Below are 121,896 nucleotides of genomic sequence, written 5' to 3'. Positions count from 1 at the left end.
TCCCCATTGCCTGGAGGAGAGTTCTGCAGTTTGGCTCCGGGTTCAGAGAAGAGGCTCTGGGGGCAAACACAGACCCCTAAGTCAGCAACCGCTTAGCTTTCTGGTTTCCGGCAAAGCACTTCTTTGTAGCACTTCTCATGATCTTCCTCACCACAACCCTCCTGCTTGACAGTTTCTGCTGGAACCGAAACTGATCTTTTGGCTGGGCATGGTGGCTCGTGCCTGTAATCCCAGCACTTTGGGAGGCCGAGGTGGGCGAATCACTTGAGGTCAGAAGTTCGAGACCAGCCTGGCCAACATGGCGAAACACCATCTCTACTAATAATACAAAAATTACCCAGGTGTGGTGGCGGGCACCTGGAAACCCAGATATTCAAGTGGCTGAGGCAGGAGAATCGCTTGAACCTGGGAGGCGGAGGTTGCAGTGAGCTGAGATTGTAGAACTGCACTCCAGCCTCTGTGACAGAGCGAGATTCTGTCTCAAAAAATGAAAAGAAAAGAAAGAAGCTGGCCTATTGCAGGAGGCAGTCTTGTGCCCTTGGGTTTGCCACTTGACTGGGACTCACATCTCTGATCCCTTATAGCTGGGAACGAATGTATGGCCAGTCTGGTCCATGAGACCTAAGGAATCTGTTGGAAGTCTACAGAAACATATTGTCTGGTCTGATTTAAAAGAGTGAGGGAGCCAGGTGCGGTGGCTCACGCCTGTAATCCCAGAACATTGGGAAGCCAGAGTGGGCAAAATCACAATGAGATCAAGACCAACATGGCAAAACCCCGTCGCTACTAAAAATTAGCTGGGTGTAGTAGCATGTGCCTGTAATCCCAGCTACTCGGGAGGCTGAGGCAGGAGAATCACTTGAACCAGGGAAATGGAGGTTGCAGTGAGCTGAGATCACGCCACTGCACTTCAGCCTGGCAACAGAGTGAGACTCTATCTAAAAAAAAAAAAAAAAAAGAGCGAGGGAGGGAGTGAGAGAAGAGAGAGAAGAGAGGTGAGGAGTCAGCCTTGCTGCCCTGGTTATCTGTGCACATGGATGGGTGGAGACAGAGGCTTGGGGATGCTGCCACCATCTTTTAATGCAAAGGGAAGACTGACAAAACTGCCAAGAGGCCCGCCAGAGCCCTGGCACCACCGTGCTGCTGGAGCCACCCCAGAGCACTCGCCTCCAGATTCCTGTGTGAGGAAAGAAATGATTTAGGTCCATTCTAGCTGTATGCTGTTACTTGCAGCGAACACACCCCTTTTCCAAGCCCTAACAGGCACAGCTATTGAGTCAAGAGAGGACTAGTGCCAGTGTTGGAAGGTTGCCATGAGATGGTCCACGTGACGGTCACGTGACACACGTGAAGTGCACAGCAGGGTGCAGCATGCAAAGGGCACACACAACATGTGGCCCCTCTTCTCTGTTGGAAATAGATGCTCAGTGCTGCAAAGAAAAATTAGCACTGAGACAAAGGATCTTTCAGCAACGCAATTTTTACTTCCTGGACTGCAGGAAGGGTACCCTCGCTAGCCATCATACTATGTGAGTACAATGAACAAAGGAAAATACACAAATTTATCCCTTACGCATTTGGGGTTGTCCTTACTGCTATGTCTGATCTCCATTGGCTGGAGCCAGACCTCACAGTTGAAACTAAAACCCGATTGGCTAATAACTTAAAACTTTTCTAAACAGGTAAAAGCAGTGGAGAGCTTGGACATGACTGTGAGCACGTCCAGCACAGATATCTTGGTTAAAGTACAAGGACATAGAATGTACTATGTGCCTATAAGCATGGCATGTCTCACAGCTACATAGGATAGGGCTTAACAAAGTTATCAGCACACTTATTCTTTAACAAGAAAGGAAACTTTAAAAGGGAACTTTTCTACTTCCCACATTCTCTTTAGTCAAACCTAAACGTCATGCCTCCAAATTCATGCCTCCAAGTCCTGTGAGTCAAAAAGGGCTGCTTTCTGAAGCCCAGCCCAGGTGCCGAGGCAGCCACCTGGTGGCCGGGACTTAGAAGGAGCCACACTGGCTCAGCAGTCACAGAGCTTCTGGCTCCAGTCTCCGAATGCCACCGCCTGCCCAGAGGCCCAGGGAGACAGAGAGCAAACACAGGAACTCTTCAAATGGCAGAGAAAGTGTCGAGGAATTGAACCGCAGGGGCCATGAACATCTGACCCCTCCAGAAAATGCTGGTGTGGAGAAATGCGAGTCCCACTTCATTTTCAGCCCCTGATTTCATTAATAAGATAATGATGAGTCATTTAACTTTGCATCCGAAGAGTGAAGCAAATTACCTGTGTCTATATTGCTTAATGACGGAGGCACTAACAGGACCTTTGCCGCCTGCTAGAGCCGAAACTGACCTATTGCAGGAGGCAATTTTATGCCCTTGGGTTTGCCACTTGACTGAAGCCATCCATCAGGCCAGGAACTCACCGCCCTCCCCAACACACACTCCACATTAGCTCCGCGTCCTCTGCTGCACACCACCCCCCTCCGCTAACAGACGCAGGCTTTTTTAACCCAATGATCCTGCTACCATTAGTTATTTCCCAGACATGAACCATTGGACCCTCATTAGCCAACCCTCAGGTATCCAGGTGTGAATTTTCCACTTTGGCTATGTTTCCCCGGAGAAGTATTCATCTGAGCCAAGCCGTGTCCTGGACTCTGTCTCCCTATCAGCCAGAAATGCCAGCACCGCCCATGGCCTTCTGAGCCAAAGATGATGAGAGAAATCAGGACACAGCCAACCACAGACATCTTCCAAAGGCCAGAGAGGCTCTTTTGGATTTTTCATTGTTTCAGGTCCACAGATTTTTTTTTAATTTCATTTAATTAAAATAGAATTTCAATACAGTAAAACTCACCCTTTCTCAAAGTGAATGGCTCTGAGGGTTTTCACACATACATACAGTTAGACGTTCACTGTATGGGCCGGGCACGGTGGCTCACACCTGTAATCCCAGCACTTTAGGAGGCTGAGGCGGGTGGATCACCTGAGGTCAGGAGTTCGAGACCAGCCTGGCCAATTTGGTGAAACCTCATCTCTACTAAAAATGCCAAAAAAAAAGAGCTGGACATGGTGGCAGGCGCCTGTAAACCCAACTACTCAGGAGGCTGAGGCAGGAGAATTGCTTGAACCTGGGAGGCAGAGGTTGCAGTGAGTGGAGATCGATCGTGCCATTGCACTCCAGCCTGGGCAACAAGAACGAAACTCCATCTCAAAAAACAAAAGAAGTTCTCTGTATAGACATACCACAAGTTGCTGATGAGGCCCAAGAGTGTTCACTGAGTGCCTGCCTACCTTGAGCAAGCTACTTGATCATACATTATTTCAATTAATCTGCAGGAAAAACTATGCGATAGGTACTCCTTATTTTTTTTTTTTTATTTGAGATGGAGTTTTGCTCTTGTTGCCCAGGTTGGAGTGCAATGGCTCAATCTTAGCTCATAGCAACCTCCGCCTCCCGGGTTCAAGCGATTCTCCTGCCCCCGCCTCCCAAGTAGCTGGGATTACAAGCATGCATCACTATGCCTGACTAATTTTTTGTATTTTTAGTAGAAACTGGGTTTCTCCATGTTGGTGAGGCTGGTCTCGAACTGCTGATCTCAGGTGATCTGCCCACGTAGGCCTCCCAAAGTGCTGGGATTACAGTTGTGAGCCACTGTGCCCGGTCAGTAAGTACTCCTTTATCTCCATTTTGGAGATAAGAATACGGCCTCGCAGGTAGCAAGAGAAGGGATGGGCCAGGGACAGCCTCGGCACTGCGGAGAGACCATCCACTCCATCTTTCACTCGTTTGTTGGACAAGCATCTCCTGGAGTCCTTTCTCAGGACAGGGCACTGTGCTGGGTGCAATGGAGAAGCACCCACCGCCCTGCACCTGGGGGATTACAGCCAAGGTCTGTCCTTCCGCCTGCCTTGCAGGATGAGTCCACTGGACCTTCTTGTACCTGACACTGAAGACGCCTCTTTTGGTGAGTGTGTGGCCCACGTAAGGTGATCATCCTTGTGCGTGTAGGGAGAGAAAAGACTCAGCCAGCCGTAAGTGCCTGGGGAACCGGCAGTGGAAGCGTTAGAAAGAGGCCATCGGAGGCGTGTTTTCTCAGCACGTGTGTGCTCTCGAAACAATGAAATTGCTGGTTTCACTAGACAGACATGCCAGCCGCTGCCTGCAAGTAAATACAGCGGCCCCCAAGCCTTGCTACCCTCCAACGCCAAGTCTCAGTCGTTTGGACTTAAGCCACAAATTCAGAAAGAGGATGGGGGTGGAGCAGCGGTGGTAGGGAGGAGGAAGTGGTCTAGGGATCACTCGCTGGCCTTTTCCATCCCTGCTCCAGGCACGTGGCCCTGAGGCTCACCACCCTGCTGGGGAAGATGGCACCATTCTTCCCCATTATCATGGCCTCCCATTATCAGCCATGCACACGCCGGGGGTGGTCTCCTGACCCATACAGCATAAGCAACAATTTGCTGGATGTGTAGATTTCCATGAGGAAGAGGCAACAGTGGCTGGCACCCATGGCTCTGCCGAGGGGTGTGGGCTCCAGTTTTCTTAGCCTACATCAAAAGAGGGAATCCCTAAATGGAGGTTTTCAGGGTGGGGATGGAGGAGCCTCTGGCTCACTTCCTCCTGGGAGGCCATCCACTGGGCTTCTGAACGCTCCTCAGGAAAGTGCACAGTTCATATTTGCTCTCAGCTCCTAGCCAAGTGCCTGGTTCAGTAAGCAGCCTTTGAGAAAAAATGAATGAATGAAGGAGGAAGGGAAAGACAAAGGAAGAAGAGAGCAGGAGAGGGAGAGAGAGAAAGAGAAGCTCCTAGAGGCAATTCATTCTGAGTTTCTTACAAAACAGACAAAAAACTTAAGCTCACCAGCTGGTGAAGGGCAGGAATTTGGGGTTCCATTGCCAAGCCCCCATTCTACCACCTCTTAGCTGCACAAGTTCCTTTACTTTTCAGACTCAGTTTCCTTGTCTATACAACAAGGATATGGATGCTTCTCTCTCAGGATCTGGGGGAGGATTACATGAGATCATTTTGGACCTCAGCCTCATGCCTACCATGGAATAACCACCCACCAAATGTGGCTATTGCTTCTCCTGTTCTGACTTTAGCAAAAGAGCCCTCCTGAGTCTGGCCTGAAAGAAGGGCAGGCCGTGCCATGGCAGGGACCCCCAGGTGAGAATGGACCCTATTGGCGACTCTGACTTCATTCCTGCCTGAGCCGCAGGACAGCTGTCTCAGCCAGCAGCTCCACGTGCATCTGGAACTCTCTGAGCACCAGGCTTTGTGTGTCTGGATTAATTGCTTTCTCCACCTCCGCATCTCTGCCCACCTGCGAGTGGGAGGCTGAGGTGACTGGGGACCTGCAGGTTTGGGTGGAGCCGCTGGCTCCCCAGACCTGAGCTTGAGGAGAGATGGAGAAGGACTTTATTAAGATGGATGTCACAGCTCCGGTCAGCCCTCATCCTGCAGCTTACCCTAAATTATTAAACGTCGGCAAGGATGCCAGGGGCTTTGCCATTTGTTAACAGATGGCTCTCAAGTGAATCTCTGGGCATCATCTTGATGTGATATCAACAGGGGACTGATCACAGCCCAGGCATGCAGCACTGGAGGAGGAAAAGGCACCACGGACCCCTGTGGAGACTGCCCACCTTGTCCCTGCAAGCTCCTCTCCGGTTCACCCACCTGTGTCAGTTTCGCTTCTTGTCCCCCTGCCAAGGGGCTCTCTGAGTCCAGCGGGGCACCAGACCTGCCCAGAGCAGTAACTGTAATAATTAATGTTGCATGAGGGTCTACTTGGTGCTCAGCATTTCCCTCACATTTCTTATTTAATCTCCACAGTGAGCCTGCAAGGGAGGTGTCATTCACATCCCTTTATGCATGAGCACATGGGACCCGGAGTGGCTCACTGCCCAATGTTGCACACTTGCCAAGTCTCAGAGCCAGGCCTAAGATCCATGGTCCTCTGACCTCTCCAGCCTAACCTTCCCCTGTGCTGCCCCCGGGCCCCTGTCCACCAGCTCTGAAACCCTCCCCAGTTCCCCTTGGCCTGAGAGTGCCCGGGAAGACTCGCCAGTGGGAACTTCCGATGCTCACATCCTCCCTGGAGGCCCGAAGAAGGAGGAGCAGGGAAGAAAATGCTGGAATGAGCGCCCTCTGGACATCCTCCCTTCATGAGGGTGGACCCCAGAGGATGACAACGGCCTGCGTGCCAGGATTCATTTGCTCTGGTGAGGCAGCCGTCAGGGTCCCTGCCCTCTCCCCCGTCCCCAGGTCTCTGAAGAGGTGTCCAGCCTGCCCTGTCATTATTATTTATTGTAATTGCTGCATTTTATTGAGCATCGACTCTCTGGCGGGCAGTAGGGTATAATGTGATTGCATCTAAATCATTGTTAAAAGCTTTGACATAAAGACAGTCAGTCGGTGAGGGAATCTGATCACAGCAATTTGGAGGCCCCTAAGACTGGGGACTAGGAGGGGATCCTTGATTTTATGCTTTGCAGCTGAATGAAACTATCTCAGGTTAGAAAACCCCAAGTAGCAGGTGACTGACTTTCAGATCTTCCAGGAGCCCCACATGCCCATTTTAATGAAGAAACAGCTAGGGTCCAGATTCCCCGGCCTGAGGAGGCTCTGTAGACAAGACGTGTGACGTATATGCTCATCTACTCACATCGAGTCTCTCCTGAGGTTACTGCAGCCACAAAAGCCTCGAAGGCACCACACACTGACCCTGACCCTCCCTCTGACAGGTAGGCCCTGGCAGGTAAGGAGAAGGCCAGGAGGTCCCTGCAAGAAGATGCCTCTGCCCTCCCCACCCGCCTCCTGGGAGCCCATCTCCACCTCTCTCAGGTGCAATCATTTCTCTGCAAAACCTTCTGGCTCTGGGGAAGCAGCTGAAAACCAACCTGGTCAGCAATTCTCATCCTTTTCTGGCTTCCTGCTCTCTCCTCTTCCATCCTGATCTTCTCATTGGAAACTCACATCCCACCTGAGCAAGACAAACCCCAGCCAGGCCTTTGCCTCTTCGGGGAGGGGAGGCTCCCCAAAACCAACTCCCCTCCCCTTCTCACACCTGCCCGAGGGCGCTTCCAGAAGGTGCTATTTTTAATGGGTGCCCCCACGTCCCTTCCAACCACCGAAGGGGGAAAATATCCTTAAAGCAGTGGCTTACTAACAGCATTTGGTGGCATTCACAGCCCAGGATGTGGCAAAATATAGATCAGAGTGGGGAAAGCCAGGACTCACACCGCCATTTGTCCCATTCCAAATGTCATTCTGCGTTCCATCGCAGCATATTACCGTGATGATTAGTGGCATCAAATGACTTCCGCAAAATGATTATATGCCATTAAAAGCATTAGTCTGTCCGAAACCAGCACAAACAAATGGCCGTGCGAGGATGAGTCATTAGCTGGGGAGGCTGGGTGACGAGTGGAGAGCTGCCCAGTGCTGGGCAATGAGTGAGGCCAACAGGTTGGGGCAGCGGTGGGGGGAGGGGAAGCGGGGTGGAGCCCAGAGTTCTGCCCAGGCTGGGGGAGCCCTGGGGCCCCAGGAGAGGACAGGGCCTATGGGATTCACACTTCTCCCAGGGAGCATGGATTTGGGTTTGCTTGAGGGGCCCTGCCCTCCCCACAGGCTGATGGCAGAGATGTGACAAGCCTTCCCCTTTGGAGGAACAGGTTACTGGAAACAAGGTGTGGGGAGAAGCAGAGGCAGGGCCGGGACTTCACTGCAGGGGTGTATGATGAGCAGGTAAAACGCCACCACAGAGGCCCCTGGGGGGAGTTTTTTAATTGACTCCAGCAAACGACAACAAATTGGCTTGGGAATCACAATGTAATTCATAACAACAAGAACACTTAAAGAAGCTATAATTTCAGAGATTAAAAAGCATTTTTTGAACATATACCAACAAAATAGCTTTGCTGTGACAGCAAAAGAAAAAAAAATAACACGTCAAAAGGGTTGTCATTTTCTCTTCCTTTTTTTCTTTGGAGGCAGGGTCTCGCCCTGTTGCCCAGGCTGGAGTGCCATGGGATGATCACAGCGCACTGACACCTTGAAGTCCTGGGCTCAAGTGGCCCTCCCACCTCAGCCTCCAGAGTAGCTGGGAACACAGGCATATGCCACTGCACCCGGCTAATTTTTATATATATTTTTTTGGAAGAGATAGGGTCTCACTATGTTGGCCAGGCTGGTCTTGAACTCCTGAGCTCAAGCGATCCTCCCACTTCTGCCTCCCAAAGTACTCGGATTACAGGCGTGAGACACCATGCCCAGCCTGGGTTGTTGTTTTCGAGTTTGTAAGAGTAGCTGAGCTCTGACACCAACCCTTGGGGGTAGCCCTGGTGTTCCATATTGAATTCCACGTGTTGGGGCAAAGATTTGGTTTTTAGGAGATGGAAGGAGGGAGGTTCCCTTGTCAGCCTTCCTGGCCCCCCTCCTCCATCTCTACTTGTGTCTACACCCACTCAGTGGGGCCACACCCCTGCAGGGGCCACCTGAAAGCCTCCTGGGCACATTCTACTGCTGGTCAGGTTCTAGAAGTAGTAAGCACCACCCCGCTTTCTCTCTCTTCTTCCCTGCTTCCCTCCCTTCCTTCTTTCCATGCATTCAACGATGTGTGTGCACAGCCTGGACTCCGCCTTGCCGGGTGTGCAAGCTCAGCCCAGCCCCGGCCAGCCCTGCCCTGCTGGAGGGTGTCATTCAATCAGGGAGCCAATAACAGGGACAGTGGGCTTCATTTCCATGCACCAGGCACGGCTGTCATTCACCCTCACCTGTGAGGCAGGTATGATTATCATCTGCATTGCACAGATGGGTAAACAGGCCTGGAGAAGCTCAATGCTGATGCTGCAGACCCCTGGGCTACCGGAACCCGGGCTGGGACTTGCCTGGTTCCCCGCAGACCTTGCATAATCCTGATCTCCCTTCCCTGGGAGAAGCAGTGACCTATCTCGGAAGTCTCTCCAAGACTTGCTCATTATGTTCCAGCACCGGGCCAGGGAGCCCTGCAAACTCCAATAGCCACCTCTCCACGACTGTCGAGGGGTGCCAGTGTGACCCCACTTACAGGGATTCCAAGCGCCCTGAGTTGTTCCTGGTGGAGAGGTCCCTGGTGGGGAGGGACAGGCCAGGGTGTTGCAGTGTGGTTTTGTTTCCTAGTTTGGAGAGTCTTCAGCGATCACTGAGGTCCCAGGCCCAGCTGTGGAGACTCCAGGCCGGTGGTCCTCAGCCCAAAGCGTGAGAATGTTCTGGGAAGCTTTTTAACAGTAGCAATGCCCAGACCCCAGCCCTGCCAGGTTGAGGAACCACTGGTCTGTCCCACCCCTGCCTGTTAAACAGATAAGGAAACTGAGGCTTGCAAAGGAGCAGCCACCAGCCTGGGGCAAACAGCTGCTCAGACCTAAAGCAGACCGAGAGCCCAACGCCTCCGAAAAGCAGCTTCCCCTCCTCCTGCCTTCCCGCTCTCTCGCTCCCACCTGCCACTCCGAGGCAGCAGAGTTGTGGCAGCCTGGCTGGAGGCTGTCAGCCCTGACTGACACCTGTCACACCCTGGCTGCTCCGAGCGCCTCTGAGGCCCAGCTCCACGACAGCCTTCATCTCTGATTATTGCTGCCTTTCCATCTCCGGAGCCAGAAGAGGCACCATCTCAGAACGGTGGCCGGAGTCCAGGAGCCCTTCATCATGCTCTCCCCTCGGGCCTCGCTGGGACCGACTGGCTCGTTCCGGAGCAGCTCAGACGCGCTGTTCTTCATCTTTATCCAACTTGGCCTCGCAGTTCCTGTTGCTTTGAGGGGAGGGATGGCTGTGACAGCAGCCCGGAAGTGCTGGACTGAAATCGTTTTTTCCCCACTCCTTACCTCGTTCTAGTAGAAAAACAAGAAATCTCTTCCTTCCCCTTATTTGTTTCATGTTTTTCCTTCTTGCTAAGACAGAGAGCAAAGTGACGCTGGGTGATGGCTGTTTGCACCTTGGCTACACAGGTGACAAACGCTTGTGAGGTTAGTTTGCTGAAGTGCAGGGCCAGCGGCTGCAAAAGGTCCCAAGTAGCCATTTGTGTGACCCCAGCTTCCACAGCTGACTGCCTTTACCTACTCCTTCTTGACTCAAAAGTTAGTAAGACATGTAACAGCCTGGAAGTTCTTCGAGTTGTCTAACTTCAGTCGCTACTACTGCAGTTCAGTCTTTTTGAGTTAAATCAATTCCCATTCTCTCTGCAGGGGCTGAGGATGCACAAGAATATTACCAGCCCTCTCTCCCAGCAATAATCAGTCACAAGCAGCCCCCTACTTGGTTTGGGACACTGATTTCAAGGCCTGCCATCTGGGAAATGCTGAGGCAGCATCTGCGGTGCCCAGCAGCTCCGAGCACTCTATAAACATGTTGACATTTTCTCCTTGTCTACGAAACTTTCAGGAACAGCCCAAGGACATGCATGGACACAGCTGGAACACTCAGACTCCACCACCTCCATACAGACTCCCCCGTGGCTCTCAAACGCTGGGGCTCACCAGATTCGCCCCTGACTCTGACTCGGTGGCTGTTACGAACTGAATGTGTGTGTCCCCCCGGAGTCATATGCTGAAGCCCTGCCCGCAGTGTGCTAGTATTTGAAGGTGGAGTTTTGTGGGGGATAATTAGGGTTAAAGTCCTGAAAGCCAGGCCCTCATAATGAGATCAGTGCTCTTATAAGAAAAACAGAGAACCTGCTCTCTCTCTTTCTCTCTCTCCCTCTCTTACTCCCTCTCCCTCTCTCTTTCTCTCTTCCTTTTTCTCTTTTTCTCTCTCCTCTCTCTCTTTCTCTCTCCCTCATTCTTTATCTCTCTCCCTCTTTCTCCTTCTCTTTCTCTCTCCTTCTCTCTCTTTATCTCTCTTTCTTTTTCTCTCTCCCTCTCTCCCTTTGTTTTTTTTTTTGGTGAGGGGAAGCAGTCTCACTCTATCACCCAGGCTAGAGTGCAGTGAAACAATCTCAGCTCACTGCAACTTCTGCCTCCCAGGTTCAAGGGATTTTCCTGCCTCAGGCTCCCGAGTAGCTGGGATTACAGGCGTGTGCCACTATGCCCAGATAGTTTTTTTTTTTTTTCGGCAGAGACAGGGTTTCACCATGTTACCCAGGCTGGTCTCGAACTGCTGAGCTCAGGCAATCTGCCCCCCTCTGGCTCCCAAAGTGCTGGAATTAGAGGTGTCAGCCACCGCACCCCGGCCTCTCTCCCTCTTTATCTCTGTCTCCTTCTATCTCTCTCTCTCCCCTTCTCTCTCTCTCTCAATCTCTCTCCCCCGCCATGTGAGGACATACTGGGAAGGCAGCCCTCTACAAGCTAGGAATAAAGCATCCTCAGCCCCTGACCATGCTGGTTCTCTGATCTCAGGCTTTCAGCCTCCGGAACAATGAGAAAATCAATGCCTGTTGCTTAAACCCCAGTCTGTGAACTTTTGTTACAGCAGCCCTGGCTGACAGAGACAGCAGGTCTGGGGTGAGGCCTGGGGCTCTGTGATTGCCGGCAAGACCCCAGGAGACACTGATGCTGATGTGATTGGCCCATGGACTGAGCACACTTTGCGAAACACGGATCTAGACTCTCCAAATAGGGACGCTCGTCTTGGGTTGGCTGCTGTGTGCCTGAGACATGAGGCCGAGGGGAGGAGCCTGTCGGGTGGAGTCTGAGGAGCGCGCAGACTTTGGAGTGTGACGGACCTGGGCCGAATGCTGCCCTGTGACTTCCTAGCAGCCACTTACCATGCTGCCTTTCCCCTCTGTTAAATGGGCATGAAGGCACCTCCCTCCAAGGCTGGCCCTGGATGGGACAGCGCATGGGCACAGTGCCTCGTGCAGTGACGACACCGTGTTTCAGCGTAGGTTTGCTTGTCTGTTGTTTTGGGGGTGAGAGGAGGGAGACAGGAGAAGGTGGTCTTCGGGAACCTGGGGCCATACTGCCTAGGTGCTTCCTGCACCCGCTTTGCAATCCATGCCTTATGGGTCAGGACCAACAACCACGTAACTTGAGGACTCAGCGCAAAGCGGAAATGAGGGGCCTCTTCCAAGCATGGGGCCCAGTAACACAAATGGCCTAATACACTGTTTAACTAGTTACCACACACTTAACGGCTCAAAACAACACATCATTTTGATCTCATGGTTTCTGTGGGCCAGCAGCCCAGGCATGGCTTATCTGGGTCCTCTGTCTCAGGATCTCTTGCAAAACTGCAGGCAAAGTATCAGCTGGGGCTGGGGTCTCACCTGAAGTTTCAAGTAGGGAAGGACCCACATCCAAGCTCACGTGATTGTTGGCAGGATTCAATTGCTTGAGTTGTTAGAATAAAGGTCCCAGCTCCTGGCCATGTAGCCATTCTTTTCGTGGCACCTCACTGACCATCCCCGCCTTCACAGGTTACACTTCCCTGAAGCCAGCTCTGCCCACAGGATCTATAACTTCAGGAGATTCTCCAGTCACATCCTTAGGCTCTTAGCATTCTCTGTTGTGCTTTCCTTCTTGGCACCCCACCAACTTATGACTACAGAGTCCTCTATGCTTCTGTGGCCCTGAAAGAATGAACTTCATCCAGGACCCTGAAGGTGACCTGTCGATCCTGCTGCAAACTCCATTTGCCATGATGATCTGCCCAAAAGGCCATCCTAACTCCTCCCTGCGGGGGAGAAGAAGAGTGAGTCTGTGGAGGTGAGGTGTGCCGTGTGCAACCTGGAGTCAAAGAGGGACTTGCTCAAGAACTTAAAATGAGGGTAAGGGGGTCTTGCCACCTATGTGCCTATGTGCCCCGTAGTAGTCATAAGAACTGACTCTCATATATCGCTTACTATGTTCCAGGCCATGTTTAAGCTCTTTGTATGTATTAACTCACTGATTTCATTCTCACAGTCATCTTATGAGATACTCTTTTTATTCCCATTTTACAGCAAAAAAAAAAAAAAAAAAAAAAAATTTCCAGGACAATGAGACCAGTACCCGAGCTGAGAATTGAGCCCAAGCATTCCAGCTTTCAAGTCCATTTCCCTAACCACTAACCACACTGAAAGTGAGAGCCTTAGGTATTGGAGAGATCAGGCTTGTGCAGAGAACTTTCAGGAGACGGACTACCTGACGATGTTATGCACTCTTTGTGGTTTCGAGAGAAAGGTGTGCACCTTATTTGATTTTTTCCTTTACTTTTTGTTGAAATTACTTTGGGAAAGTCTAGCCTATATCAAGAAAGGTAAAAATAGGCAAAGGGAGGGAGATGAATAGATGGATGGATGGTTGGATACAGAGCTATAGAAAGATATAGATTGTGCAAAACCCAGGTTATAAAGAAAGGGAAGGGGACTGGAAAAAGGGTGGACCCCCAAGCCAGGCTTATAGGTAAAATTAACCTACAAAACAAAATATAGGTAAAATTAACCCACCTGCCAAATCAGTCGAAATCCTACCTGATTTCTAAGGCTCAACAGAATTATGTTCCCAGGAATCCCCTGTGAATCCAATGTGAGATCTGTCTAAGAAGGAGAAGTGGGAGGCTGCGGTGATTGTACTGTTTGTCTCTTTGTAGAAGAAAGGAATGTACACTGGGGCCTGATACCCTCCTGAGAGGTTGTCCTGACCAGCAGGGCAGCTGCATTGCTGGGGAGGCAGCAAGCTGGTAAGGTCTTGCTTCCCAGAGCAGCAGCTGGTGGGTTGCCATGGGTTCGGGAGTCCTTGCTGACACAGAGTGGTTGCCTTGGGGACATCGGGAGAGGCAGCCTTCCTGGCCAGCCCTGATGAGTGAAGGAAAAATACCAGAGGTGGGGAGAGTAAGAGGAGGATCACAGGCCTCATGGAGCAGCCCAGGAAATCCCTCACAACAGTGCTTCATTGTCTATAAGAGAGGTGCTGTCTCCACCAACTCCCACCAGCTAAGTAGCAGGGAGAAAGCAGGTGGGTGGGGAGGGAAGTACTTGATTACAACCCCATGTGTTACTCTCCATCCAATCCAGTCACTTGGGTTTGAGTATCTTGGAGCCTGAGTGGATGAATGGACTAAAGCAGACCTTGAGTTTTGCTCAACAGTGGGATGGGGTGTGAGTGGGGAGGGACATGCCTGGCTGTGTTCTCGAGCCAGGAGGGACAGCTGCCCCATACCTCCTGTGACTTCCACAGTCCTGCATCTTGCCTGACAAAGTCCCTAGGTGGTGTGCCCGGCCATCATTCGTCATTTGCTCTTGTGGTAAGTCACAATACTAATCAAGACTCAAAGCCCTCTTCCACCACACTCGAGGGGTGCTGAAGGTTAGGCGGGCAGGACCCAAGGTGCTTTGCAGGATGACCTCAACATTCCCCACCCTCTAAAAAAAAAACTGGCCAGAGTGACTCTCCTCCCCAGTAGCCAGCTTCTCAGCAATCCATCAGCTACTCTAACAAGTATAAACTGAGGTCAGCTTAGGGATGGAAGTGTTCAGGCGTCCTTCAGCCCAAGCAGGCTGAGCGTGTGAGATGTGACCACACTCCACCTATAGCTGGGCAAAAGCTTTTCCCTGCCCCTCAGGTCCCGTAACCTCCTAGCAGGCTGGTATCAAGGCCACCTCCAGACCTCCCACCCCTGCCCCAAGACTCAGGAAAGAAAGCACAACCCCCCACTTTCCATCCTTCTTCCTCCCTTCCTCCCCGACAATCACATGAGCTTAGATGTGGATCTTTCCCCAGTTAAGCCTTCAGATGAGACACCAGCCCCAGGTAATACCTTGACTGTAGATCAGCAGAGGTGGCCTCTTCCTCCCCACAACTGCTCCCTCTATGCAACCGAGAGGCAAGGCCTGAGCAGGCAGGAGAGGGTAGGGGAACTGGAGCAACACATCAAAGCCAGCCTTGATCTGTTACGTAGGAGCTAAAGAAACTTGGAACATCTTTTTCCTCTCCTATTGTTTTGCCAACAAATCGCGTTTTGAATATCAAAAGCTGAACAACGTTAGCTCCCTTTTTCTTTCTCCTCTGTAGCAACCTCAATCTTTTTCCTCAAGGCTGCTGGATGCTGGTTTAGACTAAGAAACAAAGGGAAGAGTCTCATTAATACTTTTCAAACGATTGCTCTCTTTCTCAGGTCAAAGCCGTGAAAACTAGAAACAGTTAGAGAGAAAATTTGCGGGACTAAGTATTAGGTCTAGAAGGCTGGTCTAGCACTTTACTGCTGCCTCAAAGTAGTTACATTCCTGATTTGCCAACCAGCATGCAGCATGCTCTTCCTTTGAACAGGGCAGACCCCATTTTACGAGTGCACCAAGGTTTCTCCAGGTGGAGAGAACAGATTCAAGCTAAACAAGTGTTTGCGTAGCTGATGAATAATCTAGGGACCAGCTAAGAGGTGCAGCGTAGAGAAGATGCTGAACAAAGAACCAGATGATCGCATCTGCCTGGGGCAAAGCAGCGCCTCCCAGGGAAACAAGCCGACACACCCACATTTGCACTTCTCTTCTTTTCCTGGCACCTCGATGACCGTCCCCTCCTTCATCCTGATAAGGGTAAACGCAGCCATCTCCATGCCAACGTGCTCTCACCACACTGAAACTTCTACGTTTGCAGTTTTTTCCCATGTCAATTGCACTCCAGGTTGGATGTGTCCAGTGACAGCTAGAGAGGTGCTGAGTGCACGGGCAGGTGACAAGCAGCTCAGCCCCGAAAGGTCTCCTCTCTGTTCCCATCCGCGTTAGCCTTAGAGGGCACCTCCTGCCTGTTGTCCTCCTCCCTGTTTCAACACCTGTGCTACCTCTGCTGAGTTACCAATGACCAGGATGAAATACAGCACCACCCCCGCAACAGTGCCAGCTCTCTTTCCTTGAGCATCTCCTCTGTGTCCAGGGGATGAGGCTGGATGCATGTATTTCTTAGAAATACTCAGGCATACTCTTGGGTGTATAATGTTATTCCCATTTCATAGATGTGAAAACTGAGACCAGGATAGAAAAATAGCTGGATTAAGGTCACACCACTAGGAGACTGGACCTACTTTTTGGTCTGCTTAGCAAACTTTCCTATCATCAAAAGTATTAAAAGATAGTTTTCCAAAAACAGGTGAGATCATGACTCTGATATTTTAACACGTGTTGAAGATTTTATTTGACTTAATGAGGGAACCAGACAGATGTTACAGAGGAGAAGTCTGAAAAGCAGAAATTTATAGGAAGTAGGAAAGTGGAAATGAATTTACAAATAGACCGAAACTGGCTTTCTTCTTAGGGAAGAGGGCAGTCAATTGAACCACTGGACAGGATTTATTTGCATGTCTATAGACAAGAATTATTTTGCATTGCTATCAGTTCTGTACAACTTACAGAGCCATAAAATAGCTCAAAGACCCTGAAAGGCTAAAATCAGATAATGTGCAAAGATAGGCTTGAAACAACCTCGTTTTCCATTGGCGACACCTAGTGATCTTTTTTGCTTATTCCAAATTTCCTTATGGGGCAAGTCCTTGGCCAGACCTAGGTGATCCTGGTAACTCACGGAGCAAATCATCTCTGCTGATGTGGTCAGGCTAAGGCTGCCAGCCACGTGGAGGAAAGAGAAGGGCAGATCCCCAGCGTTACTGAGCATCTACCACACGTCAGGCACTGCTTCAAACACTTGGCACATGCTAATTCATTTAATCCTCACAGTAACCTATAAGAAAGGCTTCATTGATGTTCCATCTTATGGATGAGGATGAGAGTATCAGGCCAGCTAAGGAACTTGTCCAAAGTCACACTCAAAGCCAGACGCAAACACAGGAGTCAGAGGCCAGAGTCATCGCTTGAAGCTCTGTGCCATCCTGTCTTACAGAACAACCTGGAAAGAAAAGCAGAGTGAAATAATGATGGGCAATGACAGAGCGAGAATGCAGATGGGGTTGGGGGTTGGGTTCTAGCCCCTATGGCTCTGGAACCTTTAGAAGGTTCTAGAAGGTTCTAGCACCCTTCCTCCCTTGGATTCCTCAAGCAACCTCAGCATCCTTTTCTAGGTACCAACAACAATAATCCTGCATCCTTTTATTGCTTAAGCTCCTTTGAGTTGTACCTTTTTTTCATAAAGAATCTTGACTTACGCATCTATTAAGTGACAGAACTGAGTTTCAAACCTTCATGTGCCTAAAAATGCATAGCTGCATTGCTCCGTTTTTCTCACCTGGAAATGGGACCATTCTAGTACCCACCCTGCTGGATTGTTGTGACAGTTGGGTACATTGATTCAGCAAAGCTCTGAAAAGAATGCCTGGCAGCTAAAGGTGCTCAGCGTTGTTACCAGGTTCTCAAGTTAGTATTACCATCAGCTCCATTTTGCAGATTGGTACACTGGGACAAAAAAAAGTCATCAATTTGTCCAAGATCACTCCCCTGCCACCATTGATTAGCAAATGGCAGAGCCAGAAATTGAAACCAGGCAGTGATCAGAGCCTGTCGGCTTCACCTCGACCCTGGGAGGGCCCTCAAGAAGACATCTGGCCCCTCTCCTTCTGTCCAGAGCTGAGTGAGTGTTCCGGGAGCCTGGGCCAGGCTTCCAGGCCAGGAGGACTCCCAGAGCTGGAGCTGGCTCCTTTCCCGCTTGCCTGGAGTTGAAAGAACCACAGGCAGGTGGGGCCTCCAGCTCCACACAGCAGCGGCCAGGTGAGTGCAGTGCTCTGGGGCGGTGGCTCCCACTGAGCCAGAGTCTTATGCAAATAGACCTGCTCCCATCCACCTACCCAGGTGCCCATGGAGGCGGCACCATACCTCTCTACTTGTGCTGCCTCCGCCTCGTCTTCCCTGCCATCTCCACCGTATGGAAGCATAAATCCAGTTAATGTGTCCAAAAAAGAAAAATCAAAATGTCAGATCTGCAGAGATGGTTCAATTGAAGGAATATTGATTGTCACAGAGAATATTCTCACTTTATTCACCTACTTAGTCTGCTCCCCTAGGCGCATATGAATTCATCAAATATTGTCACAGCGTGTAATCACGTTCGTTCCCGCATTGTTGTGATTGCTGGGGCTTTGGTCCTGCTCACCACGCCTGTCCCAGGTAGGGTAAGGGCAGGGGAGTGTGGGGAGGGAGAGGAGGAGGTCGTTGTTATGGTTTGGATGTTTATCTTCTGCAAATCTCGTGTTGAAATGTGATCCACGATGTTGAAGGTGGAACCTGATGGAAGGTGTTCAGGTCGTGGGGGCAGATGCCTCCTGAATGACTTGGTGCCCTCCATTAGTTCACAGGAGAGCTGGTTGTTTAAAGGGCTCCTCCCTCTCTCTTGTTCCCCTCTCAACATGAGACATGCCTGCTCCAACTTGGCCTTCCATCATGAGTAAATGCTTCCTGAGGCCTCATCAGAAGCCAAGTCGATGCTGGTGCCATGCTTCCAGCTTGCAGAATGGTGAGCCAAGTGAACCTCTTTATAAATTATCCCGCCTCAGGTATTCCTTTATAGCAACAGAAAATAGACCAACACAGTGGCCAAGGCATCGCGTCATGGCATTTTACCCAGGACAAGACACTTTGCCATATAGCATCTGAACTGATCTTCAACACCACCACGTGGGGGAATCAGGGAGGAGTTATTCCTGCTCTTCCAGGTTAGATCCACGGAGTTAAGCAACTCATCCAAGATCATGCTGCTAATAAGCTAGAATTTGAACCCTGGTTTTCCAACTTCAAATTTGAGACCCGTTTCACTCCATCTGCCCTTTGCTGCAAATGGTGGCTCTGATCCAGACAGGGCTGGAGATGGGTGGGGTCCTCTTGGCTTCTGCATGGTTCTGTCCGCACTGTGGAACATGAGTCCACTCTCTGTCCAGCCCTGGACACAGACTCAAGGAGATGCCCCATGGCTCTCAATGCACATATTAACATGGAAAAGCAGGAGACATGGCTTTTTGAGACTAACAACTGGAATTGTCAGAATGCCACACTGGAGACTTAACCCACGACCCTTTTGAAGCTGTTTATTGAGTTGCCATGACACCAGAACAAGGTAAAACCTGAAGACCCTGAGAAAGTAGCACAAAACATCACAGAGAGCATCTTAGTCCACTGAGACCTGCATCTTTTTCTTTTCTTTTCTTTTCTTTTTTTCTTTTTTTTTTTTTTTTTAGACAGAGTCTTACTCCTTTGTCCAGGCTGGAGTGCAGTGGTGTAATCTCAGCCCACTGCAACCTCCACCTCCCGGGTTCAAGAGATCCTCCTGCCTCAGCCTCCCAAGTAGCTGGTACTACAGGCATGCGCACCACACTCAGCTAATTCTTTTTTTTGTATTTTTAGTAGAGATGGGGTTTCGCCATGTTGGCCGGACTGGTCTTGAACTCCTGACCTCAGGTAATCCACCCACCTCAGCCTCCCAAAATGCTGGGATTACAGGCATGTGCCACCATGCCCGGCCTGAGACTCCCATTTCTGATACACCAACCAAAAAGAGGGGTCGGGCAGACAAAGCCCCCGAATGCGCTTGCACCATAAGTTGCAGGGTCTCTCCAGACACCTTCTGGGAAAGCAGGACCCTAGAGTATTTGGACCAGCCTTTCTTACGGTGTGTTCCAAGGAACAAGTACTCTGAAGGTCTGAAAAGATTTCACAGTCAAATACATTTGGAGAACTTTGGGTTAATTAAAATTAAACAGATTATTTTGATCCAGGGTTTCTGGGAACCTCCATCATCTTGGTTATAATAAGAACAACCCACGTTGACTGTAGCCCAGTATGCCCCACACCATTCAAATACTAACTCATTTCAGCACTGCTATCCCCATTTTACAGCTGAGTAAGCCAAGACACAGAAAGTGACCTGGCTGAGGCCAGGTGTTCTTGCATGATGGGACGAGATGAGAAAGCTAGAATCAGCAGCGACTCTGAGGCAGGTAGACAACACAATACTTCCCAACCTTCCTCAACTCTGGATCTGCCCCATCCTTTGTTCTGTCCCAGAGCATCTCCTGGGACTCAGGTTCTGTGGAATACTTAAGAACTCTGGTTTAAACAGCTTCCCTGACTGGCTGGCTCAGGTAGCTCTCAGAGTTCCATTCAACTGCACACCTAGGAGCAAATGCAATTTGATCTGGTCCCTGCCTCTTTCTTCTTCCCCAGGGAAGCTCCTGGGCTGTCAGGGGCCTAAATCCAAAGGCAGGAGCCCCTGAGGAGAATCCCTGAGGAATAGCGCTTCCACCTCTCTATCCTCTTCCATAGGCCACCTTGAAGCTGGAATGTTCCCACGCTCTTCCTCCTCATCACGCTCCTCGCTGGACACCAGTTCTGGAAACTTCCAGCCAGAAGCAGAAAGGACGGTTCCAGTGGTTAGACTCGGCCCAGAGGAATAGAGATGCTAATCACTTTAGCAGCTGCCCCTCTGTCCCCACCTGGGGCTCAGCCACACCCACCCGTAATTTCTGACTCGACGTGATGCTTTGGCTGGAGTCCTCCACAGATGCATGGAGTGGGGGATTTTATTCCCAGGAGTCTTTGCCAGGAGCTCATCCCTGGGAGGGAGAGGGGAAATGTGGCCTCAGTAGAAGAATATCAATAGGAAACCATGGTGAGAAGACATAGTTGGCCAGAGCTGGGGATGGAGTAATTAATTCTACTTAAGTAAAACATTACCAATAATTAAACGTACTAATTAAGAAAAATTGGATCAGCTGTTGTCAGTGTGGCACAGAAGCAGGCGCTCCATTGACACATTCCTGGGGCAGCTTCCCGCTGGGAGCGGATGGGACTAGATGAAGCCCACATGATCACCTTGGGGCCCAGGAGAAACCAGAGGAGCTGTGAGCTGGAAAGGCCTCTGTGAGAGGAAGCCACAGGCTTAGGGACATATCTGGTAAGGTGACAAGTCCAGGAGGCCGGGGAAGACTCCACGAGAAGGATCCAGAGCCTGGCCCCAGTATGTCTACCTGTACGAAGCCCAGGAAGTCTGTGCCAGATGGGGACAGCAGACAGCAGCTCTCAGGCGGTAGAAGGGCAGGTGAGATGCTTAAAAGAGATGGATCCCAGTGGTAAGTTCAGGGATAGGAGACAGGACAGGCAGAGAGGACAGATCAGGACTTAGGCAAGGACAGGCATCTGTTGTTCGGCAAGTGAGTCTTCAGTGGTCATAACTCAGGTGATGTCAGCAGGCAGCAAAGTGTCACAGCAGGAGCCAGAACTGGAAGACAGATGCACGTGCTAAGGGAGGGTTCCTCAGCCTTGGCACTATGGACATTTGGAGTCAGACAATTCTTTGTGGTGGGGGAGGGCAGGGGCCTGTCCCAGGCATTAAAGGATATTTAGCAGCATCCCTGGCCTCTATCCACTAGATGCCAAAATTATCCCCCAATTATCACAATCAAAAATGTCTGCAGACATTGCTAAATGTCTCCTCGGAGGCAAAATCACCCCCAGATGAAAACCACTGAGCTGATTTTTTTCTTTTTTAACCAGTAACTTTACGCCACAAAGGTTTACTGCTTACTCCTCTGAAGAGACTTACTCTTCAATGGGTTTTACTCCATACAGTCATTCAGGCCCCAGGCTTCCTCCCACTCATGGCTCACTGACCACGCCCCCCCCCACCAGCTTGAGGGTTCTCCACTGGATCATTCACATCCAGCTGACCAATGAGCTCAGGGACAGTGTGGAGAGATTTAGGCGCCAGGCCTGGAAGTGACTGATATCACTTCTGTCTATAGGCCCCACTTAACTGCGAAGGGTGAACCTGGCCCAGCAGTGGGCAAGGAGGGAGCCCTGGATATGACGGACAGCTATCCCCATGTCATGTCAGCTTTCGGTCCTGGCCCTGACTCTGCCATGGATGGCTCCCCTCACCTGGGCCAGTCCCTCCTCCAGGCCTCAGTTTCCTTCTCTTCAAAGGCCCCTTCCATAAACAAAAGATGGTCTATCCATTCAATGGAATATTACTCAACAAAAACAAACAGAATGAAGCACTGATGCAGGCTACGACATGGATGAACCTCAAAAACAAGCCGTGTGAAAGAAGCCAGACACAAAAATATTTTACGATTCCATTTATATGAAATATCCAGGGTAGGCAAATCCACAGAGACAGAAAAACAGATTCGTGATTGTCAGGGGCCAGGAAAAAGGAGAGCAGGGGGTGACTGCCTCATGAGTCCAAGGTTCCCTTAGGGTGCTTTAAAATATTTTAGAACTACATAGAGGTGATGAGTGTACTAAATGCTGCTGAACTGGACACTTTAAAATGGCTACTTTTATGTTATGAGAATTTTACCTCATCTAAAAAAAAATTTTAAGGACCTTCCACCTGTAACCTTCAGTGAATGCTGAAGATCCAGGCAGTTCAGGAACCAGGCTAGGGCACCCAAAAGTAGGAAAATGGGGTTCTGTTTTCCCCAGAGACATACCCCAAATAAATAGTCCCCACTCTGCCTTTGAGTCAACGCAATATAAGTGAGCTTCATAAACTATAAAGCTCTCTATAAATGTAAGCAGACATTATTACTGGGGCACTATGTAGGATCTCATTGTTATTCCGAATGCAGCCAGGGCAGGACTGGACATAAGGGAGTGAGCTGCATAAATGCGTGTGTATTAAGGGCAAGCCAGCACAGGGGTTCTAAATGCAGTGGCCCGAAACAGCCATTACTATTTAGGATGATGTAAATTAATAATGAAGCTGCTATTTCTTGCTTCCTGGGCGCCCAACACTGCACAAGACACCTTCCGTGCATCTGCTCAGTTAATCTTTTCTGCAGTCCTGAAAGGTAGTGGGATTAGAACTGTTTTAAGATGAGAAACAGCAAAGTGAAAGGTTAAATAACTTGCTATATGAGTTATCTATTGCTAGGGAACAAGTTATCCCAAAACTTAAACTGTGGCTTAAAACACACTTATCTCACACTTTCTGTGGGCCAGGAATCTGGGCATGGCTCACCTGTCTTCTGTCTCAGGGTCTCTCATAGGCTGCAGTTGAGGGGCTGGGGTCTCATCTGAAGGTTCAGCTGGGGAAAGATCCACATCCACTCTCATGTGGTTGTTGTGATTCAGTTCCTTAAGGGACTGAGTGTCTTAGATCCTAACTGGCTGGTGGCTGGAGCCCACTCTCAGTTTATTGCCACCTGAGCCTCTCCAACATGGCAGCTTCCTTCATGAAAGTGGCAAGCCGAGAAGGCACTAGAATCTAACAAGACAGGTTGTCATCTGATGCAGCCTATCATGGAAGAGCATCCCCCACCTTTACTGTCTTCTATTAACTGGAAGCAAGTCACTAAGTCCAGCCCACACTCTAGGGGAGGGGACTAATACAAGGGCATGAGCATCAGGAGGTGGGACTCAGGGAGGGGGACCATCTCAGAGTCTTCCCACCATGCTTGCCCAAGGTCTGTGGGTGCTAGAGAGCCAAGCTACATGTGCCCTGGCTTTGTAGAGGAGGCTCAAGCCCATATCATTGCACTGCACTTTCTCCATGTTCTTCAAGGGTAGGCAGCGTGTGGGAGAAGGCAAAGATGGAGAGAGAAAGAGAGAGATCCTTCTATAGAACAAAAAGATGCACTAAGCTCTTCCTGACCAGGCTACACTGATGAGGCTGTTCCTGCAGGACACAGCCCAGAGCTAAGGCTGCCCCCGATATTAATGGAGTCCTCATTAGAGGCATGAGCAGGGCTGCATTTTAATTGCCTGGCAGAGCCCTGAGCACCTAAAGGGGAGACTTTCCACGTCCTCCTCATCATGACTATTAATAGGCTGGAAACATTCAGGGCTGCTCAAGCCCAGGGTTGGCAGCCCCCACTCCCACCAACACAAGCAGCTCAAGTCTTCTCCAGGCCTCTTTACATCAGCCCCACAGACCTGCGATGACCAAGGGCAGCACCTGGCCTTTCTCCCAAGGCTGGTACAGTATGTGCCTGGAACTTGGGTCTTCTGAGCATCTGGGAGACAAGATGCTCAGAAGACTCAACCTGTCATGACCCTACCTGCTCAAGGGAAGGGCCTCATCTCCTATCCCTGTCTCCCTGGCAGCCGGCACAGCATCTGACAGGTGGGCCTCAGTGGGTGAGATGAGCCAATGGCTGCCCACAGGGGTCATCTGTGCAGATGTGGTGGGATGCCCATGAGGCCAAGTTTGAGCAGGGAAAATTAGTCTTTGCCAACTTCTGATGTCCCATCTATCTTTGGGTGAGGGGGATGTTTTCAAACTCTCTAATGGCCAGAAGACCAAGGCAGAAGGGAGGACCCCTGAGATAAGTAGGCTGAATGCTTTTGTAAGTATTTTCCTTCTTGGTGCCCCAGAGATGTAACCACATAAAATGTGACCCCCCTCCCAGCACCCCCGCTTCCAATTCAGACAGGGTAGAGCTGCCATGCCTCAGTGTACCTCCGGGGCTGGAAGTTAACACTTGCCTTCTGTCTCACTCCATTTCTTTCTCTAGAGATTGCCAGGTTTTGAAACATAAAAGCCTCCATGCAACCCCCTTGCAGCCATAAAGTGGGGCCATTTGCTCTTCAGCCTCCCTTCCAAGTAAAACTCTTGAGAGATTCCAGTGTGCATTGCTTTCTCCTCACCTAGGGGTGCCTACCATCAGTGGGTCCGAAGTGAGTTCTCTGACTTCTCTCTTACTAAAACAGGGATAAAAACAATCTTAATATCAGGACCCCTCCCACCCCTGACGACATGCATGCATGTACAGGCAGCCTGACCGTTTGTGCCACGTGAGTAGTCTAGAAGGCCACCTTTCCTTCCAAGGCCTCCCTCACTTGGATGGGCTGGTAATTGTATCATTCTTATTTGCAAGGCTGGACTAAGTCTTGTAGGGCATGATCTCCAATGGCCATGGAGACCTCTTGACTCCTCCTACAGGAAAATGGGCAGCTCCTCCCCCTGAGAAGTCTTGGCCAAGCAGGGTCGGAGCCCCCACCCCCTGCCCACCTCCTCCTTATCCCCTCCTCCCCAATCACAGGTCTCCTTTCCTCCAAGTTCCAGCATGCCTCCTCCTGCCTCCCTAGGCCCAGCTTTGCTGTGCTGGGAGCAAAGAAAGCTTTATTGAATTTTTGCAAGTATTTTGCATGGCGTCTGATTTACAATTCATAACCTGGATTATACTGCAAGTTCAGCCTTCCGGGGTCGGTGTAATTTAGATCTCGGAAATATTTGCCATGCTTTCAATTCCCCTGACATCTGAGGGATTGGAAATGGATTCTGCCCCTGGAGGTTTGCTATTTGGAGGGGGCGATGGAAGCAGGTACAGCGATGAAGACAGCTCACGAAGGGGTGATGGGGAGGCAGTGAGGCGTGAAAACTGAGAGGTGGGGAAAGACAAAGTTAAACAGCAGCGGGAGGGAATGATCACACGCATGAGACAAAGGGGCAGGAGAGGGCGCGTGACCAGGGCTCCCTATTACCTGCACGCATCACCTCTGCCTGTGCGGGGACGGCCCTGGGGAGCATTAATCAAGTTAAAGATCTCAAGATGAAGCCATCTTTGATTTAGGGGGGACCCTAAAGATAAGTTCATTCTATTTGGGGTGTAGTGCTGCTGTCCACAGGAAGCGGCTCGGCAGCGTGGAGCAACCTGCCTTCCCATCCCACCTTCTGGTCCTGCCTCTTTCCCTACCTGCCCGGAAGAGGGGCAAATCCCCTAGCCTTTTTCTTTAGCCAGTCTTATATAATTCACATACCATACAGTTCACCATTTAAAGTGTGCAATTCAGGCTGGGCATGGTGGTAATCCCAGCACTTTGGGAGGCCGAGGTGGGCAGGTCACTTGAGGTCAGGAGTTTGAGACCAGTTGGCCAACATGGTGAAACCCTGTCGCTACTAAAAATATACAAAAATTAGCCGGGTGTAGTGGTGGGCACCTGTAATCCTAGCTATTCGGGAGGCTGAAGCAGGAGAATCTCTTAAACCCAGGAGCCGAAGGTTGCAGTGAGCAGAGATTGCACCACTGCACTCCAGCCTGGGTGACAGCATAAGAATCCATTTTAAAAATAAATAAATAAAAATAAATAAAATGTATAATCCAATGGCTTTTAGTATATTTACAAAGTTGTGCACACATCACCAGGATCAATTTTTGAACATTTTCATTACCCCAAATAGATAACCTCACACCCTTCGCCATCACCCCTGTACTAGTTTCCTGGGGCAGCTGTAACAAATTCATCATAAACCCGGTACCTTGAGATAACAGGAATTGGTTCTATCTGTTGTGGAGGCAGGATGTGGGCAGGACCACGCTCCCTCCAAAGGCTCCAGGGGAGAGTCCTCTATTGCCTCTTCCAGGTCCTGGTGGCTCCAGGCGCTCCTGGGCTTGGAGCTGCATCAATCCAACCTGTGCTTCTGTCTCTGCATGGCCTTCTCCCCTTTGCCTCTGAGGGCCAAATCTCTCTCAGCCTTTTTCTTATAAGGACATGTGCCCTTGGGTCCCCGTAAATCTAGCATGACTCATCTTGAGACCTTTAACTTAATCATATCTGCTATGACCCTTTAAAAAAAATAAGTCCACATTCACATGTTCTACAGGTTAGAATATAGACATGTCTCTTGGGGGAACACAATTCTACCCACTACATTGTCCTGTTGCCCCCATCTTCCCCAGCCCCTGGCAACCACTAATCTACATAGATGTGCCTATTCTGGACATCTCATATGGATGGAACCACACAATACATGGTCCTTTCTGATCGGCTTCTTTCACTTAGCACAATGTTCTCAAGGTTCATCCATGTAGTAGTATGTATCAGTATTTCATCCTTTTTGATTATTGAATAATACGGATATACCATATCATATTTGTCCATTCATCAGTTGATAGACATATGGGTTCTATCTACTTCTTCTTTGGCTATTCTGAATAACGTTGCTGTGAAAATTCATATACAACCCCTAACCACTTTTACCATTAACAAAACAGTGAGAATTTCATATTTGTCTTCCCCAAATCCCAGGGTTATGATGAGTACAGCAGGCAGCTTCTAGAATGGCTCTGAATGATCTCCCATCTCCTGGTATTCAGGCTCTTGTGAAATCCTCTTGCCTTGAGCATGGAATGGACCTAATGGCTTATTTCAAATTATCAGAATATGGCAAAAGTGATGGGATGTCACTTCCAAGATTAGGCTGTAACACACTGTGGCTTCTGGCTTCCTCACTCTCTCGCTTGCTCACTTACTTTCACTAGTGAATCAAGCTGCTATGTTGTAATCTTTTCTATGGAGAAGCCCATGTGGCAAAGAACTAAGGGCAGCCTGTGGCCAACAGCCTTCTAGGGACTGGGGCTTGCCAGCAACCACATGAGTGAGCATGAAAGTGAATCCTTCCCCAGCCAAGACTTCAGATTAGACTGAATCCCTAGCTGACAGCTTGATTACAGCCTGGAAAGACACCCTGAGCCAGAGGACCCGGCAAAGATCACCAGGATTCTTGACCCTTAGACTGTGAGAGGATATTGTATGTGTGTTGCTTTAAACTACTGCATTTTAGGGTAATTTTTATGCAGTCTTAGATAAAGTAAAGACAGAAGAAAAGATACTCTTGAGAGATCCTGGGCTGGTAGGATGGTGGGTAAGGGATGAGCTTATTGGGAACTGACACTTAGCCCAGATGAGCTGATGTTGAAAGGTCTTGGCTGTAGACATTCCAACACCAAAGCCTATTAAATAATTTGACTTTCTTCTTTGGAATGGAGGAGAAGTGATGAGATAACCAGAGTGGAAAAATCAGATGTGATATGTCATCTTCCTCCCTCTGAAGCTACAGGACCCTGAAGGCATGGAAGTGAAAGAAGCAGTGGCTAGCTCCAAATTCACTCAAAATCACTACAAAGAGTAGAATTGGGTCAAGGAAGTAGAAATCTGGGCTTCCAGAACACTGCTCTTTCTAGTGCACCAGATTTCCTAAAGGGCAAGGAAAGTATAGTATCTGATCCAGAAAATACTGCTTAGATGGCTGAGAGGGTGAATACCTGAGAATAAGAAGATATCAAGGCTTAATGCTTAATGAAACTATTAAAGTGTAAAAACTGTGTTCCAAAAATGGCTATGACAATATCACTCATCCTACATGGTCTTCTCACAATGTGACTTTGCCACTTCCTCTATCAAAATGTAAAGTCCACGTCTTCCCTGGAACTAAGCAGATCTTAGTGACTCCCTCAGCAATGTATACAGGAATAATGCTATGTAACTTCCAAGGCTAGGTGGTAACAGGTGACAGTTTCCAATTGCCTGTCTCTTGAGATGCTTACTCTTGGAACCTGGCTACCATGTTGTGAGGAAGCCCAGGCCACATAGAGAAGCCATGTGTAGGTGACGTGCCAGACAGCTCCAGCCAAGGTCCCAGCCAATTGCCAGCATTAACTACTAGACATGAGAGTGAGGAAGCCTTTCAGATGACTCCAGCCACCATCTGAATAAAACCACATGAAAGAAACCAAGTGAGAACTGACTGGTTAAGACCAGTTAATCTCAAAAATCATGAGAAATAGTAATAATTAACGAGAGTTGTATTAGTCTGTTCTTGTCCTGCCACAAAGCACTACCTGAGACTGGGTAATTTATAAAGAAAAGAGGTTTAATTGGCTCATGGTTCTGCAGGCTGTGCAGGAAGCATGACTGGGGAGGCCTCAGAAAACTTAACATCATGGTGGAAGATGAAGAGGAAGGAGCAGGAGGAAGAGAGAGAAGGGGGAGGTGCTACACATGTTCAAACAACCAGATCTCTTGAGAACTCACGCACTGTCACAAGAACAGCAAGGGGCAAGTGTGCCCCCATGATCCAGTCACCTCCCACCAGGACCCTCCTTCAACACTGGGGATTACAATTTAACATGAGATTTGGGTGGGGACAGAAATCCAAACCATATCAACAGTTGCTTCATACTGCTACATTTGAGTTGCTTTATTACATACCTACAGGCAACCAAAACCAAGCAAAAATGCTATAATCATGAAGATGATGTATAGATAGATAGATAGACTGATAGATGGATTGATGGATCAATGGGTGGATGGATGGATGTATAGATGGATCGATAAATGGATGAATGGATGGACAGATGGATGGAGAGATGGATAGGGTAATAGAGAGACATCAAATGAGCAGTTATTATGTGACAGACATTAGACCAAGGGATTTATTGACATGATCTCTTTAATTCTCACAACAGTCTTATGAAGCTGGTATTTTTATTCCCATTTATAGAAACAGTAACTTAGATTTAGAGAGTTTCAACAATGTTCCTGAGGTCACACAGCTACCATGGAGTGGGTTCTCCTAACCCCAAAGTCCACAATGGAGTACATTCTTCTGCCCCAAAGTCCATGATCACGACATGTCTGCTGTGGAGCACAGGTAAAATACAGAGGGTGTGAAACTGAGGATGAAAAGTATTTGTTGGTATTGTTGTCATGACGGTGATGGTGATGGTGGAGGTGGTCATGATGATGGTGAATGGTAGTGAGTGGTGGTGGAAGTAGTAGTGAGAGTAATGATGGTGATAATGGTGATGGTGGTGATCATAGTGATGGTGGTGGTGGTGATGGTAGTGGTGATGGCTATGGTGGTGATGGTGGTGTAGTAGCAGTGGTGGTAGTGGTGGTGGTAATAGTGGTGGTGGCAGTGGTGGACATGGTAGTTATGATGATGGTAATGATTTTGGTCATGACGGTTGTGATGGTAATGGTGGTAGTGGTGATGATAGTGGTGATGGTAGTGATGGTGTTGGTGGCAGTAATGATGGTGGTGGTAATGATTTTGGTCATCGTGGTAGTGATGGTGGTGACAGTAGTGATAGAGGTAGTGGTGATGGTAGTACTGGTGGTGGTGATGATGGTAGTTGTGGTAATAACAGGTGGTGGTGATGATGGTGATAGTAGTCATGGTGGTGGTGATGGTGGTGGTGGTGATAGTGGCAGTGGTGTTAGCGGTGATGGTGAAGGTAATAGTGATGGTGGTGGTGGATGTGCTCATGGTGATGGTGGTAGTGGTAGTGGCATCAGCGTGATAAGGATGATGCTGGTGGTATTAACAGGGCTGGAAGTGGTGGTAATGATGATGGTGGTGGTGGATATGATTGTGGTGGTGGTGGTAGGCATGGTAGTGTTGATAGTGGTGTTAGTGATGATAGTGGTGGTGTTAGTCAAAATCCATGGACTCTGCAGAAAAGGGAGACCGCTGCCCTAGGTCATGCCAAGCCCTCTCCTCTAAAGTACAACAAAAGGACATGGGCATGGCATCCTTAGAATAGAGCTGGTTATATAATGTTTCTCCAAACTCTTCCAGCAGCCAAGAGCCTCAGAGCTGTTGACACTTGCCTTCTCTCCTATGTTTGTTCTAAATCTGGTTCACTGTGGCTCAAGGGCTATTACTGATCCTAATTTTAAAACCGAGTGCAAATGGAGGGTCCTTGTGAGTTTAACACATCACTCCCAAGGCTCGGCACAGTGCCTGGCCTACAGTAGGCCCTTGATACACGTTTGTGAATAAACAAACCCTTCAGCAAGCTATAGTTTTACTGGAGACCAGAAATATCCACAGTTGGATTCAAAAGTATTTCCTGAAGCTCTCAGGGAGGGGTATCCTAACCTAGGAGTTGGGAAGCCTGGCCCTCACCTAAGACAAAGATGGCCTCAGAGTCCTTCTAACCATAGAAACTGTGCCATAATCACGTTATTCAAGGATACAGAAATTGGCTGCTGAGTAAGCCTTTTGTGTAGCCTAGAAGAAAACAGATTTTGTGACAACTTACTACAGTAAAAAGTAACAGCTAATGTTTCTGATAGTTTGTGATGTGCCATTTAAAAACTTTACACAAATTTACCTATTTGAACTCACAGCAACCTTAGCATGCATGTGCTGTCACCATCATCACCAGCCATCATCATCATCATTTATTTCATGGAGGAAGAACTGTAGACAAGACACAGGAAGAACAAGCGAGGCGCCCACAGTGTCACAGCTTGGCTAAGCAAGAGCTGGACAAATCCCAGGCAGTTTAGGCTGCCAATCACTGTGCAACCTGGTCCCTGGCCTTCTGATGTTTCCTATGAGCCTGGCCCTGCACTCTGCGCTTTTCCATGACTTGTTGCATTCCATGATGGCTTCAGTTCTATGTAATAGGTGTGCCATCGCAATAGGTGTGCCATTGAGGTCTTGGGAGGAAGCAGTTGGCCTACTTAAAGACGTGATGGGAGTCTGATATGGTTTGTTCATGTCCCCACCCAAATCTCATCTTGAATTGTAGCTCCCATAATTCCCACATGTTGTGAGAGGGACCCAGTGGGAGATAGTTGTTTCATGGGGCAGTTTCCCCCATACTGTTCTCCTGGTAGTGAATAAGTCTCATGAGATCTAGTGGTTTTATAAGAGGTTTCCACTTTCACATGGCTCTCATTCTCCCTTGTCTGCCGCCATGTAAGATGTGCCTTTCACCTTCCGCCATGATTGTGAGGCCTCCCCAGCCATGTGCAACTGTAAGTCCATTAAACCTCTTTCCTTTATAAATTACCCAGTCTCTGGTACATCTTTATCAGCAGCATGAAAATAGAGTAATACAGAGTCTTAAAGAAAGAACCATTGATGTTGGTGAAACAGGCTAAGGGGATCCAAGGAATAGGGGGTCACACCCAGGGCCCAACCAGAGAGGAAAGCCAGTATGCCCCTAGGACTGAATGGGTAAAGGAAGAGCTTGGAGACAGAGGGGATTATAGGAGAAGGCCTTGACAGCCACTGCCAAGCCACTGCCTGGCCTGGAAGGAGACTGGACCAAATGTCCTCACCTCTCTCATCTTACCCTCTGAGCTCTGCTAGTGCCACATCTGTGCAAGCCAGAGCTAAGGTCCTCAGAGGCTGGCCTCCCAGTCAGGGCAGGTGGAGGAGAGAGGGTGGTCTGGAAAGTAAATGGACACCTTCCAGCACAATTGAGGCTAAGAAGTTGAGACTAAGAGAGGTTATACAACTTGCCCAAGGACACAAGCTTGGAGGTGAGGAAGCCAGGCGGACTTCAGAATCCTTCCCATGGCTGCCTCTGTGGCCTGAGTCACAGTGAGGAAGGCTTTTGTGTGTGTACATTAGTGTAAATGATCATCAGCCAGGCTGCCAGCAGCCTCCGCGGTGTTTTTATAATGGGATTTTAATTTGCGCCCCCCATCATCCTGCTGAGCTGAGAAGCGCTCCTGTTTGTCTGTTCTTGTTAAGCTGCTGCTTCAAAGCAGAGAACAGGAGGCAGTCCCTCTGGTTCACTTGCCATTCACATTTTCTGGGCCAAACCCCCTTCCTCACGTCCCCCAGCAATTTCCACAAATGCTGCCATCCCGCCTGTAGCCAGAGAGGAGAAGTTATACAGAGTGCATCTTTGGAAAGGGGAGAGGAGCTGGCCACAGCCCCGGGACATTGACTGAAGCCCTGCAAGCATAGAAAGTAACTGTCTACCCTGAGCTGGGCTTTGGAGTCCAACAGAACCTGGGTCCCAATCTTTCCCATATCGGGAAGCACCACCACGGTCACCCAACTGTTCAGGACAGAAGCTCAGGTGCTCGCTCTTGACCCCTGTTTTTCTCACCCCTACTTCCAATCATCAGCAAGTCCTTCCCAGAGAAGCAATCCCACCAGTCTGTGTCCATTCTTCTGAAGGGCTGGGATTGACTTCCACTTCTTTAGACTCTCTATTAAAGTGCAATTGCCTTTCACAAGGGGTGTGCTCCTGCAAATGTGGGCTTAAACTTGGGCCTTTCTGTCCATTGAACCCCAGCACGCCATTGGCTTACTGAAGCTCTCTCTGAGGTTGGCTCCCCAGGGAATCTTAACATTTTAACTCTATCTCTAGCACTGGAAGGCTCTAGAATTTTCTATAAGGCGTTTGTGCTGACCCACTCATGTTCCTGGTCACGGGTTGTTCCATGGGTTTTCCTTGACTACTGTGCCACGTATTGAGCTCCTAGGAGCAGTTCCTGGGGCTGCCCTGTAGGCAGCTTCCCTTGGTGCTGATGGGGATGACTGTGCTGGCTACCGTCCATTTCACTCCCCCATCATCTCCTGCCCCCATCGCCCTGCCAAAGCCACACTGTCTTCTCCTCTCTTCTCTGTGCCTTGGAAGGGTGACTTCTCCTGTCAACTGGGCCCTTTTGTCTCCTGCCTTCTAATTGGGTTTGGCTGATTGGAGGCCCTGGCAGGAGACGGAGGGCGGGAGGAGGGAGCGATGGGGGTACTGATTCTACCCTCTCCCTCCCTCCCTCCTGCTGTTCTGAGAGCAGCTGTTTCTACCAGGGTCGTGGTTCCTGTGGGGTGGCCCCTTCTCCATGGCCCCAGGCTCTGATAGCTCCATTTATTTTCCTTGTCCCTTTGGATGTAAAGGTGGCAAAGGCTCCCCACTCTTGATGGCCCCTGGATCCTACACCAGGGAAGCTGATTTTCCTTAACTTTTCTCACAACTCTATAAATGGCCTTTTCATTAAACTGCCTTTGCTGGAACCCTTCAAGGATGCCATCTGTTTCCTGCCAGGACCCTGCCTGGCACAATGACGCTCATGACAATGATGTTACCATGCTCTGAAGCTCAAAACCCTGATCCCAGCCCCCACCCGAGCCCTGGGTAACTCACTTCTAGCCCCTGGGCAAGTTGGGAGGAAGACTAGATGCTTCCGAGGAGAAGCGAGAATGCCAAGGTGGGGTGGGCACCCCGAGGGCAGGGCTTCTCCACCTCAGCACTTTTGGTATTTCGGGCTGGATCATTGTTGTTGGGGTGCCTGGGGCTGTCCTGTATATTGTAGGATATTTAGCAGCATCTGTGGCCTCTACCCACTTGATGCCAGGAACACCCCTTCCCAGTCACGATCATTTCCAGACGTTGCCAACCATCTCCTGGCAGGGAGAGACCCCCCCAGTTGAAAACCCTGACCTCCGAAATGGTGGGGCATGAGCTGAGGGCTAGCTGGGCTGGTTTGCTTCTTAGGAGAGGAGAAGCACAGAGCAAGCAGCCCAGAAACCCGAGAAAGGAGTCCTCAGCAAGGGAGAGATTCCATGGTGGCTCCTCCATGTGCCATTCTCGCCCCAGCAACTGGGCGGGGCCAAGGCTTGGCGAAACTCACCGGTCACCCTCGGCTCGATGCCCCGCTTGGCCCCGCTGCCTGAGCAGAGGGGTCCAAAAGGCACCACTTGTCTCCCTCCTGGCCCTCCCACCCCTCACTCACACTCTCTTCCTCTCCCCTTACCCGCCTCGAAATGATTTTGGGAGGCAGCTGGCAGCAGGGGAGTACAGCTGCCGCTAAGTTATCCAAACGATTTATCTTAAGATTCATGCAGAATTCATTGTGTGGGGACCAGGGTGGGTTGCGCTTTAATATTCATGCAGATTTGGAAGAAATGTTAATCACGGGTTTGGGTAATTTGCACTTTTGCTTAATTCTCCTCCTCCTAGGCTCGGTTGGCCGCCCCGCTACCCTCCTCGCTCCTCTGCTCCTGGCTCCTGCGCTCTGGAGTTCTTCAGCCCACCGCGCAGCTGGGGTGGACTCAGAGGTTGTGGGGAGGGTGCTGACCTGCTGTTCCCCTGCTCGAGCTGGCCCCACAGCACCTAAGGGTGGGGAGGGGGAGACGGGGAGGGCAGCCACAGGAAGAACTGCAGGAGCCTCTGGGACATCTTGACGGGAAATAGATAACCTGCTATAGCAACCAGATATGTGCAAATTAGCATTGATTATTCTCAAATTAACAGCTTGGGCATTTCAAATCCAAAACAAGGCCTCAGCTCTGCTCTGATCTTGCCCTCTCTCCCTCCCAGCTCCCAGCCCAGACTGTTTACCCTCCCCACAATGACAACCATCTGGGCCCGATCAGGGTGAGAGGCAGGCTTCCTAGGGGAGGGGGCCTGAGGGGTTTCTACCAGATCTCACCGCCTTCTTGCCCCTCACGTGGGCCTGGGGCCTGAGCACAGAACCCCAAAACAACTGGCACCTTCTGGCTCCCTCCCAGCCCTCAAACTCCTCACCCACACTCCCCTCCTCTCCCCTTACCCGCCTCCAAATGATTTTGGGAGGCAGCTGGCGGCAGGAGAGGGAGAGATTCTTCTGTAAATTTTCCCTGGTTCCGACTGCCCAGTATAGCCCAACTCTACCTCCCCAGCCCTAGTTTGGGGGTTGAAACCCTTGAACCAGGGGGAACTTTGCCCCCAGGAGATGTTTGGCAACATTTGAAGATGATTGTCACCGGGAAGGATTGCACTGGCATCAAGTGGGTAGAGGCCATGGATGCTGCTAAATATCGTACAATGTACGGGACAGCCCGGCCTCCCCAAGAGCAAAGAATGATCCAGCCCAAAATATCAAAAGTGCTGCTGCTGAGGAGCCCTGCCCCCACCTTGGCACCCTTGCTTTCCCTCAGAGGCATCTAGTCTTCCTCCCACCTTACCTGGGGGCTAGAAGTGTTACCCAGGGCCTGGGTCTGAGCCCCAGATACATGGAGAAGGGAGATTAGGACTCAAAGCCACGCCCCACGGGCATGTCTCTCACTCTCTTCCAAGTGAGGTGGAGACCGCTGGAGGGGGCCCAGGAGCCTCAGCAGAAGAACACTGGAAAAGCCCTGAGCGCCCCAGGCAGAGGATACAGTGCTCAGAAGGGGCTGCTCTCTCTACTCCCTTCTCCACTTCAAGATTAAGAAAAGCAGAGTCCAGAGAGGCAAAGCCACTAGTCCAAGGCTCCACGGCTCATTAGTGGCAGAGGCAGGTCTGAGTTCAAGTTTGCCTGAGGCCCGATCAGATGGCTGCAGCATCAGGGTCCGTGCAGAAAACAGGAACCACTCTGAGTGTATAAAAGGGGGAGATTTATGCAGGGGTTTGATTGCACAGGTGAAGGAAGAACTGAGAAGGGGATAGGGAGGCAATGTGGGAATCAGCAACAGTGGGGAGCTGCTACCACCCCAGGCTGGAGGGACAAAAGGAGGAGGAGGCATCACTGGACCCCAAAGACGGGTCCATCATGGAAGCTGGTGGATCTATCTAAAGAAAGCAAGAGCAATGATTAAATCCAGCAATGCTGGAAAGGCGGAGGAAAAATACTCCAGCTTCTCTCTCCTGCTTGCTTCCATTCCTGCCAGGACTAAATAGCCCAAACCAGTCAGGAACCAGCTGCCACGGTCAGCCCCCCGAGGTGCAAAGCAGAGCAGGAGGAGCATGGAAAATGGGCCCAGAACCAGCAGGCAACTGACCAGCACAAGAACTTCCAACCCAAGTGTTGTCCCCATCCCTCCCCCAGGCCTTGCCTGGGACTTGGCAAGAGGAGGGTGGGGAAGAAGATCCAGGAGGAGAGGCACCACACGACCGTCCTGTGCACCAGAGTCAGCAGAGACAGCGCAGCTGGGTTGGATAAAAAGGGAGCTAGGGGCTGGGGGTGTTGAGAGTTGGCTCTCTCTCCTCCAGGCCCATCCTCCCCCGGCTGGGATCTGGTCGGCTTCCAACCCCAGCATCCGGTGTTACCTGCCACTGCCTGTCAGTTTTCCCCCGACCACGCAGCTGCTTCTATCTGGGCCCAGAATAATAATCAGGAAGCCACAGACACAGAGGAAGTGTGGCAGCAGCCCAGATGGCTGCCCCTCCCCCTACCACTCCCTTGCTGTAAAGACTGAGTGTCCAAATCCCTGACGCCCACCCCCACTAGGCACACATATAGGCACATGCAGGCACAACATACCAAAATGTCCCACAGTTAAAGTTCCTTGGGAAGGCTCTCAGACCAAACCATGTCAAGATGCAACAGAACATCTATTAAAGCTGGAAATAGGGCCGGGTGCGGTGGCTCACGCCTGTTATCCCAGCACTTTGGGAGGCCGAGGTGGGTGGATCACGAGGTCAAGAGATCGAGACCATCCTGGTCAACATGGTGAAACCCCGTCTCTACTAAAAATACAAAAAAATTAGCTGGGCATGGTGGCGCGTGCCTGTAATCCCAGCTACTCAGGAGGCTGAGGCAGGAGAATTGCTTGAACCCGGAGGCGGAGGTTGCGGTGAGCCGAGATCGCGCCATTGCACTCCAGCCTGGGTAACAAGAGCGAAACTCCGTCTCAAAAAAAAAAAAAAAAAGCAGGAAATAAATGAGATGCTCATTGAAGGGGGGCAGTTAGAATAATCTCAGCCCCTTCCACATCCAGTAGAGGAGACTTCACAGCACCACAGCCAGCCTTTTCCAAGAGGGAACCCCTTGAAAGCTGCAGGTGTATGGCAAGGAGGCCACCACCTGTTGCAGGTAAAGGGTATAAGCTCTGACGTGCCCTGAGAGCCCCAGGATTCAGAGGTCACTTGGAGTAGATGGTCCAAAGGTCACCCAGGATGGCTAGCAGGACCGTCTTGGGTGCTGCTGCACCTTAACACCGTACCTGGCACATGGTGGGCATTTAGGAAAGTACTTTTGTCTGCTTAAATTGCTAGCCCTTCTTTGAGCTCTTTTGGGAGACCCCTTCATGCACTACCTGAGCTTCAGACACAATGGCCTGAGTGGTCCCTCCTGGTTACAGAGTGATCATGTGACATCATACATGTGATCATGTGATTGAACTGTCCTGGTGCCACATTCCCCAGGTCAGAGTGATTGGATCAGAGATAGGCATGGAGTTCAAGCCAGCCAAGTAGTCTGTCCTGGGGCAAATCTATTGACTCTGTTGGAAAAATGAGACTTTGGCATGTTCACAGATTTAAAGAAAGAAAGAAGGAATAAAGGAGAGAAAGAAAGAGAAGGAAGAAATACAATCTCATAATTTAGTATTAAAATATTTCTGTGTGTGAGGTAGAGGGGCTGGGAATTGCACTTTGCAAACTAAGAGATATTTCTATGAAATTATATATTGGGGGGCATTTAGATACAAGAAAAACTAAAATAGCTTAGCTTCTATTGAAATTTTTTGTGTATAGGGTATGAGATGGTATGAAGGGCCATTTGTAACTGTCTTTTAGAAAGTCATTTTATTTAGTCTGAATAAAATATGCATATTTGTAATAATAATATGTTGCATTGCAGTTGCTAGTGCTGGGAGAATGAGAGCCTGCAGGGCCAGTGGTTATCCTACCTGTGCTGTGCAGGACCCTGTCATGAGAATGAATCCAAGTTGAAGTTCAAGGAGGAGAGAGACAGAAAGTCCTGATGACATTGTTTGGACCCTTGGAAGCACTCGTGCATAAAGTCAGTACAACTCTTGGACGTTTCAGAGACATAGGCCAATGAATTCCCTAATTCAAGTTGTGTTTCTGTTACTTGCAACAAAAAAGTCCCAATAAATTAAATCAATGGACAAATGAACACATAAGCGCATGCCTTGAGAGACAAGAAAACAAACTTCAACTGCTGTTCCTGAGATTCAAAGTTAAAGAGATGTATGTGGATAAAGCAAGGTAGACTAGCTTGGACATACACAAAGCTTAATGACTGAGAAAAACAATAAACAGTGAGAACTCTTTGCTTTATAAAACTACGAGGTGAAAGGAGGAGCCTAGGCTGTTGACCCAGCTCAATGATATGGTTTAAAGATTTGTGCAGAAGAGTAGATTTTACTAGAAGGTAAGGCTGATATTGGAAGCTCCCCAGATCAAATCATCCTATCACTTGGTTGCACATTGGGAGTTATTCGCCAAGCATGAAAATCTGAACTGTAGGGGGCTGTCACCTCTATGCGTTTGGATGGCACTGCTGTAGCCTGAGCTAGGATTGAGACCATGAAGCACCCACCATTAATTTGTCAGTGTCATTCACTGAGCTGCACAGGCCCAGTCTCCAACAGCAACATCAAGTGGTAGTGGGAAGTAATGGCAGCGATGGACCAATGAGACTGTAGTTGTCAAGTCTCTGATGGAATAGGGCTGTACCCCTTAGTGTAGAGTAAGTCTCTGAGATTCTTAGAAAAATCCAGTGTTAGAGAGGCCGTGGGAAGGTCATCCTGGATGTTACCAGTATACTAGCAAACAACTGGAAAAAAATAAGAGCTGTAATATGTTTGCCTCCCAAACTGGAAGATCAGGTCATATGTTTTCCAAAAGATGTTTAAGGCTAGAAGGTCAAGAGCTTAGAAATCTGATTCCAGCCTGTCATTATTCCAGTGTGTGACCTTGGGTGCGTCATGTTCACTTTTATTTCTTTATTAACATCCCTTCCCCCCTACACTGGAGAAAGAGAATGAGAAGAGCCAGGACTTCCCTTCCAGTGCACTCACAGATGACACGGACAAAGCTCTCTAAAGACCTCACCTGCATCAAGTGACAGTGGCTCCAGGCAAGCATCCTTCCTACTACACAACACCCTCCATGCCCTGCGGCTATAGGAAGTCACCAAGACAGCAGACCTGGAAGAAAGCATCCTCCTGGGGTGAGGAATGATGCCCAATGTGGGATTTGTATCTGGGCAGCCCTAGCATTGAGTTTACGACAACCTCCTGCCAAGCAGCTGTCACCACCCCCATCCCAGTCCCAGAGGCCAAAACACAAACCTGACACTCACTTCAGGGCCCCCTGCTCCTCTCCTCTGACACCTGCTTCTCCCTATAGAAAAGGGAGGGCAGGAACACCCATGGGCCCCAGGATGCTGGACCACAGTGTGCAGGCAGGAGGAGAATCTTCACTCTCAGAGTCAGAGGGTCTTAGCTAGAGGGAGTCTCAGCAATGTTCTCTAGGTACTTCAGTTTACAAACAAAGAAACAGGCCCAGCAGGGGGAGTGAGTCTAGAAAGCCCCAAGGGGATCAGTGGCTGCGTTGGCCAAGGCTGGGGCCCAGCTCACCTGTCTCCTAACCCCTTGCTCTCTTCCAGCATCCCCTCCTCCCAGTGCCATATTATCTCAGACAGGGCCTCTGGGTCTCTCAGCACAGCATGGCCAGCTCACTGTCACAGACGAGGCTGGTGCAGGGCGAACAGGAGGCCTCTAAGCCCATCCCACCCCTGCCCTTCTGTCCAGGGCAGGGAGGTTCTGAGCCCACAGTAATCCCCTGAGCTTCCAAAGGCTTCGGAAGCCGCACAAGCTCTGTCCGGAAGAGTGTAGACTTAAGGGGGATTTGGGTTGAGCAGGAAGAAAGGGAGTGGAGGGGGCTGAGGCCCAGAGCTGTGCTCTGAGGAGATTGGCTGTGGACGCCAAGAACACTGCGTGTCAAAGCCAGATCCGGGCTCAGACATAAGCCCCCTTCCCCTCCTTAGAGGGAAAATACACAAGCCGCTTTCAATGAAGGCTTTAAACGGAACGTGTCCAGGCGTTTCAATGTTCTCTTCCCAAAACAGGCCCCTTGATTCCATCTTCCTGAGCTGGCAACCAAGGAAGGACATCTCTAACTTTGCCTGGAGATTAGAAGTCTGCCCCTTGCAATTTGCTCTGCGAGAGACGGTGCAGTGCAGTGGACAGGCTGAAGAGGCACGCTTAGATCTGGGGGTGAGGCTGCCTCTGAGTGTGGCTCTGTCACTTAGTGACTGGGTGAGCTCAGGAAATTACGTCTGTCTCTGAGCTCCAATTTCTTCACCTATAAAGTAGCAGGATAGCATTGCCTACTATATTAGCTTTTCATTGCTGCTGTAACACATTGTTCAAATTTAATGGCTTGAAGCAACACAAATTTATGATCTCACAATTCCATAGGTTAGAAGTCCGCCATGGGTCTCATGGGGCTACAAGCAAGGCATCAGCAGGGCTGCGTTCCTCCTGGAGGCTTTGGGGGAATCCTTTCCCTTGCTTTTTCCAGCTTCCAGAGGCTGCTCACATTCCTTGGCTCACGGTCCCTTACCCCTGGAGCTCTGCCCGCCAGCAGCATAGCATCTCTCTGACCATCCCGTCATCCCATCATTCTCTGAACCCCTTCTTCCACCTTAAAGGCCCTCATGATCATACTGGGCACACCCAAGTTATAATAATAATAAACTCCCCAGCCCCAAATCCTTAATCACATCTTCAAAGTCTTTTTTTTTTTTTTTTGAGTTGGGGTCTCGCTCTGTCACCAGGCTGGAGTGCAGTGGTGCGATCTTGGCTTACAGCAACCTCCACCTTCCAGGTTCAAGCAATTCTCCTGCCTCAGCCTCCCGACTAGCTGGGACTACAGGCGCACATCACCATACCAAGCTAATTTTTGTGTTTTTAGTAGAGAAAAGGTTTCACCATGTTGGCCAGGACAGTCTCGATCTCTTGAGCTTGTGATCCGCCCACCTCAGCCTCCCAAAGTGCTGGGATTACAGGCGTGAGCCACGGCGCCTGGCCCAAAGTCCCCTTTGCCACGTAGGGCTCCAGGGATTAGGATGTGGCTATCTTTTGGGGGCAGGGAGTATAATTCTGCCTACCACATCCACCTTTTAGTGTTGCCGAGCAGGTTTAAGTCAAGGACTGAGCACAATGCCTGGTACACAGAAACCACTTGATAAAGGGCAGCTGTATTCATGGACACGGCATGTAATTGTCCTAATTAGACATACATCATCTTGTGATGTCTTCGAAGGGCGGCTCCGCCTGCCTGTGACATACTATGCCCCATTCCCTGCACACACATCACACCCAGGCCAGCACGCATGTAGCACCCAGGGCACATATGACAGGCATGCTGCCCACTGTCCCTCTGCACACAGCCTGCCTCTGGCACCAGCTCCAGATGCTGCTGTGCATTTTGCTTAAGCTTAGGCGTTTGCATCCTCTTGCAGTGCCACAGATGTTTGCACAGATGTTCATACGCTGACAGACACGTGTGCACATACATGATCTGCCACTCAGGAACAGCAAAGTGCACACACACACACATGCACACACCTTCGTCCCGTATAGGCATGTCCACATCTCCCCAGACCCCACTGACAGAGGCCCCTGCTCGGAGAGGGCACCACCGCTTTTTCTGGCAGTCAGATTAGGCTGCCTCCCTGTCCCCTGCAGCCTGCACTCAGCAGCCCCCTCCATGTCTTGTCCTGGGTGTCACCACCTCCCATTCCCGCCCCCAGAACCCCAGCTCCATTGATTGGCCTTGCAGCTCAGCAGCCGGAGATGTGCCCCAGCTGGAGGAAAACACTTGTAATTTATGGAGTGTCTGATTTTTAATCAGTTTTCTGTTCCTGTGCTGTAATTGTCCTAATTAGATATACATATTTTGATGAAGGTTTTTCCAAAATAAAAATTGTAATCGAATCTCGCTTGACATTCTTTACACCCACTCGCTTGGATCCAAACTTCCACAGCAGCAGGCTCTGGAAATCGTGCATGCAGCTCGGGCATCTTCACACACCTCCCTTGGACCACTGCAGGGGCTGTCCTGTGGCCCTCACAGACTGGAAGGCAGGCGCCCACTGGGCAGGGCAGTTTCCTTTGCCCTGGGCCTCCAAGTGCCCTGTCAGGGTGGGGCAGCCTTCTCCCTGTGGGTCTGGCCCCTCCAGGGCTTCTGGGGCAAGGCTTATGCCTCAGGGTGGGCTCAGGGCTGTCCTGCACTGAGGGGCCCTCTCTCTGCCCATGCTTCTGCTCCCCTGGGACCCCTCCACCAACCATGGAGAATTGATGCCATCCCACAGGCCTCAAGGGCAAAGGCTGGCTTCTGTCATCCCCACTCTTATAAATAATAACAATTCCTGCCACTTATGGAGTATCCACCATGTTCCAGGCACTGCATTTTATATACATTAGCCCTAATCTGCATGACAGCCCTCCGAGGGAATTTTTCAGAGGAAGAAATCAAGACTTGGAGAGAGCAATTCACTCGCTCAAGGTCACATGGCAATAAATGAAAGGATTGCAGTCCTCTTTGCCAGAACACTGAGAGGCAATGGCTGCCTCCCTAACAAGACCCAGGAGGAGCTGCAGTCCAGCTGCTCCTCTTAGAGGGAGGACCCACAGGGCTGATCTTGCCCCTGTTCCTCAGCATCAATCTGCAGCTGACCTTGAATAGCTGATGATGCACAATTCCTCCTGCCAGGTCTATAGTACAGACCACACATGGGAAGCCTGGTGTCTGTCTACATGAGTCTCTCTAGGACCTGGAAACCAGGGTTCGGGTATCAGTGTGTGACCAAGAAGTCAGCCCTGAGACTGACTGGGAGGCTGTGGACAAGAGCTGGTTCCTAGGATCTTAGACTCCAAGAATGGGCCTCACAGCAAACCTATCAGGAGATCCAAGCTAAGAACTTTCTGTGCCGGTTCTTAAACTGTTGACTCTTACCTCCCAACCCTCCCAGTCAGACTCTGCAAACCATGGTTGTGCGTTTCCTGATGCGCCCAGTTAGCTCCTGCCAGGAGGAGGCACTTGGGAAACAGAAAGGCAGGAAGAGGGAGAAGGACTTATTCCTTCCCCTTTGCTTCCTGTCCCGCTCAGGGTTGCCCTGGCGACGGGTCTTCAATCTGGCAGTGGAGCTGGTTCCATTGTCAGTAGTTGCTCCTAGTTTGCAGTGTGGTTTTCCCACACTTCAGAAGGTGCCTGACTGTGCCCTCTCAGAGATCCCAGCAGCAGCTGGCACCTGCCCCCTTCCTGAAGAGCTCTGAGTTTCAGCTCCTAGTGGCCTCTCCACCAAGCTTCTAAATTCTAATAATCCCAGCCTCTTCCCTTGTTCCCTCGGCCGTAGGGATGGTGGCTGCTTCTTGCAGTTTCCACCTCTCCGATTGCTCTGTAAGTCTCACAGAACTTCGGCAGTTCTGCCACACTCCAAGTCCTTCTATTAAATTCTCTCTGTTAAAATAACTGGTGTGGTTTCCGATGTTTTACTGCACTACCCCCTGCATGGTGTCCAGTTGGAAACTGGAAAAGGTGTGTTAAGAGGTGCCACAGCCACACCTGTGTGGGGGAGTGTGGCCCACTGACCCACAGAACTAGGCAAAAAATCCAACAGAGAATTATATTACCTCTAGTGCTCAATCAGCACACTAGACTGAACTAATAAAGGAGTAAATGAATGAATGGACAAAAGAATTAATGAATACAATAAAAATGATCAACCATGGAGCAGTCTGTTCCAGACCCAGACATGGTACCTCCCTCTTACAGAGTCCAGCACAAGCTAAAACCACTAAGACAATCTGGTTTGATAATGGTTAAGATGAGAGGTCCAATTGTTCTCTGGGGTAATTTGACACAGACAGGGGGAGTAAAAGCAACACTGAATACCAACCGAGCCTACTGAGTGTAGTAATTAGGATAATTAATGCTAGCAACTGACCCAAAAATCTTGATGGTTTAATAAAACTGCTCAGTGGTTTATTTCTCACTCACATCAAGTTGAATGTAGATGTTGCTGATCAATCAGTTCTTCTAACAGACTCTCCTCCAAGTGGTGACTCAGGGATCCTGGATCTTTCCTGGATCTTGAGGCTCTGCTGTCCCTAGGATATCCTGGAAGTCCTCTGTTAGGAATTCTCTATATTCAGCTGAAAGATGAGAAAAGGAAGAAAACATTGAGAATCTCCCACCCAATGCTCAACCACCTTGATCATTTCCATTCAAATTCCATTGGTGAGAACTAGTCATATGGTCCTACTTAGATGCAAGAGGGATGGAAAATATAGTCCATGACTGAGCAGCTATCTCCCAGAAACAGTGATACACTGTAGATGTGGAACACATTTTTGTTGGTCAACTATTTCTCTTCCCCTCAGGTATGGTATCAACTTGAAGCTGTGATATCAGAAATATGTTATACCTTGCCTTAGTCTGTTTTGTGTTGCTATAACAGAATACCACAGACTGGGCAATGTATAAACAATAGAAATTTACTTGGCATATGGTTCTGGAGGTTGGGAAGTCCAAGAGCATAGTGCTATCATCAGACGAGGGCCTCTTGCCATGTCATCCCATGGCAGAAGGGGAAGTGCAAGAGATTATGTGCGAATAAGAGCAAGAGAGAAAGGGACCTAACTTACCCTTTTTATCAGGACCCTGCTCTGACAATGATACCATTAACCCATTCACAAGGGAAGTGCCCTCATGACCTAGTCACCTCTTAAAAGTCCTACCTCCCAACACCGTTGTATTGGGGACTGTGTTTCAAATGCATGAATTTTGGGGGATGTGTTCAAATTTTAACGTTCCATTCCTGCAAAATACATTCACTCTATTCAAATAGTCTCCAAAGTCATAATTCATTCTAGCATCAACTCAAACATCCAGATCAAAGTCTCACCTAAATTAGATATGGGTGAGATGGAAGGCATGATTCATCCTAAAGCAAATTTCCTCCAGCTGTGAGCTGTGAAATCAATACAAGTTATCTACTTCCAAAATACAGTGGTGGTGCAGGCACGGGATAGATTCTCATTCCAAAAGGGAGAAATAGGCAAGGTGAGTGGAGCAATAGGCTCCAAGTAAGTCCAAAAGCCAATGGAGAAAACAACATCAAGTCTTAAGTATTCTAAGTAACCTTTCTTGACTCCATGTTCTGCCTTCTGGAAACACTAGGATGAAGACTGGGCCCCCAAGGCCTCGGCAGCCCCACAACCATGGTTTTACTGGGCTCAATTCACCCAGCAGTTCTCATGGGTTGGCATCTCATGCGAGCAGCTTTCTTAGTCTGATGCTGCAAGCTGGTTGCTCTACAGTCCTTGGGTCTTGGGAATGGCCCCACTCTCATGGCTCCAATAGGCATTGCCCTAGTGGGGATTCTCTGTCGTAGTTCTGACTTCACATTTCCACTTGGCATTGCCCTAGTAGGGGCTTTCGTGGTGGCTCTGCCCCTGGTGACAAGTCTGTGGCTGGAGCCCTAGACCGCCCACAACATCTTTTAAAATCTAGATAGAGAAAGTCACGCCCCGATAGCTCTTGTATTCTGTGCATGTGAATGTTGCCAAGACTCACAGCTTGTAGTTTCTGGAGTGGTGGGTCAAGCCACATCTGGGCCTACTTGAGCCATGACTGGGGTGGCTGAGGAGCTCTGCACCAGAATGTGGGGAACAGAAGCCCAAGGTGTCTCTGGGCAGCAAGCCCATGGAGGATACCCCAGGCCCATCCCTCAAAATCATTCTGCCCTGCTAGAGCTCTCAGCCTGTCATGGGAGGAGTAGCCTCAAATATCTCTGAAATGCCTTTGGAGTCTGTTTTAGTCTGTTTTCTGCTACTATAACAGAACACCACAGACTATGTAAATTGTAAACAAAAGTTTATTTGGTTCTGGAGGCTGGGAAGGCCAAAAGCATGATGCTGGCATCAGGCAACGATCATCCTGTGGTAGGTAGACGGGTGGGAAGCAGAAGTTGGCACACAAGACAGAAAGAAATGGGCAAAACTTATCCCTTTATCAGGAGCCCATCTGGCAACAACTGAACCACTCCTGTAATAATGGCATTTATCTATTCATGAGGAAAAAGCCCTCCTAATTACCTAATTACCTCTTAAAGTTCCTGCCACCCGATACTGTTACACTGACAACTAAATTTCAATGTGACTTTTGGAGGAGACATTCAGACCACGGTAGGTTCATTCTCCCGTTGTCTTGGTGAATTCCTTCTCTCAGTACTGATCTTCTTGGTAAACGGTCACCTAGCCGCGTGCTTAGTTTGCTCTTCTAAACACGATTCTCATTCTTTAAGTGGTCAGGCTGAAGATTTTTAAGATCTTTTCATTCTTCTTCTTTTCTGCTAATTATAAATTCCATCTTCAAGTCATTTATTTCCTCTTGCATCTTACTGTATGTGGTTAAAAGCAGACAGCTTCTTCACTATTTTGCTTAAAAATTTCTTCTGCCATATATCCTAGTTCACCACTCTTAATTTTTGCCTTCCATATGTCAGGCACGGACATAATTCAGCCAAGTTCTTTGCAACTTTATAACAAGGATAGCTTTTACTCCAGTTCCCGATAATACCTTCTTCCTCATTTCCATCTCAGACTTCATCAGAATGGCCTCTACCATCCACATTGATACCAGCATTCTGACCACAACCACTTCAGTAATCTCTAAGAAGTTTCAGACTTTACCTGCATTTCTTCTCCTCTTCCGAGCCCTCTGCAAATCACTCTTAATGCTCCATTCGTGGCAATCTGGGCTTTTTCTAACCAGTTTCCCTAGATGTTTCCAGCCTCTACTCATTACCCAGTTCCAAAGCTGCTTCCACATTTTCAAGTATTTGTTATAAAAAACAGTCCCACTTCTCAGTACCAATTTTCTGTCTTAGTCCATTTTGTGTTGCTATAACAGAAAACAACAGACATGGAAATTCCTAAACAATAGCTTATCTGACTCATGATTCTGGAGGCCAAAAAGTTCAAGAGCATGATGTCGGCGTTTTGTGAGGACCTTCTTACTGTATCATTCCATGGTAGTTGGTAGGAGGGCAGGAGAGTGCACATGAGCAAAAGCAAGAGAGAAACGGAGAAAAACATATCCTCTTCACCAGGAGCCCACTCTTGTGATAAGGCCATTAATCCATTCATGAAAGCAGAGTCCTCATGATCTAATTACCTCTTACAGATCCTGCCTCTCAACGGTGTCACATTGGGAATTATGTTTCCAATCCATGAACTTTGAGGAACGCACTCAAACCATAGCAAACCTGGGTCTTTCACGGGCGGGACCACAAACTGGAGAATGTGGGCAGACAAAAAGCTGTGTCCATTAAAGAGGTGAAATACAGTATGTGCATTCTACTTACTGGTCTGGGAACAATACATACCAGAGGGGCCAAGTGGCCAGCAGGGAAGAGATCCGCACAAGTTTGCTGGGAAGGAATCATGTGAGAAACCAAACCCAGCCTGGTTACAGCAACATACTGGACACTGAGTTTAACAAGAAGCATAAAAATTGTGTATCTTGTAATTCCAGGCTTTGAGCTGTTTTCAGTCTGACTGATGAGACAAGGTTTGTGCCAGAGAAACAAGTGGAGCCTAATTCAAGGCAGATGTGATCACCAGTCTCCGCAGGCATAAATCAAGTTTCATAAACGACTGAACTAGCATTTGAACCAACATTCCTGCTTATTTTCATCCCAGTAGCATCATGCTAATCTGGTGATCTTAAGGCCTCTAAAAGATCTGGTTATTACTAGAAGAATGGTGCCCCATCTAAAAGTTACAATAAAGCTTTCTTCCCCTGAGAAAAACCTAGCCAGCCCTTTGTGTAGGTTGACTATAGGGGGCTTGAGCCTGGCATCATTTTCCTGATGGTTCCTTCTCCCTCACCCAATACTGAGCCTTCTTTAATCTAGGCAAGTGGTAAGTCCATGATCCAATAAAAATACTCCATAGTGATCAGTTAAAAGAAGACTCAAGTTGGTCCAATAAAAATCCTTCTCTAGAATTAACTTAAAGATACTAAAAGACAAAATTTCTATTCCAATTGAGGTGGATAATCTTGGAGAATATGAATTTGGGCTACTTGTGGCCATGTTTCTCAACACACGGAGAGATCATTTTCCAGAATGAAACCAAACAAAAGATGACAGGCAGAGGATCAAGAGCTTTGGATCCTCAGTCTCGTGCCTGAAGCCAGGTTCCTACCGCTGTCCCAGAATCCCTTGGAGCTCCTGGACCGATACATTCCCCATTTGCTTAAGCTGATTAAGTTGGATTTCTACCACTTGCAAATAAGTGAGTCCTGACTCCTATGTTGGCCTCACAGTGCCATGCCCGGCATCTGATCTGCCCATCTCTATTCGCCTGCAGAAAAACGACCGTTGGACAGAATGGGCTGTGAAGCTCTTCTGAAAAGTACACATTCCTGGGCTTAACCCCACACTCACTGATCCAGAATCTCTGGGGATGGGACCCAGGTATTTGTGTAATTTGCTACTAGTGATTTTGTTGCACACGCAGTGCCAAGTTTGCTGTGTGGGATCACCGCATCCCATTGGCTGATTCCTGGAGTCAAACTCCCCTGGAAAATTTGGCTCTGGCCAGGTATCTCACTTTAAGGTGAATACTAAAGGGTGCTATGGTTTTAATGTGTCCCCTGCAAAGTTCACGTGTTTGAAATTTAATCCCCAGTACAACAGGGTTGAGAGGTGGGACACTTAAGAGTAGATTAGGAGTTGGGTACTGTGGCTCACGTCTGCAATCCCAGCACTTTGGGAGGCCAAGGTGGGCGGATCACCTGAGGTTGGGAGTTCGAGATCAGCCCGGCCAACATGGAGAAACTGCATTTCTACTAAAAATACAAAATTAGCCGGGCATGGTGATGCATGCCTGTAATCCCAGCTACTCAGGAGGCTGAGGCAGGAGAATCGCTTGAACCCAGGAGGCAGAGGTTGCGGTGAGCTGAAATCATGCCGCTGCACTCTAGCCTGGGCAGCAAGAGCGAAACTCCATCTCAAAAAAAAAAAAAAGAGTGGATTAGGTCATAAGGGCTCTGCCTTCATGAATGGATTAATGTTGTTATCCCAGGAAAAGGTGAGTTATTGTGAGTGGACTTGTTATAAAGTGAATCCAACTGCCGCTTGCCCTCTGGCTTCCTCACACTCTCTCGCGCCTTCCACCACCGGATGATGCAACATAGAAGCTCTCACCAGACACGGGGCCCATGACCTTGGACTCCCCAGCCTCCGAAACTGTAAGAAATAAATTTCTTTCCTTTCTAAATTACCCGTCTGTGGTATTCTGTGATAGCAACACAAAATGGACTAAGACAGGGAGCATGACCGGGAGAAAACCAGGTCAGTGAGGGCGCTCGGGCTGTTCTTCCTCTGATGTGTTTTTTCAGAAATCAGGGTGTTTAACCAGGGAAACAGCAAATCCACAAGGGATGGCCTGTCTTCAACAGTGTGAAAACCGTCATGTAGAAGAGGAACAGACTGACTTTGTGGTGTTCCAGAGGACGGGCCTTCAACCAAGGGCATCCTGGTGCCAGATTTCAGCTAAACAAAGGGAAGAACTTTCCAGCAATTAGAGCTGCCCCTTGGTAGAAGGGCAGCCGCAGAAGGTAGTGAGCTGCCGGGCTCGGCCACGTGCAGACATCAGCGACTCGCCATCTGTCAGTTGCTCTGGCTGGGGCTGTTCTACTGGACAGAAGGCTGGACGAGCTGCCTTTTTCTTGCCAGGATTCTACGATTCTAGAACGTGGTCTGGGGACAAACAAGGCCGTGCAAACCAGAGGGGCCGAGTGGCCAGAAGGGGAGAGATGCACACAGTTTTTGGGGAAGGACTCATGTGAGAAACCAAGCTCAAGATAGATCTTGGAGGGCACAGGTAACATTAATTACAGCACAGGCCAGCCCTGAAGTCAGGAAATTCTCCACTTTTTGTAGCTTGGTTTGATTTTACTATATAATCATGACTGTGAATTACTTTTATAAAGAGGGGGGAAATCCCAGATATTTCCATTTTGGAAAAAAAAATAAAATCAATAAACCCCAATAATGAATATTCATGTCATTGACTATAAACAGGGAGAGAGAAGGAAGGGAAGTTGTGAATGAAGTAGCTTCCACGTAAAAAAAAAAAGTAGAGCACTGGAGCCGGGTGCTGTGACTGTAACCCCAGCACTTTGGGAGGCTGAGGAGGGAGGATTGCTTGAGGCTGGGATTCAAGACCAGCCTGGGCAACACAGGGACACCCCATCTCCACAAAAATGAATGAAACGAACGCTGTGGTCCAGGAGGCCACACTCTCGTCCGTCTCAGTCCTGCTCCCTTAGCCCTCAATGTCAGAGTGCCAGGAGAACCCGAGTCAGGTCTTCACTCCGGGTTTCTCAACCTTTTCCATGCCCAGGCATTTGGGAAATTCTCAGAGTATGCTACTGTATTTCTGTAGCAGGGACAAGGGTGGAGACCACGTACCATATCAGCAACCAAGCAGGGGAGGGGAGAGGGACGGAGACGCTTGAAAGAGGACGTCTGACTCTCATTTTGCAGGGGAAGGAGAGAAGAGCCCATGCAGATAATGCTGCCCCCACAGCCGAGAGATAAGGATCACGGTGCCAGGGACACAGCCCCGTGGAGGCCTCAGAACTCAGAACTCTGGAATCGGCAAGTGGCAGAAACTGAACTCAACTAGCTTAAGCCAAAGGGGGATTTATTGGCTCTCGTGGCTAAGAGGATTCTGGGACAGCTCGCAGAATTAAAGAAAAGACTGTGGGGGGCCAGGCGCGGTGGCTCACGCCTGTAATCTCAACACTTTGGGAGGCCAAGGTGGGCGGATTACCTGAGATCGGGAGTTCGAGACCAGCCAGACCAACAGTGAGAAACCCCGTCTCTACTAAACACACACACACACACACACACACACACACACACACACACACACATTAGTTGGGCGTGGCGGAAGATGTCTGTAGTCCCAGCTACTCGGGAGGCTGAGGCAGGAGAATCGCTTGAACCTATGAGTCGTAGTTGCAGTGAGCCGAGATTGCACCACTGCACTCCAGCCTGGTGACAGAGCAAAACTCTTGTCTCAAAAAAAAAAAAAATGTGGGCATCAGGACTTTGTGGCCAATTCTCTCTGTGTCTACAACTCCATCCATGACTCCATCCATCTGTCTCCTCTCCCACACACCCATACCCACTTTTCCTCCGTGCTTGTCTCTGGTTGCAGACAGGCTGTCTTCCGTGCTGATAGAGACAGCCACCAGACACCTCACGTTCACACCTTCCCACTCCCGCATCCCCCGAGAAAACTTCCTGCTGGCGGGATCCATGGCCCAGTCTCAAAGGAAGGACTCTGATTGGCCCTGCTCTCATGCCCCGCCACCCGCCTCAGACTGATCGCCTTTGTTCGAGGAATGGGCCCTGTGATTAGTCAGGTGTGGGTTCCATGCCTGTCCCTAGGGGCTCAGGAAGAGTGAGGGGCCTTAATAGCAACCTCTATCGGGGTCTGGGGTCAGATGCATTAGGGGAGTGGGAGGGTGGTGAAGGAGGATCTCAGAGCAAAGAGGAGGGGCCGCTCACCTCCCCCGGGAAAGTTCTCGTGGGCTGACGGTCAGTGTGGGACTCCCTCCCTCGGGTCTGCTCACCCATGAGTGGGCGGCTCTGCCTTCAGTGTGTGGAAGGGTCCAGGCAGGACTGGCTGAGGGCAGCTCGCCCTGGTCCTCAGAGGATGATGCTCAGTGAGGTTCAGCCTCTGTAAACACACACACACTTGCATACTCACACACATCCACACAGGTGCACAATCATACCCACCAGACACACCCTGACACACACAGACGTGTACTCACACACACTGACACACAGACATGCGTACTCACACAGACACACACTGACACAGACATGCGTACTCACAGACACACACTGACACACACAGACATGCGTACTCACACACTGACACACAGACATGCGTACTCACACAGACACACTGACACACATAGACATGCGTACTCACAGACACTGACACACAGACATGCGTACTCACACAAACACTGACACAGACATGCATACTCAGACACACACTGACATACAGACATGCGTACTCACACAGACACACACTGACATACAGACATGTGTACTCGCACAGACACACACTGACACTCATACCCTCACAAATGCACACACACACACACTGGTACTTAGACACATTTGCACACACAGACACATTGACACACACTCGCAGATACACACACATGCACTCATGCTCATCACACACCGACACACTCATAGATGTGGTTACACACACAGTGACACAGAAACAAATGCACATCACACTGACAGAAACACACGCTCTCACAATTTACAGACACAGACACATTCATGCAGATGCACACTAGCGCATGTGATACATTCACAATTCACCCACACATACTAACACTCAGACACATTCACAATCTCATGCTCACACACACACACAGGCTCACACAGTCACACAGACCACTCACACACACTTTCACACATTCACACACTCACACTAGCTCACACGCATTCACTCACATATGCTCACACTCAGGCTTGCACACAGATTCACACTCACTCACACATATTCTCTCACACACATTTGCATGCTCACACATGCTCACACACACTCACGCCTGCACACTCACATTCACACACTCACCAACACTCTCACATACGGTCCTACTCACACACATGCTCACACACTCTCCTACACACACACACACACACACGCACACACACACACTCCTCCATAACATAGTCCCTCTGAAGGTCCCCCCACTGCCTCCCACACAGGTCTTACTGAGAGCATGCAGGGGGTTTGCTCCCCTGGCTCCACGGGGGACACGGGGCCGCCTGGCTGCATCTCCCTCCTGGCTGGGAAGGTCTCACACTGTCCCCTCCACTCCCCTCCAGGCAGGGTCACCTTAGTCTGAGCACCCCAGTAAGATTCTGCCTTGTTTCTAAGGCCTCCAGAGGAAATGTTCATTCCCAAGGCAGGCAAGAAGAGAAAGAAGGTGTCCTCGCCGAACTGCACTGGTAGCCAAGAACACATCCTCGATGAAGGTGTCCCTGTCCCACCGCCCTGCCTGGGAATCCCAGACTGCGGTTGGAGCTGTGCACCCACAGGCCATCTCTGCATCCTCTGAGTCCATCTCCCTCTCTGCTGGGTGGACGTCAACATGCCTGCCTCAGGGGCCGCCCAGAGGACACCAGGAGAGACCAAATGGCACCCAGCACAGTGCTCCCCGCTCAGGGACGGGTCGACGAAGTCGGCTCCCTTTCCCTCCTGCAGAGGCCACAGCTGGGAGACAGTGGACTCCCACGCGAAATCAGAGAAGGGTGATCCCCAGGCAGGGTGTGCCTTGTCAGCTGCATGATCTGTCCTGGCTGAGGCAGGGAACCTCAGATCACCACCACCCTCAAAGCTCACTCCCCAAAGAGTCCTAAAAGGAGTCACTCTGACTCCCCTGCGTGGTTTGGAAACCCAGACATCAAAGCCCAGCACTGCCTGTGGGCTTTTCCTACCTCCTTCCTAGGCTCGGTTCTTCATCCACCCTTCCCTCCCCGTGTCTGCACGACAGACAGACCGTGTGGTGCAGAAGCCTCTCTATCCAAGCAGGGTGGGTGAGGCCCCTATGCCTTTGCTCTTCCCCCTCCTGGGATGCCCTTCCTCTTCACTCAATCAGCAAGACCCTTCCAACAGTCACCTCTGCCATGAAGCCCCTGCAAGCCACAGCCCCTCAACCCTGGTTCCTAACCACCCCCTCCACACACCCCCTGCCTGCCCCACTGCCTCCTGGCTGGATTTTAGGTTTATGATCAAGCTCCAGGAGACCCAGGTCCTCGAGGGCACAGGCCCTGCACAGTGGACACACTGCTACGGCCAGGCCTGGCTCAGCAGCAGGGCACATCCAGGGCCTCTTAGGACGGCACTAGAGAGGCCCTGTGACTGGTTCCCTCATTTCCCTGGCAATTTGTCTGCTCTTGGTCTCTCTCCAAAACATCCACTTCTCCTTTCAGAGGCCACCTCTTTTCTGCTAGTTGATATTTATGGATAATAAGCCAAGCGCAGCAAAGCGGAGGTGAAATGTCTCCTGAAATAAATACTCTCCCCAACAAACTGGTCAATCCCTCCAAGCAGGATGGGCTTTGCTGGCAGCCTGGGAAGTGCAGGCAGGAGGCCTGGGAGCAGGAGGAAGAAGGGGCTCCTGGGGACTCTGAGGGATGGGATAGGGGTGGGGTAGGAGGAGGGGCAGATGGATCGCCGCATTTGGTGCTGTCGTCAAAAATGGAAATGGAAGGCATCGCTTCTCAACCCCTCAGACTCCCATCGCAGCAGAGATGAAGCTGGTTATTTTAAAGGCTGGCTCTGGAGTGGCAAAGACAGACCATGTGGTGCAGAAGCCTCTCTCTCCAAGCGGGGAGGGTGAAGAGTCAAGGTCACTGAAAGTCAGCAGAGCTCTGTCCATGAGCGCTGTGGCTGGGATGGTCCTAGGACATGAGGGGAGCCTGGGCCAGGCTGCAGAGGCCCAGGATGTGGATGGGGTTGTCCAGGTGAGCTGGGGCTTGTCGGAGGTCATCAAGACCCCTGCCTCACCTCATAGTGGGACCACCTCACTAAATCTATCCTCAGTTTCTTCTCAGGGAAAGCATCATTCAGTGGGGCAGGGCAGGGCGCCACTGAGCTCCACACCTAAGGGATGGAGAAACAACTCCAGCTGCTAAATCTGTTCCCTCTCAGGAGGACTGCAACCTGTTTCTACTTCCAGAGGTGACCTCTCCTCTGTTCCAGATCCATGGGACCTGGTCCATGCAGACAGCTTCACCCCAACACATGTCCTCAGGCATGGCAGATAAACAGATATTCTGGAACACACACACATACACACATGCACACATGCACAGGCATGTAGGCAGATTCACACATATGCATATATACACATGCACACACATGTATGCTCATATATACATACACACGTGTGCACATATATACATGCACACATGTGTGCACACATATACATACACGCATGCATGCACACATGTACACACTGTCAAACTACATACAGATCCAAAGCTCTGCTTGCACAGCCACACACAGAAACAAAACAATCCCACACTTAGTTTCTTATTAACTGCCAGAAAAGCTGGGGGTAAGATGCTAGGGACAAAGCCAGAAAGCCAGACAAGGCTCTTCTCCACCCACCTAAATCGCCTCCGACCATTTCTCCAAGACCCACAACCCAGCCTGTTCATGCCGCTGCCCTTCACTCTTGCAGGGGACACTCATGGAACCTGAGATTGCCAACCTCTTCCCCAAAGCCCACAAATAGAATATGGAAGGAAGGAAGGCTCTTAGACAAAGAGGTCGGGGTCAGCTTCTCCATTTGATCTCCCCAGCAGCAAAGGGGCAGTTCAGAGGCCACTGGGCCTGTCAGGCAGAGGAGAGGAGAAGGAAAGGGGAGAGAAGGGGTGAGAAGTGAAGCGGGCAGGCGGCAGTGGCCAGCATCCTCTGCGGCATGAACATCAGGTCGTGAAATGCAATTAGGGCTGCTTGTGCCTAACCTCCCTTCTTCTTCAGCTCCCCGTGACTTGGCAGACTATTTGGAGGACGCTCCAAGCTCCATTAGTTTAGCATCCTTTGACCTTGAGGGTCTGCTACTGACCACACATCCAACTGGCTGCCTGCCATATGGGCTGGGGCAAGTGGAGTCCAGGATCCAGGCTTCATCACTTTTCTGAAGACCAAGCTCTTGGCTGAACCAGCCACCTGAGGGTCTCCATCTCCAGGCTATACAAGTGCCTCATATGTATGGAGCTGGTGAGACCCCCTCTGCCCCCAAACTCTATGGCACCAAGATGGCCTTCAAGTCACTCCTTTCCTCCCTTACAGAGTGGACTCCTCCATATGGGAAAGGGCTGAACAGCTTCCAGCCTTTTCGGGAGTAGGTGTTTGATGAGAAATATTACATTCGTGGATGGACGAATCAATGCACGGCCCTGGAGGAGAAGCCTCTTCATGCTCATCTCTTTTATTTCCTTCTTTTCTTCTCTTCCTGAAAGTCATATCCCCTCTCCTGCCTGTGGGCTCAGATGCTGCGCTCCCCCTGTTCACCACACTCCCCTCCACTGAGCAGGCTCCCACTGCTCTGGTGGACACACTCCAGTATTTGTTCTTTGCTTTCTTCTCACATCATTTCCTTTTCCTTGGGTCCACTCTGGGGAGGAGCTGAGATCGGGATTGGTGGAGGAGTGCTGCTAGTCCTTCCTCCCCAACACACGCCCCACCCCAGCCCACAGCTGGATAGAGCAGCGCCTCAGGCTGGCCTTGCTGTGTCCCACTGCCATCCACGAGAGCCTCCAGGGCCGCTTCCTGCCCAGGACCCCAGGCTCTGCCCGGGGATCTCTACCTCCACCAACCCCCTGCTTGTTTTCCGCACATCCATACCATCCTGGCCGAGTCTAAGAACTGTCTGCAATGAAATGCATGTTAGAAGAGACAAGAGCCTTCCTGAAATGGTCCGACGGAGCCCCAGTCCCAGGGACAGAGAAGGGGGTAAGAGAAGTTCACCCCTGGGTCCTCTCAGCCAAAACCTTCTAGCACTGGAGGCAGGAGGAGGGGAAGACAGAGAAGAAGAGATCCTCTTCTTTTCCCCCAAAACCCAGTGCTGACTTGGGCTTCCCAGCACTGCCTCCCAGAACAGGAGCTCACCTTTCAGACCTCCCTCCCTGCTACCACCTTCCCACCCACTTAGAACCCTGCTCTAGATTAACCCTGGAAAGGAGCAGATAAGTAATTCATACCAGAGTATGACTTGCTAGAGTGTGTATTACTAATGTATGGATTACTCAATGAGACCATGATACTCTCACCCCAGGTATGTCTTCCTGTGAGAGGGGCTGATGTTTTCGACCCAGGAAGGCAAATGGCTTCCATCTCCCATGCCAAGTCTAGCTGACCCCAGCTGCCTAGAGCACCCAAGAAAGACTAGGAGTAAGTCTTCCGAAGCCACCTCTGGGCTCAATGAGAGGGAGTGCTCTGATCAATTGGTGATGTCTGCCATGGACACAGTATGGGGAGAGTCCTAGTAGATTCGCTTGGTATTTGAGATTCTGGATTTAATTCAAAGGACTTACGTAGTGAAATTCAGAACTGCAGCAAGTGGGCCCTTCTCTAAATTAGGCCAAAGAGGTGAGCAAAGGCTGGCTTGGCCAACCCTGGATGTTTCGCCGGCTTCCCACCCACCGTAGTTGGCTAAACTGAAATCAGAGAGAATGCACTTCCGCAGCCACTGGCTCCCAAAACCCATGCGAGGCACACTGGAAAGATGGGCAGCCATGACTCAAGCAAGGCTGAACTCTCTCTGGACCAGAAACACAGGTATGGATGAGCGGCCATGGAGGAATAACTCTTCCCTTCTCCGTTCAAGGTCAGGGCTGGATGAGATTTCCTTCTGATTTGATTCCTCCAGCTAGAACAGTGGTTCTCAGATACGGCTGCACGTGGACTCACTTAGGAAGCCTTTTAAAGACGCAGATGCCTGGGCTTCAGCCCCAGAAATGCTGGCTTAATTGGTCTGGGGTGCAGCCTGGGCTTAGAGACATGCTAACATCTCCCCCATGTGATTCTAATCTTTCAACCAAGGTCGAGGCCACTGGGCTGAAAGGCGTTTTGAGAAATCATTTAGGCCAGTGTTTCTGAAACTGTAATATACATTCAAATCACCTGGGATTGCATTACAATGAAAATTCTTATTAGACTGGGGTGAGGGCCCAAGAGTCTTCATCTATAACAAGCTCCCAGGTGATACTGATGCTGCTGGTTCTATGAACACATTTTCGGGAGGAAGGATTTAGGTCAGTGGTTCTCAAAGTGCGGTCCCCTGACCTGGCAGCATCCATGTCACCTGAAAGCTCATCAGAAATGCACCTTCTTGCATTCTATCCCAACCTACTGAATCGGGAGGCACACTCAAGTGTGGGAACCAATGGTCACTGAGAGGGGCCAGTCTCCTGCTTCCAGGACACACCTGTTCCCCAGGTCTGTGGGATTCCTTCAGAAGAGCCCTCTCGGATACGGCTCCCTTCCTGGTCCAGCCAGATGCGTATTTGGGGGGTGGTGAGAACAAGTGTGAAGGAATTAATGAGTCCATATGTCAATTTTTGGCAAGGAATAAATGCACACAGTAAATGCACAAACGTCTAGTTTTCCGACCCCAAGGGAGAAGGAAAAAAAAAACACCTGAAACACACCAGCAATGGAGAAATGAAATTCAATTCCAAACTAAAAATACACATAATTTATCATTATCTAGAAGGAGATTGGGAGAAGGCCATTAGCGGGTATTTTCTGGTTGGTGCTGTTCTCAGCAGCATGAGTGGCGAGCCGGAAGGGCTGTTGCCCTACATTTCCCTTTGTGCAGTCACGCAGCAACAACTCTGGTGTACAGAAGGCCCCACGCTGCTTCCGCCCACCAGAAATGATTTCCCATTATCTGGTGGCTGGTGGGTAGGGGGCATCAGGGCTCCAAAGATACCAGCCTCCTGAGGGGCAAAGCCACAACTATTTCTCAGAAAAAGAACTTAAACCCAGCAGTCCTACTGCAGACAGACCATCCCAGGGGCAGGGGCCCAGGGGTGGAAGTGGGCATGAAGTACTTTTCCACAGTGGCCTGTCATCCTGGGTGTGCCCAGGAAACTCTAGGGGCTTGGGCTTGGTAGAGAGGAGACAGGAACCTCCAGGCTGTCCCCACCTGTCTGATTCCTGGGATGCAAGGAGGCTTTGCAGAAGAATGTGGGTGTATTGCCCTGAAACCCATGTAGCCAGGCAGATCTGAATCAGAACTAACCTCAGAATACAGGGGAAGAGCCCAGGAGAGGAGCTGGCCAGCTTTATGTGCACCAACATCCTTGAGCACCTGCTGCGTGCCAGCACTGGGCACACAGTAAGGAGTGGGGCAAGGTTTCTGCCCTTGTGTTGCATGCCACCCGACAGCCACCTGGTCAAGCTGCCGCAGATGTGTTCACTCATTAGTAAGGACCAGGATGCATCCTCCCTGTTGGGTGGTAAGGACACCTGGCTCCCAGAGCCACCACGATCCCAAACGGCCTTCATCCCGGGAGCCAGGATGCTGGCTGCATTTCTTTTCCTGCTCTTTCCTGACAGTCTGGCTGCTCCCAGGTCCCCATGAGGTTTCTGTCTTCATATTGCCTTGTCTGTCCATAAACCTCATTACATGAAATAGCCTGTGTGAGCTCCTGGGTCTAACAACCTAAAGAACCTCTTATCGGCTGTAGGTCAATCCCTTCAAATGCTGTTACGAAGACAAAATGAAAACCAGTCAACAAAAATGGAAGAGGTGAAGGCAGCAAGAAAATTCAGCAAACGGACCCTTTGGAGGACCAGACATGGGGTGAATTGGATTCCAGGGAAATGACCTTTGGGAAATCGGTCTACCTCCCGCCAGGCTCCATGGAGCCCCAGGTGGCTCTTGGCCTGGGACAGGCTGCAGGGGATGCCTTGGGCAAAGTCCCACCAGTATTCTGGAAGCCAGGCAGGTGCTGTCTTCCTCACTCAGCCCCATACCCTGTGGCTTCCCAGAAAAGACCTCATTCCAGCTGTCGATTGCACCCAGCCTTGAGTCACTGAAGAAGTTCAGAAAAGACTTTGGAGCTTCAAAGAATGGAGAGGGGAAGGAAGAGAAGGCTGAGAGGAGAGCCAGTGAGTACAGTCCCCCAGCAGCCATTTAAGCCACATGGTGACACCTCCTCCCTGCAGCAGCAGCCCCCCGAGAAAGCTCCAGCTGTCCCCAGTCCTTCTTTTCCTGCCTGATCACACAGGGCTGTCAGGGCGCTGCTTGGAGGTGAGGAACGCAAGCCAGGGAGTGCTCCTGGCCCACTAGCAAGTCATCCCTCTCTCTGTACGATGACAACTCTTGTTCTACGAATTACGTTGTTTCTTTAAAGTAGCTTTTGACAAATGTGGTAGATATACACCATGGAATACTATGCAGCCATAAAAAGGAATGAGATCACGTCCTTTGCAGGGACATGGATGAAGCTGAAAGCCGTTATCCTTAGCAAACTAATGCAGGAACAGAAAAGCAAACACTGTATGTTCTCACAGGCGGGAGCTGAACACATGGACACAATGGGGGTCCTGTTGGGAGCTGGGGTGAGGAAAGGGAGTGCATTAGGAAAAATAGCTAATGCATGCTAGGCTTAAAATCTAGGTGATGGGTTGACAGGTGCAGCAAACCACCATGGCACACGTTTACCTATGTAACAAACCTGCACATCCTGCACATGGACCCCACAACTAAAAATAAATAACTTTTGACACCTGGTACTTCCCTTCACAATTAGTCCTGAGAGTCCCCAAACTCCAGTCAGTAGATGTCCCTAATTATTGGTGAATTACTGAACACCAGTAATTCATTCTGCTTTCCTGAGCTCAGTCGTTGAGGGCAGGAGATGGCAAAGGTCTAGGAAATGACTTAAAAATCTCAAAGACCCAATCTGACCCCCTACCACACCCCCCAAGTCTACTGTGATCAAGTTCCTGCTCTCACCTCCTCCCTGGGACTGCTTGGCCGAGGGTTGTGGCAGCTGCCTGCTGCTGAGTAAGACAGAACCATCCAGCCCTTTGACCCCGCTCACCTGCTCTAGAGGGGAGCAGACTCTCCCTGCTTCTTGCAAGACCACGTGCTCCCATTTCTACCCCTCCGGCTGCTCCATCCTCGTTGTCTTTTCTTTAAAAGAGAAAAGAAAGCAACTTTAATGGGTATAATTTAAACATCACAATATTCACCACTTTAAGTGAACAATTCAACAGGTTTTAATGAATGTGTCATCAAAATTGCTCCAATCTGATGACCCTCTTTCTCTGCTTCTGGACAAGTGCCGGTCTTCATGCCATGCCTTCTGTGTCAGCAATGACGCGGGTGTCCAGACCTTGCACTGAGTTCCAGAGACCTTAAATGTTGGACGTCACAAATTCCACCCATCAAACTGACTCCTCCTCTGCACTCCTTACGATAGCAGATGACACCTTCGACCACCCAGTGCCCAAGCAGACACCACCCAGGCACAGCCCACCATCCTTAACAGGCCTAGAGCCCATGTCCAGCCCTCAGGCGACACCTGCCAAGGCCACCACCATCACTCTGAGCTGGGTTCCCACAGAGCTGCCACCTGGTCTTCCATCCTACAAAGGCATCTAAGACACACATGCCATCAAGCTGTGCCCTGCTTAACTTCTTTTTTTCTTTTTTTTTTTATTTTGAAACAGGGTCTCACTCTGTCTCCCAGGCTGGAGTGCAGTGGTGCAATCACAGCTCACTGCAACCTCGACCTTCCGGTTCCGGTGATCTTTCGGCCTCAGCCTCCCAGCTAGCTAGGACCACAGGCATGCACCACCACACCTGGCTAATTTTTGTATTTTTTGTAGAGACAGGGTTTCACCATGTTTGCCAGGCTGGTCTTGAAGTCCTGGGCTCAAGTGATCCTCCCACCTCTACCTCCCCAGTAGCTGGGACAATAGGTGGGTGCCACCAGGCCCAGCTAATTTTTTTTTTTTTTTTTTTTTTTTGGTAGAGACAGGGTTTTGCTATATTACCCAGGCTGGTCTCAAACTCCTAGGCTCAAGTGATCCACCTGTCTCGGCCTCCCAAAGGGCTGAGATTACAGGTGTGAGCCACTGCATCCAGCCTTCACATCTTTCAGCAGCTCCACTGCCCCGGGACAATGCCCAGTCCCTGCACTGAGGCTCTGCTGCCAGGTGTTTGGCTGAGGTCACCCTGTCACTTTTGGAAATGCAACAGTTATAGGTGGCCCCAGTCTCTGTCCCAAGAACATCAACCCAGATCCTTAGTCAGAACAGACTCAGAACGGATTCAGAGGAGGCACCAGTACTCTTCCTCACGGTGTCCCGCTGGGTCTGCAATGTCTAATTCTGAATCAGACGAACCGACCACTGGTTTGGGTATCAACTAGTCCAAGCTTCAGAGACAAACAGCCCAGGTCTCTGGGGCCTTCACCTCGCTATGCCTCCCTTACCTCATCCACAAGCCGGGGCAAATCGACAGCTCAGCCTCCCCCTCTCACCCAGGGCATTAAGACACAGAACAGCTGGGTTTGTATCGCCAATGGGTTAAAAAAGAGAAGGCAATTTCATCTATTTACAAAATAGGATTAGAGTTTTGCAGAATCCTGCTGGGGCCTGGCGGGAACCTTTGAAAACACATTCATTTAGTTTCATCCTTAACAGAGCCACCTGCTCTCCCTTCCCCCACACCGGCCATCTTGATTACTCAGAGACCAAGGCATGAGCAGGAATGGCTGGTACCCCAGCCTGCGAAAGTGTCGCTGGGGCTCCTCAGGGCCCCTCAGCCATTTGGACTCCTGGCTGGGAGGCTCACGTCCTCAGCCAAAAAAGTGCCCCTCTGGATAGACAGAGGCGCCTGCAGCATTCCCACCAGAGCAGGCCTGCCGAGACCTGCGGCCCCTCCCCGAGACCTCCGCAGAGCCCGGAACCTACAAAGGAGGAGGAATTGATCTTCCCCCGAGACTCTGTTTGTCTATAGGAAAAAAGAAGCAAGCCAAAGAAAAACAAAGGAGAGGGAATCGAGTTATTGTGAACGGTGCTCGGGCTCCCAAAATAACAAACACGTTGGGCAAATTGCTGTCTCACCGCGGAACGGCTGATCTCCAGGCAAAGCCTTTCTTCCCTGCACCAGAGGCGGCAGACCACAGTAAACAGGGGGTGGGAGAAATCAATTCCTCATGCACGTTGTTCATTGAACGAGAGAAGCTCAACCCAAGTCTGTCCTTTCCTGTCTTCTATTAACTTTGTCAATTTCCCGCCTCCTGAGTTGCTGGCTTTGCATGATGAGGCAGGTCAAGGTTTGGGGAGGTGAGCTGGCGGGAGCTGACGGCCCCTTGGGCTGGACCATGGCCTTTTGACTCCATTATATTGGGATGGGGGGCTTTGTCTTCAGATTGGCTGCAAGAAATCACAGAAAATGAGGGACCTTAGAAAGCATCTATTTCAACCACCTTATTTTACAGATTAGGAAAATAAATCTCAGAGAGGTTAAGGTCTCACCCAAGGTTGTTTAGCCATGAGCGGCAGAGGCAGCCCATAAAGGAGCTAAATGAATGAAGAGTCCAGTGGGCAGGTACTGCCCAGGAGCAGAGGGAAGCCTTTTCTGCAGCTCCTTGGATTTTGTTGCCTGAGGTCAAATGAAGAACTCTTAAAGGGATAATGGCTCAGTAACTCAGGCGCTAAAGTAATGGAAGGGAGCGGGAAGATCACCTCCTGACTCTAAATCTCTGGGGGACGAGGGGCGGTGGGAAGGGGAGAGAATTGATGGAGGCCTCCTCCCATGTCCCTGAACAAACACAGGGCACTTGCTAGAAAAGTGCTTAGGAACTAATCACACCTAGGAGTGGGAGGGGTGCCCTTCAGATGGTAAATCTCCCCATTACCAAGGACGCTTCCTTGATTGTGGATGCACAGGCTTCTCAGAGCAGCATCCAAGGCGCTTGGCATCGCCCTTGCTCCCCGGGAGACCAGAAAGCAGGCTGGTTCCCAGCGCTGCAGAGCGGAGCCGGGAGGAGCCGCAGCTGGCCCAACCCTGGGAAGTCTCCAATCATCAGGGTTGCCAGGTTTAGCAGATGAAAATAAAGGATGGACCAGGTGTAATCCCAGCACTTTGGGAGGTGGCTCACACCTGTAATCCCAGCACTCTGGGAAGCCAAGGCGAGTGGATCACCTGAGGTCAGGAGCTCCAGACCAGCCTGGACAACATGGCGAAACCCTGTCTTTACTAAAAATACAAAAATTAGCCAGTTGTGGTGGCGGATGCCTGTAATCCCAGCTACTTCGGAGGCTGAGGCAGGAGAATCACTTGCACCTGGGAGGCAGAGGTTGCAGTGAGCCAAGATCACACCACTGCACTCTAGCCTGGGTCACAGAGCAAGACTCCATCTCAAAAAATTTAAAAAAACATTTTTTTAAATAAAAAAATAAGAAAAGACAGGACTGCCAGCTAAATCTGAAAAAATAGCTCTAACTGCCTTTTGTAATGTTTTGGTGAGAAAAAGCTAAATAAGAACATTTAGAGTGTTCTGACAGGGTCAGTTGGGTCGAAGGACAACATCTGCTAACTTAGAGAACTCGGTCAGCGCAGAGCATGTCACGTGTTGACTGGGCACTGGGGGTCATGCCTGTAATCCCAACACTTTGGGAGGCAAAGGTGGGAGAATCGCTTGAGCCCAGTTCAAGATCAGCCTGGACAACATAGGCATATCCCTGTCTCTACAAAAATTTAAAAAAAAATTATCCGGGCCTGGTGGCACATACCTGTGGTCCCAGCTACTTGAGAAGCTGAGGTGAGAGGACTACTTGTTGAGATCAAGGGTGCAGGGAGCCGTGATCACGCCACCGCATTCCAGCCTGGGAGACAGAGCAAGACCCTGTCTCAAAAAACAAAACAAAACAATAAAACGTGTATACACAGGGCCTCTGGCCACCTTCCCCACTCCAAACCCCAAGCAAGTGCGTGGGAAGTGCCCTGCCCCACACACAGTAATCTGTCTGCTCCTCCCGGGGTGAACTCCGCATGAATGTCAGCCTGGCAGTCTGCGTCTGCCTCCTCACTGCGGTAGGGGTCCAGACAAGAAGGGCTCTCAAAAGTGGGCTGATAACTTTTTAGACTCTTACTCTCTTCATCCCAGGGGGCCTTCCTGGTAGAAGCAGGCTTCAGAGAAAGGAGATTTACTTACATACACCACAGAGCTCCAGCATCTCCTACATTTAGAAGTCTGGGACACTCTCAAAGGATTGAATAAGTTGTATTGGAATAAAAGTACAAACGGGAAGGTGGGATAGGTAGGGACAGGTTGAGCCACGGGGCTTTGACACTGTGGCTGGCAAGTCACTTCTCCTTTCTGAAATTGGCTTTTTTTATTTTTATGGATACAGGATCTTGTTATGTTGCCCAAGCTGGTCTCAAACTCCTGGGCTTAAACAATCCCCCTGCTTCGTCTTCCCAAACTGCTGGGATTCCAGTGGCCAGCTTGAAACTGTCTTTCTTATTTGTGGGATGAAGACTGGTCAGGGCCTGCCCAGCCCACAGGGTGTTTTAGGATCACATGGGGTAATGGAAATTCAAATACTTTTAAATAGCAAGCTGCTACGGACTGGAATGTAAGCTCCTAATAAAATTGGACGTGACCTGACACCGAGCACCACGCTAAACGTTTTATGTGCTGTATCTCAGCACCTCTCAGTTAATCTCATCGTCACATGCCTGTGGGGCAAATGCATGACTTCATCACTTCACATCTGTGAAGCTCAGAGGTCTCGTACTGCCTGGCTCCACAGTTGGTAAATGAAAGACAGACCCTGATTCCAAACCCGGTGTTCATTCATTCCTTTTTCAACAACGATTCAGCAAGTGTTTGCTGCAGTCAGTAGAGTTCAGGGTATCAGAGAGGAAGTGGAGGATGGGAGACACCCACTCTTGTTCTCATAGAACTCACAGTCTATTGAAACCATAACCATAGGAGAAGGGATCATTTTCAAGCATTTATACGTTACCAGGCACTGTGCCAAGAGCTTTCCATGATATAGGAACTAATGTTATTCCCACTTTATCAGTGAAAAAAAAAAACAAAGTTCAGTCCGGACGCAGTGGCTCATGCCTGTGATCCCACCACTTTGGGAGGCCGAGGTGAGTGGATCACCTGAGGTCAGGAATTCAAGACCAGCCTGGCCAACATGGGGAAACCCTGTCTCTACTAAAAATACAAGAATTAGCTGGGTGTGATGGCGTGCGCCTGTAATCCTAGCTACTTGGGAGGCTGAGGCAGAAGAATCACTTGAACCCGGGAGGCAGAGGTTGCAGTGAGCCAAGATCACGCCACTGCACTTCAGCCTGGTGACAGAGCAAGACTCCATCTCCAAAAAAAAAAAGAAAGAAAAGGAAAGGAAAAAAACAGAAATTCAGATTGGTGAAATGATAAACCCAGATCACACAGTTACTGTGAAGCCTGGATTTGAACTCAGGTCCTGGACCCTAGAGGTCTTGATCTCCCTCACTGCTATGCTAGATAAACAAAAAGCTTTTATTATGATTATTTAAAGCTTAACTTTTACTCTAAGGATAGGGTCCCCATACATTACCATGTCAGGTTTTCAGAGTCTAAGTTTGTGAAATTTAGAAAGAAGAGAACCGCTGAGCACAGATGTGAAACAATGCTTTGTAGGAAGGAACTAACATTTCCTTTCGGGATGAGGGCAGGAGCGTTTTGACTCAAAGACAAAGAGGGAGACAGAGGGTTTCACGTCATGATCTACACATTTCCACGTGGTACCACTGTGTCCTGGCCCCCCGATCCCCTTGGAAGGATTCGTTCTCTGGAGGCCGGGTGCGGTGGCTCACGCCTGTAATCCAAGCACTTTGGAGACCAAGGCGGGCAGATCACCTGAGGTCGGGAGTTCAAGAATTCGTTCTCTGGGTCAGAGTAAGCTCACATGCTTATCTGTCAGAGGGACCGGGCGTGCTCTGGGGTCAGTGCCCCCAAGTTAAGGAGAGAAGAGCAGCTATCTCCCGGTCCCCAACCAGCCAGACTCACACCCGCCTATGCTGTGACTTCACAGAGGAAGGAAAAATGGCTTGCAATGGCTGTACATTAAGAAGTGTGTAATTACGCATAATAAAAAGATGTGGCCCTTGTGTATATAAACACAGCTTTGACAGAGTGCCTTCTCCCAAACAGCTCTTCTGGCTCTCAACAGCAGCGATGGAGCATCTTAAACATATGGTCGCCATCCAGGGCCTGGATCTGAACTGGGCGGGGAGCGGGTGAGTGCAGGGGCATTTGGGAGGTGGAGGGGAAGAGGATGCAGGAGATTCAGGAGACGGTTGTTTGGGGAAGGGGGCCACATGGAGAGCTGGCGGGCCAGGAATCAGGACGTTTACAATCAGGACATAATCTGTGATCTACCACACCAAGTTGAGCTGTCTTTCTCTCTGTCCCTCCTCTGCCCCAGGCTCAATTGCCACAAAGACAATAACAAGGAGTCCCCTACATGTTTCCAGAGAGGGGGAAGAAGGGGAGCTGCTGAGTGGCAGGAATATTTACTGGTTTTGATTTGGGGGTCCTCCTGTTCTTTTCTTGAGATGGAGTCCCGCTCTGTTCCCCAGGCTGGAGTGCAATGGCACGATCTTGGCTCACCGCAACCTCTACCTCCTGGGTTCAAGTGATTCTCCTGCCTCAGCCTCCCCAGTAGCTGGGTCAGGTGCTCCCATTTCTATCTGCACTGATTTCGGTACCTGTCACCTGAAAGGCACTAAGTAGGCTAAGGAGGGAATCCCCTGGTGGATAAGCCACTTCCGGTGGTGTGGCAGTTCAACAGGTGCTCGAGGTGCCCCCACCTCAGTCAAGCTCCCAGCCTTGGGGTCTCCAGCCTCATTTGCCCCTCCTGCCCATCAGGGTGTGGCCAGGGCGGTGAGTCTCCAGGCTGCTGCTCAGCCTCCCCTGGGCCAATCCGGAGTTTGCACAGTGTCCCCCAGGCTCCTGGAGACCCCATGCTGCACCATGAAAGGGCCTGCTCCCTGTAGTAGCGGGCTGTCCTCCTAGCCTTCCCCACCATCACCGCCACCGCCCCACACAACCCACCACTTCTCTGCAAAGCAAGACAGCAGAGCAAAGCTGGCTCCGAACTGGGAAGCTGGAGAGTCAGCGGAGCTGGTCTCCTGCACGTCCTCCTTGAGCTGTCACTAGCAGGCCTACCCCAGGCAGGCGTGTGGTCCAGCTACGCTGTCACTCTGTCTATTTGGGGTTGGGGGGGTGAGGTGGGAATGGATGCTGGAGGGGACGGTGCTTGGCCTTCTCATCCTGCAGCATACGTAGAGTCCTCTCCATACCAACTGGAGACTCAGCTGGTCTCAGTTAGATTCCCCTGAAAGCAGAGCCTGAAGACCAGACTTCAGTGCAAGTGGTTTATTTGGGAGGCGACCCCAGGAAGCAGGAGTGAGGGGGCAGGGAGAGTGAGACTTGGAAGGGAGAAAGGCAAGGAGGGGTGCGTTCTTGGGTTTGTCACTCCTGCGGACAATAGGACTCAACCCCACTGGGGCCCCTCTGCAAAGCCAGGCATGGGGTGCCCTGTAATGGTTCCTCTGGAAGACCGCAGACTAAGGCATTTCCCCACGGGCTTCCTGCCCATCGGCTGAGGTTTGATTCTCCTGCTTTTCCAACTGTACCTGCAGGGACACTCCTTCCCACTTTGGGGACAGTCCCAGGCAGAGATTCGGGATGCACTTGAGATTGGAGGGTGGTTTTAGCATGCATGGACTGCACCCCACAGCAACAGACAAATCAGAAGTGGCTGAGGCATGCAGACTCAGAGCCCGAATGGGTGAGTGAATGGAGTGAAAGAGTAACTTTAAGACAGTGTCAGAGCGTGGGCCTGGGAGTGCAAAAGCGGCCTCTTCTCTGCCTGTGATAACCTCTGTGTGAGCCTCAGTGTTGTCTCTGGAGAGGGGACGATGCAAAGCCACAGGCAGAGCATCACAACCAGGACAGCAGGGACGTGCTAAGAGGGCACGAGGCTCTGGGAACAGGAGAAATGGCTCAGCCAGGAGCTGCAACTCTCCGGCCCCATGCTAAGGAGTTAGGACTTTATTTTCTACCAATCACAGGCATGTGGGGACATCCTTCTATGAGCAAACTCAGGAGATTTACAGTCTGTGACTCCTCCTATGAGAAAACTCAGGAGATTTACAGTCTGTGACTTGAGGGAGGCAGGCTGCAGGTCAGGGGCAGCTCCCGCCAAGGAAAGGCAATGCCCACGCCCCCTCCGCTCCCTCCACTCACCCCGCCGCCTGCTGTGCAGACCCACCCTTATGCTGGCCATGACAATGACACCGGGAATTAAGTCCCTGGGAGTCAGCCAAGGTTTCTAAGGAAAATATTGAAATGATCTTATTTTAGAAAAATCAGAGTATTAAGAGCGTGGCTGGGAGGAGGGAAGGGAGTCAGTGTTTGTCAGCTAGGGTGGCACCAAACTCCCAGGGCACTTGAAAGGTGTTGGGCATTTTTCCTTTGTGCTGTGACTGGAGAGGGCACTCCTGAATCAAGCGGGCATGAGAGAAGCATCCTGCGATGCACGATGCACACGACAGTCCCCCCACAGCAACGGTGGCCGCTCAGGGCAGGGGCACCTCCCTTGGCCCCATAGTTGGTAAATGAAACACAGACCCTGATTCCAAACTCGGTGTTCATTCATTCCTTTTTCAGCAACAATTCAGCAAGGGTTTGCTGCCATGGGTAGAGTTCAGGGTATCAGAGAGGAAGCGGAGGATGGGAGACACCCACTCTTGCTCTCATAGAACTCAGCCTATTGGAACCATAACCATAGGAGAAAGGATCGTTTACCAACCCTTTATAAGGCACCAGGCACCTGGGAAAGTCACCAGGCTTCTGGGGGCATCTGTCACTATCCTCCTGACCCAAATGCGACAGATCCCCCATTGAACACCCCTGAAAGAACACTTGGAAACAGCCCAGGGGAATGGCTCTCCTTCTTCTTCCCTTCAAAATAAAATTAGAGGCAGCTGGTAAGAGCATTAAGTCCTTTCCAAATTTCCCTTTCTCATCCATCATGTCCAGGCCTGAGCTTCAAGGCTGCACTGGGGAGTGAGGGTCTCTCTGCTGGGAGCAGTAAGTGGTAGACGAGGGGTCTGGCAGGGATGGAGGAACCCAGCTCAGGCGACCAGGGAGAGGCCTGGCCTCTCCATCACCAGGAGGTCAGGGCAGCTGCATCTGTAATTCAGGTCAGCAGGAGGCTTTGAGCCCAGCTGGGCCAAGGCAATCAGCAAAACCACCAGAATCAGGAGGAGAGAAATAGAGGCCCCCGGAAGCCTTGTGACTTTCTCATCAGCAGGGTTACAGGACTTCTCATTCAGCCACGAAAAGGCGTGGGAGGCAGGTAACTGAGAAGGATGACCACAAAGTGTCCAGGCTGCGTGACCAGCTGGCTGAGTGTTTAGGGGGGTGCGATAGAGGACACCAGGCGAGAGGTACCCAAAACGGGGTTAGGGGGAGACCGTCTTCATGGGCAGTTATCACAGGAAACCGTGAAGGAGCTGGTGTGAGCGCTGCTGAGCTGGGCAGGGTCTCTGCAGAGGCAGAAACGAGAGATGGCCAAACAGAACGACCGCTCCTTTCGGGCCCCTCGGCAACGTGGTCACTGCACCTCGGTCACTGCACTGGACAGGTGGCCGCCACAGAGCGAGGGCGCTGGCAGAAAAGGGTGGAACCCCCTTGCAATTCTGACATCTCCCTTCAGCTCTCCATCCAGAGAGACGTTTTTATGTAACCAGTAGCCAGAGAGGGATTGGAGATGCTAATTCCATTTCATTAGATCCCAGAAGCTTTCGATTACAGCAGGCAGGAGGGAGGAAACGGAGCTGATGTGTTTTAAAAAGCCGCAGTTTTGCGCTGTTTTTAATTTAATGCTGCTGGTAAAAAGATGCCTCCTTGGAGTCGCTAACGATTCGTGTGAATTATTTTGGTTGATTTACACATCCCTTCGACTTTAAATAACAAGGGAGGAAGGAGGGCTGGGTCCCCCCTGGAGCCACGAACCTGCAGCTGGAAGAGGATGCTGGCACTTGAGGGTTTCTCTCTCTTTTTTTCTTTTTCAATTGTTTTCTCCGTGCTGGGCTGGATTCTGGGCATTTATAAACAGGGCACAAACTTGGGACACCAGACACCATTCCCCTCAGACCGCCGCCCTCCAAGCTCTGTCTTACCTACCGTCCTTCGCCAAATAATGCCAGTGGTTAGTACACTGGAGTCGGTACAGTGTGTCAAACATATAACAAAGCTCTTATACGCAAAAACTCCATGCTCACATTTATGCTGAGAATCAGTGTGACTTCCCTTGTGTCCCGGAGGAGGAAAACAAAGCTCTGAGAGGTTAAGGAGCTTGCTCAAAGTCGCCTCGCTAGGAAGTGGCAGAGACTGCATTCAAACTCATTCACAGCAGGGCTCTTCGGGTTTGGTTCAGTATTGCACCTGCAGGCCTGCAGGAAATGAAAGAGCAGCGGACCCAGATTTGTCTGAATCCAGAGTCGGAGCCCTTCCCATTTTTCTGGAGGTCCAGTGGTCTCCAAAGGGACTGGGCTGACCAGAAAGGCCAAAATCAAAGGCTGAAGGGGGTGGAACACTTCCAGACCCCCAGCATCCGATGGGCATCTGAGCAGCAGCTTCACCCAGGGCCCCCCGGCAGGGTGTGATCACGTGCCTGTCTGCCAGGAAAACGGAGTTTAAGGGTTGGAACAAGTGTCCAAAAGGAGCCTTCATTTATCTTGATTCCCAGCTCATCTCCATGAGGGGAAGCGTCTCCTGTCTGCCGGTGCCCCTCTCTTTCTTCCCTTCAAAATAAAATTAGAGGCAGCCGGTAAGAGCGTTAAGTCCTTTCCAAATTTCCCTTTCTCATCCATCATGTCCAGGCCTGAGCTTCAAGGCTGCACTGAGGAGTGAGGGTCTCTCTGCTGGGAGCAGCAAGTGGCAGACAGGAGGGGAGGCTGGCAGGGATGGAGGAACCCAGCTCAGGTGACCAGGGAGAGGCCTGGCCTCTCCATCACCAGGAGGTCAGGGCAGCTGCATCTGTAATTCAGGCCAGCAGGAGGCTTTGAGCCCGGCTGGGCCAAGGCAATCAGCAAAACCACCAGAATCAGGAGGAGAGTAATAGAGGCCCCCGGAAGCCTTGTGACTTTCCCATCAGGGAGGAGCAATCAGTGTATATGCAAAGTGCTGCAGACTGACATCACAGGCGTTTCATCTGGGGACTCAAATCAGGAGAAACAGGGGCTACCAAGGTGGAAGTCCCACGTTCAAATCCCGGCTCTGCTACTTACTAGTTTTGTGGTCTCAGGCAAGTTATTGGGCTTCCTTCAACCTCCATTTGCTGATGAAAAATGAAGCCGGCAGCAAGCAGATGGCACCTGCCAACAGGCTGACCAGGGCGCCTTAGACAAGGGACCAAGAACAGCTACATAACCTGCAGATCTGGAGCAAAGTGAAAATGTGGGCCCCTTGCTTAAAACCTGTTAAGCATTTCAAGATGATAACAGCAGGGCGTTAGAGCAGACGTGGACCCTTCTGAGTGCCGGGCACAGGATGACATCGCGGGTCACAGACCCACACAGCTGGCCCTGGAAGGGGCTTTATTCCAAGATGTGGGCAGGGTTTAGGGAAACCATTTTTTTGTGCAACAAGTGAGTGACCTGGAGAAAGCACAGCTGTCCCTTTGCTGTGGAAGGCCGCAGAATGGGAACAGGGCTTTGGCGGGAGTTGGAGTCTGGGGAAATCCCCACCCTCTCTCTGTGACCTGAGTCGATAGCTTAGTGAGCAGTCCACGGAGCTCTGCCTCCCAGCACAGAGCAGCGGTGGGAAAAGGCTGAGGATGGCTATGGGGAGGAGCAGCTCTCCGCCCCGCTGGAAGGACCTCAGGAATGTTTGTACGTGAAGGCATCTAGCACAAGGAGGCCCCTACGAGAGCTGTCCGGCTTCTTCCTGGGGCACTGATGGCGTCCCCCGCTCTGTTCTTGTTCCTCTGCTCTATCTTGCCTCCTCTCTTGAGGTTGGACCCACTGGGTCTTTACACCGCCTGTGGCATCTCCCAGCTGAGAACACAGCCAGTGCCTGGGTAAGGGAAGTCGCGAATGAATCTGGTTGTGAGTGGGAGCCACGGGCTCAGGCTCTTTCACAGTAAATGTACTGCTGCCCTGAAACCTGCATTCCCTGGTGAACAGGCACAAGGAGGGAGACACCGAGCAGGCCAGTGCCCACCCACCAAGCTCCAGTTCTCACTGGTCAGGTGGAAGCCAAGCCCCGCAGGATACAGCAGCCGGGCCCCGAGAGCTGAAGAAAGGAACTAGGATTGAAGGCGGAGAACGAAAGGCAGAGCTGAAGGGGCTCCAGGTGGAAGGTGAGGCTGGTAAAAATTGGGGTTTTCTGGAAGCCGGATGCGGTCTGACGCCCTCCTGTCACCCCTCAGGGCAAGCCCCTATGAGGGGTACAAACACTCTAAGCATTGGAAACCATGAGGTCACACTGCCAACATGTTAGCAAAGTGCCATCTGCCTGGGAACAGCCTCTTCTGTGCAGAAAGCTTGCCATGCCTCCCAGCGGTGCCAGCTGCAGGCTCTATGCTGAGGCAGCTGGCATCACCCTTGAACCTGCTCTCCCCTTCCAAGGTACACAGAGGCCCTGCCGAGGTGAAAGTGTCAAACCAAGCACAGGGCTCCCGGATCAGAGGTGTGGCTCGGCAACGCTCTAAAATTGGGTCCAGCTTTGGAAGGCCCAGTGTCCTCTCTGCTGGTCAGGCAAGGTCACATCACCAGGGCCTCGGCTCTCCAGATGTCCTCTGTGCAATACTGAGGCCTGGGCTGGGGGCACTTTACTTCACATATCCAAGCTCTGCCTCTCCATAATCGTGGCTTGGTTCCCTAAGAAGCGGACCCTGAGTGGGTCTGAGAACAAATCGTTTATTTGAGAGGTACTGGTTATGGGGGGAGCCCCAGCAGGAGAATAAGGAAGTGACCCAGAGAAGGGAAGGCAGCCAGGGAAGGGCTGTCATAAGCCCACTGCCAAAGCGGGCACTAGGGCTGCGTCCTGTGGGGAAACTGAAAATGGACGCAAAAGCAGGATCTGGAACCATCCACTCCCAAACCTACATAAGGGATAAGCTGAGATGTTTACATGTCAACTCATGACGATCTTCAACTGAGGCTGCTTCTGGGTGATGTTCATTCAAGGCTTTTCTGGCTTGCTGCACATAAAGGCAGAGGGGCCTCCCAAGGCTCTGAGAGGCCAAAGCTGGCAGTTGGAAGTTAGCCCAATCGTGCAAAAAGGGACACAGTCAGATATGGTGTCTGCTTCACCCTCTGAGCTCCAATGTGCATTCATGCATCCCAAAAGCATTTATTAAGCACCTCTAGTTTGTACCAAGTTTAGAAGAAGATCCAAAGAAGACTCAGTTATCTCAGAACCGAATGGTCAAGCCGGGTGCAGTGGCTCATGCCTGTAATCCCAGCACTTTGGGAGGCCGAGGCGGGCAAATCACAAGGTCAGGAGTTCGAGACCAGCCTGGCCGACATGATGAAACCCCATCTCTACTAAGAAAACAACAAAAATTAGCTGGGCATGGTGGCGTGCTCCTGTAATCCCAGCTACTCAGGAGGCTGAGGAGAATCGCTCAAACCCAGGAGGCGGAGGTTGCAGTGAGCCGAGATCACGCCACTGCACTCCAGCCTGGTGACAGAGCAAGACTTCATTTCAAAAAAAAAAAAAAAAAAAGAACCTAATAGTCAGATGGGCATACAGAAAAGCCATCACCAAGCAACCACACAGCACAGGCAAGCCAACATCAGAGCATGGAAGAGGGAGTGGGGAAGCTGAGAAAGCGTCCATGAAAAGAGAAACCTTTGCTCCTGGTGGCTTTTAATATCACCTATATGTTAATAACTCTCAAATGTATATTCCAGCCTGAACTGCTTCCCTGAATTTCAGACTTGTAGACCTGACTGCCTACTTCTTTCTGCTTGTATGTTTCATGCAGATCTGTGTTTGGTATCTATTGCTAGCTAACAACCCTCAAACTTAGCGGCTTAAAACAACTGGTATTTATGATCTCACATGGTTTCTGAAGGTCAGGAATCCAGGAGAGGCTCAGCTGGGTGGTTCTAATCTGGGGTCTCTCATGAGGCTGCAGTTGAGATGTTGGCCAGGGCTGCAGTCATCTGAAGGCTGGACTGGGGCTGGAGGATCTGCTTTCAAGATGATGCATTCACACGGCTGCTGGCTGGAGACTCCAGGTTCTTCCCACACACCCTCTCCATGGGGCTGCTCATCATATGACAGCTGGCTTTCCCCAGAGCAAATAACCCAAGAAAGAAAGAGAGACAGAGAAAGAGGCAGGCAGGGGGTACAGTCTTTTACAACCTAATCTCAACACTGGTATATTTTATCGGTCACACTGACCAACCCAGGTATAGCATGGGAGGGGACTACACACAGGTGTGAATACCAAGAGGTAGGGTCTGGCCAGTTGCAGTGGCTCATGCCTGTAACCCCAGCACTTTGGGAGGGTGAGGTGGGTGGATCACGAGGTCAGGAGTTCAAGACCAGCCTGACCAACATGGTGAAACCCCGTCTCTACTAAAAATAAAAAAATTAGCCAGGTTTGGTGGTGCACGCCTGTAATCCCAGCTACTCAGGAGGCTGAAGCAGGACAATCGCTTGAACCCGGGAGGCGGAAGGTTGCAGTGAGCCGAGATGGTGCTACTGCACTCCAGCCTGGGCGACAGAGCAAGACTCCATCTCAAAAAAAAAAAAAAGAGTTGTGGTCATTGGGTCATCTTGAAGGCTGGTGGCCACAGGATCTTAAACTAAACATGCCCGAAATGGAACTCCTAAAGCTTCTCCCTTCATGCCAAAGCCAGCTTCACTGCCTTCCTCATCTTAGTGAGAAATGGCAAATCTGTGTTTCTAGTTACTCAGGCCAAACCCTTGGAGACATCCTCGACTCCTCTCCTTCCATCCACATCCATCTAATCCTTCAGCAAATCCCAGTAGTTCTGCCTTTAAAATATATTGGGATTCTGACCACGTTCGACCACCCCCATTGCTGCCATCCTGATTTAAGTAACGGGCCTGGCTCTCACCTGGATTATTGCAATGGCCTCCCAAATGGTCTCTCTGCTTCCATCTTTGAGCTGCCCCCCACCACCCTGTCAAGTGATCCTGTTAAAATGCATTTACTCCTCTACTCAAAGCCCTCCCATAAGGGCAAAAAGTCCTTATGGGGCCCTTCACTGCCTGACCCCACCACCACCATCCTAATCTCACATCCTATGACGGCCCTGCACCCCCCATCGGGCCACCCTGGATATTCCTGGCACACTCCAGGCACACTCCTGCCTCTGGGCCTTTGGAATCACTGTTCCCTCTGTCTAGAAAGCTGTTCCTCCAGGCATGCCCTTGGCTGGCTCCTCATTGCCTTCAAATCTTTACGCCGTGCCCCCTGCTTGGAAGGCCTTCCCTGGCCGCCCTATTTATAAACTTCCTATTCCCTTCTCTGCCTTTTTTTCTTCTTAGTATGTTTTGCCACCTCCAAGCCATCTATTTTATTTATAGCTCTTACTTGTCTGTTTCCCCCACAGAATGTAAGCTCCCTGAGGATTCCTGTCTGTTTTTCCACTACTCTATTCATAGCAACTAGAATTGTGGCTGGCTCATTCTGGATGCTAAAAAAATATTTGTTGAATCATCAGAAGGGAACATGAAGAAAGATATTTCAGCTATCTCCCACTTCATACCTATCCGCCTTAACTGGGATTCTTAAAACAACCAGCAGTCATGTACTTGGCTCCTGAATCTGCAATTTGGGCAGAGCCGGGGAAGACAGCTCATCTCTGCTCACATGACATAGGCTGGGGCAGCTCAAAGGTGGGGATGACCCAACGGTGGGGACTGAAGTCACCTCAAAGCCATCACTGCTCTCTGGTGGTTGTTACTAGCTGTCACCTGTGACCTCAACTGGGGTCATCAGCCAGAACGCTACCCTGGCCTCTTCATGTGCTGTTGGCTTCCTCACAATATGGCGAGTTCTAAGAGCACTCCTTCGAGAGGCAAGTAGGTCAAGCTTCTCGTTTCTGAAGGCATCGTCCCAGAAATGAACGCAGCATCATTTCCACCTTTTCTATGGATGAAGTGGTCACAGAGCCTGGATTCCAGGGGAGGAGACGTAGAATCTGCCTTTCGATGACAGAGCAACAAATAATTTTAGGGTCATGTTTTTAAGACCCCCACATAAAGGAAAAGAAAGAAAATCTTCCCCAGGCCCCTCCCCTGTGCTGAGCTCATTGTAGGAGGTTTGCAGTCATCAACGCGTGGGGACCGGCTTGCCCGCGTGCTCTGTCATAGCGAGCTGCACACATCTGGTGTGCTTCTGGCCTGGCCCATGAACCCAGCGCTCACTATGAGCTCCAGCTTCTTTCCTCTAAATCACACCACCTTCCAGAGATCATCTAGCGTTCTCATTGTAAGATTCCAGGATAACACACCATTCCCCAGCGAAAGTATTCAGTTTCAGGCCAGGGTGTGCTGAGACTTTCTCAGAGGAGTAAGTGACACACACCCAAATGACTTTCTTTGAAGGCAGTGCTGTATCTCCAGCCCAAAGAAAACATTAGATCAGGATTTCCTTTTTTCTTTTTTTTTTGAGGTGGAATTTTACTCTTGTTGCCCAAGCTGGAGTGCAGTGGCACGATCTCAGCTCACTGCAACCTCCGCCTCCTGGGATCAAGCGTTTCTCCTGCCTCAGCCAATCAAGTAGCCAGGACTACAGGTGCGCACCATCACACTTGGCTAATTTTTGTATTTTTAGTAGAAACTGGGTTTCACCATTTTGGTCAGGCTGGTCTCAAACTCCTGACATCAGGTGATCCACCTGCCTCAGCCTCCCAAAGTGCTGTGATTACAAGCGTAAGCCACCGCTCCCAGCAGGTCAGGATTTCCTAACTTGGGCTCTGTCGACATTTTGGATCAGATCATTCTATATTTGGGAACTGTCCTGTGTGTGTTATAGGATGCTTAGGGGCACCCCAGCCCCCACTCTCTAGGTGCTAGCAGCAAGCCCCTGACCCTTCCGCAGCTGTGACAACCAAAATGTCTCCAGACATTAGCAGCCTTCGCCTTGAGGGCAAAATAACCCCCGGATGAGAACCACTGGGTTCGAGTGATGCTTAAAGTATTATTTGCAGTATTTTCTCAGTTCTGGATCTGTTTGAAGTTTTCTACCCTGGCTCGGTAATAGCTCCTGATCCCTTTCATCTTCTAGACACCGTGAACCATGTACTTACCATGTGGCCCATTTCACTGTGATTATTGGAAAACTTAGAATCAAAGTTGTTTCAGCGTGTATCCCACAGGGACACGCATCTTTAGTGTTACGTCTGCTCCATTTTACATCATTCTTCTTTGACCAAACTCTTCATTTATGCCAGTCTTCTTATATTTTATGCATTCTTTTTATCTGTCCTAAACCTTTTCTAGAAGAAGGGAGAGAATGAAGAGCTAAATAAATAACTGCAGTCAGGGTAAATATTCATGGAGATGGCGTCACAGAGAGGCAGACGCCTGCCTGGAGGGAAACAGGACAAACGGAGCGTGAGAGCCTGGCGAGAAGCCAAAACCAGGCAGGTATGAGCCAGATGGTGTGTGGGGCAGAGCGTGGGTCACCCAGAAGGGTCACCCTCCAGAGGGGCAGACTGGGGAGAAGAGGGACAGAGGCTGGGGTGTGAAAACCCCTCCCCCAGGAAAGGATCTTGTTTTGCTGTATTTTCTGTTCACAGGCAAGTCAGGGCAGGGGGATATTTGTTCATTTGTTATTTAGAGACAGAGTCTTGCTCTGTCTCCCAGGCTGGCACGCAATGGCACAATCATGGCTTACTGAAGTCTCAACCTCCTAGACTCAAGCAATCCTCCCACCTCACCCTCCTGAGTAGCTGGGACTACAGGCATTTGCCACGTCTGGTTTTTTTTTTGTTTGTTTGTTTGTTTTTTTGTAGTGGCAGGGTCTCACTATCCTCCAGCCTCAGCCTCCCAAAGTGCTGGGATGACAGACATCTGCCACCAAGCCAGACCGGGAAGGTGTTCTAATCAACACATACGTTTTTTATTTTGAGGCACAGTCTTGCTCTGTCGCCCAGGCTGGGGTGCAGTGGCATGATCTCAGCTCATTGCAACCTCTGCCCTCCCAGGATCAAGCTATTCTAGTGTCTCAGTCTCCTGAGTAGCTGGGATTACAGGTACCTGCCACAATGCCCTGCTAATTTTTGCATTTTAATAGAGATGGGGTTTCACCATGTTGACCAGGCTGGTTTCGAACTCCTGACCTGAAATTATCCACCCGCCTCAGCCTCCAACACTTTTAAGAAGTCTTTCCTGCTCTCTCTGATCAGACCAGCCCCACCGTTACCAAATGAGCCCTCTTTCCCTACACTAATCTCCATTTAATTTTACATTCCTTTGTGTGATTCTTTGATGAATGCCTTTCTTTCATGCTACATTTAAGTTCTTGAAGATTATGACTGTTTTGATACTGTTATAACCCAAAAAGCTAGTCCAGTACCCTGGCTCATAGTAAGCACTCAATAAATACTTGTAGGCTGAGGACCGTGGCTCATGCCTATAATCCCAGCACTTTAGGAGGCTGAGGCAGGAGGATCACTGTAGTCCAGGAGTTAGGGGCCAGCCTGGGAAACATAGCAAGACCCTGTCTCTAAAAAAAAATTTAATTTTTTAAAAATTAACTGGGTATGGTGGTGCATGCCTGTAGTCCCAGCTACTCGGGAGGCTAAGGCAGGAGGATTGCTTGAGCCTAGGAGTTTGAGGCTGCAGTGAGTTATGATTGTGCCACTGTACTCCAGACTGGGCAACAAGGTGAGACACTATCTCAAAATAAACAAATAAATATTTAAAAAATAAATATTTAAACAATAAAATCCAAAAATAAATGTTTTGACATAGGCAAAAATAATTGTAGGAGAGCTGCTGAGAGACGAGATGGTTAGTACTCGCTAGAAGACCTGGGCAGCACTTTATAGAGCGGGTGAGACGTGAGGTCACCTCACAGGAGGAGTAGACTTTTGTGCTGACAGAGACATCTGGAAGGGCATTCTAGGTGGGTGGACCAGAATAAACCAAGCGGTGAGTATAACAAGTATGTGTGTGTGCGTGTGTGTGTGCATGTGTGTGCATGTGCATGTGCACACGTGTGTGTGCATGTGTGCACATGCACACGTGTGCGTGTGTGCGTGCGTGTGTGCACATATGTGTGTGCATGTGTGTGTGCGTGCACGTGTGTGTGCGTACACACGCACGTGTGTTGGATGATGGAAAGAGATGGGCCAGGCTAGCAGAGGTGCAGGTTGGGAAAAGGCGGGACACCAGGTCAGCCAGCAGGTAGATGACCAAGGGTCTTGAAGGCAGGTAGAGGAGTCAGCATGTGAAAAGCGTGGGAGATTTCAGAGCAGAGTTGTGACCCCAAGCAGGCACTTGGCAGGGCAGTGAGAAGCAAATTCTGGCAGCAGAGCAGGTGGGACATAGGAGTGTGGATGGCTGGAGGCAGAGAAGAGGCTGGTCAGTGTCCATGTATGCACCACCGAGGACCTAGGGGGAGGGCAGAGAGGACAGAGATGGCAAGCTGGATGAGGACGCATTAAGGAGAAAGCCATCCCCCAGCCAGATGGCCGCTGTCTGCAGAAGACCACACAGGAAGGTCCTCCTCCATGCTGGAGTGTCAAGAGCTGGTGGGTCAAACAGAAGGCAAAAAACACCAGTGCCATTTCCCCGGCTCCAACACTGCCTGGCTCCATGCTCTGCTCTGTGCCCCCTTCCAGCCAAGCAGATCAATACCAGCCATCAGGGCTGAGGCAAGGGACGGAGGACAAGGTTAGCTGTCTGCAAGGAATGCATGGAACACCCAGAGCAGGGCTACCTGGGTGAGTTATTGCTTATTAATAATATAAATATGTAAATGTTACCAGGGCCATATTGATCCCAACATATGAACCATCCATCATGAGGGTGCAGAACAGGGTGTTATAAATATCAAATAATAAGTCTGCAGCCCAAGACTTATCAATATAGGTGGGCTAAGGCTGGGACTGTCCCCAAGGCAATTTTATAATGAGAGCAGCTCCAGCAACCTCCCACCACCAGCCCCTGACACAGTGTGTGGTTTGTGAGGGGGAGGGAGAGACAGAGGACCCCTCAAATGGAAAGGAGATATTCCTATGCAGGAAGTCTAGAGAGAGAGAGTCTCCCCTTTTCTCCTTTACCATGGACAGCAAAAGCTGTCATCAGAGCTCCCAAAATCTCCACCCCGGAGTAGAGAGGGTTCTCATCTCCACGTATCCTGAGGCAACACAGCCTAAGGTTTAGCACGTGGGTGTGGAGTCAGGGAGACCTGGGCATGGAATCCTGCCCTGCCCACGGTTTATCAGCTTCACAAACCTCACAAATTTAACTGCTCGAAGCATTGGTTTACTCATCTGTAAAATGGGACAGCAATCGGCAAGACTGTGAATACTAAACAGGACAATGTCTATAACCACCAGTGTCCATGGTAGTTATGACTACTATGGCAGAGTGGCCAGGGGCTCCCAGTGCCATTAGACCAGGAGGCTGTGTTAGTCTCTCTGCTGAAAGGCTGTATCAGCCCGTTCTCATGCTGCTATGAAGAAATTCCTGAGACTGGGTAATTTATTTTTATTTTTTTCATTTGCCCACCTGCAACTGTCTTGATCGAGTTATAAAGACTGGGAAATTTATAAAGAAAAGAGGTTTAATGGACTCACAGTTCTGCATGGCTGGGGAGGCCTCAGGAAACTTACAATCATGGCGGAAGGCACCTCTTCACAGGGCGGCAGGAGAGAGAATGAGTATTAGTGGAGAAAATGCCGAATGTTTATAAAACCATCAGATCTTGTGAGAACTCACTCACTCTCACAAGAACAACATGGGGGAAACCTGCAGCATGATTCAATTACTCCACCTGGTCCCACCCTTGACACATAAGGATTATTACAATTCGAGGTGAGATGTGGGTGGGGATACAGAGGCATAAGGATGAACAGCTCCAATCAGGGTATCCCATCACTACCTCCAGAAGATGTGCCCAGTAAAGTGACAGCACACTTGAGGGAGGAGCAGCCTAACCCCAGTCACACCCCTCATGCCCCAGTTTGGTTTTCCCGGTGGATTTCACTTTGAATGCACCCACACAGCTCGTGAAGGCACAGGGCATGGAGCTGGGAAATCAGCCGGTCCTTACACGGTCTCTGCCTTTGGGAATTTCAAGCTACGGTAAGGCAGGGAACCGAACCAGAACACCTAAAACCCAAGACTGAGCAAGTGCTGTTAGAGGGGTACTCAGTGCCCCAAGGGCTTCCAGAGCAAGGTCCTGTCCAGCTGAGGGGAGTCGAGAGGGGCTTCCAGGAGATGAGCCCAGAGTGAGCGGCAAGAGGAAGGAGTGGATCCAAGCTCACCCGCCAGCCTGGGCCCTGTGGAGAGCAGGAGCTGGGTGGGAGGTTCCTGTTCTTAGTAAACCCAGAGGGAGCTCAGGCCTGTGACTGTGAGCATCATGCCCAAGCCTGGAGGATACTTCGTTCATCAGGAATTTTTTTGCACTAATGTTGGCTTTTGATTATTTTTTATATTGCATTAAAATGTTATTTATCTTGATTACCGCATTTTTGGTGCCCCCTTAAATTTTGTGGCCAGCGTGATGCTCTACCCTATCCCCAGTTCTGCAAGTGACTGCATTTTCTGGGATTATTCTGCCTGCTCCCCAGCTCTCGGCTTCCAGTTATCCATCCCGCTTTCAGCTGGCTCCAACTCGGCCTTCCCAGTCTTCTGGACTCTAACTCCATCTCCCCACTCCCTACCCCAGCCCCCATGGTCTCACGACCCACCTCAGTGACAATCAGCTTTTGCATCTGGCGGCAGAGGCGGTGCAGGGAGAAGAGGTCCTGCCACCAAGGCCTCCTCCCTAGGGAGCACCTGCATCAGCCCCAAGCTGCATACTCTCTGGTACTGTCTAGTTACCCCCCACACAGCTCCTGAGAGGTGGGCACTGTCACCCTCCTTTGTCAGGTGGGGAACCTGGGGCCCAGAGAGGTTGGGGGATTAGCCCAGTTCACACAACTGGCTGAGCAGTGATGGACCTGGGATGTGATTCTAGCAAAATGCTCTTTTCAGCAGAACCCAACGTTTCCCAGAGTGTCATCCTTGGAACCCATATTCCATGAGCTGTGTATTTGTGAGACCTGAAAGGACCGGCTTCGTGGTCAGAGAAGCTTGACCTGCAGATGTGCATGGAAGGCCATCATGAGGAAGACGTCAAAGATTCTAGGCAGTTCTGCAGTTAAAATATAAAAATTAAAATTTGATTTTTTTTAACTCGGCATTTTCCAAACTCATTGACCTCAAGACTCTTTCACGAAACATCTCCCCTAGCCAGTTGTCCATCTTATACAGTCAAGAAACACCTACCTGTTTTTAGCATAAGAGTTTTCCAGCCAGGTCCAAACGGGTCCTGGCAGGACCCATACCTGAAACTTGACCTTGTAGGGGAGGGAAAATTTCTTTCTTTTTTTTTTTAAACAGTGCATGTCACGTGATAGTCACTCCATTAATATTTGAATGCATGAGTGAATGGGTTTTATCTTTTGTTTTTTTTTATTTTACTTGAGGTGCATACTATATCTGGCATTTCTCCCCATGTTATCCCTCTCCACCCCCCACTGTCTCTCCCCTACCCCCTCAACTGCCCCCAGTGTGTGATGCTCCTCTCCCTGAGTCCACGTGTTCTCGTTGTTCAACACCCACCTATGAGTGAGAACATGCGATGTTTGATTTTCTGTTCTTGTGTCAGTTTGCTGAGAATGATGGTTTCCAGATTCATCCACGAAGATGTCTTTTCTCACCCATAGATTCATGGCTGAGGCACCTGTAACAAAAGACAGCTTAACAAAAGAGCATACAAATGTATTTAATGTGTTATGTGGCACAGGAGCCTTCGGAAATGAAGACCCAAAAAAACAGACAGGTTCATGGAAGAGCAGACAGTCAGGTTCGTGGAAGAGTGGACAGTCGCACAGAAGTGGATTGGACACAGAGGGTCTGATCTAATGGTCATAAACTAGGCAGGCTCAGCAAGTCCCTGGGTCTTCAGAATTAAGGATGCTCCTTTTCTCTGGCTACAGGAAGAGTGTCTCTCACGTTAGGGTCTTATGACCTGCTTCAGAGCAAGGGCAGATAATTCCTCTATGGCCTGTTTCAGGGGAGAAGGGCAGAAGAAGGCCAGAGAGACCTTCCTGCTTCTGCTGTTCCTAAGTGCCAGGTGCCATATTTTAGGACAGTGGCTCCTAAACCCCATCAACCTCTACTCCGTACTCCATTTTCCAACTTAGCCTGCTCTGGTGGAAGAGGAAGGAAGAGGAGAGAGGGGCTTTCAGAGAAGCCCTGGATGGACTCTCAGACTTTACATTAAGTATTTCTTTTTTTTTTTTTTGAGACGGAATCTCGCTCTGTCACCCAGGCTAGAGTGCAATGGTGTGCTATCAGCTCACTGCAACCTCCGCCTCCCGGGTTCAAGCAATTCTCCTACCTCAGCCTCCTGAGTAGCTGGGACTACAACTGTGTGCCACCATGCCCAGCAAATTTTTGCATTTTTAGTAGAGACGGGGTTTCACCATATTAGCCAGGCTGGTCTCAAACTCCTGACCTCGTGATCCGCCTGCCTCGGCCTCCCAAAGTGAGATTACAGGTATGAGCCACCACCCCTGGCCTGTATTGACTACTTCTAGATTGTTTGATTGTCTTACACAGCACATGAGTTACTTTGTGAGGAGGGAGGGCAAGAGGGGAAAAAGATGAGAGGGGAAGGGGGGGAGGGCTGTGCCAACCCTTATTAACTCCAATGGGAATGGCACCAATTTCAACAGGCTGAAGAAGAGACCCAGGGCCAGCAAATGAAACATGGGGTTTTACTGGGGGCTTACACAGAGGGGAGAGAGTCCAGTGGCAGCAGGCTGGGCAGAAGAACCCCAACTGCTTGCAAAAGTCATGCAGTTTCTACAGCACTTTGACTTAGCATCCTCTCGGCTCAGATGTTCCTCATGGATAAGGAATGAATCTCTGGGTTGGCCCCTCCGGATTCCTTAGCTGAGAACTCCAAGCCGCGTTCAGGTGTGTCTGCCAGACACGGTCATTCTCAGGCTGTGCTTCAGTTACTGCCATCAGGTGCACTTACCAAACAGCGGGGAAATAGAGAGGAAAAAAGAAGAAGGAGAGGAAAGAAGGGAGGGAGGGGAGTGAGGAGGAGGAAAGAGAAAAGGAACAGAAGAGAAGGAGGAGGAGGAGAGAGAGAGAGAAGACAGAAGTGGGGAGACTGAACATGATCCCGGAGTTTGTAGCTCCTACAAGCCCATCCTCGAGCTGGCGGAAATCTCGGGAATGAGAGCAGGCTCAGCAGGCACAGGCATTCCCCTCCCAGGTGCCCCCTTCATCTTCCTCACTCAGTTCCCAACTCCACCCCCTCCCAAACTGCCCCCCCACAAACACCACCAGTCACACATGAATTAAAAGCCATTTCCAGGTGAGCCCGGTGGCTCACACCTATAATCCCAGCACTTTGGGAGGTTGAGGCTAGTGAATCACTTGAGGCCAGGAGTTCAAGACCAGCCTAGCCAACATGGCAAAACCCTGTCTCTACAAAAAATTAGCTGGGCATGGTGGTGCGCACCAGTAGTCCCAGCTACTCAGGAGGCTGAGGCAGGAGAATGGCTTGAACCTGGGAGGCAGAGGTTGCAGTGAGCTGAGATCGCACCACTGCACTCCAGCCTGGGTGACAGAGCGAGACACTGCCTCAAAAAATAAATAAAATAAAATAAAATAAAAAGGCCATTTCCATGACAGAGGCTGTGCACCCGCCCTGGGCCTCAGTCACACAGGCTTTCACAGTTTGCAATCTCTTTGTTCAACTCCCCTCTCTTGCCAGCCATTCTAGGTAGGGTGGAGGGGGCAGGTCGAGGTCTGCTCCCTGCCCCCCAGGCCTGGGCACTATTAGCATTCAGCATCTTCTCGGTAATGGTCCCTCTTCATGCTGGTCTGATTTTATTACAATGCCAACACACTTGCTTAATTCTCTGCTGTCTTTCTTCTGCACTGTTGATTTACGCTGTTAGTGTTTTAATTATACAATTCAGCACTCCTTAAAACATGAAAAACTGCTCAACTTTTCAAGCAATTAAAAGGCAGCAGAGTATATCAGCAGATCCGAGACGAGATAAGTAAATCAAGCAATTAAAAAACTCATTTGGTGAAAATGTAGCAACCCACCCAAAATGAGCAAGGCTGGTGGGCCCTCCCGAAGAGAACTTGGGAGAGCGGCGCCTCCTCCATCTCACCTTCCTCCCCGGGAATGTGGCGCGCTCTGCTTCACTCTCCCTCTTACTCTCCCTGGGTTGAACGCGATGCCTCGCTGACCTCAGCCCAGGCTGGCTGAGAGGGCCTGCGTGGGATGAGCTCAGGACTCTGGACACCAGAGACTCAGGTTTTAAACCTGGTCGCGGAGCAGCTCATGAAACAGGCCGCATCACTCCCCTCTCTCAGCCTGTTTCCCATCAGCAAATGGGACCCCACCACTACGTTTTGGGGGGAGGGGGAGTAAAATATACATAACAAAACTTACCATTGTAAGGGAGAAAAAAATATCTTTTTCTCACCATCCTAGGTTCCTGGCCGAAGCCCCCATAGCAAGACAGATTAACAAGAGAGAAGCATACGCATTTATTTAATATGTTTTCCATGGCGCAGGAGACTTCATAAGGAAATGAAGATCCAAAGAAACAAGCCTGTGTATTTTTTTATGCTAGATTTGATGAAGAGATCAGATAAAAAAGCAGATCTAAGCCGGGCACAGTGGCTCACACCTGTAATCCTAGCACTTTGGGAGGCCAAGATGGGCAGATTGCCTGAGTCCAGGAGTTCGAGACCAGCCTGGCCAACATGACGAAATCCCATTTCTACTAAAAATAACAAATATTAGCCAGGTGTGGCGGCACGTGCTTGTAATCCCAGCTACTCAGGAGGCTGAGGCACGAGAATTACTTGCACCTGGGAAGCGGAGGTTGCAGTGAGCCAAGATTACACCACTGCACTCCAGCCTGGGCAACAGAGGGAGACTCTAACTCCAAAGATATATATGTAAATGAATGTATGTATGTATGTATGTATGTGTGTATATATATATGATCTAACGGTCATAAACGGGGGGCACTTAGCAAGGCCTGCTTGTTCAGATTCTTCTCTGCATCTCGGTCTTTGGAGATAAGTAAGAATGTTCCTTTCCTCTGGGTGTAAGGGAGGGTACATCTCACATGAGGGTCTTATGACCCACTTCGGGGCAAGTTTCAGAAAAGGTGAGAGAGACCTTCTGTTTCCTCAGACGCCCAGGTGCATATTTGGGCATAGCATGTCCTGAACGCCGTTGTCATCTTCGCCGTTTTTGAGTGTACAGCGCAGTGGTATTAAATTCACATAGTTCACTCACATGTGTATGGTACAGTCACACTGGTGCCTAACTGTCACCACCATCCATCTCCAGAACTCTTCTCATCTTGCAGAACTGGAACTCTGCACCCATTGAACACTCTCCATTCCCCTTTTCCTGTATCCCTGGTTTCCAAGCTGGTTTCCATGGAGCCCCGGGGTTTCATCTTGGGCCCCTAGAGGGCTGCCAAGGTCAGGAGCAGGTAGCAGAGAGATGAGTAAGCAGAGCTCTGTTTTAATCTGTTTAAGCTATTAGGCTTCTGTATTTGGTTTTATTTGAGTATAAGGCTCTGAAGATTATTTTTTGAAGTCGGAAAATGACTGGATGAGACCATCCGAAAGACCTGGATTGGAAGGACTGGCTGAGGGGTTCAGTTTTTCTAAAGAAAAGTTCTGCCCATGAGCAAGGAGGATGGGGTCCTACTTCTCTGGGTCTAGGGCAGGACAAAATATGCTCCCCCCAAATGAGCTGGGCTCACCCCAGGAATCCAAGCTCCTCCCGGGCCTTCACCAATTCCCTCCCTCACAAACTCTTGGCATCCTGACTTCAGGCCCCAGGGGACCCAGAAAACCAGGGACTCTCCGTTGCACTGAAAGTGAGGGTGGGGATGGGGTGGGAGCAGGGACTGGAGGTGTGCAGCCCACTCATCCATCACACAGGGCTCTGGAAAGGCCAGTGGTGCCACCCAGCGCCCACTCTCTGGCCAGACCGTCTGGGAGGATATTGACCCAGGCAAGAAGGAAGGCAAGGTGGCAAGTGTTCTGCGGAGGGCACTGAAGAAGATGGAGAGGCCGAGAGACAGCCTCAACCGCAGCATCTGGTTCAGGGCAGAACCTCCCTGAGTGGACACACTTCCTCATCCTTCATCAGCTGCCATCAGGAGGATTATAAATGAGGAGAGTCAGTACCTAGAATCTTAATCATGTTGGTCCCAGCAGGAAGATGCAAGGTCAGTGCCCCCGTGCTCTTGGCTCTGGGACCGGGGTTCAAATTTCCTACAAGAGAACAAGCACACCCTGGAGTGTGCCTGGATCCAGCCCTCCCAGAAACTCTCCCCGTTCACAGGAAGAGATACAGGACACCTTATCAAGGATGCAGAGGGCTTCTCTGCCATTTCCTTTTCAACCTGATCCCTTCCCTTCAACAACACCTAAGAGACCAGGCAATCAGAATGTAGAAACGGTGTCTTTTCAAGATGTGGCTATTTGCTGGTTGTGTCTTTCTCCACTGGGTCTTCTCAGAAGATGGCCTCCCAGCCACTGACGACAGTGGGAAGTAGTCATGGGTCACAAACCCTGTCCAAATGAGGTGGGGGACACGGGCATAGACAGGTCCCGATTTTATGATCCCTTTCATCCCTTCAGCTCCAACCCTGACTACACACTGAGCCAGATCTTCCTGGGTCACCTGCTGGGCCACAGCCCACCCTGCTTCCGGTCACATGTCCGCCCTTGGACACTCAAGGCCCAGACCTGCCCCTCCCCGGGTTCTGTTCACAAAGCCTCCCAGCCTGTCCTGCAGACTCTTCAAGGTTACTCCCCCTGAGCAATTTCTGTTCCAAACAGTTTCTACTGGCTGCTCTTTGTAATTCCAGAGCCTCCATTAATCATTCTTAAGCTCTTTGAATACAATATTTTCTCTAAGAACTGAAATTTCTTCACAATTCTGCACCTTCCTGCCATCTCCAATTAACCACTCTCATCAGTCATTAGCATAAAGTATTAGCATAGCTATAACTTCTGTATACCTTGATTAATCTGGCTTGGATGTTTCTCCCAAGTGCACCTAATAGGCTGAGGAATGACCAGGATGTAAGGGAGCGTGCGCCTCACCCAGCCTCAGCGTTAAAATGATAGAGCAGAAATAGAGTCCCAGGGTTCTTCAATCCAATTCTTTCTCTGTGCACATAAGGAAACCGAGCCTTGAAGAGGTGCAGTAGTATCCCTCCTCCTCCCACGGCCACCCCAGGCAGCATCGCCCCTAGTGTGCCTCCTGCAAACTGGTTCCCAGAAATACTCTGCAAAAAGCAAAGGGAAGGGGTGGTGTAGAGAGACCAGGGCGCCAGCAGTCAAGTAAATTCTGGAAGGCCTGAATACTGTGTCACTCCCTTGTACTTTCATGTTAAAGGTTTTTGAGAAGCCTTACAGTACAGAAGCCTGCTATCTTTATTTAACCCAAAATTTGTTTAAGCATGAGTTCCTTTTTTCCTCTATGCCACCTATATTATTTATATATTGCTACATTTAAAAATTACCCCCTGCTAGACGTGGTGGCTCACACCTGTAATCCTAGCACTTTTGGAGGCCAAGATAGGTAGATCACTTGAAGTCAGGAGTTCAAAACCAGCCTGGCCAACATGGTGAAATCCCATCTCTACTAAAAAATACAAAAAAAATTAGTCAGGTGTGGTGGTGGGCTCCTGTAATCCCAGCTACTTGGGAGGCTGAGGCAGGAGAATAGCTAGGACCCGGGAGGCAGAGGCTGCAGTGAGCCGAGATCACGTCACTGCACTCCAGCCGGGTGGCAGAGCGAGACTTCGTCTCAAAAATAAATAAATAAATAAATAAATAAAAATTATCGCCAAAGCTAAGTAGCTTAAAAAAACAGACATTGCTGTCTCACATAGTTTCTGAGGGTCAGGAATCTGTGCGGGTCAGGAATCTGTGATTAGCTTGGTGGTTCTGGCTTGGAGTCTCTCATGAGGCTGCAGTCAAAATGTGGGCAGGGGCTGGAGTAAGCCAAAGGCTTGACTAGGGCTGGAGTGTCTGCCTCCAAAAGGACTCAATCACTCACATGGAGCCAACTGTTCACAGAGGACCTCAGTGCCTTGCTGTGTGGGCTCTCCATAGGGTTATATGAGTAAACCCATGACATAGTAACTGGCATTTCCCAGATGGAGCCAGAAGAGAGAGTGGAGAGAGAGAGAGAAGCTTTAGTGTCTTTTGTGACGTCATTGGAAGTTACACATATCCTATTGGTCAGCCATACTTGGTGTGGGAGAGACGACACAAAGGTGTGAACAGGAAGTGAGACTTGTTGGCCACCATCTTGAAAACCAACTGCCACACCACCTATTAACTCTATACATCTGGAGATCCACTAACCCAGAACCTACTCTGTAAGGATTAAAGTACAACCGAAAGAGAATATCCCAGATCCTTGACCTGATGTAACAAAGGTCGAATGCTGCTGGTGTCCTCGCCTGGCTCCACTTTCTAAGGACCAGGCTGCAGCAACTGCCTTCATCCCTTGGCTTTCTCTGGTTCCACCCTTCCAGCAGAGGAAAGCTCCGCTCTTCCTCCCCCTGGTCCCGGCAGACACCAGGGCCTGGTGCCTCTGCTGAGCAATGGTCTCTGGCCTCTGAAGCAAAGCCCAGATGCCAACCTTCTCTCCACCTCAGATCAGCTCCCGGCCTCAGCTAAGGCAAGACTGGCCCTCCTTTTGATGTGGGGAGCCCCTGCTGAACTGAGTTCCTGATTCCAGTGTAAAAGCAGCTCTAACGAGAACAAAAGATCGCTGACATTTATTAAGTGCTTATGGTATGTCAGGCACTGCTCTGGACACTTACATGTACTATGTTAGTTAATCCTCACACTATATACCCATTTGATAGATAACAAAACTGAGGTTCTAGCCAGCCAAGGAATATGGCCAACAGCACATACCTGAAAGTGTCGTGGGTAAGATCGAACTGGGACTGTCTGATTCCAGATCCTAGGCTGCTGACTATTCAGCTATATTACCCCCAGCTCCCAGGTCACCCATAAAGCAGAGGTGACTCAAATATTTGAGTCTGTGCCATGGGTAGTCTCTTCTTACTCAAATAAACTTCTACTCCCACTTCACCAGGAGTTTCAGTGACCCCCCGACCCATCTCCTCTAGGAGAATTCTTTTGAATCATAAGATTTTAAAAGACCAAAATGCCATATTCAGGTAATATTTACAGACAATCCTCCACCACCAACAGAAAGGTTGCTTATCTGCTCCCTTAAAAAGAATTTTGAGAGATATATTTCTTGAAAGATAGTTAATTGTTTAAAGTAAAAATATTAGCATTGTTAGTTGGGACGTATTTTATGTGTAGTTGTAAAATACATAATAACAGTAGCACAAAGGAGTAAATAGAATTTTCCTGTATTAAGGTTTTTATATTTCATGTTTAGTGTTACAATATTAATTCTAAGTATACTGTGATAGGTTAAGGATGCACAGAACATCCACTGAAAATATACAAAGTAATGTAGATAAAAAGCCAATTGAGGTCTTACAATTGAATATTTTTTAAAATGAAGAAGGCAGGAAAAGTACAAAAAACAAGTGAGACAAGACAACCCGAAAACAAAAGAGCAGGTGTGGCTGGTGGACTTTGAGATGGTCTCCAAAAATCCCCGCCTTCTGAAATTCACACCCTTGTGTGAGACACTCCCTGGAATGTAGGCAAGACTTTTGCTTCTAAACAATAGAATACAGAAAGATGGCAGGATGTCCCTTCCAGGACATCCACTGTATTGCCAGATTCTCTCCCTTGTTGACTTTGCTGATACAAACTTCTATGTTGTGAGCGTTCCTATGGATGAGCCCACAGGGCAGGGAACTGAAGGTAGTCTCTGGCTAACAGCCAGCAAGAAACTGAGGCTGTCACTCCAACAGCCTGAGATGAACCGAATGCTACCAGCAACCTCATGACCTTGGGAATAAACTCTTCCCCGGTCAAGCCTTCAGATCAGATTCTCGCCCTGAATAACACCTTGATTGTAGCCTTGTGAAACATCCTGAAGCAACTAAGTCATGCCCAGATTCCTGACCCACAAAGACCATGAGATAATAAATATGTGGCATGTAAGCAACTACATGTATGGTACTCTGTTATAAAGCAATAGATAACTATTACAACAGGACAGTAGACCTACATCAGACCATACCCATAATCACATTAAGTATAAATGGACTAAAAACTCAGAATAAGAGGGAAGATTATTAGATTGGGTTACTTACTATTTAAAATAGAAGAGGTGTGTTTTAAATACAAACCACACCTAGATTAAAAGTGAAAGTATAAAAAAAGATACATCATACAAACAATAAACATCAGAACGGTGATGTCTCTATATGACTATGAGATGAAGCAAACTTCAAGATGAAGACTATTACCAGAGACAGAGTGGAACATTCCATAGCGATAAAAGGATAAGTTCATCAAAAAGATAGAGCAGTCTCAAAATGTGTGTATCTACGAACAGAATTTCAAAATATATGGAAGGAAACTAACAAAACTATATAAAGAAATGGACACATTTGCTATCGTAATTGGAAATTTTAATACTTCTCTCTTAATACTTGATAGGGCAACTAGAAAAAAAATCAAAGGATACAGAAGTTGTGAATAGCACTGTCAATCAACTTGACCTAATCAGTGTTGACAGAACATTCTACCCAACTATTGCAGAGCACACATTCCTTCCGAATTATCACAGAATGTTAACCAAGATAGACCATATTGTGCAACGGAAGTCTTGATAAATTTGAAACATTAAAATATTACAGCATAGTTCTCCGTAGAAGGAAAATAAGAAAACAGGTTGAATTGAATGATAATGAAAATTATGAAAATCTATAGGAAAGACTCTGTTTTCACTCGTGGAGAAGTAACCGCTGCAGGGATTGCTCTCTTGTTGTAATCAACCAGAAAACTAGAGAAAATGTATAAAACAGCTGTTTTCAGGTGATGGACTATGGACAGAACGTAACAGTGATCCCTTAAATAAAAGAACAAACAAGGTAAGCCCCAGCTTACAGTTAAGAGGATTTCCAAGCCTCAGCAAAGCGAGGAGGAACTCAAACAGAGCAAAGAGTCTGGCTTAGATAAGAAAAGAAATGTTGGAGTTTGTGGAGGCTGAGGGACTGAAATTGGGTGCATAACACTGGGCAGAAAGGAGACACGAAGACAGCGTGCAGAAGATGTACTGAAGAGTCACTGCAAATCTTTAGCTAAGCGTTGATCTGCCTGTCTGGGGAGTAAAATTCCATGAGACGGGAAAGAACCACTTGAAAGCAATGGATTCAGTCGTTCCTAAAGCCGACACAGGTCTGGGAATGTTGATCAAGTTTGTTTTCCCACGAACCAGAGTGCAGAACTTCACAACACACACGATCTCATAGAGTCCTCAGGAAGGTGCTGATTTAGTGGTGGGAATCAATTAACTCTAGACTAAGTGACGGTCTGGAAAAGCCTGAACAAAGACTAAAAGCAAGCCTCAAAGGGATCAAACTGATCCAAGTAATTTAATTGTATGCCAGAGCAAAATGCAAACCATTTTAAAGAAAGAAACAAAATCCAGCACAAATTCACAATGTTCAACATTTAATCAAAAATAACAAGTCATGAAAAGATGCAGAAAAATGTAACCCATGATGAAGAGAAAATGTAGCATGAAATTACAGAAATGATGGTATTAAGACATGAAAGCATTTAAAAATGATGATAAATACTTTAATAGGCTAGAGCGGCAGCCCCCAGCCTTTTTGGCCCTAGGGACTGGTTTTGTGGAAGACAATTTTCCAGGGACACTGCAGGGGATGGTTTCAGGAGGATTCAAGTGCATTACATTTATTGTGCACTTTATTTCTATTATATTACACTGTAATATATAATGAAATAACTATATAACTGTTCAAAACATGGAATCAGTGGGATCCCTGAGCTTGATTTCCTGCAACTAGATGGTCCCATCTGGGGGTGATGGGCGACAGTGATAGATCATCAGGCATTAGATTCTCATAAGGAACATCCAACCTGGATCCCTCACATGCACAGTTCACAGTAGGGTTCATGTTCCTACGTGTTCATTACGTTCCTATGAGAACCTAATGCTGCCACGGACAGGAGGCAGAGCTCGGGTGCTGATGTGAGGAATGGTAAGCAGCTGTCAATACAGATGAAGCTTCATTCGCTGGCCCACTGCTTACCTCCTGCTTTGCAGCCCCGTTCCTAACAGGCCACAGACCAGTACCAGTCTGTGGCTCAGAGTTTTGGGATCCCTGGGCTAGAGACTATGAAAGAAAACAAGAACATAATGAATAGAGAAATGAAATATACATAAAATCCCCAAAATATCTTTTAGACATACAAAAAAATGCAATATCCAAAAGAAAAAGTAAAAATGCATTTGAGGGGACTAACAGCACTTTAGATACTGCAGAAGATCTTGAAGGTGGAGCAACAGATTTTTTTAAAAAAAAGAATCTTAAAAAAGAGAGAACAACCAGAGAATCAGTGACCTGCAAGACAGTGTTAACGTTCTAACCTATGTGTAATTGAAATTCCAAAAAAAACAGAGTGACAGAAAATATATTTGAAGGTATAATAATCGGTCAGACCTGGTGGCTCACGCCTGCAATCCCAGCACTTTGGGAGGTCGAGGTGGATGGATCACTTGAAGTCAGGAGTTTAAAGCCAGCCTGGCCAACATAGTGAAACCCCGTCTCTACTAAATATACAAAAAATTATCTGGGCATGGTGGCACATGCCTGTAACCCCAGCTACTTGAGAGGCTGAGGTGGGAGAATTGCTTGAACCCAGGCGGCCTTTGTGAGCTGTGATAGCACCACTGCACTCTAGCCAGGGTGACAGAGAGAGACTCCATCTCAGAGAGAGAGAGACAGACAGACAGACAGAGAGAGAGAGAGAGAATAATCAATTTTTTTCAAATTGAATGAAAATGATAAACCCACAGATCCATAAACTCAGTAAACCCCAAACAGAATAAACGTTAAAACACATACACACACACACACACACACCAAAGCACACAATCAAATTGCTTAAAAGTTATGCTAACACGCCAGAGGGAAAAAGACACATTTTGTAGAGGACTGACGATAAGAATCACAGCAGACTCTTCAACAACTGTGCAAACCAGAAGACGGTGAAATGACATCTTTTAAGTAGGGAAAGAAAATAACTGTCAAACTAGTAATCTTCAGTTAGTGAAAATATCTTTTAAAAGTAAAAGTAAAACAAAGATTTTTTCAGACATACAAAAGCTGAAAGAATTCCTCGCCAGCAGTTCTGAACTTTAAGAAATGTTACAGGAAGATATTCGGGCAGAAGAAACGGAATATCAGATGGAAATCTGAATCTACACAAAGGAAGAATGTCAGAAATGGTTAATATGTGAGTATCTATAACACACATGCTTCATTCTCTCCAGAAGATAACTGGCTGCTTAAATCCACATAATAGTTCCAGTTCTGGTTGAGATGGAGTAACAGAAAATGGATTTACTGTAAAATGCTAAATGGTATGGCTGCTTTGGAAAGTTAAGGAGTCAAACACATGCTTACCATATGACCCAGTGATTCTAATACCTTTTCCTACCAGATATAAATAAAAGCATATGTCCACACAAAGATTTGCACATGAATGTTCATAAGAGTTTTATTTATAATAGCACCAAATTAGAAACAACCCAAATACCCATCAACAGGAGAATAAATAAACAAATTGCGGTGCACTGGGATTCTACACAGCAATAAAAAGAACGAACTAGTGGTATAAACTTAAAAGCGTTATTCACAGTGAAAGGAGCCACACACAGAAGACTACATGCTGCATAATTTATTTACATGAAATTCTAGAAAAGGCAAAACTATAGTGACAGAAAACAAACCAGTGGTTGGCATAGCAGTGGGAGTGGATGGACTGAAACAGGCACAAGGGAACTTTTTGGGGGGATGAGAATATTTTATATTTTGGATATTGTGGTGGACTCATGAGTAATAACATTAGTCAAAACCCAGTGAATCATATACTAAAAATGGGTGAATTTTGTTGTATACAATTTATACTTCAATAAAGTCATTTTTTAAAATCTGTGGAATGTCACTAAAGCAGTGATTCTGGAGAGATTTTTACCTTTAAATGCCTTTATTAGAAAAGAAGAAAGCTTTAAAAATCAAATATCTAGGTTTCTACTTTAGGAAGGTAGAAAAAGAAGAGGAAATTGAAACCAATTAAGCAAAAGAAAGGAAATAAGATAAGAGTGGCTGGGCATGGTGGCTCATCCTTGTAATCCCAGCACTTTGGAAGGCTGAGGTGGATGAATCACCTGAGGTCAAGAGTTCTAGACCAACCTGACCAACATGGTGAAACCCTGTCTCCACTAAAAATGCAAAGTTAGTCAGGTGTGGTGGTGCATGCCTGTACTCCCAGCAACTCAGGAGGCTGAGGCACGAGAATTGCTTTGCACAAGAATCAGAAGTTGCACTCCAACCTGGGCAACAGAGCAATACTCCATCTCAAAAAAAAAAAGAAAAAAAAGATAAGAGCAGTGATAAATGAAATAGAAAACAGACAAACCATAAAGAAATTTAACAAAGTTCAAAATTTTCTTCCTGTAAAAGATTGATATGGTCGGGTGCAGTGGCTCACGCCTGTAATGCCAGCACTTTGGGAGGCCAAGGTGGGCAGATTACCTGATGTCGGGAGTTTGAGACCAGCCTGACCTACATGAAGAAACCCCACCTCTGCTAAAAATACAAAAATTAGCCAGGCATGGTGGCACATGCCTGTCTCAGCTACTCGGGAGGCTGAGGCAGGAGAATTGCTTAAACCTGAGAGGCAGAGGTTGCACTTCAGCCTGGGCAACAAGAGCAAAACTCCCTCTCAAAAAAATAAACAAAAAGCAAACAAAAAATGATTTATATAATTAATGGAATTCCTTTTAATAAAAGAAAACAAGAGAAAGCATAATTTACGAGTATAATGAGTGAAAGAAGGGACAGATTCTTCAAAAACTCAAAGGATAATAAAACAACATTATGCCAAAATATTTATCAATTTATGTGAAAAGAACAAGTTCTTTGGGAAACACAAATCACCAAAACTGACTCAAGAAAAAATAGAAAATGAGAATAGCTATATACCTATTTAAATAATTAAAACCCTAATTTAAACAAAAATCTTCCAGCAAAGAAAATGCCAGGCCCAGACAGCTTCACTGGTAATGGTATTAAACACTTTAAAAAGAAGTAATACATCAAACTGACATAAAGCTTTTTCAGAAAATAGGAGGTAAGGGAATACTCACAATTAATATTACGGTATTCTGTACCAAAAACCTGGAAAATAACATTACAGACCAATATCCCTTATGAGCGTAGTTTTTTAAAAAACTCTTAACAAAACTAGCAAGTCAAATCCAGCAGTATATAAAATGTACAGCACATTTCATACATATGAATGTATAAACTCAACCGAGTAGCGTTTATCCCAGGAATGCGGGATTGACTCAACACTACAATTTCCAAGGAATGTAATTCAGTGTATTAATGAATTAAAGCAGAGTAAGCACAAGATCTCAAAAGATTCAGAAAAAGCAAACTAAGAATTGAAGGATAAGTTATTCAATCAAATAAAGGGCACGTACAACAAAGCTATAGTTAATATCATACTTAATGGTGAAAGATTGAATGCTTTTCTTCTAAGATTGGGGAAAATGCAAAGATTTCTGCCCTTATCATTTCTACTTAAAACTGTACTGGACTTCTAACCAGAGCAATAAGGAAAAGCAATTAAAAGTGCACTTATTGGAAGAGAAGTGAACTCTTTTTCACACATGATATGATTGGTTACATTTTTTTTTTCTTTTTTTTTTTTGAGACAGAGTCTCACTCTGTCGCCGGGCTGGAGTGCAGTGGCGCGATCCCGGCTCACTGCAACTTCCGTGTTCCAGTTTCAAGCAATTCTCCTGCCTCACCCTCTCGAGTAGCTGGGGCAACAGGCACGCACCACCACACCCGGCTGATTTTTTGTACTTTTAGTAGAGATGAGGTTTCACCATGTTGGCCAGGATGGTCTCGATCTCTTGACCTCGTGATCCGCCTGCCTCGGCCTCCCAAAGTGCTGGGATTACAGGCGTGAGCCACCGCGCCCTGCCGATTGGTTACATTTTTAAAAAGCTAATCTACTAAAGAAAAAGATCTACTAGAACTAAAAAGTTAATTTAACAAAACTGAAAGACAAAGGCCAATATTAATTGTTTTTTATATATTATCAGCAAACAGTTAGAAAATAAAATAGCAATAAATCCAAAAATTAAAAATACTTAGTAATAAATCTAGCAAAACATTTGCAAGACCTCTGCATTGATAATTACAAACACAACTGAAAAAAAGTAAAGCAGACCTAAATAAATGAAGCAATATATTATGTTCATGGATTGGGAGACTGCATTTTAAGATGTAATGCCTTCCCGAATTGACCCATAGATTCAACATCCTTGTCACAATCCCAGCAGGCATTTTGTAGAAAACAATGTGATTCTAAAATGTATCAGTTGACTTTTAATGTCTTTTTTTTTTTTTGAGGCAGAGTTTCGCTGTTGTTACCCAGGCTGGAGTGCAATGGCGTGATCCCGGCTCACCGCAACCTCTGCCTCCTGGGTTCAAGCAATTCTCCTGCCTCAGCCTCCCGAGTAGCTGGGATTACAGGCACACACCACCATGCCCAGCTAATTTTTGTATTTTTAGTAGATACGGGGTTTCACCATGTTGACCAGGATGGTCTCGATCTCTTGACCTCGTGATCCGCCCACCTCGGCCTCCCAAAGTGCTGGGATTATAGGCGTGAGCCACCACGCCCGGCCTTTTAATGAGTCTTAACTCCAACTAAACTGTGAAGTCTCTTATGTCAGCACATTGTATTCTCTATTGGCCCCTTCTTCCTCTCCCATTGTTTTTTATTTTAATCAAGTTATGCTTTAAATGAAGAACAATCAATATATCTAATTCATTCCTCTTCTCTGCACAAAATAAACTTGTGAACTAGCGTTCAGGAGCCCTTCACTAGGAGAGTGGAAAGCCTCATTAACTGCACCAATGAGAAAGATGACTGCATGGACTGATAGGAAGCCTCACAGCAGCCATTGGGCAAGCCCTGGACAGAGCTGCTTTTAAGGCACATTCTCCCCTTGTTGGTGCTGAAAATAAACGGAGAATAGTGCTGCATACAGTTTTTTCAAAAGAAGAGAAAATCTATATGAAAATACAAAGGATTTAGAATAGCCAAAACAATTTGAAGAAAAGGAGGAAGTTGGAGGACTCATACTACCTGATTTTAAGGCTTGCTATAAAGCTACAAGACAGTATGTTATTGGTGTAAGGATAGACAAATAAATCGATGACATAGTGAGTCCAGAAACAGACTCACACGTGTCAATTGATTTTTTAGAGGCACCAAGACAATTTAAGGAAAAAATATCTTCAACAGTGCTGGAATGACCTGGTATTCATATAGAAAAAAATAAAGCTTGAACCCCTACCTGACACCACCAGTAAAATTAGTTTGAGAAGAATTATAGACCTTAACATAAAAGATAAAACTATTAATATGGTTGTCTGTGTCCTCACCAAAATCTCATCTTGAATTGTAGTTTCCATAATCCTCATATGTTGTGTGTGGGAGGGACCTAGTGGGAGGTCATTGAATCATGGAGGCAGTTACCTCCATGCTGTTTTCATGATAATGAGGGAATTCTCACAAGATCTGATGGTTTATAAAGGGTTTTCCCCCCTTCACTCTGCACTTCTCCTTGCTGCTGTCATGTGAAGAAGGACATGTTAGCTTCCCCTTCTGTCATGATTGTAAGTTTCCCAAGGCCTCCCCAGCCTTGCAGAACTGTGAGTCAATGAAACCTCTTTCCTTTATAAAGTAACCAGTCTCAGATATGTCCTTAGACCAGTGTGAGAACCGACTGATACAACTATAAAACTTCTTGAGAAAATGTATGGGAGAATAGCTTTGTGGACTTGGGATAAGCAAAGATCTCTTAGAAAGGACACAAAAAGCACTAGCTGTTTTTAAAATTAACTTTAACAAAATTTTAAAAAATGCTGATCAAAGGACACCATTAAGAATATGAAAAGACAGGCCAGGCACCGTGGCAGATGCCTGTAATCTCAGCACTTTGGGAGGCTGAGGTGGGTGGATTGCTTGAGGCAAGGAGTTCAAGAACAGCCTGACTAATATGCAAAACCTTGTTTTTACCAAAACTACAAAAATTAACCAGGCGTGGTGGCACACACCTGTAGTCCCTGCTACTTGGGAGGCTGAGGTATGAGAATCGCTCGAACCCAGGAGGCAAAGGTTGCAGTGAGCCGAGATCATGCCTCTCCACTCCAGCCTGGACAACAGAGCAAGACTCCATCTCAAATACATATATATGAAAAGACAAAATACAGGGAGAAAATATTTGAGATATGTATATACATATATATGTATGTGTGTATATCAGAAGACCTGTCTATGGAATACAGAGAACAATACGCTCAGTAAAAGAAATAAGAAATAAAATATAAACAAAAGGTTGAAATACACACTTCACAAAAGAAGGTATAAAAATGACAAGCATAGGAAGAGATTCTCAACATCACAGTAAATCATACAAGTCTGATTTCTCAACATCAGAGAAATATAAATTAAAACCACAATGAGTTATGACCACACATTCGCCAGAATGGCTAAAATTGAAAGGACTAACAAGTGTTGGCAAGAGTGTGGACCAAATGGACCTCCATCCATTGCTGGTGGAGAGTGAAGTGGTACAACCACTTTGGAAAACTGCTAAACTTCTACCCATCCTATGGCCCAGCAATTGCACTTCCAGGTACTGTCTTAGTCCATTCGAGTGTGTCGAAATACCAAAGTCCCGTAAACTGTGTAGCTTATAAACAACAGGAATGTATTTCTCACAATTCTGGAGGTTTGGGAGTCCAAGATCACGGCACTGGCAGATGGTGTCACTGGCTTCTTGACCACAGACAGCACCATTTTGCTGTCTCTTCACATGGGTTTCTCTTGGGCCTCTTGTATAAAGGAATAGGTATCATGAGGGCACTTTAACTATTAATCATCCCCCATAGGCCCTATCTCCTAATCCTATCTCAGGAGTTAGGATTTCAACATGTGAATTCGGAGGGGATGCAAACATTTAAACCACAGCAGTATTTACTCAAGAGAAAGGAAAGCAAATGTCCATAAGAAACACTTGCACAAGAAAATTCACAGCAACATTATTTATAAAAGCCACAAACCAGAAACAACCCGAATATCTATCAACAGAAGAAGAGACAGTGTATTAGTACATATTAATATAGAGAGAGAATATATACACTAACATGTACTAATTATACGTATATGTGTATTATAGGTATGGATGTATGTTTTTCTTTCTCTTTTTTTGGTACAGAGTCTTGCTCTGTCACCCAGGCTGGAGTGCAATGGCACAATCTCAGCTCACTGCAACCTCCACCTCCCGGGTTCAAGTGATTCTTTCACCTCAGCCTCCCGAGTAGCTAGGATTACAGGCATCCACCATCATGCCCAACTAATTTTTGTATTTTTGTAGAGATGGGGCTTCATCATGTTGACCAGGCTGGTCTTGAACTCCTCCTCTCAGGTGATCCACCCACCTCGGTCTCTCAAAGTGCTGGGATTACAGGTGTGAGCCACTGCACCCCAGCCTCTAGATTATTAAATATATGTATATTGATACTATGGAATACTACTTAGGAATTAAAAGTATCGAACTACTGATAGGTACAAACTTGCATGAGTCTCACAGATACTGTGTTGAGTGAAAGAAGAAAAACACAGAAATAGTGCTTGCTGTACTGTTCCATTTATATGAAGTTCAAGAACAGGCAAGCCTCATCAATCGTAATAGAAATCAGACTGTGATTGCCTCTGGAAAGGGTGGGATTGACGGGGAAAAGGCACAGGGGGGTTTTATACGTTGATTGGAGAGGGGTTCGGTTGCATGGGTGTTTCCGTTGTCAGAACTCATCAAATTGTACACTTAAGATCTGTGCATTTCCTTTTTTGTTAATTTTGCCTTTAAAAATGCTACAGAAGCACAAGTTTAAAAAGAACCAGGCCGGATGCAGTGGCTTACACCTGTAATCCCAGCACTTCGAGAGGCTGAAGCGGGCAGACTGCTTGAGCCCAGGAGTTGGAGACCAGAATGGGTAACATGGCGAAACCCCATCTCTACAAAAAACTACAAAAGTTAGCCAGACATGATGGTGGCGTGTGCCTGTAGTCCCAGCTACTCAGGAGGCTGAGACAGGAGGATCACCGAAGCCGGGGAAGTGAAGGCTGCAGTGAGCCAAGATTGCATCATTGCACTCCAGCATGGGCAACAGAGTGAGACCCTGTCACTAACAAACGAAAGGAAAAAAAAAAAAACACAATGGGAAACCTCAGGGTTTTTTCCTGGCCCGCCTGCCCTATGAGACCTAGCCCGCCTGCCCTATGAGACCTGGCCCGCCTGCCCTGTAAGACCTGGCCCGCCTGCCCTGTGAGACCTGGCCCGCCTGCCCTATGAGACCTGGCCCGCCTGCCCTGTAAGACCTGGCCCGCCTGCCCTGTGAGACCTAGGCCGCCTGCCCTGTGAGACCTGGCCTGCCTGCCCTGTGAGACCTGGCCCGCCTGCCCTGTGAGACCTGGCCCTATCTGGCAGAGCTCACTCCTTTACTCACCTTGCCTGGCCAGCTTTTCTTTTAGTTCCACAAGCACATCAAGCTCATACCCCTGGGAACCTTTGCATTTGTGTTCCCCCGGTCCCCCCAACCCGATTTCCAGAGTTCTTTCCCAGATCTTTGCACGATTGTGTTCCTAAGAGAGGCTCCATGGATCAGATTCCCTGCAGAAAAGGGATGGCAGCCGAAACAGGGAAAATGGAGGTGAATTCAGAAGGAGACCACTTCCAAAGCTGAGGCCAGAGTGTAGGGAGCCCACCAGAGAGAATGCAGTGCCTGGTGCTCCTGGGCCTGAAAGGGGCGGGGAAGGAGAAGGGGAAGCCCTTTCCAGAAAGCGTTGATCTGTCAGGATGAGAGCCAGGAAATCAAACCCAGCTTCACTCTCCTTCCTCCCTCCTGTACCTGCCGGTGCTCCCCACTGGCAAACTGAATCGGAACTCAGAGGGCAGGGGAGCCCTCTGCTATAGTCAGCCCCTGGACACGGAGTGGAGAAATATGGAGAAGAAATTTAGGGGAGCAAACATAGTATTCAAGGCAGACACTGCCCCTGGCTTCCCACCTACACAGCCATTCCGTCCCGTTAACTTCTTAATTTCTTCACGGGACTTACCGCTCCCTGAACTCAACTAACTTTCTTATTTGGTTGTTTACTGGTTACCAAATGCCCCTCCTCTAGAATGTATGCCCCAGGAATGCAGGGACTGTCCTATCAATTACTGTGTCCCTCGTGCCTAGAACAGTGCCTTGTACTTACAACAGATGCAGAGCGTGCCATAAATCCTTTGAGAAAATGAACAGATGGGTACATTACTGCCTCCCCAGCAGGCTGCCAGACACAAGCTAGCACATTCTCTCCAGGCTTTTTTTTTTTTTTTTTTTTTGTAATTAACACACTTTATTTTTTTACAGCAGTTTTAAGTTTGTAAAAAAGAAAAAAAAAAAAGATTGGAAAGTACAAATTTCCCCAATCCCCTTTCTCCCTGCCCCCACCGTTTCCCCTGCTATTTATACCTGGCGTTAGTATGGAACACTTGCTACAATTGATGGACCGGTATTGATACACTATGATCAACTAATGGCCATATTTTACATTAGGATTCGCGCTGTGTTACGTTGGTTTGACAAATGTCAAATGACATGTGTCCATCATTGCCATAAAATACAGAATAGTTCCACTCCCCTAAAAAGAACTCTGTGCTCCACCTATCCATCCCTCCACCCTCCACATGAGACTCTGGAAACCACTGATCTTTTAACCATCTTCATTGTTTTGCCTTGTCCAGAACAGCAGATAGTAGGAATCACACAGTAGCTCCATCATTTTGACCCCTGTTTCCTGGCACTACGGATCTTCCACAAATATTTGCCTAATGCAAAAGTGGACAGATGAAAGGACTCAGGGGTGCCACGTTCTATGGGATTTGCAGCATCCCACGGAGCAGCGAGCCCAGGCCCCTCCCCCTGTTTGGGATCAAAACCTTCATTCCATTCCCTCTTTTGCCCTCCCCTTCTCCGGCCTCACTCGACGTCTTCATCCCCTTTAAATTATACAGAGATTTCCGTGTATGAAAGCTAATTTAGACGCCATAACAGAGACTATATTTAATGTAAATGGAAGAAGCGGAGGCAGAAGGATTTATGGAAATAATCACCTGCCTGTAATAACACGGAGTGGGTCACCTGCTTAAGAAACAGCGGATTAAGGAGAAGGAAATTTACCTCCCAAAAGAACGAATGTCACTGGAAAACTGCCACAGCGCCGAGTCTTGGATGATCTTATTAAACACCATAGATCTTATTACGTTTCCTACCAGGAGAGGCCACTTCTTTCCCTCGTTCATAAGAAGGGCCGAAGTGAGGCCTAAAGCAGAAAAGGGGTAGGGGAGGGAAAAAGGGCAATTCCCAGAAAGGCCTGGAGTCAGCGCCTGGGGCCGAGGGCCCTGTGTGCACAGAGCCCAGCACGCGCCGCAGGCGATGGGCATAGAGCCCTGGGGGTGGGCAGGGGATTCCTGATGCAGGAGGATGGGGAGTAGAGAAGGATTCCGGAAGCAGGAAGCTGCCCATGTATGACAGATGGCTGTGACATCACAGATCCCACCCTGTGCAGGCGTGGGTAACAGGGAGGTCCCCAGCCATGTTTCAGACAGCTGGGGTACAACAGATGCCACGCCCCAGATGGTGGTTGGAAGTAACAGGAGGCTTTGGTTACATGGGCAAGCTCCTCATTTAGAGAAACCTGGGTTCACATCCCAGCCCACTCCCCACTGTCTGTGTGATCTTGAGTAAAGTGTAAAGCTGGCGTCATCTATTCCCCGCACTGAGTCATTCTCACTCTGTCCCATTCTGCCTGGGCTATTAGCCCCAGGACCAAGATGGCCCTTCCCAGGAGGAAAGAAGCCTCCTGGCTGCTGGCCAGATTCAGACCTGGATGCCTTCTGGTAAGACTAGGAGCCATGTAACTGCCCCTCAACCTCATCAAGAACCCTCATTCCCAGGAGAGACATCAGGCCCCCAGGCCTTGCCGTCATCCCCAGCATGGAGCGGACACAGAACCCCGCCTGCTGTGAGTTTGACCTCTGAAGCTGGTGCCCCATCCTGAGCCTCTCCCCGCTTCTGCCCTCCCCACCTCCTTTCTGCATAAAGGTTTGTTCAAAGTGGCTAAGCTGGAGCAGGCCGCTGGGGCCACAGGCAGAGATCGCACACTAAAGGATTGTGGCTGCTTCCTTGAGGCACTGCAGCTACTTGAATGTGTTTTCATGAACTCATAAGTCTCAATGCACTTACTACGGGATGTCCTCATATATTGGTGGGCAGCAGGGAGGTAGGGGAAAATGGAGGGGAGGGAGGCCATGCCAAGAATGAAGGCAAAGTCACCTGGGCCAGGAAGAGTGGGTGGCTTCCGAAAATCCCAAGAACCCATTCTGGAACTCCTTAGAGGACTGTCTCCAACTGAGGTCTCAAACCAAGGTGGACAGGTTACAGGCTCATCTCCCTGTAGGGAAGCTTTTCCTGAGTTCCTCTCGCAGGAGGTCCTGAATGAGGAGGGCTTGGTCCCTGAGAAACAGGAAGCATCATTTACCTGGTGCAAGCCAGAGAGGGGCCAGCCACAGGGCTTGCACAGGGAAGCATGGCTCACCTCCTCCAAGGCTCTGCTCCAATCTCACCTCCCCAGAGAGTCCTCCCCTGACCACATTATTAACTCTGCAACCTACCCCCCATTTTGTCCCTTCCCCATCATCCTATTCCTTTTACTCTCTGCTCTACTTTTTTTTCAGTATCACTGTAGCCTTCTAATGTCCCACATGGCCGCCTAAGTTGTTATGATCATTGTTAGGTTGAGCTCCACACTAGAATGTAAGCCCCATGAGGGCAGCAGTGGTTGTCAGTTCTGTTTGCTGATACATCCCAAATGACTAGATCTGTTTCTGGAACATAGAAGATGCTCTATAAGTTCTTCTTGAGTGAAAGCACAGATTAGGCCCTTAAGAAAAGAAGCGGCCAGGTGCCGTGGCTCGTTCCTGTAATCCCAGCACTCTGAGAGGCAAGGTGGGAGGCTCTCTTGAGCCCAGGAGTTTGAGACTGTAAGGCCGGTCGCCTCGCCAGGAGCTCGGACACCCCCCCACCCTCCGGGAGCCTCCACCCCCCTCGCACAGCCTAGCCCTCCCTTAAAAAACCCCGCCAAAATGCAAACGAAGTCTTGTAACTCTACCCAATAGCAGTCGAGTCTTGTAAAACTACCCAGTGGCACTCAAACCCTGACTACCTGCCAATAGCAAGCTTGCCTTGCCCACACCCTGCTCTCCCACAACTAATCGAACGCCTCCACTCCCTATAAAACCCCACGTCTGAGAGGAGTCCATGCAACTTCTCTGGCCCCTCCTGTCAGACCACAGAACCTCGCCCGGGAGCCGAATAAATTTGCATTGGATCTTCTTGTGCTGGCCTCAGTTTCTTCTTTTTAAACTCAGCAAGAACCTAACAACCCTTACAGAGACCAGCTGGGCAACAAAGTAAGACTCCATCTCCACAAAAAAATAAACAAAATTGGCCAGCCATGGTGGTGCTCACCTGTAGTCCAGCTACTCAGGGCCTGACATGGGAGGATTACTTGAGCCTGGGAGGTGCAGTGAGCTATGATTGCACCACTGTACTCCAGCCTGGGTGACAGACCCAGACCCTGTCTCAGAAAACAAGAAAGAGAAAGAAAGGAAGAAAGAAAGAGAAAGAGGGAGGGAGGAAGGAAGGAGGGAAGGAGGAAGAAGGAGGGAAGGAAGGAGGGAGGGAAGGAGGGAGAGAAGGAGGGAGAAGGAAGTGGGCTGTTGTCCCACCTGATTTGTTCCCATTCCGCATGCTGTTCCCCAGTCTCCCCAGGAATCTCTGTCCAGGTGTACTTACCCAAACCTAAACTATATCCCCAGCTTAAACAGCACAAGGAAAATCTTCTAGAAGATAATGGGAAAACTTAAGACAAACCCAGGGTTTTGAGAGGGCAGCTGTGGGGCCGCCGCACACTCAGAGGTCTGCTCGGGGCCCCTGCACTTCTGGGATAAAATGGGCAAAGGGATGGCCCTGCTGGGGGCCAGGCAGCCGCACCACAGCTCCCTGGCTGTGCTCTGCTGACGAGGTCCTCAGCTTCCCCTCCTGCAGGGCTCCTCATCATCCCAGAATTGTTTGCATTTGCAGGTTGCAATTAACATTAGCCTTGGAAGATCTCCATTTTGTGGGAGCGTCTTAATGAAGCCATTGTCCTCGGCACCCCTCCCCTGCCCACCTCATCCCAGCACTCACACACGCTCACACTGGGTGCTATTTGGGCTCTCCAGCGATGATTAGCCAGGAGCTACTCAGGGATTGAGGTGGCCTCCAGGGTCTGGGCAGCTTCTTCAGACCCAAAAGGTCCTCTACCCCATAATATTGGCCCTGTCACCCGGTGGGTACTTCAGAGACTATGGGTCTGAGAACAAAGGAGAAATTAGGATTCAGAAAGAGAAAACCCACCTTCCCTCCCCCAGGCAAGGCCCCTGCCTGGGAAAGCCTGGCAGAAGCAGGGGCGCTGAGGGTAGATGGAGGGCTGGCCTCAAGTCTGCACATGCAGAGACCAGGCGGGAGTGCCTGAGACTGAGAAATACAGCAGCAGCTCAGAGCAGCAGGCGTCCCAACGAAATGACTTCTTTCAATCTAAATTGATGAGACCAGGCTGCCTTTTGCCTAAGAGAGAGGGAAGGGGGTGTACCCCTTGCTCCCTGGCCTTGAGTCCTCCCTGCACCCCCTGACCCCACCTCCCCTGCACAACCCCTCTCGCCTTCTCAGGCCACATCCTCCTCTTCCTTCCACTGTCAATGCCCCTGCTGCTGCACGCACATTCCTCAGTGATCAGGGTGTGATTCTTACTGACCCGATGCTTTTCCCATCACTGCCCAGCCAGAGCTCCCTGAGTTCCCCACGGGAGTGACCAAAAGGACTGGTTTGCCCGAGACTTGAGTGGATTCCAGGAATGCGAATCTTTCAGTGCTGAATCCAGGAAAATCCTGGAAAGCCAGGGTGGTGGGCCACTCTATTTCTAAGAAGGTTTCAAGAGGCTTATGGGAGAACCTTCCCCGAACAGCTGGACACCATCCTGAAGGCCGGAACACTTACTGTGATATTAGGGATCCACCTGCCCAGGGAGGAACCTGGGTCTGATGACTTGTCACCAAACCCATCTGCTCCACTTCAATGCTGGCAGCACTTTCAAACAGTTAATCAGACATAAATCCTGGAGGCAAGGCATCCTGACTTTTCTTCTCGCTCCCTGCCCTCCCCCCAACATCCATGCCTTACCCATCCCATGCACTCCCCATCTCTCGTCTGTGCCCACCTCTGTCTACCCTGCAGTGCCACTATCTTGAGCACCTGGGCTGGGTGAAACAGGGCAAACAGATTCGGACAGCCCAGCGCAGCCCAGGTGTCAATGCACCAGGAATACACTGGGTGTTATGGGCTGAATTATGTTGCCCAAAAAGATATGTCGGACTCCTAAACACCGGTACCTATGAATGGGACCTTATTTGAAAATAGGGTCACTGCAGATGCAATCAAGTGAAGATAGGGCCTTAAGTTGTGCCCTAATCTAATATGATCAGTGTCCTCAGCCAAAGAGGGAGGGGAATTTGGACACAGAGAGATGACAGCCATAGGGCAATGGAGGCAGAGGTTGGAACAATACATTATACATGCGTCCTTCTGGAGCTGGGGAATGCCACCGATGACCAGAAAAGACCAGAAGCTAGGAGGGGGCAAGGGAGCACGCTGCACTGCAGGTTTCAGAGGTGGACCTTCATCTCAGACTCTAGCCCGCCGAGCTGTGAGAACAGGCATCTCCGTGCTTGGGGCCACCCTCTTGCAGATCGTGGTTCCAGCAGCCACAGGAATCTCATACCCTGGGCGACGTAGCGGATCAGACTGAGAAACCATAAGGAAAGTGGAATCCAAAATAGGGAGTGGGAGTGCAGGGTCCCCGCTGGAGCGGGGACAATGATCCGGAGCTCCAGCCACAAGCCACAGGTCCGGGATGTTAGCCGTTCCAGTGCTCGTCCGGGCCAGAGTGCTGCCTTGCTCCATCCATATCCCTGCTTTGTGTAACTTCAAAGTGGACGGCCGTGGGCCACCTTCTGACCCCACTCAGCCAGCTCCAGGGACTCAGGTCAGTGCCAAGTCCTCTCTGCCTCCTCCCACTCCAAATGGAAGAAACAGGTAAGATCAGGCTGCAGGCATTTCATCCCCTGCTTAGTACCCAGGAGAATACCAACCAGGCCTCAGAACTGGCCTGGCAGCTGGAAACCATAGTCCCACTTTATTTCTGTGTTCCTCCTGGAGATCCCCTCAAAAATAGGTGTCTTAGCCTGCCAGGTTCTCCCCAGGGCAGAGCCTGAGACGAGGACATGTAGTAGGGTTGTCCCGTCTGGGAGGCAGCCCCAGGGAGCAATAATGAAAGAACAAAGGGTGACATAGTGACAGAAGAAAGGCAATACAGGCCGGGCGCAGTGCCTCATGCCTGTAATCCCAGCACTTTGGGAGGCCGAGGTGGGTGGATCGCTTGATATCAGGAGTTCAATACCAGCCTGGCCAACATGGTGAAACCCCATCTCTACTAAAAATACAAAAATTAGCTGGGCGTGGTGGTGTGTACCTGTAATCCCAGCTACTCAGGAGGCTAAGGCAGAAGAATGACTTGAACCCAGGAGGTGGAGGTTGCAGTGAGCCGAGGTCACCTCACTGCACTCCAGCCTGGGCCACAGTGTGAGACTCCATCTCAAAAAAACAGAAAGCCAATACAAGAGCGCTGTTGGGGTCACCTCTGTAAACAGCAGGAACTCCTTCCTCCAGGACTCTGAAGAATAGCACAGAACGCCGCCCAGAGCTGTGCCCTGCAGGACTAGGGAGGGGGGCAATAACCCGCCCCCCCCATACTTCCCAGCTGCAGATACTCATAGACCAAACAAGCACCCTATAAGCTCCCACCAGCATCCTCCAGGTTGGAGGAGCCTGGGGGCAGAGATGGGAAATGTGTGCCCTTGCTTGAGGCAAGGTGGCATCAGTATGGGCGCAGTGGGAGCCTGCAGACCTGGCTGGCCTGGATCAGGGTGGGGCAGAGCAGATGCAGGTCAGGCAGCAGACTGCCTGCTCAGTAGATAAATCTTTCTGGAGACCTTTGAGGAATGACTCATCACTTACACCCAGGTGGGAAATTTGTCTTCCCCTTGCAGGTTCAGGTTAAGAAAAAAAGAGGGAGGGTGGTGGATGATTGAGAGCCTTTTGATGTTATGTTTCCCTCCGGTGATGGGGAGGCCTGCTCAGGGACAGGGCACAGTGTAATCGGGGATCGTGTTCTGCTTCAGAAATGGCCTGGAGCAGAGAACCCAGCAGCCAGGGTGGCCGGCAGGAGAGGAGCAAGCCAGACATCCCCGCTCACCTCCACCTGCCCACCTTTCTGAGTCCAGAAGCCAGCACAGGCTGTCCCCAGCCTGGAAATAGGCTGAGCTCCAAAAAGTGTTTGGAAACGGGAAATAAGAATGCGCACAGCTCCACAGGCCCCAGCTCAACTCACAGGAAACCCACTGAGTGTGGGCCACTAAAACACTGTGCGATCAACAGGGCCAGCACGTCATAGGGTCCCCTTGGAAAGCACAGTCATGGTCACAACTCGGGGAGCTAGGAGCATAGTCCCCTAGGCAGCGAGGTCAGGGGATCCTCCTCCTCCTCCCAACCTCTCAACTGCTGGGCAGTGCCATGGGACAGTTTCCAAGCTCCAAACTTCTGATGGCAATCTTTTTTTGCTTTTTAAAGAGATGGGGTTTCTCCATGTTAGCCAGGCTGGTCTTGAACTCCTGACCTCAGGTGATCCGTCCACCTCGGCCTCCCAAAGTGCTAGGATTACAGGCGTGAGCCACCGCGCCCAGCTCTGATGACAATCTTATAGCCAGAGCGAGGAATCCGGCGAACAGGGCTGGGATGAAGCTGGTGGAGTTCGAGGGGCTTCTGCAGCTCAGATTGCTCTCCAGGAGCTGAGGAGGCACAGGGGAAGAACCAGGAGAAGGTGGCTCTGTACTCTCTTTCTGGCTGTGTCCTAGGTTGAAGAGGGCGGCCTCTGCCCAAGGACTAGATGGAAGTCACTGCAAGTCACTTGCGCCTTGTGGTTAAGGCTGACTCCAAGCATCCTGGATTCTCCCCGCTGCTTAGACCACAGCTCCTGGAAGCTCCTCCTTCAACATCTATGAGCTCCCCTGGGACTCAATCCCCCAACCCCAGCTCACGCTCTCCAAGGACCCAACATAGCCTCCATCATCTCGACAGGCCAACTGAGGTCCAGCGTCACCCGGGAGGTGAGTGCCAGAATCTAGTCCAGGACACAGAACCGCTCACCACCCACCTACTCACCAGGAAGGAGCAAGAAAAGCTCCTGTTTCTCAGGTAATGAGGGCCGCTCAGCCTCTGCCTCGGGATGGGAGCCTGGAGCGCATCTTTTGGGGAATTACAGGTATCACTTTATCTTTCCAGGGGAAAAAATAACCGTGGGAAAGGCCTGCAATTACAGCTCATCACTGCTGACTGTGTAACTGCAGCCTAAGTGCCTGGTAATCAGAAGACAGCAGACAATGAGAATTTGGCTTTATTTAGCCCTTTTCCACTCCTCCACCGCAAACCCTTTAGCGTGATGTGACAGCAGGAGCCAGGTTCCACAAACACTCACAGCCTTTCCACAGTCTTTCCGTAGAAAGATCGGGCCACTGACCCTTGGCTGTCCACGGAAATGTCAACTTCTTTTCTTTCCCCAGAGGTCTGGCTCAGCATTACTAGGCCGCCTGGCCCCTCTCAGTGCCTCGCTCTCATCCTAATTTAGTCTTTTATTCAACCACATTTGTGGAGTGTCACCTCTAAAGCAGCCACAGAGAGAGGAGCAAATAACACAGCAATGAACAAGCCAGGCAAGGCCCTGCCCTCATGGGGATTACATTCCAGTCAGGGAGACTGAGAGTGCACCGGGCAACCTGTGAATACAAGAGTTCATTACCAGAACTATGAAAAAAAACTTAAAAGCAGGCAGTGGCTCCCGCCTTTAATCCCAGCACTTTGGGAGGCCGAGACTAGTGGATCACCTGAGGTCAGGAGTTCAAGACCAGCCTGGCCAACATGATAAAACCCCATCTCTACAAAAATACAAAACTTAGCTGGGCACGATGGCAGGGGCCTGTAGTCCCAGCTGCTCAGGAGGCTGAGGCGAGAGACTCGCCTGAACCCGGGAGGCAGAGGTTGCAGTGAGCTGAGATTATGCCATTGCACTTCAGCCTGGATGACAGAGCAAGATTCTATCTCAAAAAAAAAAAAAAAAAAAGGAAAAGCTTACAGGTCACGGAATGAGTAGCAACACGTGGGGACACATTAGGGAGGTCGGTGAAGGCGTCTCTGAAAAGGTGACATGCCCACTGAAGCCTGAAAGTGAGGACGGGTGGTTCGATATGGTCAAAGGCCAGGAGGCAGCAGGTGCAAAGGCCACGGGGCAAGAAACATCTTCCTGGGCCCTAAGTGCTGTGCAAAAGCCAGCGAGAGCCCAGAACACAGCGAGAACGGAAGAGTATCACGCAAGGTAAGCTTGAAACGGCAGCAGAAGAGGTGCCACGTGGCACAAAAGAGTTTGGATTTGGAGGCCATTGATAGGTTGTAACCAAAGGGATGAAATGATATGATTGATATTTGGAAAATACCATTCTGGCTGCCGGGTAATGAATGAATGGGCAGGCCTGGCGTTGTGGCTCACAACTGTGATCCCAGCACTTTGGGAGACCAAGACGGGTGGATCACTTGAAGTCAGGAGTTCGAGACCAGCCTGGCCAACATGATGAAACCCTGTCTCTACTAAAAAAAATACAAATATTAGCTGGGCATGGTGGCACATGCTTGTAATCCCAGCTACTTGGGAGGCTGAGGTGGGAGGATCACTTGAACCCAGGAGGCAGAGGTTGCAGTGAGCCAAGATCAAGCCACTGCACTCTGGCCCGGGAGACAGAGTGAGACTCTGTATCAAAAAAAAAAAAAAAAAAAAAAAAAAATGGATGGACAAAGGACAACATGGAGAACATGGGAGCGGGGTGACCAGCAGAGGCTGCAGGGACAGGGAGGTGACAGGAAATGGCGAGAAGGACGTTTAGCCATGTGAATTTTGGGAAAGTGGCCACAAGCTGGATTAGTGATAACAGAGGCGTGGGGATGGGAAGAGGATGGAGCAGATGCTCCCGGGGTCTGACTGAGCGGCAGATGCATGGGGAGGCCATCCGCCAAGGAGGACAAGGTGGCTAAAGGCATGTACAGGAGAGAAGTGCTGGTCCACAGCCTGTTTGCTGCCAAATGCATCCCTCATGCTGCCCTTGCCCTTCTCTGTGTCTCAGGGGGGTGCTGACCTCGCCATTTCCCAGGCTTCTGTGTCAGCGGGGTTCAGCCGGTGGGAGACAGTGGCAGGGGATGGAAAGGCAGGAGAGGAGTCGGGACATCTCCCTCCCTCTCTGCCTCAAGCAGAGTCCAGGAAGCAGGTGTCAGCTCCCGGGAGGCAGCCCCACTGCCTGTGGTTCCCGCTGGGTCTCCCCAGCCCCTGGGGTTAAGGACCCACCTCTCTTCCTTGTTCCTCCATCCACACATAGTTAAACTTCCTGCCTTTACTGATCTCTGGGCTTCTTCATCATTTCTTGTTTGGTTTCTCAGTTCTTCCATCACCTGTGTAACCAAATTCCTATACAAAATTCTCTGTGCTTTGAAATCTTCGAGTGGTGTATGTAACCTTGATTGGACCTTGACTGATACATGAAATGGCTGGGTGAGGTGGGAGGTGCAAAACTGGTCCGTGTGGACCTTAAAATTTTAATCTTATATTGCTCCTGCCTCCTAGAATGTCAAGTACCAGCCTCCAACAAGCAGAGTTAACCACAACCCTTTGCAACATAAAACCACAGGGTCCAGAGGCTGAAAAAAACCTTAAAGATCCCCTAGCCCTAACTTTTACCCAATGCTGGAATACTGTTTGTAATGTCTTACCAGATGATCTTAAGCCTGGGCTAATCACCTTTGGTGACAGTGTATTGGTTAGCTATAGCAATTAATGCTGTGTAACAAACCACCCCAAAACTCAGCATCTTAAAATAACAAGTAGTTTATTTCTCTTGCTCATAGGTCTGCAGGTGGCTCAGGTGTTTCTCCTTCAATCTGAGGGCTTGGTAGAGTTTGGCTCCAATTGTGTTCAAGTTGGCTCCATGTGTCTACACATTCTCTGGAGACAAGAATCCATCTGAGCACTCTCCTGACAGATCACAGGCTCTCAGGAGGATGAGCCAAACCACACGCACATCAGAGGCCTCTGCTCACATCACATCTAACAGAAATCCACTGCAAGTCACACGGCCAAAGGCAATGCCAATGGGATAGGGAAATATACCCCACAAGATCGTGTGACAAAAGGAATGCCCGAAGACACAGGAATGATAATGCACCGGTAAGAGGTTTCCTCTGTCCTGATTTTGAGCTGGAATTTGCCTGTCCGTGTGTAATAGTTCACATAGGCTGGTGCAAAAGGAATTGCCGTCTTGGCCATTAAAAGTGATGGCAAAGACCCCAATTCCTTTTAAACCAACTTGTATTAGGTGTCAACTTGATTGGATTGAAGATGCCTAGATAACTAGCAAAGTATTATTTCTGTGTGTGTCTGTAAGGGTGTTGCCAGAGGAGATTGACATTTGAGTCAGTGGACTGGGAGAGGAGGACCCATCCTCAAGGTGGGTGGGCACTGTCCAGTTCATCTGCCAGCGCAGCTAGGACAAAGCAGACCGAAGTAGGTAGGATAACCTTGCCTGCTGAATCTTCTGGCTTTCATCTTCCTCCTGTGCCGGGTGCTTTCTTCCGCTCCTCCTGCCTTTGGATCTCAGAATCCAAGTTCTTCTGCCTTTGGGCCTGGGACTTACACCAATGGCTGGCCAGGGGCTCTCAGGCCTTCGGCCACAGGCTGAAGGCTGCCCTGTCAGCTTCCCTGCTTTTGTGCTTTTGAGGCTTTTGGACTTGGAACGAGCCAATACCAGCTTCTTTCTTCCCCAGCTTGCAGACAGCCTATGGTGGGACTTCACCTTGAGATCACGCGAGCCAGTTCACCCTAGTGAACTCTCTTTCATATAGTCAGAGATGCCATTTGTTCCGTCTCTCTGGGGAAGCTTTAATACATGATGTTAAGCCATGTTCTCTGTATGCCCGTTCTTCCACGTGATGTACTAGATAACCTCCAAAGGGTCCGAAGCCCACTTTTAATCTTCTTCCTCATGAACCTCGCTGATTCCTTCAAAGGCCTCATTTTCAGACCCTTCCCCCTGTTTGCTTCCCTCTGAATATGGTTCCATTTTATTTTGATTACACCTCGTGCATAATGTCCACATGGTATTTTCTGACCATGACAGAGTCCTTGTCCCTGTGGCAAGGGCTCCATCACTAGGGGAAGCTGAACCCATATAAGCAAGAGAAGGCAGCTGCCCCCAAAGCGCTGCCTCCATAGGCTTTCCTGGTTATGCCACCCACACAGATGATCTCTCCTCTTACACTGAACACCCACAGTCCTCATGCGCCTTCTAGGCCTGAGCTTGTTGACAAGCTGCCCCCGATCCTCAGCCTTAGGTCCATGGATGGGAATCCTATCTCTATTTGATCCATGAGAACCTAGAAGACAGGGTCTTTTCTGGGACCACAGTACCTGCTACCAGGCTCTGAAAGCCCGTAAGTCTACGTTTGATGATTGGTCAACTGGTGGTGACTGAGGGGCTCAAGTAGCTTTGCCCACTCAACTATAATAAGCACCCAACTATTCTTTAAGGGGTCAGGTCTGAGCTCTTCCTAAAGCAGCCTCCACCAGAATGCAAAGCTGAGTGTGAGCTCTCGGCACCAGTCCTAGACTGTAGAGATGTTTATAGGAGCTGTCTGCACTGATTTAGGCTGGTCAGCTGGAAGAAGTCTCCCTCTCTCTCTCACACACACACACACAGACACACACACACACAGAGCTAAGAACTCAACAGGATTTTGAAGGCCTAAGCAAAGCTGACAACTGATCTACAGCCTCCTTTCTTCAGCTGGAAGGAATCTCATCCAGGAAAGGAAGCGGCAGCTGTCGCTGAGAAATAGAATAGGAAATGCTTCATCGGGAGAAGGATGGAATAGCAGGGACTAGAATTAAAGGAGGACTTTTCCTCATAATGTTAGTGAACCCTTGGCCAGATAGCTTCTCCAGTGTATGAGTTAGGATAGAATAGGATAAGCTGCAGTAACAAATATCCCCAATACCCTAGTCCTTTAGCACAGACAAGTTCGTCTCTTATACTACGTGGGCATTACAGAACAGTGAGGGGCTCAGCTCATCATAAGCTCTCAGGAAGCCAAGCTGACAATGACATTATTTTAACATGTGCATCCCCACCCACACCAGTGGGAAGGTCGTGTCACAGGTCAGGCAAGGGCTCTGAGAGTTGCCACTCAGAAGTGAAACATGTGTGCTCACACTTTCTTGATGAGAGTGAGCAGCATAGTGATTCCCAAATTTAAAAGATGTGGGCAAGTGCAATCCTTCACATGCACAGAGAGCAAACAGCACGAAAGACCACCATGCTGAACGTGAAGGTAGGAGCCTCAGCCCAGGGTCAGGGCCTCCACAGGGCAGAGCTGCCCGGGGCCCACCTCCTCCCTGGTGGGCCTCTTCTTTGCTCTCTCTTGCTCACTCCTTCTCCCTCTCCCTCTTGCTGTCTTTTTTCATGTGTTCATTCATTTAACAAATATTGATTGCTCTCTAGTACAGCAGAATGTGGGGCAACCTGGTAGGCACAGCAGACCCAACTGTGAGCTTCATCTTGTGAGCTCTTGTCCATCAGAGGGCACCAGCAGCCAAGCACACCTCATGTCCACCGTTCCTCAAGCCAAACCCCACGTCTTCTTTGATCCCTGTCTTCCTCACTGCCCACATCCAATTCATGAGTAAGTCCCGTCAACTCTGCTCCAAAATCATGTTGAATCTGACTTCCCCCTCCACCACGGGTGACCCCTGTCCCATCACCTCTCTCTCGGGCCCTTGGAGAGGCTCCTGGATGGTCTCCTCATCCCACTCTTCCCACCTGGAGTCTGTTCTCCACATAGCAGTAAAAGCGATCTTAAAAGACCAATTCACCAGGTGTGGTAGCTCACGCCTCTAATCCCAACACTGTGGGAGGCTGAGGCAGGATAATTGCTCAAGCCCAGGAGTTCGAGATCAGCCTGGGCAACATGGCAAAACCTCGTATCTACAAAAAATACAAAAATTAGCCTGGCGCGGTGGTGCGTACCTGCAGTCCCAGCTACTTGGGGACTGAGGCGGGTGGATCCCTTGGGCCTGGGTGGGTCAAGGCTGCAGTGAGACAAGATGGCAAGCCGACGTGAGCAGAAGGCAGATGTAAAACAGGTGAACAAACGTAAACTAAACACCAATTGTGTTAGGTATCATGTGGGCGGCAAGTGAGGTGCTGAGCTGGTGAAACTCACAGAGGACTGCCCGGGCACAGGCAGGTGAAGTCAGGGAAGGTGTTTCCAGCACCTGCCAAGCCACTTTGGCCTCACCTCCTACCTCATCATCTGCTGCTGCTCACAGTCCCGCACAGACCAGCCTCTCACAGGTGCCATAGGGTAGTGCCTGGCCTCAGCCTACACGGTGACTCTGAGGTCCCTCTGTCACTGTGGAGTGAAACGCCTGAGGGCTCTCACTCCCGTGCAATCCCAGAGAGTGGGCGACTTCACGTCCTTGGAGGCACCCCTGACCAATGGACAGATGGGGACAGGAGCCCATGCCTAGACGCTTTTCCCTTTCATCCTGGGCGTCAGGCCTGAGATGCACACCATACAGCCCCATGGGTGGAGCGCCAGTACCTGCGGCTGCAGCTACCTCCAATATTGCTTTTTCCTCCTTCCCTGCTTCACTCCCTTCCTCCTCGCTCCCAATTCCAAGAATCATATTCCCAAATAAACAACATGCCGGCAAGCCCTCATCTCAGGGGAGCCAAGGCTGAGGCAGAGGCCTCCTTGAGCAAGTGATGGCTGGACTGAGCTGCAGAAGCCGAGAGGAGAGAAAGGAAGACCACCCCAGGCAGCCGGGATGAGTGGAAGCAGAGACCCCGGGGGTCCCAGGGGCTTATGTGCCTGGGGAATAAAGAAGGGCAGCCAGAGTGGCCTGAGGGTAGGGAGGGAGCAGGCATCAGCCCTTGAAGGACCTTCTGAACAAGGCCAGAGAGCTGGGACTTCTTCCGAGGGCAACCAGAAGCCATCAAAGGGTTGAATCAAGAGAACTCAAACAACTTAATATGGCTTTGAAAAAGGCAGTGGCTTGTGTCCGTTCCAACCAGTCTCTGTGTGTCTTACGTCCTTCTCTTTTTTTTTTTTTGAGACGGAGTTTTGCTCTTGTTACCCAGGCTGGAGTGCAATGGCGGGATCTCGGCTCACCGCAACCTCCGCCTCCTGGGTTCAGGCAATTCTCCTGCCTCAGCCTCCCAAGTAGCTGGGATTACAGCACGTACCACCATGCCCAGCTAATTTTTTGTATTTTTAGTAGAGACGGGGTTTCACCATGTTGACCAGGATGGTCTCAATCTCTTGACCTCGTGATCCACCCACCTCGGCCTCCCAAAGTGCTGGGATTACAGGCGTGAGCCACCGTGCCCGGCCGTCCTTCTCTTTTTCTTTCCTAACCTGGCTCTCCTCTACCTTTCATTCCCTCTACCTTCTGTGCCTACCTGACCCCCTCCCACTCCTTGCAGTCTCTCACCTCTGGAGCCACTCCCTGGACCTCTCCAGCCCTCGCATCCCATTAAGGACACCATGAAGAGTGAGGCAATAAGGCGAGGCGGCATCATAATGGGGACCGTATTTTCTGAACCCATCCAGGACAGAGGTCTGAGAAATCTCAGTGCACCTGCAGGAGTGCTCCCTCTTGCTGTCTTTTTCCATGCATTCATTCATTTAACAAACATTGATTGTGCCCTAGTACAGCAGAATGTGGGCCAATCCAGTGGACGCAGCAGACCCGGCCCTTATCTTGTGAGCTCTTGTCCATCAGAGGGCACCAGCAACCAGGGAAACCCGTGTCCACTGTTTCTCAAGCCAAACCTCGCGTCTTGAATGTTTGAAATTGGAGCCATTGTGAGAGTTCTGAGACATACGTTTGCCATGACTGCATGGTGAATCCAAATTGCAAGAGTCAGACGAAGAAGAAATTGCCGTCTCCAGGATGTAAGGAGAAGAATTCAGGGATGGGCAGTGTGAGGAGGCACTGAGCTTTGCAACCAACACACGTGGCCTCTCTGCAGCATCCACCGCCACTAGCTGAACGGCCACAGGCAAGTTACTTAACCTCCAAAATTCAACTTCAATGTTTAGTAAAATAAGGCAATAATGCAGAATTCATTAGGACTCCTGGCCACAATTAACAGGAAACACACACAAACTACGTTAAGATGAGGAGGGGAACTTGCTGTCATAGAACACCAGGAGTCTTCCAGAGAGAACAAGACAGGGGCTCATTTCTTCTCCTCTCTTTATGTCTCCAGCCAGTGGGGGGAAAGTCCAGAAAACTAAAAGAAAGCCTGGGTTACAGCCCGGGCAACATAGTGAGATCTCATCTCTACAAAAAAATAAAAATAAAAATAAATCAGCCGAGCGTGGTGGCGTGCACCTGTAGTCCCAGCTACTTGGGAGGCTGAAAGGGGTGGAATGCTTGAACCTGGAGTTCCAGGCTGCAGTGAGCTGTGATTGCACCACTGCACTCCAGAGGGAGATGTGATTTCAAAAAAGAAGAAAGAAAAGAAAGCCTGGGTTTACATGTTAAGCTTTGACTTCCTGGCCGGGCGCAGCAGCTCACGCCTGTAATCTCAGCACTTTGGGAGGCTGAATCGGGCAGATCGCCTGAGGTCAGGGGTTTGAGACCAGCCTGGCCAACATGGTGAAACCCCGTCTCTACTAAAAGTACAAAAATTAGCCATGCGTGGTGGTATGTAGCTGTAGTATCAGCTACTCGGGAGGCTGAGACAGGAGAATTGCTTGAACCCGGGAGGTGGAGGTTGCAGTGAGCCGAGACAGTACCATTGCACTCCACAGACAAGAGCAACACTCCGTCTCAAATAAAGGAACAAAAAGATTTGGCTTTCTTTTAGAGAGACATCAGTGTCTGTCTCGCCCACTCTTTCTCTGTAGGTGTGTGTGTATGTGTGTGTATCTGTCTGTCTATCTTCTGTCCCAGTTCCAAATTCCTGGTAGTATGTGGCCCAGAGGGTCAAGTGACACCCGTGGGCCAATCGGCTGTGCTAAGGCACCGTAATCTAGGGAGAGAAGCCTGAGTGACTTAGATTAGCCTGGACCAAGCACCTGCAGTCATGGCAAGGTTGTGATGTGCCAACTCGACTCTCAGAACCCCACCCTGGAACATGTGTGCGTGCGTGCGTGTGCGTGTGCACGTGTGTGTGTGTGTGTGTGTGTGTGTGTGTGTTTTGAGTGAAGGAGAGACATTCTTCCCAGAAAAGCAATGGAGGTTGTGGCTGGGCAGTTAACAAACAGGGAACATCACAAAACCTAGCCCCTGAAATGGGATCATGTCGGCGAAGCGCCCACAGCAACAGCTGCCATCAAGGGTTCCCGTGACCGTGACCTGGCGCCTGCCGTGTTTTATATCTCTGCCTCCAGCAAAACTTCCTTAGAGCTGTGCAGGGCCACAGTCTTCACTTCCTTATGTCTCGTTCCCTGCCTGATGCTCCACGAGGACTAAAACCGCATCTCCATGGTCACGCTCATCCAGGTTCCCAAGTTTCCATCTTCCTACAGATCACCAAAATCAGAGGTAACGTTTCTGTTCTTCTCCTGTGTTATTTCTCGACAGCGTTAAGCATGACTGCCCACTCTGTCCTCCCTGAAGTGCATCCATCTCTTGGCGCTTGGGATCCCGCCTCCTCCCAGTTTTCCTCCGCCTCCGCCGGCCTGTTTCTCTGTGCTGGCGTGCCCCGAGACTCAGCCCTTACCCCACCTGCTTCTCTAGCCAGTAACTCTCCAAGGGCCTCGTCCACGTCCATGATTTTGTCATCTACGGCCAATGACTTTCACATCCCCATTCCAGCCTTAATTCCTCCCCAGATCTCCAGACGCCTCCATCCAAGGCCTGCATATCATGGTATCTTCACGTGGGTGTTGTAAACTCAGCAGAGTGAGTTGAGCCCCCTCCACCCTGACTTCCCCATGCCATCGAAATAGCATTGACCAACATAGGAGTCATCTCAGATTCCCCTCTTTCCCTAACCCCCCACCTCCAATCCATCAGCAAGTTCTCCAGGCTTGGCTGAATTCATCGACTTCTCTCCAGCCATCTCCACTGCGACCGAGCGGCCGTCACCTCTGGCCTGCACTACCCAGTAGTCCCCTCACTGGTTCCTCACTTTCTCTGCTGTCCCCTACAATCCATGCTCCAT

At 49.4% G+C, this 121,896-nt stretch overlaps 1 long non-coding RNA gene across 1 annotated transcript; it reads right to left on the bottom strand.

Moving 5' to 3' along the window:
- Positions 1-16,071: 16,071 nt before the first annotated feature.
- On the bottom strand, positions 16,072-60,879 carry LOC135271667 (uncharacterized). Its single transcript, XR_010339814.1, has 4 exons — positions 60,789-60,879; positions 49,776-49,871; positions 44,099-44,253; positions 16,072-16,803 (listed from the first exon to the last, which is right to left on the bottom strand). It is a non-coding gene; the product is annotated as an uncharacterized LOC135271667 (long non-coding RNA).
- Positions 60,880-121,896: the final 61,017 nt, after the last annotated feature.

Source organism: Aotus nancymaae, unplaced genomic scaffold (assembly GCF_030222135.1).
Source record: "Aotus nancymaae isolate 86718 unplaced genomic scaffold, 86718_ANA_hifiasm-v0.15.2.pri h1tg000089l, whole genome shotgun sequence".
Lineage (NCBI taxonomy): Eukaryota > Metazoa > Chordata > Mammalia > Primates > Aotidae > Aotus > Aotus nancymaae.
Note: the sequence above shows the minus strand (reverse complement) of the source record. Positions and strands in the feature narration are given on the sequence as shown.